The sequence below is a fragment of the Corvus kubaryi genome, unplaced genomic scaffold (genome assembly GCF_017639235.1).
Source record: "Corvus kubaryi isolate FWS band 111438036 unplaced genomic scaffold, C.kubaryi_AGA036_p1.0 37334, whole genome shotgun sequence".
Lineage (NCBI taxonomy): Eukaryota > Metazoa > Chordata > Aves > Passeriformes > Corvidae > Corvus > Corvus kubaryi.
The window spans coordinates 8,357,226-8,499,882 of NW_024581108.1; the positions used below are offsets into that span (position 1 = coordinate 8,357,226).

General features: G+C 39.6%; 2 protein-coding genes across 15 annotated transcripts in view; one reads left to right on the top strand and one right to left on the bottom strand.

Moving 5' to 3' along the window:
• DPYD (dihydropyrimidine dehydrogenase) overlaps positions 1–4,008 on the top strand; it is a 353,009-nt gene extending 349,001 nt beyond the window's left edge. For all 5 annotated transcript variants that reach the window (XM_042030116.1, XM_042030118.1, XM_042030120.1 and 2 more), the window contains one exon: positions 2,559–4,008. In XM_042030116.1, the coding sequence (XP_041886050.1) occupies positions 2,559–2,729 (171 nt within the window). In that variant the 3' untranslated portion in view covers positions 2,730–4,008. The remainder of the gene's footprint in view (positions 1–2,558) is intronic.
• Positions 4,009–69,549: 65,541 nt separating this feature from the next.
• On the bottom strand, positions 69,550–116,325 carry PTBP2 (polypyrimidine tract binding protein 2). Of its 10 annotated transcripts, none has more exons than XM_042030124.1 (15): positions 116,190–116,325; positions 114,581–114,611; positions 102,098–102,173; positions 90,923–91,095; positions 90,365–90,508; positions 87,779–87,793; positions 86,638–86,802; positions 86,451–86,561; positions 79,600–79,795; positions 75,163–75,302; positions 73,718–73,751; positions 73,181–73,273; positions 72,579–72,795; positions 72,401–72,478; positions 69,550–72,264 (listed from the first exon to the last, which is right to left on the bottom strand). In XM_042030124.1, the coding sequence occupies exons 1-15, from the start codon at positions 116,195–116,197 to the stop codon at positions 72,132–72,134; spliced, it is 1,614 nt and encodes a 537-aa protein (XP_041886058.1). In that variant the 5' UTR covers positions 116,198–116,325; the 3' UTR covers positions 69,550–72,131. The 10 variants fall into 10 exon arrangements, with proteins under 10 accessions (XP_041886058.1, XP_041886056.1, XP_041886055.1 ...); XM_042030122.1 differs by having other exon boundaries at positions 69,550–72,261; positions 75,163–75,317; XM_042030121.1 differs by having other exon boundaries at positions 75,163–75,317.
• Positions 116,326–142,657: the final 26,332 nt, after the last annotated feature.

Below are 142,657 nucleotides of genomic sequence, written 5' to 3' on the forward strand. Positions count from 1 at the left end.
GAATTCAAAGCCCATCATGCTCCCAGGCTCTGGCTCACAAGCTGTGCAGGACCACGGCTGGTCCAGAGGGGCTGCACAGACCACATCACTGTCACAGGGCCCTGACTGCAAGTGGGGTTCTTTTTAAGAGGAAGAAAATGAAGGAGCCCCAATGGCAGTAAATATAGTTCTTGATGCTTTTCAAGTACATGAGGGAGAAAGGGAAGAACACGTCCCTTCCCACCAAGGGGATGCAGGGATACAAGGGCTGGTCTTATTGCCAAATGCTTTTTAAGAAACCCAGTTCTTGTTCCCTCAGAGTAACCAAACTAATTCAGGTTTCAGGCAGATGGGGCTTTGTTTTGATCTTGATTGAGTTACAAATCCTTTCTCCAGGATAACTGCCAGGGTTTAGAGCAGCAGGTTGAAGTTTGCAGAAATCATTGTGACCAGAAAATGGCTCAATTTTGAGCTGAGGCTCCTGTTTGCAGCAAAGTATTTTTCTGATTGCTCAATATGGTAGCAAGTTGTATGAAATATATCAGCATGTCTAGGTGCCATTTCATGCCATGTCCACTGGAGATGATGGACTGGTCTGCAGTAAAAAAAGCAGTACAGGAGGGCTCATCTTTTTTTAGAAAACCAAAATATGGTCTAGTATAACTTTCATGGAATCCAGTATGCAGCAAGCAATAATTTCTACACGAATTTTTCCATACATCTTAGTCTGAGAAGAGCTTGTCAAAAACAAATACTTTAATTGAGCACCAGGTCTCCTCTGGACACCATCAGTTTTTGTTCCTCTTTAATTCAGTCTAATCAATAATAGGTCTGATGACTTGAACTACATAAAGTCACAGAAAGAAGTCTTCCATTGAAAATCAACTGTAATTGAAACAAGTATGTCAGAGCAAAGGTTTTTTCCACTGATACAAGAAAATTAATGCTATATTTATACCAAAATAGATTACTACAGTAGCCTTTTAACTTTCTAAATTTCTTCTTGACATTGCAATCTTCACCTCTTCCCCTTCCATCAGATTTCTCAGGAATATTATATTTTTCATATAACCCTTAGAGAGCAAAAGATTGGGTTTAGATTTAATAAATTTTATTTTCTGTAACTGGAAAAAAATCAGCATCAAAAGAACCAAAGTTTAAACCCCCAGAAGGTTTTCTAAGCACAAAAGAAAGATGCTTTTTCCTTATTTAATTAAGGAAAACGCAAAGAAATTAATTGAACAGAATTGCAAAGGAATTCTTAATTGCAAATAAATCAACAACAACCCCCCTCACCTTCAAAACAGCATCTGCTTTATGCTTCCCTTTGTTTCAGAAATATCCACGCTGCTCTACACAGCTGTCACCTTGTATGAGTCCAACAGAAAAGCTTTCCTTAATTTAAAGTCAGCACTGTAGTCCTGACTTCCTCTCCCTCTTTGAACTCCCTTTCAAGATGTGCATTGTTGTTAGGGAGAAAGGAAGGAGTCCTCCTTAGATACTCATGAGCCAGAGCTCTCTTTGTGCTCGAGCTAAAGTAAAACTCAGAGATCCAGGGCAGTTACTTCAGACTTCCTGCCCTTGGTGGTTGCTACAACAACTTCTGTGCCTTCCTAGTACTGAAACCCCAAATGCCTCAAATCTGCCTTTGGAGCCAACCTGCAGCAGCACCAATACTTCCCATCACCTCCCTGCCCCTCCCCCCATATGCTGAGAGTGGTCAGGGAGATTTGCTAAGGCACTGCTTGTTTGCCAGAGTTCAACTTTCAGGCCTGATTTTCCCTCCTAAACTCTTCAAAGTAGATACTCAGTGGTTTTGGCGTTTTTTAAAATTTTTTACTTTTCTAGTCTTGCTTCTTAGATATTGACACTTTTGCAGTTGTGTGATGCTTTTGGTTTTGCTTTTAATTGCCTTTTCCATTATAACCAGGAGCTTATATCATTGAGACTGCAATTGTTATTTCACATTCAAATACACTTATCACCCTAATTGGTAATGAGGATTCACTGCATGGAACGTGAGAACTAAAGCAAGCTCTGCCTGCCCCAAACTCTGATATTCCTTTCAAAGATTTGCGAAGGAAAGTAATCACATGAGGCACAATGAGCTCTGTTTTTCTCTACTGTTTATTAAATTAGATTGTTTATGCTGTGCTGAAAGTAGAAGTCAAAAGAATGCCTTGTGACGGGCATTGTGCTGAAGCTGATCAGGTGTGATCTGGTGTCTCCTCTAAACCAATAAGCCCAGCACATTGATATCTTAGGAAATATTTCCTTCACGTGAAGGAGAAATACCCTCTGGGAGTTTAAGTATCATGGAGCAAACTCCTCCTTTCGTAACCAGCCCTTGTGACCCATGAGCGTTTGCCGAGGTGTAATTTGGCCCACCTCTCTAATTTCACAGTGTCTGGAGAGGGGGCTCTTTTGTTCCCGGCCAGTGGAACAGTTGCTATAGCTGCAGTGCAGAATCACACCAAGATGTCTCCAAGTGCTGTAGCGCAGGAAATGCAGGCACTAGAATGGGAGCAATTCTGACCTTTTCTGTGCGTGACATCGATAATGTTTATTCCCGCTCGCAGGCTATCCAGTTTGATCCCGAAACCCACCTGCCCACGGTTACTGACAGCTGTACAGGCTGCACCCTGTGTCTCAGCGTGTGCCCTGTTATCGACTGCATCCGCATGGTTTCCAGGACAACCCCCTACGAGCCCAAGCGCGGGCTGCCCTTAGCCGTGAACCCCGCACACTGAGGTGCCCGGCCCGACAGCTGATGCCAACTTTACACTTGTTTGATGCAATTGATTTGCTTTCTAATTAGTCCTTGCAAATCTACTCCTATAAAAAAATGTAATACTGGTAGCTTTTACAATGAGCACTGCTTTCCAATTACTAGTTTTGCAACAATTAAGTTTTGAAATTACAGAAAGGTGGTCGTGGCTGTCAGTGGTCCACTATTTGAAGTGTAACTTTCTTGTTACAGTTCATGCTGTGATTTCAAAACTTCTCTAAAGACTCTTTAATCTCTGTGTATTTTCTGGCTGGAAATATAATTAAGAAAGCATTTTTAATGAACTACAAATCAATGTACAAGCTAACTGTTTTCAGGGAGAGCATTTTGTAATTAAACATTACATTTAGTTTTAAAAGAGTTTCTTAGAAGATGTAATTAACTACATAGCATTCAAACAAAGTGATGTGGCTTCTATTTTTCTATAGACAGAAATGAAAAGGAGTTTAAAATAGGATTTAAGAACTGGATTAATCACTTTCAACTACTACAACATATGGTAGTGTATTTTTATAATCCTTTCTAATTCTTTTTCACACTAGTCACTTTATAGAATAAATTTGCTTTGCACTGACACATGCTGGACTCTTCAGATTTGTGTGTTGCATGGGTGGTTTGATCATTACTTTCCCCCCTCAGTGAACACTTACAACATCTCTCTGCAAACAGTAACAGTTCAAATGGCTTATTAGGAAGTACAGAATCCTGTGTTTCAGGATTCTGAGAAGCGACAACATTTTTTGCTCCAAGATCATCCTCTAAATAACTTTTTAATCGTGCCAATTAATGTTCCAGAATGTACACGTTTCAGGTCAGAGATCTGATTGCGTGCAAATGGACTACACACCCTGCAGGCTGCATTTGCCAAACACAGACACACAGGGCAAACTGGCAAGGTGATTTCCCCCAGTGCTGGTTCTTCATACTTAGCAGCTATGTATAGTTCTAGTAGTTTCACAGCCAAAAATAAATACAGATTCATCTGTCTTACTAAACAATATCTCAGATTTAATCCATTTTTCACTCACAGTAGGAACTTTCTAATATGAACATATTGCTGTCTGCTTCACTCCACTTAAGAATATAAAGCCTTTAGTTTCATAACAATAATAAATGATCTATCAGTTCAATTCCTTATAGCATATATTGTGAGCAGCAAAAGCTTTGATTAAAAATATACCCTGGCTTTTGTTTCTTGATTTATGAATTGTACACTGAATTATAAATAAATGTTGAAACCATCTTGGGTTTGTTTGTGATTTTTCTTTTTGCATTTACTAAACAGAATTTTTTTTGTAGACCCTTGTCAGTTGGTGTTTCATGATCTTTAAGATTCACTCCAGGAACCATTAATGAATTAATTCACACGTACATTATTCCATTGATTGCCTACAGTGCAGAATGTATCGTGCTCTTTGCCCCTCTCTGGCACCTCTTTGTCTGCCTGTGACCACTTCCTTCCCCACATACACGGGTGCACACATTTGTAAATTCGAACATTTTCAAATGTCATTCCATTTAGTGCCCTTGCTCCACCAACACTGTTTTGCTGGTGCTTTGGGCTTGCTTGGCAGGCTCAAGCCCAGTGTCTCCACTAATAGCTTTCTCTTCATATTTTAATTTTCCTGTTTATCATTGTGGATTTTTCAGACTCAGATGAAACAGGAACAGATAGTCATACTGCTTAGAAAATATTTGCTTGCAACTTCTTTAAAGCTCCTAGTCTTGCAGTAGTTTCTTATCTAACATGAGCTCCTGTGGACTCACAGGAAGAACAAGCTGTTTCGTGAATGTCTGTGACAAAGTTTGGAGAGTCTCTGCGTGTACTGCTTGTCCCTCTGCCGAGGAGCTGCCTAACAAGCAGCATGCCCTTGAGTGGGGCAGAAAAAGACATCAAAATCAGATTGTCTGAAAGTAACATTCTATGTTCCCAGACAGCAGATGCAAGGAAAAGTAGCTGTCTTCTCCCGGGCTGTTACCGTGTACTTCTTACTCTGCATCCTGCCTACCACGAGCCCTGCGGGTGAGAGGTGCTGTGTCACCTGCGGCTGAGCGGGGCAGCCTCTCCTGGTCTTCCCTTCCTGCATGCCCAGACCTGATTATCTTACTGTCCTGAAGGCATCACATGTGGTAGCGTGGCTTCTTCTAAATAAAGGACAATGCCAAGAGACCTAATTTAAGTATCTAAGCACAAGAACCTGGTAAACGTAGCAGCAAAATTAGAGCTTTTCCAAGGATATTGAGTAGTTACAGGATATTCAGTATTCTGCAGTGGCTAGAAAGTAATCTTTGGAGAAGTAAAGGCATTCTTTGTGAATCAAGACTATAATCAAGACTACAATTTGTTTACTAAAGAAGGAATAATGGGTTATGTTATAGAGGCTTCTTACTACCCACCCTCTCCCCCACTCTTGTTCTGTCAAGTCTGTTAACAGTTTCAGGAAATGCTTTCCCAAATGCATTTGTTTCTAACTTTGACAGTCGGCAATAAATCTGTGTGTTGCAGGAACTCTGAGAAATAGCTGCATTTAGGTCTCCTGCAGGAATGTCTTAAGTCATCAGGGTATGGTGAGGTGTAAACAGGCAGGGGAGAGAGACACAAAGGACATATTCCTGGGGTTTATATGTTTTTCACATTGGTCTTGGGGAATCCATCCCATTTAGTGCATTTAAGAGACAAGGAAACTAGAAAAATCTGGTCAAGTCTGCAAATTCTGTAGCCAGAATATTAAAAAAGAGATGAATTTTCAAAGTGTAAGAGGTTCCAAATTAAGCTCATATATTTCAGGGATTTAGTTGCACATTTAAGGAATTATGTATTTTTAAAGACATGATGGTTGACATCCTCCAACCCTAGCCCTTGCAGTTTTTAGACATGTTGTGCTATTGATTATTATTATAAAATACTGTAAACTATATTTGACAAATTAAATTACGGTAGAAGTGCCATAGCTCATCCTCCAGTAGCACATTCTTATTCATATCATATTCCTGAACAGAAAAGGCTCCCCATGTTTAGTGGATGCTCTGCAGGCCAAGAATTACTTGAAAAAGCTGCCAAATATGCTTGTGTGAATCCCAATGCACCCATACATGTTCATTGGAAAAAAGAGATGTTTTGCCTTGCTAACAGACTATACAGGCAGTTTGGGTTTTGGCCTCCAGGATGAACTGACATAATATTTCCAAGGCACTAGATTGGCAACATTAATAGACACATTTGAAAAATCACACAGGATTTTTAAAGTACATAATTTCCTGATTTAAAATGGAATATTAATTTGATCTCATAGCAAAATTAAAACTACTCTTTGCATGAATCTGTTGGGCAGCCTGTGTCTCCAGTGTTGAAGTGCTCCTTACTCAGATACTTTACCAATTGCTAGAGGAAGCCTTTTTAGCAGCCATCCATTTGCTCAATTCATAAAATTTGGCAGGAGCAAAATGTAAGCTACCCATCTAGAACTGCTGCTCCTCGTTGTTGTGTCCTGGGGGACCCAGAGCTCTGGTGATGCCATGAAGATTTTTGCCTTTTCTTTTATACCCCTGTTATGCTTTTTTACAAATTCTGTATTCCTAGTGCTTTTTGCCTACATTCTTGGACTTGCTTGTCAAGCTAAGAGGCTAAACATTTTAGAAGCTTTGTAGCTAGGGATCAGTGTGCCCCAGACCCCAAGGTCCTCTCCAGAACACATTCTGTAAACCAAGATAGAACCATCCAGGGGAAGGCTCCTTGGGGAGGGGGGGCTCACTTGAGCCTCTCATTGGGGAATCTTTGATAGATATGCTAATTAGTAAAACCTATAATGTTATACCCAATGTTGGAGGGAGACAGAGATAGACTCGGCGGGGTGCATCTCGATGCATATGACCTGAACACCTAAGGATCCTTAAAATAAATACCAAGGTAAAATCCCTTTTCCCCTTCTAACTGTGTATGACTCTTGATTTTAAGACCAGGAAAAGGCATTACTGGGAGAGGTGACTTGGCAGCCACAGAGTGGCTTAGTGTCATTTCTGCAGCCTCCCCACCTTCCAGTGCCTACTACTGTCACCTCTGGCTCCTCCAGCTTTGTTGCCTTTAAGCCTTTTATGTCAAGGTGGTAAAAGTGACTGCTAGATTCAAGGCAAATTATCCAAACCCCAGATGAGTGCCATCAACCTCATGCCTTATAGAACCACTTTGTTTAACACAATCCAAGACTACAGCCTTAGAAATAAAATGTTAAGGACAGATATTTCCTATCAGTAAGATCATGCTAATGCATTCTGTATGTATGTTTCATTATTTATCTACTGTAACATAGGGTTGGACATGTTGTTAAAATGCTATATTTTTCCACATTTCCTAGTAGAAAATATTTTTTAGATAAAATATTCATTTTATTGGCAGAGGGTTCACTTCACCAGGCAGCTCCACTTCTTTGATGAACTGTGGAAGATAGGTTTTCATTGGTAACATCTGGCAACCTGGCAGATACTCTTGGCAGCTGGATTGGTAACTTCAGAGTTGCTTCTGGGTCTTTCACATAATTAGTCTGCTTATGGGCCATCTGGGTTGCTTTGTTTTTGCTGTTGCCATTTCCTTTCTTTTCTGAGAAACTAATCTTTCCAGTTGTTACTCCGGGAGATCAATTTTTAATAACTCTTCCTCAGGTTAGTCTGCTGGGTCTTGTGCAAACGTCCATGCTGGCCTTGCCCAGGAGTAGAGTTCCTGCTTTTATCCCTTCTTTCTTGAAGGTCTGAATCTGCCTATCATGATTTTTGTGATGTGGGAACAGATCTCATTGCTATCAAGCAGTCAAGCTGGAAGTCAGCTTGGCAAGTGAACACTTAACACCTCTGCACAAAGAAAGCCCTAAACAATCCAAATCTTAACAGTAAACACACACGTGCACTCTCCCCTTTTCTAGCTTAAGCACACTAAAGTTACCACAAGGAAATACAATTGTTCCTTTTCTGTAAAAGGACTGCAAGTGATTAAGCTTTACCATGACACACCTACCTGGATGCTGGGGCAGGGTATGGGAATTAGCTTGGACTCAGCCCTGAGCAGAACAAAGTCCTTTCTGCTGTGGCTCAGCAGATGAACACTGTAGCCCTTCAGTTTAACTGTCCCTTGGCAAATGCTAACAAACCTCTGAGCTACTGAGGTTTCTTGTGGTGCTGTAGAAATACCAACCCTCCCACGTACCCTTAGCACTGCAGTGCAATAGGTGCAGGAGGACTCCTCGTGCTCTGCAGGGAGCTGCCTTTGCACCTCATGGCAGGGACACTACAGCATCACCTTCTGGAGGTGGAGGTTACACAGAGCTCGTCTGTCTGCATTGCATGGGCCTTTCCACATACATATATTGGCAACCAGGATCCTTAAGGGCAGCGAATAGTTTAAAGCTGTTTCTCATCTGGTTTTGAGGTACTGTGTAAGGTTCAGGAGAATCTTAATAAATTATTTTCATACAAGTTGACTGAAACAGTGGCAACCATTGATCTGCCTTGTCTTTTTGTAAGACCAAATATTTTACTTCAGCATAGTGATGCAGTTAATGTTGCTGCTCAGTATTTCTGCCTCCAGTGGTGAGCTCTCTTTTATTGCATTTCAGCAAGAGGCAAGCAGTATCAAATGCCTCCAGTGCCAGCTCACAGTCACAATTGCTGATTAGAATCACATGTCACTGACTGGAGCTAATTATCATCCTAAAGGACATTATTCTCACCTGTTTAGCCTAGAGACTGCTTATCATCACAGCTTTTACTTCTGCCTGTTGCAGACAGGTTTAGGCCTCAGCACTGAAAGTGTTATATTCAATTGTTGAGAAATTACGTTTCTCAGGAACATAACTGCCACTATCATGCAAATCAGGTGGCCTGCAGATAAAAGTCACCCATGTTGCTTGTACAAGTGTACAAGGCCAAATTTTGTAAGTCTGAGTTCAACAAGGGGAGCCAGTGAATTCTGTTTCTCCTGTGAGTGTGCTATATTGACTTTTATTTGTCACAGGCAGAGTGAGGCGGTATTTGATAAATCTCACTGTAACAAAAGGGAGCCAAAGGAGTGGAAGTGGTCCTGTGCTTGGTGAAGGGCTCCAGCCTGATGAAAGCATTGGGGCTGGGCAGCACCATGACCTTCCCCAGCAGCTCCTTTCCTAGGGAGGCCTGGTTGAGCAGGGGCTGCTCCAGGCTCCTCTGAAGGGCAGAGTGGGCACTCCTCTTTCCTTTGCTTTGCATAGGCTTCAGTAATTATAGTCTGTCCTCTGGCTGTTGACCATGGGTCACACTGTCCATGACTTTCATGTTAAACAAAAGCAAGGACTGCAGGATTCCTCACTGAAACCTTATGGAATTACTATTTTTAATCAAAATCACATTAAATGCAGGCGAAAAGAATACAAAGTCTATTTTCCATAAGGTGAAATAGCTATCAGCACTGGGCTAGTGCTGCAGTGGTTGCCCCTGCAGGCACCTGCTTCCTGACTGTAGGAGCTGCCCATTGTAACACATTTGCTGGTTTACTATCACACACAGAGCACTCTTTAAAACGTCCCACACTGCACTCTGTGGATCCTTTCGCATAACTGTGCATAGGTAAACCCCTTTCATAAGTTTTATGAGGTGCCAACATATATGCTATTTTATGCTACTAGCCTATTTATTGGATTAGCTTGAGGATTTGATGCAAAAGCTGATGGTATTGAAAATACACATCACTTCTATTGTGGCTAAGAAAATCAGCTTTAGAATTAGAGAGACCTTGTATCTGGCATTATGTATGGCCCTTTAGCTTTTTAGCATGGCTGTTCCTTGTTGCTACAGCAACCGAATTAACCATTTCATTAATATAATGGAATAAAACACATTTATTCATTTTTGCACTCACAGGTAATCCACATTCAGCTTTCAGCATACTTGTCAAGCTGTGCCCCTTTCACCTCAGCCCCAGATATTTTCTCAGGATTGCCAAAGGGTTTCTATTTGTATTTTTCCTTGTTGGAGAGGGAGCGAGCTGTTGGTTTTGAAGAACGTTATGTTTTTTATAATTAAATGTACCTTCATTTCATTGGTTAGCTTCTGCTTAGCATCCCTTAAGTGGAAAAGCAGACTTCACAAGCAGCATTTGCTGCAGAGGTGTTCTTCGCATCAGAAAAGAATAAATCACTTGAAATAATGAAACCTCGTGCCTATGATCAGCTTGTAGGCTAAATTTGGCATGAGGTGTTCTACAGTAAATACTAGCAGTACTCAGCTCTGTGTGCTGCCCAAACAGCCGTGTTGCTGAACTGTGCTGTTAAAAGCAGATGGAGTGCTACGCTCTTTGTTTACCTTGGGTTTAATGCTTCCCAAGCCATGCCCACACACGTAACAGTTATTGAAATAATAGTTTAATTAAAATAATATGTCTGCCCATCAGGAGAGGGAAGCAGGATTGTTCCCTGTGTGTGGCACAGCAGGGGCAGTGACAGCCCTGCCCACATTGCTCTTCTCAAGCACTGCCATTCCCAGTGCTGTCCTTACACTTATTCCACAACTCTGCAGAGGCCTGGGATGAAGTGGGGTTTGGCTGAGACCCCACAACACCCAGTGCTCCCCTTGGCAGCCAGGGGTTTGGCCAGCAGTAACCAAAACAGGCCCCACAGGCAGCTGGAAAAGCTCTTCATAACACACTGGTGCCAGGTAGCCATGGGGGCTGTCGCGATAGGTAGGTGTAGCCAGAACTGGAGACCCTCTCAGCTCCAGCTTGCTGTCTGCCAGTGACAGAAAGGGGCCCTGGTGCACGCCAGAGACACTCTTTGCAGCAGTGCTGGGACACTGAGTACAACAGAGGCTCTTGGCCATTTTTAATCTGTCCTTCCAGCAGCTACCAGTGCAAAATGACACACCAAATTCAGCCCATTAAATCTATCATTATTAGCAATTCCACGTCTGAACTCATTACAAATGAAGTAACATGCCTTATACAAAGAGAGGTTTGGTTTTAGTTTTTTTTAATGTAACTCAGAACTTAAGAAGCTGAAGTTTTACTGGAAACAGAGCAGATGTGTAAATGATTTTGAGAAATGAGTTAATTAACTTTGAAGGTATAAACTCCTTCATTAAAAAGACAAGGCATAGAAGTAACAGCACAATAGCATATTGCCTGCTATAATATTGTTCATTCACTGCTGTTTGAGTGAATGTATAAATCATATAGTCTACAAGGGCTAGTAGAGTCTGTATCATTCATGTGTGCTGCCTTCCCTACCTGAATTAAATTTTAAGTGCTTCTTCCTAGGCAATTCATTGTCTAAGAAATGCCCAAAGACCCAGAAGGAGAAAGTTATGTAGCTGGCAAGGTGAAAGACCTACCCTGGACACAAAAGCCTAGGCACAGAGGCTCTGTGCGCATTGCAGGTTGTGCTGGTGCCATATTCTCCTCACGCCTTTGCTTCTCTTTGTGTATGGAAAGCATCCTCCGAGCTGTCTAGAAGTAATACAGGACTAAGTTCATTTTGCCATTACATATCGTGATGCTGTAGGCTAAAGGTTTGGCCTACTAAATGTTATGGTGATGTTTAGCCTTAGCATCATTTGGTTTTGGCCAACTTGTCATCTGGTGTAAGTTTAGCCAGAACATATCAATTAATGGTTAGCAGAGAGCTTGTGGATTCAAAAACCTTGCATCCAACACTTTTTCCCCCACACAGAGGTTAATACTGGTACAAGAATTAATATACATTACTTTTTTTTTCCCCCCCAAAAAATTTCTATCCTTTACTAGAACTTGGCTTGCATTAAAAATGGCAGTTGGGTACTTTATACATTCAACAGATAGGATGGAGTGATTTGGGGGGTATCCCTAGCTGCAAATCACTGAAATTCCTCTTGTCCAACCATGAGGAAAAATGTATTTCAAAAAACCTGTGTGTTTCAAACCAACCAGGAGCCTGGCCTGGCTTTCCTCTCCCTATTCCCATGCTGGTGCGAATAGCTGTGTCCCTGCCCCTCTGTGCAAGCCTTTGTGGCTGAGGAAGGGCCAGCGGGCTCCAGAGCGGGCTCAGCCCCGCCGGCCGCCGCTGGGCACCGCAGGAGTCCCTGTCCCCTGCTCACCTCCCTGCGCGGGCTATAAAACAAAGCTTAAAATCTCCCTTCCCTCTCTGCTGAGGGCTGTTCTGAGGTTGTTTTGCGCTTGAACAGAGAGCGGTGTCTGTGCCGAACCGGGTGTTATTTCACCCCTAGGGCAGCGGGGACTCCGGAGCCGACACGGAGCGAGCGCCGGAGGGCTGTCTGGTGGCCGGCGAACAGCACGCGTGAGAGAAAGCAGGGCCAATTTGTTGCTTCCAGCCGCACCTGCGGCTGCCAGGGGCGGCTGCGGCAGGGATCCGGGCTCTCAGGGTCCCTGAGAAGGGACGGGACGGGCGGCGCTGCCGCCGACTCCCCGAGGGTTCGCATCGTCTCAGAAATAAAAGCCGCAACACGCCGCAGCCCATCGTGTCCCGACAGCCCGCTCGCACCCCCAGCAGGAGCTCTTCCCATCCTTACCCCTTCTCCTGACAGCCTGCGGAGGGGGGTGGTGCGCTGCAGCCCAAATGTTCCACGCGTCACTTGTGGTGGCACCTCGCTCCCGAGTGCCACGTCCCAGGGCAGCCCGCGGCTGCCCCTCGGCGATGACCCCCGGGCCGCGGCAGCGAAGCCGCCGCCCAGCCACGGGACTCGGGGGGAGAGAGGAGATCTGGTTTGCTTGGATGCCTGGCTTCATCCCAGGTCCCCGTAATACGGATCGGAGGTCTTAAAAGTGAATCATTTAGCGTTGGTCATCTCCCCAGAGTACCCGTGATTACTGGCATTTCTTTTTGTCCCACTTGAATAACAGCACACACTCGGCTGCTGTGATACCAATCACAGCGCATTCCAGCTTTCCAGCAGTAAACATGGAATGGGAGGCAGAGCTATTGCCAGAGATACTCTGGGTACCAGAATAAAATCAGCATCATAAGAAGAGAAGAGATAGTATTACTGCTACCCAAGAGTGGCTGAATTAACCAGATAAAGGTAAAAATAGATTGGAAATATCTATATTATAGCCAAAAGGGTACAGCTTCATATTATTTAGTCTAAAATGGTATTTTGCTGCAAGAAATCTTAGGCATACAAACAGTCCTGTATATGTACTTGTCTGCAATACATTGTGAATGCGTGTATATATATATATATATCTGCTTTATATATTGCACATTTCATATACGAGTCTAGACAGATGCTAATTATTGCTTACAGCTAAGTTTCCTTTTCTAAGCATGTCATGTGAGACACTGATAAAAGGCTGGTTACCTCCAAATCTATCTCCAAAGGGATGTGTCTGCAGCACATATATCTTAAAGCCTGGCTGGGGAGAGAAATGGTGTTAGAGGTACTGATGGATGCACCCCTAAGATCCATAGCAGGATGTGTCTGTAACTGCTGGGTTTTGGCAGCTGTGCTGTGGGGGACAAGGAACAGCAGGCAGGAGGTTCCAGCAGCCCCTATCCAGTGCATGAGAGCATTTACCTGGTGTTCAACCACAAACCTTGTACATCTGCTCTGCTTTCAAGGAGTCTGTTCACAGGCACACAGGAAATCTGTGCTCTTCTCTGCATTCAGAGAGCTGCTTTGGGATAAAATTCATCTGTGCTGTGTCCTTACACACCAACATGCACCTTCACTGCCATCAGCTCCAACCCAGCCATGTATCTGGGCCAGGTCAAGGGAGAGGAAGGTGACCTTAAAGCCAAACCACACAAGGGCCCTAATTGCACCAGAGTGGAGGTACTGTGGTTATTTTCCTATTGCAAGGACACAGCCTCAAAACCTGTCCCCCGGGACAATGGGAATTCCTTGGGATTTCTCTGTTACAGAGGTGTGACACCTTGCCCCTTAGCTGATAAGCCACAGCCTGTGTTGCCTGAGAGATCCTTCATTATTTTTCAGGATTTCCATTGTTTTCATTTCAGTGAAAAATATATTGGCTTACAAGTGAATTCCTCACTATAGATTCAGAAGCACATTCCTGTAGTGCAGATGTGTTTGAGGGGGTGAATACAGGCACTCATCTGCCCTTCATTGCTCTGAAGACAGTAGCTCCCTGTCTCCTCACTCTTGCGCATCATGGCTCAATGTCACGTCTGGAAGCTGGATGGGGAGACAAACAGAATATTGGCTCTGTTTGGAAATGGCTCCTCATCTCTCTGCCTGTCTGCTCTGAGCTCTGAGTGGAGCATGCCAGAGCCCAAATGGGCCCTGTGGTCCAGCACGGTGTGTATGCAAATCCTTCTCCTGGCTGGTGTGCAATAATTACCTGTGATTATTGCACAGTTCAGCTCATGAGTCAGCCTGGCATGCTCACTGCCTCTGAAACATCACTTCACCCTGCACACCTTTCCTGACCTTGCACATCCTATTTCTTTACAGACGCAAGTGCCTTCTGTCAGCTTTATGCATTCATCACACTGCTTGCTCATTAGTGCACACCCCATATCAAAATTAAGGTCACCTAAAGCATTTTCAAAGCCCTGAGCTGTCTCAGGGCAGGATATCTCAAGGACTCCCTCTGTTCTGCTAACCCTGGACAAGCAGCCAACACCACTGGCCCGAGCCCTGCTTCTTTTAAGCCGAGCCCCCAGCCCTGTCTCACAGATGGCTCTGAGCTGCTCAGCCAGCCATGCCATGGTGACAACAGCAAGCAAAAGTCTCACCACTTAAAGTTCTTATGACACATCCCAGATCTCTCTGACCCAGCTTTCACACAGGGAAGCCCATGACATCAGCCAGTTGATCCTTTAAACCTGGCAGAAAACAGGAAAACTCCAACAGCCCATCCGTGAGGCTGGGTTTCTCCCTCCTCTCCTTCTCCTGGCCTGTTCTTGCACTTGAAGAGCAGCCTGGAGACATTTAACGTTGCTGGTGTGGTGTGAGCAACACACCAGGTGTTATTACACTGCACCTTTGGTTTGCATAATTAGTTACACATCGTGCTTACCAACAGGCCAAGCTGAGAGGCAAGAGCCCTGTCTGGATGAAGGTGAGCTGGCACTGGAGATGAGCAGAGGAGTTGGTCACTGCTGCAGGATGCACCAAGGACACAGCCAAGGGCTGCAGACAGCTACAGGGAGATCTGCTTGGTGTCAGCACTCTGAGCAGCCTCCGTAGCATCTTCCATGGTTGCTGCAAGGAGTAAGGATGAACAGCACCCAGTGAGCCCAGCCTCTGGTTCCTGTTTGGTTTCTGTTGTGGAATTCAGCCTGCTTTAAGGCACAAGTCACTCCTTTACGCTTGAGTTGTTAAATATGTGTGTTGCAAGGGGGCTGCCCCACTGCTGGGAGGGCTGTCTGTGACTTGCTTAGAGCCACAAATTAGGCACTGCCACTCAGGGTAGCCTCTTGACACCCTGCAGGCAGAGCACATCCCAGCCATGTGTGGCAGGGCAGGAGCCCCGTGCCTGCTACCTCCCCCACAGCAGCAGGGTGGAGACAGCACAGGGAGAGGATGCTCTGGGAGGAAGGGACCAAGGCACATGCCAACCTTTTAAGAATTTTCCTGACAGCTAGCTGAAAAGATGCAGAACTTATTTCCCAGACATGAGTGCTGTGATTCTGGTAAGAGCTTGCAAGTTTTAGTGTTTACAGATGGCTTAATTTGACAGTCATAATCATTATAGGAGCTACTAATCCAATGGGACTTAAAGACTGCCAGAAGAAAAGCGTGACAATTGGAACGACACCCCATTCCATGAGTGCTCATAACTTAGTGCCATTACAAACACCATGAGGTGCCCTAATGCATAAGCATCAGGTGTTTGGTTAATTGCACTTCAGTTCAAGCAAGCACTAACACGAAGGAGTAAATGGACAGTGAAAATCACACCTTCCCCTAAACCTCCCCACACAGCTCCTTGGCCACACAGCTGTTGTGATATCAGGCTCAATGGCTTTCAATCCATATGAAAAAAGCAATACATGAAATCTAAGGAGTAGCCACAGAGCACACAGCCAAAGAGCCTGCCATGTGAAGACATATTCAGAGTGTGCATTGAAAGCTTTTCATTATTCCACATGTTCAAAACCACATATCCTCTGTGCCACCAAGGGCATAATCACAGACTAAGCCTATGACTAAGTCAAGGAAAGATGCCCAAACCAACCTGCACTGCCTGGCATTCACTAGTGATGTGCATGTGTCCAGCTGCAGAGAATCAGCTGATGTGCAGAACCTGCTGACCTCTAAAAGCTCCTGGGGGTGTGCAAAGCCCAAGAGGCATGAGCACAAACACACATGCACACACAAACCACCCCGTTCCTTTTTGTTTACTGTTCTCCATCTAGTACACCGGCTGCCTGTTTTCTTTTTCCAGAGGCCCTGCACTGCTGGAGATATTCTTTGGACTCATTTTGAAAGCAGCTTCAGAAATCCTGTAATGTCCGCATTATAGGGATGTTGTATTTTCCTTTGACATAGCCCCATCATTATCTATTATTCCTGCTCTTAAAATCCCACCTGCAAGGTCTGCTGCAGAACCTCCTGCTGTCATGGGAAAGGCTGATTGCTAAGTCACTTAGTAATCTGGTTGAAGGCTGGACAAAATACTGCTGCTGGGATGATGCTGACATGCTGGACCGGGACATTTTCAGGGGACTGTACCTGCTGGGGCAAAACCCCCTTTTGCTGAAGAAGCTTTCTCAGGTTCAAGATGGGGTTTTTTTGGCAGAAAGAAAAATATACTCTGCATTTCTCCCATAAGTGTCCTGAAAATATCCATTAAGGATGGAGACAAATAAAATTCAAGTTGAGGGCATTGGATCTCTGCAATGAAAAGCTGGTTCCTCTCTAGGGTTGGAGCGTTGTCTTTTAGTTTCTCCTACTACCTTTCCTCCTCTGTACCAGGAAGAATCATAGCCCACCTTAGGCTCAGTAGTCACGTAAGAAGGGGAAGGTTTTACTATTGTCTCTGCAGCAATTAATAGTTAATTAGTGATAAGAGGAAAAGCTGCAATAGTCTATAATGTGTGTGAAATCCAGCATTTGGGTGGGTCTCCCCAGAGAGCCATGATCAGCGAACACTTATACTTTGAAGAGAGATTAGGTCAGGACTCCTCAGTCCAGCAAAGTAGAAAGCAGAAGAAAAGGCTTAATTTCTCTTGCTTTTGCTAGAAGATGTTTCCATCAGCAAGAGGGGAAAACAATTCTCAACCACAGACTTCAACATAATAGTGGCAGTAACAAAACAAGCTCCATTATTAAACTAACTCTTGGTAAGAGCCAGATGATTTCTACAGACAATTTTGCATGCAACTGCTAGATGTAATTTGAAGAGTGAGTGCCAAATTGCCATACTAATTATTTCTGGGCTGATGTTCCCTCTGTGACATAGTGGCATTTGGAGAATGGGGACTAACCAACAAGTGAAGTGCTGAAGTGGGAGATCACTAATAGTGTTTCTGAGAAAGAGAAATATAGCAAATACCAATCTCCCTCTTCATATGCTCACTCTCAATTTGCACTGAGACCATTTAATAAGCTGAACTGTTCCATCTAGTTCATCTCTATTTCTGGCACCCTTCAAAGCAAACGATGCCCACCCTGCCCTGGGCCGAGGGCAGGTACAGCTCGGGGGGGCCCTGGCCCTGGGCGATGCTGGGGCTCAGGGGGTGACCCTGGCCAGGCCTCGAGTGCCCTGCAGGACACAGCTTGCTTAAATCTCTGATGTGCTGGGGGGAGGGCTGGCAATAAGCTCACTTAATCTGGTCTGCAAGCAGTTTTGTGTCTGCCTCCATGCCTGCTCTCTCACTAGCAGTTTGTTCTGAGTCAGGTTTTCAAATTGGATACTTTTGCACACTGCATAATGTGAGATGGAAAAGAAAAGCCTGCCTGACGTACTATGAATTTTTTTGCTTTCCATTCATTTCTCTGTCGTAGTTTCCTTTTTTGTTGTTGATGCAGTACTTTATCAAGTTTAAGCAGCATAATTTTAGTCTGGCACTACAGACGTGTTTAGTGAAAAGCAATAGGAAAAAAAAGAGTAGGTTGGTTTCAAAGACTTCTAGGTCATATTTTCTTCTGTTAAAAGATAATTTAAATGTGTTTAAAAGACTAATTACTGAAAGTAGAACAACCATTTCATATTTGATTGGAAAAAAATTAGCAAACTTATTTAGATTTTGAATATCAAAAGTTGATGAATGACACTGAGATTTGGCCAAAGAAATAAAGGGTCCAAGTGGTAGGAATGTAAATAGTGTCTGCTAAAATGATGATCATTTGCCATTTGCAGTCGCCTTGCGTATTCCTGTAGCAGAGACCTTGGACTAAGGGAGACATTTGAGCTATTCCCAGTGGGACAGACTGGATGGATAACACTGAGCTGGCATGAAACCACCACCACATCAGTTCTGCATTGCAACAGCACTACATAGACAGATTTTAATTTAATTTACACTGCCCTAAGACCACAGAGACCTAATGAATGGTTTGAGCGTGTGGGATGTCAGAACTGGTGACTTAGAATACATCAGCAAATACAAGCCTGTCTGAGGCCCGGTCTGCACACTGCATGTCCAGCTCTTACCCAGCTCTCCCCAGTGGCACTGTGCCTTCAGTGGGGACACCCCAGGTCTACCCTGAACACATTTGGGCCTGCTCTCCTAAATCCCTGCTTGGGTTTATGCCTTTTGGTGCTGTTTTCTATGGGAGGCCCCCCTAGAGAAGCTGTATGCAACACACTGAGATGATGATGTGGAAATGCAGGACTATTCCTCTGAAGCCAGTGACTTTGCTACCAGGCTGCTCTTTTCTATTCCCTGTATATTTTTACTTAAACTAATAACTAATTTAATCCATCCCAGACAAAATCTGTTTGTTCAAGGACAGCACAAACACATGCTGTCAGGTGTCTTGCTCCAGCTACATTTATTTAAGGCTGCATTAATTCCCTTCCCTGCCCCCTGTTAACATCCATTCCTGTGTCTCCAGCCAATACCCCCTGGGGGGCTGCAGGCCACAGCAGGTGCCCACTACCTCGAGTGCTGGTCAGTGCCTGCCCCCCCTTGGGTCACAGGAGGGGCTCCATACGCCCTGCCCTGCCTCCTGCTGTTCCCAGGCAAAACCCAAAGCTCCCATCTCTGTCCACTCAGGTGCCCCACTGCCCAGCACTGGGCACATTGCTGACAAACCTCCTGTTGCTGGGCAGGACACATGGCACCTCGCAAATATTTCCAGCTGTAACTGCACTCATTTTTCACCAGAAATGATCCTTTGAAGCTCATTACGTCAATTTGCATGACATTCCTACAGTGAGGTGCATTACTCACAGCCACCCCCTTCCCTGTGGCAGCTGTCTTTCCACCCAAGAAGGAGAAGCCACCACCTCCTGGCATGGCCCTGGCACGCTGGGACAGCCGGCACCACTTAGATCCTCTCTGGTGCTACAATTGCTTCAGGATTGCCTCAGACCAAGATGAACTCATCAATGGTTTAGTCTGTCCAAGGCTAATCTCATTATAGGTAATCTTATTTACCACGTGTACTGGCCATAAAACAATGTTAGCTGTTAACTCTTGCTCACCCCACAAGCCAGCCTGACAGAGACACAACCCGATCAGTGCCTGTAGTCACCTAGCACATCATCTCAATTCCTAACTGTCACATCCTGACATCACATCTCACTGACAGGTTGTCAACATCTTCACTTCCAGTGTGGATGCCCTTTGTGATTAAGGTTAACCCTGCTACATGAAGCATAGCCTCATGTGAAAGAAGGATGCAAAACTCTGCCCCACTGATGCCTTAAAAATACACCTAAAACACGCCTCCCAAATGCCTTCCCCATTCTGCTTCCACAGACTGATGCAGCAGGGATGTGAGAGGGGACTGTCCCACGCTGCTGCCACCGGCCCCTTCAGTGAGATTTCCAACTCCCTGCTGGGGTATCCATGGACCACATGCACACACACATCCGGTTACAGGTGCTGCAAATCCTGCTGGAGGAGGGTCCACTACAGCTCCAAGTGGGTAGATGCCATGAGTGCTGTGACTCTCCAGCCTCTCCCAAGCAGAGCAGCTGTAGGGGAAGCTCCACCTTTCCACCCACCACAGGAGCAGGACTGCTGCTCTACCTTGTCCTTTCTTTCCCGTGATTTCAAAGCTGGTGGTCAGTTTGGGTCAATCTCAGCTCAACCACCCTATCACACTGCCAGCCTGTCACATGTAGGACATGTTTACTGATGGAAGTTTGTGTTTGTTATATATCTATTTTTAAAAACTAATGTTTTCTTTGTTAATGTTTAAATTATTTCCCATTCCTAAAATGACAGGAGTCAATATTGAATTGAGAAGTAATTTTTAAATAAGCATTCAGAAATTAAATTTTCATTTCCTTTTCTGAAACATAAATAACCCAAACAAAATATTAAGTTAGGTTTTTCATAGTTTTATCCAACATAAATATGTCAAAAGCCTGTCATTTCTGTTAAGCAATTTAGTTTCACCAAAACATCTTTTTTCTTGCCAAAACTTCCTCCTCACCCATGTCCCAACCAGCCCCACTCACAGTCTTCCTGACAGAGGGAATAGAGAATGTGAGCTGCCCCAAGGTTTAGGCTGCAGAGGAACAGGACATTACGTGTTGATGCTGAGGGACCTTCTAACACACCTGCCCCTGGCTTCCTCTTAAAAAGACATCCTCTTTCCTCTTAAAAGACACACAATTAAGGGGAAACATGATTAATCAGGAAGAAGAAAAACCCGTCAGCTCAGGGGATGTCATCGCCAGCACTGTGTGAGTGACATCAGCTCCAGCCGCCGCTACACCAATACCAACACCCTCAGTGCTCAATTGCCGTGGATTTGTCCAGGGCCTCAGCCAAAACCAGCAAGTGTTTCATAAATATTCCACAAGACAACCTGCTGCCTTCTGCACTGTTTCCACAGACAGCACAGTAAGTTAATTTTCACCCATAATATTTGAAAATACCTTAATTATGAACTTAGCAAGTCTGCTTGCTAATGCAGTTTTCCCTAAATTATTTCATGGTTGAGTGAGAATTCAGTCATTAAAAAGTAGTAATGAACACATAGAGTGAAACAAACCTGAGGCCTTTGGAAGTCTGCCTTGCGGAACCAGGGGAGGAGGGAAAGCTCCTGTCTCTTTGGGACAAGGTCTGAGCTGAAGATACAGATGTGGTATTTCTAACATTGCCTATGAAGAAGTGCTTCAACCCTCTCTCTCTCTAACCCCAGCCTGCTCTACTGCTGGTCCCTGAGCACTGCACAGCTCTTACACGCTCTCTGCAGTGGGGACCAGGTTTAATGCCATGTAGGATATTACGCACTGCAGCACCAGGAGTTGGAAGGACACACGTAACCCAGAGCACCAAGAAGTGCAATTGAGCAATCTGTGCCATGAGGCTAATTGCCCAGAGCTGGGCCAGTGGTCACTCACACAGTGCCACACACTAGTGCTACCTCACTAGATGTCTCCTCAGGACAACCCTCTACCCTCCTTTTCCCACATTTGGATGTTTTGTCCAGGCTTAGTCCCAAAGGTAGCAGTCCCAAGTACAACCCATCAGCTCTCCTTTGTTTCTCTAGCTGTTTGATTAGTGAGAGACTCACATGTACCACTTGGGTCTCATGCTACCTTCCTCAAGCCCTCCCCCCCGATCCAAGTTACAGGTGACTTTAGAGGGCACAAAAGGAAATGTCACACAGTAGACTGTGGTCTCTGATTTTGGTGGGCACGTTACAGGGAGGAAGGTGCTACTCACACACACTGAAGGGTCCATCTTTCAGGCCTGTTCTTTGTCATACTGTTTGATGCAGACTTGAACATCTCTCCAAACAGCCATAAGCAAGACATGTCCAGGGTGTAAGCACAGCCAGGGATCACATCCACAGACCAAATCCCAGTCGTCCATTGCCTGAAGCCACTCGTTCTTTAATGCACTAACAGGGACCAATCGTATCCTAGAGTTTCTCCAGCTTTGCCAAATGCAAATACTGTGGTGCCTTCAGTCCCTGAACAACACAGGAAATTAAAATCAGAAAGCAGTTGAAGTATTAACTTCTATACTGAGCTACTTTTAATTTTTTCCAAAATTCTGCATATAACACAAACAATTGGCAAGGGTGACTGGGGCAGTGATTACCAGGGAAATATTTGTAGGAACTAGTGAGGAAAGTTTAGCTGTAAACCCATCCTACAGAACTTGTGGATTGAAATCTAGAAATAGTTTGACAAATGTTGTTGTTTTCAAAGAGTGGAGACATCATTCTTTATATTCTGTTTTATCCATTTGTATGCATCAAACAGTAACATACCTTAGTTTATATATTTTTAAGATGTCGTTCTAAAGGATGATCAGAATCAAGGATATATCTACCTTGGGAATCAACTGTAAGGTGTTGAATAAATTGACAAAGACTGGTTTGTGTATAAAGGGTGAAAGGATGAGTAAGTCACGATTGTTTGCTACTGTTCTAATCATCCATGCAATGGAGACAGGAGACAAGGAGACAAAGGTTCAAAAGTCCCTCAAAGCATCTGTAAATCCAGCTATAATTTGAAGTTCTAGAGACATTTTGCAGGAGAAAAATATAACAAGCCCTGTGAATATATCAAAAAGGTTTTTTTTCTATTACAAATGCATTGCATCAAATTTGTCTCTATTTCTTCCCTTCATCTCCAGCAAGGAACTGATATTTGCATAGAATCAGAATTGGTCATTCCTGTCAAATATCAGCTAGATATAAAACACCAGTATTTTCCTTTTCCCATCTTAGCTTTAACTATAATTTTACAAGTCTTGGTCTCCACTGACTGATATGAAAAAAAATCTGTATATATAAAGGAATTATACTGGGAACTACCGTGGCCTTTCTCTGCAAGTGTTACCCTCCCCTCCCCCCAGCCTCAGACCCATTCAGTCCCTGTTTGTAGCTATTCCAAGGTAAGCAGAAAACAAACAATAACAGAAGTGGCTCTGGCAAGTTGCAAATGAGTTTAATGCTTAGCATTCACTACATTGATGTCTTCCCCAGGTGGAATGGGAAATGAAGAGAGAGTGATAGATTTGCTTGGTGGGTAGGGCAAGGGAAAGGACAGGGCTTGCTACAGATAAAATTTTCCTTTTAGAAATTCAGAAATATTTCTGTACACTGACCACCCTGCCACACAATATGAGATGAAGGTGTAGAGATGACTAGGTGAATCTCATGAGGACAACTTGTCAATCTTAAAAGGACTAAACATGGACAGGGAGTAATTACCTTGTGTACATTACTACCCTGGCATCCCTCATTCATAAATGCTTGGGCATGTACTGCTCTTCTGCCAAGATGCCCCGTCAGCATTGCAGATCTGAAGAAAAATGTGTGAGAAACAGCAGGATTAAACCTGGGACTGACTGTAAAGTCAGGGGTACAAATGAGTGAAATAGAAGAGACCATGATGAGATTCAAAATGTAGGCCAAGCCTATTCAGCTCTTGCAATCAAGTGTTTACCGTCTGCCGTGGCATCATTCTGCTCCCATCCTCTTCCCCTTCATTCTGAACAATGCAACATTTCAATCTTCTTTAAATTCAAGGACACCAAGTCCCTGAGTGCCCCTCTCACTAGCACTGAATAGGAAAACAAACCTGCCCGGCCTTAACAGCATCTTGGCTTACGTCAGTGATGCAGAACATATTGCTTCAAATGCATACTCTTCTAGGGGTGCCATCCATCCATGCTGACAAGAAATAGAGCGTTCCCTGCCTTTATCATGTCTGAGAGAGGGGAATGTGTGAAGCAAAGCTGAATGTGTGAAATGCAAATGCAAGCCGCTACATTCCAGTCATACGTTTCCTACAATGTCTAGGAGCATTGCAGGGCTGTGGCTTGGGGATGCTGATCCCCCCAACAGATGGCACATCGGCCCTACCTCCATAGCAAAGATGCATTCCTGAGAAAGCCAAGAGGCAGGAGCAACATGAAGCATGTGAGGGGGGCAGAGCCATCCCTCCCATCCACAGTCTGAGTATCCGGGCTGGGGATCACAATGGAAGCTAAGGCAGCTCTATCCCAGGTGTTCTATCAAAGCAGATACAGGCTGTAAGATTAAAAAAAAAAAATCATAAGAGAGATACTTGGAGGGTTTTAATTGGAAAAAACTTTCTTTAATATATTGTTTGGTATGTATAGTAGAATGTGGAGATTTGCATCCACGCTTGCTTTACACACAAACACTTCTGCGCATATGTACAACATAAATTTCATATACAAGAAGAATTTGTTACATCTAGGCAAAGCAGATACACACAAGTATAGCTGGTGGCACAACAGTTCTATTGAGATACCTTGTTTTGTGCCAATTTGGCTATTTCTCAACAATAAATAAACCCTAAGAGAGCCCTGTTCTTGCTTAATGACATGCATTGGGCATGGCATTATTGCATCTGTTTAAAACAACAAAAAAAACCAAAAAACCAAACAATCACAACTGAACTGAACAACTGATAAAAACTTGGAGTTTATAAAAGACCTAATTTGAACCAGCTCTATTTTCTAGATATTTCCAGTTGATTACATTATTATAATGCATTCTCTCTTTCCCAAAATAATCTGAAAACACTGTTAAGTCCTGTGTATGACTTCAGTACCACGGGCCTTTACAAACACATCATGAATCACCTGAGAAGACACTGCAGACCAGCCTGGACTCCTTGCTGGGGCCTGCTTGTGTATCCAGACAAACAGTGAGGCAACGCCAGCATCAAGAGGCAGCCATGTGGACATGATCTGTTCTTCTGGAAGTCACTAAGGCCTCTTTGGAAAATAGGTCTTCATGCATGAACAAGCCATTCCAGGAGTGGCAGGAGCTATGCACTGAGTTCATATGTTATCTCGGGCACTGCTTGTGCTCCAGCTAGAGCCTGTCCCAGAGCTGCAGCAGCTGCATGGCTTGTTCCCCTTCCACGTGCCCTGCTGCTGCAGGGACACTGTAAAACCTGCTGTCCCTGAGTGATGACATCGAAGATTGCCACAGAGCCTGTGGTAATTTGATATCTTTGAGGAATTTTTACTGTCAGACTTATTTGAAATTGGTTGGTATAGTTGAAAAATCCAAAAGGAGGAAAAGCTGTGAGTTAACACATCTGTAGCATGAGTATAAAGATTGAGTTTCCTTGGGAAACCCAGTAGTAGTACCACTATGATCTGTGAAGAAATTGTATGAGGATAACTTAATTATGTTAAGGTATTTGGGGATTCAACGTTTTGCTAGTGGCAACTTGAGAAATGTCAGTCATTTTTATCCAGTGGATAATATTATATTTAGTTGGTGAATGAAAAAAAAATGAATTACACTGTCAGTACTTTGAAAAATTTTTCTGTGATATGTTTAAAGTACTTAGTACATGGAGAGCCAAGAAACCTGATGCAACCTTGCAATCTATAAACAACCAGTAAGAAACAGCAGATGAAATGGCCAGTCCCAGCAGAAGCTCCAGAGCTTTCTGACAGAGCTGACTTCATTCATTTTCCCACAGACAGTTGGTGAGGTCTTTCTTACTACTTCTTACTCTGAGCTGCAAGTATGACAGTGCCTAGCAATGTGCTTGTGAGATATTTTCTGGATAGCTGCAGTTTGACCAGTCCCAAATTTCCTTTCACAGTATCATAGGCATACCAAACAAGCATAACACTATTTTTATTACTAAAACCTGCTTTCCTAATAGATAACCAAAAGAAACCCCCTACAATTTTGCCAATCTAAAATGTGATCACATTTTTGATTTCCCAATGTTGTTAATAGTTACTCTGCCTTGGGCAGTTTGTAGCCTTTTGGATGCTGAGCTATAAAAGGAAGGCCAAGAGGCAGGACACAGCCTTAGAAGTACATTGCAAGTGGAAAACTGGGCATCAAATTAAACCTTTAAGGAAAGCTCTTTCATCTACAACATAAAATGAACAGGACAGGACACTTATCTTCCCATTTTTTACTGATTTGTATCTGGTCTGAACTGAAGTTAACCTAGGAAAGAGTTGCACTGTCTCACCTGGATTAGAGCTGTCTATCCCAAACACTTTTGTTTATAAACTACATTTGTTGTGTTTTCACAATGAAGTTTATTCCTGAAGTCCAATCAATTTGAGATCAAGGGGAAAAAAAAAAATCAGCAGCATCATTAAAATTTGAATTTCCACAAGGATTATAGACTTCTATTACACCTAAAGATATTCTCCACAAATTCTGGATAAGAGCTGGAAAAGACCCACAGAGAATATTTGTGCTTCAAATATTGCAGTGACCCCCATCTGCTCTGGACTTACCAGTAGCTGTCACCTGACTCCTTTTGTAGTTATTTAACTTCAAAACTCAGAGCCTCCAAACCTCCTTAAGCTACTAAGTAACTTAAGGAAGATAGCTCCCAAAATTTCATTATAAATTTTTCGGCATGAAAATGCTGTCTTTGGGTAAAAACCTTCCACATCCTACCAGGTTGAGAAGTAAAACATGAAAAATTCCCAGAAGCCACTAGCCAGTTTTTCTGCCTGTCCTATTTTGGAAAAAACTAAAAACCATTTTGAGACAATTGTATACAGAAAACAATTTGCATGTGCCAGCCTGCTTACAGGTCTCTTCTGCTGCTCCTAAAGGCCACCAATGTCTCGGCTTGATCCAATTACTGCACTGCACAGCTTATCATACTGACCCTTTTCTTTTCCTTCTTTTCTTCAGAGCTGAGCCTCATTAAGGAGAAATATGACTTGTCCAGTCAGTGTTAAATCCAAGCTCTTGGGTTAGTTCTGTATTTGGAGGCAACCTTCCGCTGAGTGAACTTTCATTCAACACAAAAGCAGCCTCCTGGTGCTCACCCTCGTTAATGGATTTGTACCATTTACTGTAGTTGTGTTTGCCACATTGTTTTCCCCATTTTGTCACTAATAAAGATTATTATATATGTGCTTCCACATACACATATTTCCATGAAATGTCTTTCAGCACTCTGGTAAAACACCAGGAAGATATTTTCCAATGGATTGAAAAGATCTTTGGGTTTTTTTTCCACTTTGCTCCTCCAAAATGTCAGAAATATCAATGAAGTGATGCTTGAAAATGTAGCAGTGTCTTATCTTTAAGCTGGAATCACTCTGAACAGACAGAGGTCCTATTCCTTTAAATTCTCCCTGCCCTTCAATTTTAACTCTGTTGTACAGCCTCTCAGACATACAATAAGAAATAACCTATAGTTTTATTTCCCTACAAAAGCATTCAAGAAAAATGAATACCCTAGCTTCTCTGGGTCAGAACGTTTCCACTGGAACACTTCAGCATAAAGACAGGGCAATGGCTCACATACGAATTTAGCTCCTTGTTTAAGATGTAAAAGCAAGGCTTGCAGAAGCAACGCACTTGGTGAACGCCAAACCTCCAGTGAAGCCCAGCACTGCCTGCCCTGACCACGGCTCTTTGGTGCCCTTCTCCACATGGAAGGCCTTTCCCTGCTGCTGCCCAGAGCTGGATGCTCCCCGCTGGCTCTTAGTGCCAGCAACCCACTGCTGTGGCAGACCCTGCCTGTGCTCAGTGGGGCTTTTTTCACTGTCAGTGCCTTTTACAGCCATCTCATGCACCCAGCTGTCTCCTGGCTTTTTCCTGACTGTGGCCAGCCCTTGCCCACACGGCTCTGGGCTGCCCTGCCCTCTGCAGCAGGATGCTCTGCCTGGGATGGGGTAACACAACTCCAACAATGCCCTACTTCACAAAGCTATCAGTGGGGAACTGAGAGGGGGTGTCATACTGCTTTTGGTGTTAAATCATGGTAAAACCAGTCTGACTCATCAACCCCAAAGTTAAATATCCTGATAATGAGGTGAAAATGTGGCAGATATGAAAAAGAATCCTTATCTAAAATGCTAAGCTGGCACAGCTGGCCTGGAGACATATCACTTTATACAGTGAATCATTTTATACTACGGAAGTCCAGTCCCACTTTCATCGCCAGGCTCTTCTAACACACCCTTCTTGGACTGTGTGTGGAGATTCCTCCCTTGGGTGGGGATGCCCTTCAAGGTTAGTCCTCCAGGATGAGCAGAAGAGATTTGCTTACAGTCGTCAGTATGGGTGAGTGGCATCACTCTACTTAATAATTGGGGGGGTTTGCTAGCTTTAATATAATTGCTTTAACATAGCACACTGTACTATACTATACTATACTATACTATACTATACTATATTATACTATACTATACTAGTAGTTTTATCTTCTATACTGTGTAGTAAATAATTCTGATTAAGATCTTTTTGTCTAGCCATTTATCATCATAAGTCATTCTTTTTTATATAAATATATCTGGTTTACCATCCTTAAACCTGTGGGACAAAGTTGTGCAAGGCTTCAATCACACCTCTAATTCCTTAGACTTAAACTGTTGGCAGTGTCTGGGGCTAAGATTGGATCCAGCCATTCCCAGGCTCCTCTCTGAGAAGGAGTTTAGAAAGCAAGGGGGTCCTTTCTGCACCTCGTGGCTCAACAGGAGGGCTTCTCTAACACACTTTGGCTGAAACTCCCACTCCACCCGTGACACCCTCTGCCAGAGCAGCCAGCTCAGAGCCTGGAGCTTGGCACTCACAAAAGATGCTGTGCTGCTCCCTGACTCCTCACCGCACCTTATCCAGGGATCACATTCTCTGGTAAGACACTGCCTGAGAGATGCCTTGTATTGCCAACATCAGGTACACCAGCACGCCCCTCAGGGAAGCAATGACACGGGTTATACCTTCAGCTCCGTCCATTGCCAGGATGGCTGGATGGAAGGACTTCCTGGGCAGTACACAGCCTTCCCTTGAGTCTCTGCTGAGCTGATTAAACCTATGGCATGGCCATCAGGCTGGCACTACCCCACATTCACTGCATTCTTGGAGCACAGCATCTTCCCGAAGCCAGCAGAGCCACGAAGGGTCTAAAATAATAAAATAAATACAAATACAAATTAAACTGTAAAAAATAAAAGCTCAGGATCCTGGGTTGGGCTGCTCCTCAGCACTGGGGACAGCACTGCAAGAAGGATCTATGGAGCTCTTCAGGAGTCAGCATGTGGCTCGATAGGCTGATTAGCCTTGCAAGAGATCCAGTGATGCCAGATCCAGGGTAATTTTCAATACAAATGGAAACACAATGCAGGAAGCCACAACCCATCTGTATGGAAAGTTAGGTCTGCAAAGTTTATTAGTCTGGGCTCCTGGCCACAAGAAAATACCTAATTTGCTTCTGGACTGCAGCTAGCCCTGAAAACCACACAGGAGGTTTTTGCTGGGCTACGTGTCAGCAGTGAGTCGGTGTCACCTTGATTACCCTCTGTTATATGTATCTTTGAGCAGGACATGCTGTTTTGCACCAGTAGCGTTCATTATGCATAATTAGTACAAATAAATAGAGGATGAAGTGGGCAAGCATGTCTTACATTCGTTCTTACATAGATGAGCTGTAACTTAATCATGCAAAAAGACCTGCATCCAGTCTGACAAACAGCTGGACGCCATGTCTCCCCAGGCTGGACAGCCCATCTCAGGCTGGAGTGGAGGGGCATGGGGAGTTAAAAAAGGGTGCTCAGTGGGACCAGGGGAAGAGGAGGCCAAGCTGCTGTGCACCACGTGTGGGCTGGAGCAACCCATGCCAGGCAGAGGGGTCGTGCCACAGGGAGCCCACCGGTGCCCACGCCAGCGACAGTCACACCAGTGCACAGGGCCCTCTTTTACATGGCCTTGAAATTAGCTGCAGAAAGGCAAACGGGATTATTCAACACCCTGCCACAATTCTGGGAAAGAGTGCACAGTTCAGGCTTGCTCCTCCTTTCCATTAGTATGCTGGGAAGGTGCAGAAAGGATTCAGAGCAGTCTGGCCTTGAAGGGATGAGACCCAGATTTTGCTGTCATGGAACATTAGAGCATTGGGTTCCTGTTGCAGATGAAAGTACAAGTTAGATACCACATTGCTCAGTCCTGACAGGACTGTGGCACTTTTAAACATGACCAGAAGCAAGATTTCAGATACCATGGAAGCTTCAATGTCAGAAATACGGGTGCCTACTAATTTAGGCCCATCAAGGGCTGAGTATCTGCTCAGTGTGCATTTGGAGGAGCACAGTTTGACAGGCGGAGGTGCTCAAAGTGGGACTGAGGTGTACAGGAAATCTGGTGGTACATGCAAACTTCATCCTCGTGCAAGTCACTTACTTAAAGTTATTTTTTAAGCTCGAACTCTCCAGTATCTCCCTGTAGTAGAATTTGAATGTCATAATAGTAATAAAAGACACGCAAACCAAACCAACCAAAAAAACTGCAACCAAAAAACACCGAACCCATGAACTGCAAAAGTGTGCATTCAACTTTTCCTGTGTGAAATCTGGGCACTTTGTGAGTTTATATGTTCCAGCCAGCTGTGCAACACAAGTGCCAGCAGACATGTAACCCCCAGCTCCACAGTCTGGGTATTTTCAATCCAGCAGCAGCAATCTGGAAACAGGGCAGTGGCAGCAGAGTCTATGCACTCACGGACAGGTTGTGCTTATCATACAACTCTTTCAAATATCCCTTCCAGTTCCTGCTTTCTTCTTACCAGTGTGCCTGGTGCAGTCTGCCCCAGGACCGTGGTGCTGTGTGTGGGTGGTGACCCAGCACTGATCTTACGAGGGCCGGCATGCCCCAGGAAGTTTGGATGGCAGCAGGATGGGCCATAGCTTCTGCTGCCCTTCTCCACAGCCCTTCCCACGCAGCCTTGCCTGAATTTCCCAAGCTGCTGGTCTCCATTCACAGCCCCATCCAAGACTCCAGGCTGCTGGGGGTAGAACAGTCACTGCTTTCCTACAGAAATTGGTGCAAGGAGACTTTTTTTCCACCAAAGAAATGTTGCCCTTCTTTTAGACTCTGCTTCTAAGGGAAAGCATGCTTAAAGCTGTGAAGAGTGTTAAGCAGTATCCCAGGTTACCTTTTAACAGGAGACCATTACCGTCCTCTTTCACCCTTCTGTTACTCTTACAGTCCTTGGAACACCTGAAATTACCACTGTCTGTTGTGGAGCAAGTCAGAAAAGCTGTGTCTCACATGGTGATGGACTGGATTACTCCACTGACTTTTATCTTCAGCAAAAGGCTCCATGTATATCAGGACACAGTTTAAAAGGAATTATCATCTTTTTAATAGATCACATACTGAGTCACAAGCTACATATTCAACAGAAAATCAAGCTAATTGCTCACTTCTTCTAAGATATCCCTGAAGGATAATCGACGTCTGCAGAGCTGTTTCTTAGTTGGAAACTAAATAATTAAGCTGAAGAAATGCATTTCTCTTTCAAGCTTCTCTCTGTATTTTCTTTTATTCTTCTTTGTACCAAATACATCAGAATGAACATAAGCTATTGACTTTAATTAAAAATTAAAATTAGCTCTAGTTTTGTTTTGTTAAATCCACAGCTGAAAAACAAAAGAGACTGTCAAGACAGAACAAGAAAACAGTTCAACCTTTCTGCCAGTTCCCATCCCTACCCACTTACCCAGCAAATCGTACACACGCCGCACATCATCTTCTTCCTGCATGTAACTTCAGCAGGATTTACTGCACTTGGGCTTCAGCTTATAACCACAGCTGTGAGGAATATAAATAAAGAAATGGACAGTACCACAACATGATAGATTTGCGAATCCCCCAAATTTGATAGGAATCTTCTTTATTAATTTAACCTATTACTGGCTAATTGCTTATGTACTGTAAATCTGCAAAGGTCAATCACCAAACAATAAGAAGGTATGAAACACTAACAAGTCCTAATACAGTAAGAATGTAAATCAATAGTCTAAATGAAGCCTTGTATTGCCAATGATGCATGAAAATGTATTATTGTCAGAGACTACAAGCATGGGTTTCACTGAAAGCAATAAAATAAAAAGCCATGTCTTTTGAGAGAAAGACAGTATAAACAGCATCTATAAATACTGAATGTACAGTGAACTTTTTCAAAAGGGCAGCTTCAAGAATAGGCCATTTCACTGAAAGATACTTTCTTTGACAAAAGGTAAAAGGAAAAAGGTGCTGATACAATAAAGAAATACTTGTCAAAGGCTAACTCTGAACTATATGGATGTAACACAAGTTCTATATATTAAATACTGCATTTTAAACATATGTAAATATGTAAATAACTATTTCTATACATTAAAATTTCATGGAGCTGTTTATAAACCTACAGCCTCACTCCAGACAGAATCCTACAGTTAACTCCATTCAAACAACTGTGCCAAGAGGACAGAGTTACTGCAGATGTGCACAGCTGTAGGAGGAAGCAGACCCCTCACCTGGAGGCTTGCTGCACTGTATTGCTGTATGCCCATTTAGAAAACTCTTGCCTTCCTGAGTTTCTAACTGGTTCAGATGAATGTTAAGGAAAAACACTACTTTTAAACCAGCTCTTACTTCCAAAAGGCTGCTGAATGGTTTTGTGTTTGTAGGAGCAATTTAGCTTTATTAAGCAGCCTGCTACAGACTGGGTGAGCTCAGAGAAGCTTTGTGCAGTGCGTTGCAGCAGCAGAAGTCAATCAGTCTAGAATCTGATTACTGAGAGCTGTGCTGACATGCTGCAAGGAAGGGTGTTACACTCTCATCCCCCAAGCCAGACATCCCATTTCACCTCTGATATTATTGAAGGAATTTCTCATGGCAGCAGAGGTTTGGCAAATATACTTCTCAAAATATTTTTGTATTTCTTCATTTTCATTAAAATTCTATGCCAAACTGCCAGTTGTGAGGGTCATTTCACTTCCATGGCATTGTTAGAATATATTTCACAAGCAATGTAGACAGCACTTACTGTGAAATCTGTATTTCTTATTTTCCTGCTGGTAGGAAAATAGAACACTTAAAATCAGTTGGGAACCTGAAGAGTTAGACCTGCTACAGGCAGGTCTAAATTGCTCTTATAAAAAGGTCCATTAGCAGGTTTGATCTGAGCAAGGAGGGTGTGCTAGTTTACCATATTAGTGTGATTTCTTCCCAACCAAAGTCTGCTCATGAATTGTAGCAGTATTGAATTAAAGGAATCTGGTTTTAAGGCCAGGCATGGATACTGGAAACAGTCATATAATAATCTACTCTTATGGTTTAGGCAGAAGAAAAGGAAGCATTATTCTTTCTGAACATTTCCTTCTTCTTTATATCTTCAGATACTCTGCTTTTGCTAAGGTCATTGCATGAATTTAAGATACACAATTCTGGAAACTAAATTAGCCCTCATTTACTGGGAAGTTGAATGCAGCCAGACTAATGGTGGTGCAAATATAATTGGTTCCCAACATGTGTCAGTGTGTATACTCCTCAAGCCACGGAAAAGATGCATTATGGGACTAATTTTTAAATGTTAATGGATATTGGATGTTTGCCAGACACCCAGCTGTGCACAAAACATTGAGATGGTAAATAGCTCTTGATCTGTTTAGAAACAAATTATAATGGCTGTTTGGATTCCACATGACTGAAGGCATGGTAACCAGCACAGGCTCACAGGCTGACCCTATTAACTGCACTAAGGGGAATGCACTGATTTTTAAAATCAAAATAAGAGACATAAAATAAGGCTATTAAGATGCCATTTAAATTATTTTGGATTAATATTAAACAAACAACATCTCCACAACTACCCATAGCACCTGTTACCATTGCTTACATGAGCTGACTTACTTAAGGGACTTTTTTTTTGCTAGGTTTCTTTGGGAGGATGTAAAAAAGAAATGCTTTGATCACACAATTAATTTGGTTCTAAAGCTGAGGTCTGAGTGAAAAGCTTACCTGCACTTGTAGAATAAAATATCTCCTGCCACATATCAACAATGGATCTCAGTTAGATGCACCAAGGAATAAGATCTCTCTTCATTTGATATGTAATTTTACATATCATAGTTTTAATTTAAAGTCTATGAATATCAGTATTTGCAGGAAATTCCCTACTTGAAATGTCTTACTAATTGTATTCATTTGGTCAGCAAAGCCCAGCAGGGAATTTTAATCAGCTGGATTAGGTGCTTTTGATTACTATACTGTAGCATTAGGAGAAAGCACCATTTTGTGAGTGAAAAATGTACTGATTGTCAGCAACACAGGAGAGCTCTTTCCCATAAACCTGTGTGTTCAGCAGTTTGAGACTCCTCTTCACAAATAAATAAGACTGTCACATCTATATCCAGGAGAGCTTCCTCTTTAGGATTTTGCTGCTGAGTTTGAAAAGTTCTGAAAAAAACCTTCATGCCTAGCCCATACCAAAATTTCTCCATTAAGCCCCATAAAACAGTAGGCAGTTCCAAGCAGAAGAGTACAGTGTCATTGGATCAACAGGGAATGACTCAGGATTGCCTAAGAGCTGACTGTGCAATGTCATTAAATCACAGACTGTCAATAATGCAAAATTTGTATTCCCCAAGTAACTTTGAAACTGCAGCTTTGTATCTTGAATTTTTTCTTCTTAGCATCTATTCTATAGCTTGGTTTTTAACTGGGTGCTTTCTGCTCATTTTGGTACCTTCCACAGCTCACTCTCTATGGTCTGAAATACATTCATGTGTTAGGAAAGGAAGCCTGAGAGTCCCTCCTCAGAGTTCTTCAAAATTATTTTTCTCTTTCTCAGAAGAATGTTGCTTTCTCCAGATGTAGAACATCTATGAAAATAAAAGCATCCTGACCATTAGGAAATGTGCTCTTCTTAGAGGCATCATCAAAACATGTCAAAGGAGGATATTTTTTCCTGACAGCTCAAAAGTCTTGATCCATTCTTACAGAGTGAGTATAGATCTGGGAGGAATGTTTTCCCCACTGCCAATTTCAAGTGCCAAGAAAACGAGATGATAAAACAAAAACAAAGCACACCCCCTTTCCTCAACCCTGCAAGCTGACAGGCCACAAGAGGAGGTCTGGCCCCACGGAGACATGGCCCAGGCATTCTGCCTCCCCACTGCAGGCAAGAGAGCATTGCTGCCATCCTCAGCCTGCACAGCCCTGAGCACATTATTTCAATGGCATCAGGGTACCCACAGGGAGGAGTTTTGCTCTCCCAAATAGTCCAGGCACTCACAGGATGGGAATCACACAAACAGCTTTACCTTCTCCCTGCCAGCAGAATATGGGAAAGTCTCAGCACTGTCTGCAGCTGCAGGAATATGGGTGAAGAGTCTGGGTTTGGACATACGAGCTTTGGTAGTGAATTGGTCTTGGAAGAGGGAAGCTGAGGCGGTAACCAGATCTCCTCTGAGCTTCAGGAGGGAGGATTTTATGCCTCTGATGCTGCGCTGAGAAGATCTGCTGTGCTGCCAGCTCATGCTTCCTCCACCGATGTCAACAGGCAAATCACAATGAGGTGCTGTCCCACAAGAGCAAAAAGGGTGTAAACAACCTTGTTTCTCATTCCTCATCCTGGCTGGGGGTTTAGGAGTGTGGCCACAGCCACGGGGATTTCACACCTTTATAATGTGGTAATATCATCCATACCAGCTGCAAGCAGGCAAACAACTGGAAGTTCTCTTTCCTAGTAAATCACTGGTTCAACAACAGAATTCAGACAGCACAGCTACTTCAAAAACCAACCTATAACTTCAATTATGTTAGCATAAATCTGAAATAATTCTGCTAAGGCTGGAGAATCTATTCTTAATTTTCAAAAGCAAATGAGAACAGTCTGACCAGCAGCATTCAGGGTTTGAATGACCTACATACATAGTGTGTTTTTGCAGATACAGAGTAATTTCATTAGAGTACCCTGCAAAATCTTTTACTTGCACAACTTGTTTCCATTTCTTTTTAGTGTAATGAGATTTCATGATGAAAGACAAATACAATCTAGTATAGCAAAAGTGCATGTTACACTGATCCTAATAAGCCCAATGAAAATCAATAATGCTGCTAGTTTCCCTGAAATCAGCCTACATAAGCTCCAAGCACAATGTTCTGCCTAAAGCAGAGTATTAGCAGCTTATATAAGACAGATATTCCCTAGTAGAAAATCTGAAAACAACCACAGTTCAGAAAGAGAAAATAAAGTAAATAGCTGTTACAAATACCACAAAAAATTGGGGATCATTGCCTCCTGTCCTTAAGGTGTGGGTGAAAGATCAGTTCCCTTCCCTTTTCATCCAGTCGCTGGCTGTACCAAAGCACTGTGCTGGATGCAGCCTGCACAAGGGGGAGTCCCCAGGCCCTGGCTTCTCTGTCCCCTGCAAGGGAAAAACAACATTGTCCACCCATTTGCTGAAAAAGGACTAGAAATTTTGCTCTGAGAGCAGAAGCCCCATTTTTGCTGGCATAGAACTGAGGGTTATAATAACGCTGGGGGAAAAAAGTCAAGCCCACTGTATCAAGGAGTGGTATTAAAAATTCAGGCAATCTGATGCAATGAACTTTGCCAAGACCCATGTATCATCTATCATATTTCTTCCTTTTGCTTGCAACTTGCCCTGCCTTCAGTAATGGGAAATGCTGAGTTAAGAGGGGAAGAGAGGCTAGGTCTGAAAGCAAAGGCAAGAACAAGCAAACGTCAGAAGACAGAGACAATTCATCTATATGTTATGCAGTATATCTGAGAGCAAAAGCCATCATTATGTAGATTTTTACTCTGCATGTATTTCAAATAAAATCCTTCTTTGAAGTTTGCCTCTTCTTAAATAAGCTAATAAATGTAGGAAGCTTAAAATATAATTTCCATTGCATTAGCAAGCTATTTTTTATTTGCATAAGAAAACGTTTCTCTGTAATGATCTACCTTATGAATGACCTGGGGAAATAATTTCAGGTTGCTTTAAAATGCAACCATTTGTTTCTTATTGGTGAGTTCAATTTCACTAAAAGTTATGGAGTGAATAGCAATTTGCAATATTGGATAGCCAAAGGTGCATAATTATTTCCAGTTTACTATTAAAATAATATTTAAATATTTCAGCATGCAGTTGCTTTTTTCTTTTAATGATGTACTATTAACAGGTTGGCAGATTTGCAAGAGTGAGGCATTTTATGAATTTTTTGAATTAGGAAATTCTTACAGAAGCAAATGTAAGCACAAGCTTTTATTTTGTGTAATGTTTGCATTGGAAAGTCTTCCCTCAGGACAAGAATAGATTGAATTTTTGCAAGTGTTCAACTTCATGTAAGTAGCATATTTGTATTTATTTACCAAATGTAAGTAGGGTAATCCTGAATAAAATGATTGTATATAGGGAGCACACATAGGTAGCATATAGGAATATGTGCCATGGATACATCAGAGATGCACTTCTGCCTTCCACGGGGGATGGAGCACGGCTCATTCTGCCTAGTTCAGAGGTTGTAACAGCTTCTGCCTGTACATCACAGGTGTACAGTTCTGTTGCTATGGAGACAGGCTCAAATGAGCAGGAAATTTCATTTTGATAAAGTTCTATTCTTGGGCAGAGGAAGAAGGCTCTATATTCAGCATCACATACGGCATTGTTTAATGTTTGAGACACATGTTCTGTAAACAACAACAGACTTGAAGAGCGAGTCACATTTTCTCCTCCTGATGCCAGCACCTGAAAATGTCTCCTTGGAAGTGGGTGGTTCAGCTGGGAACATCCCTGCACCACGGATCTGCTCGGCACAGAGAGCACCAGCAGAGGGGCAGGGTGTGGGTGGCAGCTCCCGAGCTCACCCTGACCCCGCCTGGCACGGCCTGGGCACCCCCTGCCTCGGGAACCAGTGGCCAAAACCAGCAGGGCTTGATCCAACGGGAAAGTGGGAAATGGCAGGTGAAATTGTTCGTTAATTTTAACTTACATAAAAACATTCATATTTGTTCAACAAAGAAATCACACTTTTTAAAATGGAAGATCTTTCCAACGCAATCAATCAAAACAGTGTTTTGAAAACAGTGAAATTAAATATTTTCATTTTTTCCACTTCTCCACATACCAGGATTTATCAACCCTAATAATTCACTAGGGCTGACAGAAATTTGCTAAGCGATTCCATAGACCAGAACCTGCATTTTTCAGGGGAAAGAGGATTTGACTGAGAGCTGCCTCCCAACTCTCCTCAGTAAGGTGAAAACAAAGACAATTATCACGGAGTGGAGAGCATCTGAAGTAGTTACCTCTTCTTTTTCTTTAACCCCCAGCCCCCAGTAGCACCTCGTGCCCTGCAGGGACATTGCAGGGCGGGGATCCCAGCCAGGGAACAGTGGCTTTCCTCAGCGCCTGCCCAAGCCTCGCAAGCCTCCTCAAACTGATGCGTGTTCCACCCACAGAAGAAACAAAATCTAATTATGGGCAAAGCCAGTGGGGGGATTAAAGCAGGAGTCAGGGACTAGCAGAGGTCTGGAGGTGGCACAGGGTTGCTGAAGGGCAATGGAGCCCCTTGCCTGGGTTGTGGGGGAACCAAAGTTCACAGCTCATTTGGCAAACAAGGATCAGGAGGTATTTTTGGTGGTGGTGTCTTGTTGTTTTCGTTTAGTGACTTGTGGTGGGTTTTTTTTCCTTTTCAGTTTAAACCACAGTATCTGAAAGCTCCTAGCTGTTTACATCTAGCAGCCTTATTCAAACAGCTAATGTACGAAAACCTTTTTGGGATTGTGGGGAAATTTTTCTGCTCTAATTTGTAACAAAAATAATTTAAATATTACTGAATTTGCTACTACTCTTAGACTTTGTGCAATGCTTGGAAAGTACAGAGTATTAAAAGCCTTTTACCTCAGGAACACCTTAACATAACCAATGTTTCACTCAAAAAGCCACGGTGAAATCAATTCTGCTTCTGGCATATATTAAGCACTACTCATAGCTGGGAAGGCCTGTTGGCAAAACTGAGCCCTTAGCTAGCATATGTCTTTTCCTAAACTGTATCTTAACTTCCATAAATAACCAATGAAGTGGAATCTCCTTTTGCACCTCAGTATTGTGTTCTTTTATTATAAAAAAAAAAAAATCTATTTTGTACCATAATAATATCACTTGCCACAATAAAATACAAGGATTAGCTTCTCCCCTGTCCCCTCCTGCACCAAGCACCTAGACTGCAGTAAGAAAAGATAAAGAAAAGCCAAAGAAAATGAAAAATATCAATAGTCACACTGGTAAATTGAAATACTTACTATCTTGGGGGGAAAAACTTGTTATTAAAAAAAAATACCTGAGATAGTGTCAGGCAGTGTGACAATGAAGATGTCATTACTAAACAGGACTCTTTGGTCCCTTAGCTGTCAATAATTAATACATTATTTACACTTGCACATTCTCATTTCCCAGCTTTCAAGATTTCATTTACACTCTGATCCTTTGCTTAGCAGAAAATTTAACATCATTGCGACCTTCTTCTTCCTGACACTGTACACCTATCAAACAGAGAAAGAGAATAGCATCTAATATGGTATTTATTAAAGTAGAAAGCATCAGTTACTGGAAGAAGTGACAGATGCCAGTGTTTGCCACAATAAAATGGAAGAGAACCAAATTGCTCCCCAAAAAATCAAGAAACCATCTTAATAATACTGTTTGGCAGGGGCTCAGCATTTTCATATTTAAGGGAAACGTAGCTGAAGTGTTTCTAATTAAAACCCAAAGGAATTAGCAAAGTTATGAAAGCCACATCACAAACTGTAGACAACCTTATGTTAGAGATACACCATTTTGACTATCTGAAATTAAAATATTCTGTTTGGTTGAAATAGCATTTTCCTCATCATGCTGAGGAGACACAGCCATTCCTAGGAGAAGCAATGTCAGATGGTCATATGAGATGTAAATCACTGTTACATGACAGTGTACATAAATGTACATATTTATTTAGTATAAGGATATGCAAACTATCAGCATAAAATTTAACATATGTTAAAACTGTGCTGTAAGCAAGGATTGCCAGAACATAGATGACTGGGATAATCCTTCTGAAGTCAGTGCCAAGTTTCATGTTGAAGTTAATTTTTCTGTTTTGAAAAACAAGTATTCTGGACCTATCCTGGCACAGTGGGGCCAGACACTGGATGATCTTGAATTGAGAAAACCACATAAATTTGTAATTTGGGCTCTCAGGAAATTTTTCTGTCTAGTGGATTTTGGAGCATGTCCTCAGTGCAATCAGAAACTATTAGGAGTAATGGCAGCAATAATCCTACTCCAGTGGAGGAAGGGCTGGGAAGATGAGATAACCCAGAGATGCTTTTCCACATACCAAAGAAGTTACTTTGTCATTTTTTTGGCTGGATTGAGTTTATGGTCATCATTTAGAAGACTTTCTAAGTCTATAGAAATGTGAAGCCCTGATGTTACTTTCTGGTAACTTTGCAGAAGGTGGCTGAATTGCCTTAGCCAAGCGGGCACTTCCTCCAGCTGGAGTTTGTCCATGCTGCCAAAACAACAGGGCTGCGTTGGGCAGAAGAGATGATTTCTATGACAGGTTCAGAATTAACTGTACCATTGGCTCTCTTGCTCACTCCAAGCTCCTCTGCTGAGGGGTTGCCACAAGTTCTTGCACTCCTCTGTGGTGGGGATGGCATCCTTGTTAGTCACACAGAGGCCTGGCTGGATTTGGCACTTTCTGAAATTTCATCTCAGGAGCTGTAACGACAGAGAAAACACAGACACACTGGACAGCTTCTGCAAAATGCTGTACCATCTGCTTGGCCAAAAGGAGCACACCAGCCAGGAGGAAGCACTGCAGTGATGCAAATATGTTGTTCTATCTAAGGCTGGGCTTTGTCACTGTGTTCAGGCACTGTAGACACGGAAATCCACCTGAGGTGAACTTAACTTCAGTTCACCTAGGCACAAACACAACAGCCAGTCCCACAGAGCCATAAAATGACAGCAGTGATAACCATCTCCCACTTTCTTCTTGTATAGCTAGCATCCAGCTGGCACTGTCAAAACCATGTAAAACAGGGAGGTCTGCATTAATTATTATAACCGCTCCGAAGTTAATATCTCATTAATTGATTTGCCATTGCATGACATATTGACTCCAGTTTGTATAGTCCTGTCTCTTCCTCATCATGAGCTGGTGATCTCCAGCTGGCACTGGAGTGGGCACATGTTATTGCACCCATGCTGCCTGCTGCATCCTACATCCCTTTCTTTTCCCAGCCAGCTGTAAAAAAAAAGTAGTTAATATACAACAAAAGGAAGTTCATGCATTATTTTGCATTCTGAGAAATTAGTATCATTCTCTGCAAATAAAAATCTCCAGGATGAATTCTTGCATGCCAGTTCTTAGCCAGGAGCACAATATATTGGTTGAATTGTGTTTTCTTGTTAGCGATAGGAATTTTATAGCAGAGGCCCTGGCAGTCTTTATAATGGAGGAGCAAACACTACTGCATCCACTCTGACATAAAAAGTAATCATTTCTGGAAGACTTTATCACAGTGAAAATTCCAGGCTGTGGACTGGATTCAAATTGGTGAGCACCCAAACTGTGCCCAAATGCCACCCAGTTGCAAGATCTGTTCTGAATTCCTGAGCTATTAGGGGAATATAGTGTTTATGAGACATGCCAGATTGATGGCATCTGCATGTAAATTCTTTTTTGCTTGCCACACAACAAATACACATGGAAATCAGAATGAAAATTTCCCTCTGCTGTCCCTTTCTGTAAATACCTCCTGGACAAGTGATGGGCCAGCTTTATTGACTGAGTTAAGAGAATAGATTGCTCTCCCAGTACAATTGTTCTTCAGTTCTATTTGCTCTCATTTTTATGATTAACAGAAATATTAGTTATTACAAATGAAGAGTTTTGCAATATGAGTAAATCTGAAGAAATTTCATTCACTCATCAACTACTAGGGGAAAGTCTAGCTCTCCCTTCATCACCCTGCCCCCCTTTGACTGTGAGAGAACAGTCTTGTAAGTCTAGCAAGAGATTCTCCAAACCACAGGCATTTTCTCTTTTTCTTTTTTCTTTTGTTTTAATGCTTTGTCTTGAAGATAAGAGGAAACAGAAGCAGCTTTGGTTTATATGGTCAGGCTTGCTGGTTTTGATAGTTTTGGAACAGAGCTGCTGATACATTTAGAAAATACAGTTTGACAGTGTCAGCCCACGCTGTGTGCCGGTCTGTCATGTGGGGGTGGGGATGGCTACGGATCACAACACAAAATGGGGACCGTGTGTAAAACCACAGTAACTCATCTCCAGAAGAGAAGTTTATGTAAATTACCACTAAAGCCTTTACTCTTGTTTGCTGATAAATTTATAGACATTAGCATCAAGGTAGCAGTCAGGATTCATCAGCTTTACTTTCTTATAACCTGTTAGTCTCTGATAACTTCTCTCTTCAAGTGACATACTGTAACATTGTGCAGTATTAAATGATATGCACAAATAAGTACCTAATGGTGGATTTAAAGATGTTGCAGCAGTCCAAGTTCTTTCATTTTCCTGATTATAATGGCATTTGCATAATGTATGAATTCAAACATTATTGCTGTTAAATAATGCATAAATATTCTCCCATGCTGAAATACATCTATTTCCTCTCCATGAATTATTTTGAATGCATCATTCAGTTGTTTTTCTATTTAAAAATGTAGTTAGAACTCTGCATACATCAGTATTATGACTGGAAGAAGTATCATCACAAGGAGTTGGCTAACACTCCAAACTGTAAATGAAGTATACATTATTAAATGGGCCATTCCTTCCTTCTTCAGAAAGCATTATGACCAGAATACAATATTTAGCATTTCTGAAATGTCAGAAAGAAATGCAGGTACATCTTTGATTATCTGCCAGGTCTTAGGAAAGAAAAAAGAAGAACAACATATTGCTACCTGACCTGAAGGGAATATGAACATGGTCATATATAAAGAGATAAATCTGTAAGACGGGATTGTGTGAGTTCTTGAATAGGTCTTTGTGAAACTAAGCACCTTCAACACCCATTGACTTCCAATCCCATATCCCCCAGGTGATGGACCCTTTTATTTATATTTGATTCTGTGAAATGTGCCATCCAGCAAACTCTTAGATAAATTCTGTCAACACTGTCGCAGAAGTCAGTTACATCAATGACAGATGACAGGATAAATAAAAGGACTTCAGGACTCAAGTGGCTAAAGTTGAGCACAAAAAAATTTAAGTCTGCACAACATTTAACCGTAAAAATGTCAAAATGAAAATAACATAAAATGTATGTCCCTCCTGGGTCTATAGCCCAGCTGAAATGGTCAAAGAAGGTAAGGAATGTAATAAACACCCAAGGACACAAAACTATCTTGTCTGTATGCCTACATAGAAATGTGCAAATGTACAGATTTGCTTGCTTCTCCCTAGTGTCTTCCCCCCCGCTTTATGCCACTGCAAAATCTTATTTTGAAATATCTGCTTTTTGCAATTGCAGTGTTTAAGTAAGATTTAGGTATCAACTTCTAATTGTGTTGCCTCTCTCTTTTACCTCGTCTAAAACTGGTGACTCTTTTTTTAATTACTTTTTACTTGCCATGTAGACATGACTTAGTGTTTCAATTTGGACTCTAACTTGCTGGATTCTATTGTCTCTGTCAATTTTCTGTTTGGTGAAGGTAGGAAATAATCAAGTCTCCAATAAACATAATCTTTTTTTTAACATGTGTCATCTTTTACAATTTGTCATTATAATGCTAAAACATGTCTGCTTCATCAGTGCCATCACCATTACCCATATAAACCCACACACCTATATATACATACGTGCAAAGAAACTATTTATTCTGTCAAATAGATTTTCTGTCATTGCTCCTCCCTTTTCCCCTTTACTGCTGTCGATGGTAGAGTGGAAATGCACTTTTAAAACCTAATAAATTGATCCAGTGGTAAAATGAACGTATTTTGCTTACACTTATTTAAAGTGAGTTTGCATAAAATGGAGAACAGTCTGAAATAGATTTGATCAACTTGAAACTATTGCAAATAAAGCAGAGAAAATGTAGTTTCTTAAATTCAATACACTTGTTAACCCAAACAAAATGACTGTGAAAATTCGTGTCAATTTCTAATGCACAGATATCTCAAAAAAAAAAAAAGGAAAAAAGAGAAGTTACTGCACAAATGCTTTACTATGAATAAAGTCTTTGATTTACAAGACTGCCTATTACTACACAGATTGGACCATGGTGAAGCATGGTTAAAAATACTGCTGTTTTACTCAGTGAAGGTATTTTTGTAGCCCAGCTGTGAATAAGAAAAGACCCCACCTCATAATACCCACCCAGATACTGCCTAGTGAGAATTAACTCTTCCTTTCCCTTTACTATGGGTGTTTTCTTTCTGCAAAGAGATGGTTTTTCAAACCCCTGTACACCTGCCTCCTCAGCAGCACACCAGAGTCCTGTGGGAGGCCCGTGCCCAGCACCTTCCAGGGAGCTGAACATCTGGTTAACTCTGCTCAGACCAGCAAGTGCCACACGCAGGGCTAAGCTCTCAAACCCACTTAATAAACCTGGGTTACTTTCTCTTGGCAGGGGAAACATCTGCAAGACACAGCTGAGCTGGAAAACTCTTCTTTCACCTGTTTAACCAAATTGTCTTGATTCCCAACATACAGCTAGCAAAAGCCTGGAGACAAATGGGCTCCTAGAGCAAAGCTGTCCTATGTGATATGGGACATGCTGGACTTCAGCTATTTTCATAAGTCATAAAGAAAGGATGAGGCAGGTGGAAAGTTACACACTCAAACTAAAACCACCTTTGTTTAATTCACAAATGAATTGATGAAGTATGAAACTCGCCTCCTTATCTCATTGTGGGTTTGCTGTCAGGAACAGAGGGGCATAGTTCAGAGCAGTGACAAAAAAGAGCAGCAGTGTACGTTAGAAACGCTACTTCCCACGGGTCCTGTGCTTTTGATTTCTGCCTTTAATACTGATAAGAAGTGACAGTAGTTGGATAAAACAATCAAAATTGGAGTTGAAGAGCTTATAAACCTCCTGACACTTCAATAAACCAAAAGCCAATACAAACCTTAAAAAAAATCATCTATCCATTTTGACTCTGCAAGGCCAAATAAAGCAGAACTGAAACACACTCGGAGGGCTAGAAGTTTATCTCTTGATTTATTTTACTCTCATTTCATAAATTTTAAATAAAAAAAATAAATGCTAAATTCTACATGGAGAAGTAAAATCTTTTATAATCTTTTAGATAGTTAAAGCCAGTTCTCAGAAGAGCTTTATGCTTGCTGCTAAATGTCTACAAATCAATATTTAATATTTTGGAAGACAAAGTCTTAATTATCCATCTCCCCTTTAAGCATCAAACCAACTTTCATTGCAAATACAACCATTGTGCTTATTAGCACACCTTTTCCTGTGGGTCAGAGAGAAAGGCTTTCAAACATTTCTTATTTGCCTGACTTTAATTTCACCTGATTTTATTCATCTCTAAGTTGATCTCAGATAGTTTCTAAGACTCCTGGCATAGTCAATAGCACCTCCAAGCACTTGATTCAGTGTACCAGGCTTCCTCCTCAGGGAACTTCCACTTTGGGCAAGGGTGTTGTTTCAGGTAACACCTGAATCGAGATTTGCTGTCAGACCCCAGGCCCCCCAAACTGGCACTTAACCACACACTCATTCTTACCTGTGTTTACATGACACCTCCCACAAGCACCTTCCTGCAGAACACCCTTCTAAATGACCAAGACTTTTCCATAAGAACTTGTGGCCTTATGTGGCTAATACGTATTTTAAAGAAGTTATTAAGAAAAGATAAAATCCCAACTCAGGGCACCAGTTCAACCTTGCAACAAAAGGTGCAGAGGATGGGCTTCATGGTGACATAGCCATGGCCAGGTGGCCAGCCCATGGGAAACACCCTGGTGCAACTCCCAGCCAGAGCAGAGCTCTCCCAGGTCTTACCTTTTGGCAACCTCAGATCCCATTGCCTGTTTCGCTGTGCCATGTGGAAAGCATTCCCCAGCTATAAGCAGCTGCCAGCAAGAACTGCTGCTGCTCTGCCACAAGTGGGAGGCCGTGAGATGGGATGGTGTCCACAGCACCTCTGAGAACAGAGACAGGCAGCTACTCCAGACCAGCTGGTGTGTGGCATCCTGGCTCCCTTTGAAATGATAACCCCTTGGCAAGGTCTTTCCGTGATCAAAAAACATCTGAGACATCTCACAGGGAAGAAGAGGGGAAAAAGGGAGCCTTCAGGGCATCATGCCTTCAAAGAACCCAGCTGAGCAACCTGGCAGTCTGCCTAGTGCAGCGAGGGTTTCCCTGGCAGTTCTGTGATGTGCACACCTTTAAGTCTCCAGCCAGCTATTTTTATGGTGGCTTCAGAGAAGTGGAGAGTTTATTGAAGATGCAAAGCTTTAGCAATTGTCATTTCTTTGAAGAGTTTTGGTGGAATGGTAACATCTTTTTACCCTTTCCTATTTCATACTTGTGTTCAGGAATTGAGAGAATTCCATTGCATAATTCAATGACAATCACAGGTGACAGCCATCAGTGCAGCTCTGCTGAATCCAAGAGCCCCATGCTGACTTACTCAAATTTCTGGCCACAAGCTACTTCAAGGGATTTAATTTACTGCACAGAAAATTTCTTCAAAAGACTTTTTTTCCTCCAGATGGAAACTGTCCTCAATACCACGAGTGCACAGCAGCTGTATCAAACATTTGGTCCACTAATTAGGAGAACTAGAATAATCAGCTTTAAAGCTCTAATACCCATCTCTAAATACCTCTAAATGAATTCAAGCTGACTTCTACACAAGCAGTAGAGAGTACTACTTCTTACAGAAACATGTCATATTGGTATAACCTGAGGCATTTTTACTTTTTCTGGTTTAATTTTTGGGGAGACAATCATTAGCAATCTGATCCTGTCCACTTAGGGTTAAAAAAGACACTTTTTTCTGGCCTGAGTAGAAGCAAGATCAAACCCTAAATACATGCCTTCCCTAGAGGACCAGGATATGCTGATGTGAGAGATTGCTTCAGCAAGCAGAAAAATGAGCTGGAACTTCTACTTTTGCTTTGTCCTTTGCATTTTTCATACTCTGTATTGACAGCTTCTAGATGTGCAGCATTCTGTGGCTGGTGATCCTTCCTACGCCTATGTACTTGGCTGTCTACAACCCTATTAACCTCAGATTTATTAGCTAGTTTGTCAGCCACTTACACTGTCAACTTCCCAAAAGGCAAATGCATCCCTATGTGAAGATGCACCAAAAAGACAGCAATGGAAAAAAGTGCAATCCAGCTCACCCTTTAAAACTCTAAAACCTTTTAAACAACAAGTGAATAATCTAAATGTATTTTAAATTTGTGTAGCAAACTTCAGCATTCTCCTTACCTTCAGAAAATAATATTTTCTTACTATTTTGTATTGCTTGGGGAGGGACAAATATGTTGACTTACCGAAAAAGATCACAGTGGATATTTGGTAGGAAAGTAAGATATTAACAATGAAAAAGCTATAATAATGAAAAGATTTTTTTGTGTGATTAAGGCTCTTGGTGAAAAAATACCTCGAAGGGGGTGATTTTGTTTGTGCTTCAGACTCCATACAACAATGGGCTAAAATTTCAGTGCTGGGTGCAGTATCTGGTGTATGGACACAGACTTGCTTTATCACCTACTCAGGGAAATGGCTGTGACACCAAAGCAACATGTAAGTTCTTGAACTTCATAAAAACATGGCTCTGTATACTAACTGGAGATTGGAAATCAGACCAGCAAGGGTACAGTAGGAGAGACTATGAAATACTTAGGTAGGTAGAAACATGAAGGTAGATTTTTTTGCTCACACACAAGACAAGAAAGGAAACTTTACTAAAAGGTAATGAAAGTTATAAGTTTTATAAGTTTTCTCTGTGTAAATCACTGAACACCTATGTTTTTAGGCATATTTCTGCAGTTAGGATATATCTGATAAATAACGAGCTCACCAGGCAACACAATAAACCAGCAGTTGCCTCAATGTTGCTGAGGCTGTTTTAAAAAAAACCTCCTCCTGTGTTTTCCCTGGTGTGTCTCTTGGAAATTTAAGAGCAGGGAAGTGTTTTTATACTTTACCTTGCGGCAAAAAGTATGAGAATGCATGTAAACCTGGCTAAAAGGGAGGCAAGTGTGGGAAAGGATGTAACAGGAATTTCAGGAACCAATGCTGAGTATCTAGCCATCCTATGTTTTATCTCCCCATCAAGAACTCAGTGGAATCTATTGCACTAAATGTAAGATGTACTTGGGACAAACAAATAATTTGCAATAAGCTTGAATGAAAAACAGCCTGACAAAATGGATTTTTTAAAGTAGCATGATATAAAAAGAACAACCAAAATAAAATCCATGATGGACTACTGAAACAGTCTATTTCACTTATTGAACAAATCTGTTATTTATTGAGAAAATAAAAGGAACAGAAAAGGGAAAGTAGAAATACTGGAAGTTTTATTGTTGTTTACAATGATTGCAGATTAATTCTAATGGATCTTCTCTCAACCATCTCTTTTTATCTCAACACAGTTCTTCAAAAATGGGGGAAAAAAGGTGCAAACATGCTTGTATGAACTAGCTGGGGTGTGTTTTTTTTTTTCCTTAAATTTCCTTGTGAAGATGTTGAATGCACCAAGTCTCATAAAATGCAGAATAGTACAAGCCTCAGATTGTCCTGGTAGTCCAGGGTACCTACGGTTATTACAATGATGCTTATCAATGAATTCAGAGTTTGCAAACCTAGTCCTCACAAGGACTTAGTGCAGACCATCCTGCCCCTTTAGAGACTTCTTAACTACAGGACTAATTTGTAGTATGTTAATTACCAGGAACACTCATTAACACTGTGCTGAGTGCTGCCGACAGCCCTGTGGGTTGGTCAAGGTCTGGTGAAGAATAAAGGTATCAGTTCCTCGCCACACTTGCTCAAGACAGGCCATATTTTACAATTAACCTCCTTGCCCCAGCACAGAGGAGGAGGAGGCTGCTGCCATGCAGGAATGGGAAGCCAGCACTGCTGGCTCTGCTCTGCATGCCCCAGAGCTGCAGGGCCTCCCCTTCGGCTGTGCCAGCAAAGCCCTCACAGACAAATTCAGCCAGCGCTGCTGGAAATGTGGTGCACAGAGCAGCACAGCCCCAAAAGGCGCCAGGTTCCACACCTCCAACTTTGCTTCACTGGACACTGAAAAGCTGCTAGTTTGGGTCAGGACTACCAGTGGATGAAAATGGCTTTATAAGCTGTTTTGTTGAGAAAGTTATGGAGAACAGACTAATGGGGTAAGTTTTTCTGACTTTGGGGAATAAGGGTGAAAATATTTTCAGAGAGCATTTCCACAAACTCAAATGTTACCTCTGGATAATAGGCTGGAGCTTTGTTTGTACAAATGTATCTATATGTGAGGTTTCATGAAGCTTGGAAGACAGAAATCTGTGCTGGAAAACACTGTTTCTGTAAAATAGCTTCTTAAGACAAGATGGCAGAAGTGTTCCACATGGGGATGCATATGAGCAGATATTTACAAGGGTTAATTCTTTGAAGTGCCATAGCCTTCTCCATTTGTGCATAATATTTTTAATAAAAGGTATTAAAAGCTTTTAAATAACAAAGTCTGGCCCAGTACTTTCCCTGAAAGGTAGTCACATGTGCGGGTAGAATGCAAGTCTGGGAGTTCTGTTACATCATATCACATCCACGCATTCCTTTTTCTTTCTTCTACCTATTCTACACAGGAACCTTTCTGAATATAATAGGAGTAAAGGTAATTATTTTGATTTGTGGTGTCCCATTTATGAGCCTTTTTGTAAGATTTTATCAGGCTGACTCCTTCTTTATGGGGTTGTGATATAAAAGCATTCTTCATTTCAAAAATAAATCACACATTATTAATTCTGCATGTTAATTTGATGGTCAGTGTTGATTACTATGCAAGTACACTTTATTAAAAAATAAACAAATGTACTAATCCCAATTTTTAAAATTTATTTCTAAATACTTACTGTATTTGACATTTGCAGCTACATACTTACAACCACTTTCTCTTCACTATTGTGTTTATTGATTGAAATGCCATTCATTTTTGTGCAGATAAAAGAAATGTGTCTTAGCCTGTTTATGTTTATGAAGATGTTGCAAGCAGGAATATCACTTCATTTTAAAAAGCTCAGATAACACTTTCCTTGCATTTGCTTCGTATATACACTGTTTGAAATTCTGAAGAGAATTATTATAGCATGCACTCATTCACCTCTGTTTAGCTTCTATGAGCACAATGGCTTCTGCATTCCTCTTTGCCAGTAGTTACTCAGTGATTTACATGTTCTACATACATGTGCATAAACTGTAGTATTAGCTTTAACACACCTAAATAACAGATTATTGAAGAAAAGTCAAACAAGGAATTTGGGAAAGTTAGAGAGTTGTAGAATGCAGCTCTTTTTTCCAACCAACCCATCAGGACTTCTAACTTGAAACCAATCACAATCTCTTTAATTGCTATGGCTAAATAGGATTCATTCCCCTCTAGTGATTGAGAAGGAGGATATAAGACTTTACTGCTACTAGATAACAAAGCAGATTGAAGTTCAGATTGCATGGCTCATACCCAGTGATAATATGCAGTCAAGAGATCACTAAAAAAAAAGATGTATTTTAAATGTTATAGCAGAACTTTCCTCAAGAAGAAAACATCATAGTTAAGAAATAATAATGAATTCTTCTGGAACATCACCAGAGATACAGATATGGTAAGAAAAAGCAAAGGAACAGAGTCACAAATGTCCCCAAAGCTCAAGATAAAACCTACAACTTGATACTGCAAAAAAACAGAAAAATATGAAATGCAGGAAATTATTAGTTCAAACCAATAAGCTTCTGTACTTTTCTACCATGGTAAGATTTCTGTGTACATCAAAATGATCAAAGGAAGACAATTGCAGGAGTGGAGGCTGAGCGCCTCATAACCAAGAAGTTCTGAGGCAGCAGCAGCATCAGGGCTCCAAAGCACTCCCACAGCATGACCCTGCTGGGCACCCACCAACAAACTGAGCCCCAGAGAGGTACTGAAATCACTTTGCCATTACCACAAAATCCTAACTTGCAAAGGAGCACTGATGTATAATGAGATAAATAACACTGAACAAGAGCTGTTCAAATGCTAATATTGCTTTAACTTCCGAGGGACAAAGCAATACCCATAACTGAGTTAGAAAAGGATCATGCTGTTTATTTGTCTATATCCACAACATTAGCTGTTGTGTACCACTATAAAAGTTTCTTCTTAACCTGCTTTCTGATGCTCAAGTTTAACCACAGAGAAGGAGACAAATGATTGTCAACTCCCGATCCTTTGGAAAGTTATTTAAGTTAGCATAAATCCCTTGTGATCCAGCCACGATTTATTAGAAGTTTGGAAATGAGTGTTGCACATCTCCTTCCTCCATTTGCTATCTTCTGCCAGCTGTATAAGGACTCAATAAAAGAGTCATCCATCCTCTTTTGTCAACCAATAGTTCTCTAGTCTCGAGCTATAAATGAACAGCACAATAAATTAAATGTTTGACAGGGAAGATGTATGGCTTCACAATACTCTGATCTATGCTTTTAAGGAGAAAGCACTGAAACCCAGAGTTCCAGTTATGCTATTGATTACTGGAAAAAATGTGTTTAAATAAAGAATAAAGAACATTTCTTTTTCACCCAACCTTGGAAATTATTCTAATTCACAATCAGGAGAAACAATAAGAAAATAAGAGGCAATAACTTAAAATCATGGCAGCAAATCCAACTTGGTGCTTCACACACAAAGACATTTTTTCATAATTAAAAGGAAGGATACTGGTAGCTGAAATGGAAAGGATGCTTTTGAAAAACAGAGCAAAGAATAGAGCTTCCCTTGCCTTGCTGGCAAAACTCACTAAATTAAGTCAGAAAGAGTGGAGAAAAACAGTTACATCCAGAGATGGCTTAACCCCCTACCTCTGCCAGAAACCTCTCTTGACACAGGTAGTGTTGAGCTGCTTATCTCTGATAACTAATTTTGAGACTATGGTAGATGACTGGTTCAGATGAGGTGTCTAATATTTAGGCAGCTAAATTTAGGGGAGATGAATCACACAAAAGAGCTTGCTTAGCTGCTGTTAACAATCAATAGCAAGACAAGTTTTATTTGACTGGTGCACCATGAATGGCAAACTGGCCGTTTTAACAGCTCAGCCATGCTACTGTCATGCTGTAACATGCTGTACCAAAACCTGCAAGCACTGAGCTGTTTCCAACACTGCAGGATGCCTCTAATCCGGGTTAAGCAGAGCTTTCTGTATTTATCATCTGAGATAAATTGCAGCCCAGGAAGCCACGGATGTGGGCAGATTGACTGGGTTGTTAGAATGGGTTTCAGACAAGTAAGAGAAGAAAATTTTATGGTTTAGTCATTAAAACCACTAAAGGTGTAGAGTCCAAGCTGCATTTGGAGGAACTTTTATCCATGGTGGATATATGGACCTGTTCCTGTGAAGCTGCTGTACCTTACTTCTGTGGATAAGGAACAGCAATAAACACAGTGGCTGAGAGAGAGGTGTCAATAGCTGGCACTCAGGAATGAGCTATAGTTCCAGGAATCAGGAAAACCTGTGCACAGTAGTACTCTGTCAGCCTTTAGGGGGACTTCAGCACTACTGGGAAAAAATCCTGCTCTGCGTTTCAAGGTCTCGAGGAAGACAGGCCCAGACTGAGTGTAATGTCCTTTTCAGTGAGCATCAGCAAGTCCAAATTAGACCAAGATCACACATGCACAAAAGATAACTACCCCCAACAGGGCAGCACAGGGGATGTCTTTTGTAGATAAAAAAGTCTGTTATTTCCGTGTCCATCTTTTCTTGACATATGAACTTTCAGCTTCCAGTGCTGTGTGAAATAACTGCAATTTTCCTTCAAGCACCTATTAACAGTGATGAGCTGACAAGATGGGAAGCACATGATCAGCCCACTCAACTTTCTTCATACCTGCCAAAAACAATGATGCTACAGAATGAAACCTGCCCTCATCTTTAGATATTTTCTGAGAAGCTGGTGTGAAAACTTTTGGAACATCTGTAAAGTAATAGGAGAATCAGTAGTAAACAATTTGTGAGGTGTCAGCCTGACATTTGTTTCAGATAGTACATAAATAATGGAGCTAACAGGAAAGTAGATGTTTTCTGCAATTTAAAGTTTATGCAAAGCGTAATTTTTAAGAAACTTTCCTCTACCAACAATTCACTAATCTGTCCGTAGGAGGCAATTTTCAAGTACTTCCCACACACAGACACAAAGATTACAGGGCTATCTCTCTCTACTGCAAACCTTAGGCTCCTTTCTATTGAGCACGTTTTTCTTGTAAAAGGAACTACAAAAGACTGAGTAATCCTCTGTTTTAAAAACAGCTTTTTAATCAATTTAGTTTTCTGACTGGAAGGAGTAACAGAAAAAGAAAACATCTCAGCTCAAGTTAACTTCTCCACCAACCACAATTTTTTCAAAAGTTCTCTCTGAAAACAAGAGTCATACTCCCACCTGACACTCCAGGAAAATCCTGAACTCCTGCAAGAAAGTGTGCCCAGGTGCATAGGGTCAGGATAACCTCAGCCACATGTTCTGTACAATACTTACAACTGAACCATCATTGTGAGCTCCTGCCAGACTCAGCTCCAGACATAGAATTTGACACCCACTGGACACTGCTGCAAGTGAGGAAGGAGTTAAAAACATCACAGGGAATTAACCACCTAGTTTCCTGCCTTCCAATGCAATCCCCAGTCCAGAGCCATGCATATACCCTGCTGGCACTACAGGTTTGTCCCAGTTTTTAAGAAGGCCCAAATACTGTGTTTCTACGTGCTCTCCTATCAAATGCAACTGAACCCTTTTTACAGTCAGAAAGTCATCGCTCAAGCCTCTACACAGACTTCAGTAGAGATGTGCCACCCCACAGCCTTCACAGTGCTCCCCAAACTGGAGAGGCACCAGCCTGAGGTACTGGAGAGCGCTGCTGTGCTCTCTTGGGCCTGCTTGCTCCTGCTCTCCTGCAAGAGCTGAGACAAGGTTGCACTGCTCCTCTTTTCTGGTCTCAGCAGCACACATCCTATTCAGCAGGAATTTAGGGGCAGACCTTAGACTCGGTTGCATGAGCACAGAAAGGTGTGCCATGTGAACACTGAAGGTCTTACTTCTTCCTCACACCAAACATGAATTAAAATATCTCAGTTTAAGGCCAGTGCAAACCATGCCATCAATAGGTCATGCCACATTTGCACAGGTGGCATCAGATGGTGGATACAATTCAGCTGAAGTGGACAAGAGCTCTGAGCACAGAGGTTGCCCTGGGCTAAGGTGCACGTTTCTCTTGTAAGGGAAGCAGCCTGGGGAATGCTCACCTGGGTGCCTTAGCACCACATTTCAGACTGTAGGGGGGAAGCCCTAAAGCTCAGTTCCTCCAGTTTCACCACTGCATCCTTCCTGCTCCTACCCTGTATTACTTAAAGAATTATTGTTCTAGAGTCATTTCAGTCAGAAAACACTGATGCACCACCAAGAAAATACATTAATCCTCCAGAGCAGGAGTCCTCCCAATGCCCCAAAAGGGGCTTTTTGTAATCAGTTAGCAACAGGGGACACTCACCTCTGCCTGTTTCTACACTGCCCCACAATTCATGCAGTATAGCCCTTGTTCTGAACTTTTCAGAGATACAATAGTTTGGCCAAAGGTCCTACCCTCACATACAGACCAGGTGCTTCAAGACACAAGAGCCTGAAGTTTAGAATGAGATTCATCCAAAGTCTTCAGACAAATGGCAATTAAAATGCATAAAAAGTGTTCCAGGAAACCCAATGCCAGTTGCTCCTAGGTTTGTTAGGGAAATACTGTGGTTTTTTAAATAGTATCTGGTTTCCTCTTTAGGTAAATCCTCTCCTGTTATCCTCCTAGGATGTGTGTTCATAATCCATGTGCTGCTCTTCAGGAGAATGCAGGACTGGGTGCAAGGTGGCCAGGGATTCATCTGAACAGCATCATGGGCCTCGGGAGCTTGTTTGGTGGCAAGATGACAAACAGTTGGCAGGATGTGTGTAAGGAGAATGACAACAGTGAGATTCCTGGGAGAAATACAGAAGACTGGGTGTTTGCTGCAATCCAGGAGTCACTGCAAGCTGCTGTTGGTATCTGCCTGGACCAGTGGGGTTAAGGGCCACACAGATGTGCCACATGTGCTGTGTAAAGGTATCAGTGTTTCAAGAAGAACTCAGCACTTCTTAAAAGACAAAGTAACCACCATTAACCACCATCTCATATCCTACAATAGTAACCAAGATATTTTTCCCTGATGCAGAGCCTGGAAGCCACAGTAAAAAGAAAAATCACGATTTAGAAATGGAATCCTAAAAGACTGCTCTCTTGAAGAGAGCTCAGTAAACCTCTCTAAATTAGCTTCTGAATAGCTTTAAATTAACTTCTATTCAGTACTAGATTAAGGCACACTAGGTTCAAAGATGCCTTATGAGAGAAAGCCACCAAATGATCCTGCAATCATCCAAATAATCCACCTGGGATAGCCAGAATGACTGAAAGCATAGCTCAGGCCCTTTCTCCCTCTCAGGAGCACTGCCCAGGTCTGATGTCTTGTCTGAAGAAGGGAAACCTTCATTACCAAGAGGGTAGACAAGTTCTGGTGGACACGTGGGTGAGGCCGATGACACTGCACCCCCTGTGACACTCCCCAGCCTCTCAGTGGTATTTCAAGCTGCTCTGACTCTGGTAGGCACCATGAAATGTGCTGCAGCTTCAGGCTCTGGGGAAGCACAGGCAGCTCAACCAGTGTCAAGCACAGGCTACATTTCTGACATCTGCTTATTTATTGCTTGAGACATAGTGGCACCATATGCCTTTGCACTGGAAGCAAATTGTAAAAAAAATATTTGCCTATAATATGGTAATTCCTTAATAGCTTGTTCAAGATTTCCAGAGCATCAGTGCTATGTTTAAGCAGAACTAGTATCACCTACATCTGAACTCCCAAATAATTAGATTACATTCACTCCAGAATATTCATTTTATATTCAGCTTTACAAGATTTTTGCTATATCTTGCAGCTCTTACATTCGGAGGTGATTCCTGCATTTTGCAGTAAAACGGAGAGCTTTGCATACCTTACCATACCTCTTCCCATTACTTGACCCTGTTTTCTCTGTCTTACCCTCCCACAAAATAAACAACCTTCCTGCAATGACTTCTTCCCTCACTGGTGCCAGTTTTGCTGATTTCTGTGCCCCAGGCTGGTATTTCTGACATATTTTCCTAAGCAATCCCAGCCTGACGTGGCATGACTGACAGGGTTACCTGGCTGCTGTTGGCCTTGCCAGGCTGTTCCCCAGCAGAGACAGTTTTCAAAGATGAGGCCTGATCCCACTTCCTTGTGTCCTGTGAGTAATTTCATTACTCAGAAGCAATGATAAATATATTGAAAAGACATTGTAACTGTCAGCTCTTTGAAACAAGATTCAATTTTAAATTGAAGTGGTAATTTCAAGTATCATATCACGTGACTAAGATTTGACTGAAGGAAATGCCACACTGTACATTCTGCTTCTTCTGCATAAGAAATGGACACCTCTACTTAAATCATGAAGGACTAACAATTGTGATTAGCGACTGATATTAGGAAATCTTCAGCTTTAAAAAGTGTTAAGGCAATAGCTTACCCCCACAGAAAACTGCCTTGACATAACAAGCATCCTGACTTGTTAATATTTACAGGAAAGTAATACTGACAGGAAAGTTTGAAATGCTAAATACTATAGATGGCCAGAATGTGCAGAAATGCAAACATTTTCATGAATATGTGCTGCAACTACAGAAAATTTTTTTTGTCAAGTGACTTTTGCTAAAACTATTTTCTCTTTTGAGTATGAATCATAGAATATGCTGAGTTAGAAGGGACCCACAGGACCATCGAGTCCAACTCCTGGCCCAGCACAGCACTGTCCCCAAAAATCACACCATGTATCTGAGAGCAGTGTCCAAGTGCTCCTTGCCCTCCGCCAGGCTGGTGCTGTGACCACTTCCCTGGGGAGCCTGTTCCAGTGCCCAACCACCCTCTGTGTGAAGAGCTGATATCCAGCTTCTTCCTTTTACACTGACACCAGCTGTAAACATCTTAAAGCAAAAGAATCACCAAAGAAAAGCATCATGCACTTGGAACCTGTGTTTCTTTCGTGTTAGCACAATGATCACCTAAGTCGCTGTGAATTTTCTGCTGTTTCTCACTCTGGGTTTTTGTTTAATTTTGAACAATTCTTTCTTTGCACCTGAGATCCATACCACTGCAGTTGATTATCCTTTTCAGATGGTTTCCTTCACTAACATCCTGAGACTTAATTCTTGTTACAGTCCTCCCTACCCTGAGGAGCAAATTTCCTATTGACCAATACTCAGCTCAATTCTGATTATAATTGTAAAGGCACTGCACTGAGATTAAACTTCCTACTTCCACATCTCATGCACAGCAGTCTGAGAGGGTTATTAAAATAGACTCCCTTCTGATCATCTCTGTAGACGTTTTAATCTTACATTTAGTGTTTTTATATCCAAACCTTGTTCCTTACACACAGGGGGAAGGGAATTAATTGAATTGAGTGGGAGGTTGATTTGGTGGAGTCCATTGGAACTGAGTAAAAGTATCTCTCATCTATTGAAAAGCATTTACCCTGAATTCTAACAAAATAAGCCCATTTTTAAACTGCTCACTTCAAGGGGAAGAGTGGGAATTGTTTGTGCTCTGTCTTTCCCCACTAGTGTTTCTATTATCATTTTTCTTAAAAGCAACACAGGCACCTGGGAAGGGCTGATACTGCTGCAATGTATGGAGTGCAGTGTGGTTGGGTTTTTTTCCTTGTAATGTTTTTTCTGGTACCGAAATGTGAAAGGCTTTTTTTTTCCATGTGGACTCATGGGATGAGAATGGACTGAAGGAGGCAGTGAAGGAGGCAGTTAACAATACTTCATTTTCTCTCTCTGCCCACTGCATGAAAGCAAACAGCCTGGGGCTTGGGTTCATGTCATAGGTTAGCAAGCATAGTCCCGGAAGGGACGTCCTTGCTAAGGGGTGCTTACAGTTTCCTCTGGGAACTGATAGAACCTATCAGCTGGCCAGTTTGAATATGGACAATTCTCTAAGCCACTTAAAGTTGTGATCACCTCTGTGATCCACGTTTAAGAATAGGCAAACTCCCCTCCAAGCTCTCTCTCGTTTCCGGCGCTGGCACAGGTGGCTGAGGGCCCCGTGTGGGGGCCAGCGGGCCCGGCCAAGCCCTGCCTGGGCCAGGCCGGGCCGGGCCACGGCCATCCTGAAGCCATGGACCTGTTCCAGCTGTGGAACCCCCCCCACTGCCTTGCCGTGGGCAGCCGGAGCGGCTCGGCTCTCCCCCCTCTCCACTGCGATAAGAAAAATACAACATTCCAGCTGCAAAGCTGCAAGGCCGAGGTGAGATTAACCCTTTTTATTGCTGTGAAGAGCTGAAAACCTGAGGGAAGAGAGAGAGGAGATGCTTAAAGCTGAAAGTCTGTTGTGAAGCTATGATATATCAGAGTATCCTGTTGTAATTTCATGAAGATATGGGGGGTGGAGTGTTCAACTCGTGAGCAAAAGCACCTGCGCTGAGATAGGCAGATGCTGACGCAGCTGTAATTTCATGAGAAGTTTGGACAGGGAGAGATGAACCAGATGAGGACTTTTGCTCCAAACGGGAAAGGAGAAAACCTCAGTCCGTAGAGATGAACCAGATGAGGACTTTTGCTCCAAATGGGAAAGGAGAAAACCTCAGTTCCTAGAGATGCTCCCAGAGATAGTCCTAACGATGAAGATGATGAAGACCCTTTGCTCCCAGGGAAGGAGAAGGGCCTCTGTTTTTGTTTCTGAACGGCTCAACCTTAAAATTGTACCCCAGAAAACTTCAAGAGTGGACCCTCGAAAGCAGTTGCGGGAAAAGCTGCAAGTCGGGGGAAAGGACTCACATGCAGGCAGAGAGACTCCTCTTCCTAAATGGACTGAACAATATTTGGAAGTGGGTGGCTGTCTCGTTGTGATACTGTTTTCATAGCATGAGCAAGAAGAGACTTCTCTTTCTAAATGGACTGAACAAGGTTATTATGGAAGTGGTAAACAGACTGAACATCTTAAGGGTTGTCTTTTCACATTGTCAGTGGGAGAAGGGAGGAAGGTGGGGGGAGGAGGAGAGTTCTGAAGGTGGTATTTTTTTTTTTTTCTTCTTTTAGGTCTGTTAATAAACTTCTTTATATTCTTTCAAGTTTGGTGCCTGTTTTGCATTTCTCCTAATTCTTATCTCACAGCAGATAAACAGTAATGAGTATTTTGGACCAAACCACTACAGTTCACTTGCTGATTTTCTCACGTCTTCTCTTTTGTATGTAAAGGACAGAATAAGTAACAACAGTAGGAAAAAGCATTTGCCTAAAGCCTCTACTCAAGATGTTAGTGCACAATGCAAACTGGAGCTTCCCCCGTTAGGACTGTGAAAGCCACAAACCCCAGCACCTCCCCAAACACAAGGTGCTTTAAAGAACAGACTACAGGGTTTGCTTTGGAAGAGATGAGGATTGTGAATTCTGAGCACATGGTGTGTGCTGCTAGGTTTACTCTCATGACCTGTCAGCATCTGTGGAAAGATGTGTTCATCAGGAATAAATCAGGATTTGCATGAGAATGCACAGGTATCCCATATCCTGCCCTCACACTGCGTATCTTCAGAAAGAAGGCAGAACATTTGCCATGAAGGTCAGAGAGAAGAAGGACAAACACTAATGTTAAACACAGGGGTATTCATGTGTCTGACCCCCAAGTCTGCAGCCCAGGCTCGCAAACAGATCTGTTAAATCCCAATATCCTTCTACCTCTTTCAATAACATAAATGTGACAAACTCGCACAGTACCTTAACATAACATGGACAGCGAGCTCAAAATCTCCTTTCCTGGGTCATGTTAGGACTAATTAAATACAAACCTGTAAAAAACGTCTGGGTGCTTGCAATCTAACTAGAAATTCTGGGAGACAAGACCTTATTTTCTGCTCTGCTTCAGTGGCTGGATCAGTGTGAACAGAATCAAATGCTGAAGCATAAGAGGCCCCTTGAATCAAAGTTCTCTCTAGCAAGTAACAAGGAGTCACAAGTTCATGCTTAACTTCAGGAACATCAGGAGTTCTGTAGCCTCTTGTTCTTCCAAATGTTAAAGCTCCCCTTACTTTTATTCAACCTCCTCACTATTTTCAATTAATTGCTTTTATTTACCAGATTTTACATTTGTTAATCTGATCAATATCAAATTAACCTCACCTTCAAGGTCACTAGAGAACATGCTGAAAGAAACTGTTTTAAGAAAACCCTGAGAGCAGCACGTACATTTTCCCTGCTCATCGCTAGCAATCACCCTTTCTCCTGTCAATTGATCCTCTCTCATTACTAGCCCTTCCTTTAGTATCTCAGTAGATTTTGTGATCTAAAAAACCCAAACTAGCAATTCTGCCATATCCCATAGGTATCTTACCTGAGAAACAGGCCCAGACAGATGGGAAGGGATTGGGTCAAAACCTTAAAAAATACCCCTCATTTGGCTTTGCACATCGTCAATAAAATTGAAAGCTCTGGAATGTGTTTAGAAGTCCTGCTACCACCATTATAACTATCCAGCAAGATTTAAAGTCTGATTTCTACCTACATCCATAGAAAACACATCCTCAAACATTCCCACCCCTCAATTCAGAATTAAGACTGTCACCATTACCTGGACATCTTGCTGGTAAATCTTGTTACGTTCTGAACAGACGAGAGGTCTTGCTCAAGTGCCCCGTCGCACAGTCTCTGATGCACTCGTAGGTGAGGTCTCCTGGGCCACTACTCCATACACGTGAAGGATAAGGATGGTACTTCACAAGGCAGCACTCTCTGTGCTCAGGTTTAGAGTCACTAAGTCCTCCCAAGGTCAGTTTTGGCTGGAGAAGACAAGCAGCTCCTGAAACTGCTCCCAAACCCAAGAGTTCCCAGCGTGCTCACACCTGTAGAGGGCCAACAGCAGCATTTGTGTGCTGGGTTTGCCACAGCACCATTACACCTCCAACAACAAGCAAAGGCAGCCCAAAGCAAGAATGTGGGGATCATTCATTGGGGAAGGGTGGTGCACAGAGGACAAGGAGGCAGAAACATCAGGGGAATAAGGTACAAGGATGCAATGCTGGATGGAGAACAGATCAGGAGAGCAGCTTTCAAATCCAATCAATGTAAACAATGCAAATGCTCCAAACCTGGGGCAGGTGGTGTGATGACAGGCAGGTGTTAAAGCAGAGAAAAGAAAAACATTGATTTCATTTAAGGTTTGGTGTATCTAGGCTGAGATAAATGGAAAATGGAAAAGGAGACAAGATAGATAGAACAAGGAGGAAAAGAGATGCAAAGTTTCAGAAAAGAGTAAACCAAGTCTAGCAGAACTTTTTAAATTCAATGTTCAATCTGCTTTGACTCTAAAGAACAGAGCTATTTAAAACACTTCAGAAATTTAGTACAAGAACTAGTCTACAGCTACCTTTGCAGCAATGTAAGAATTACCTCTGCAGTGTAAGAATGACACTGCTTATCACCTTTACATTGTCATTACATATAAACAGAAATATTTCAGTCTATTTCTCAAGAACCTACCTTATTACAACTTCTTAAAATATTCCCATAGTAATGAATCAATTTGGTAAAACAGCTTTATTTTTGGCTTTCTCTGACATCCAGATCTGTGTTAATATACATGGCAATTATGTTCTAAGTAGAAATGCCACAATATTTTACTGTATTCATTACTACATAAATATGTAGATTTATGTGCATGGCTCATAAGGAGTAAATATTACCATTATCTGTCACCATAAAGCAGTAAAACCTTGGCTCATGAAGCACCATTTTTTTGCCTTTCTCCTCTGTATACTACAGTGATGGGGCAAAAATCAGAAGTGTTTCTTTGAGAATGCTTATGGCCTTTACAACATGTCTGACACCTCAAAGAGAGCCTTCGCTTTAAGAAACGTATGGCATAAATGTCAGCCCAACTCCATCAAGTAAAAGCAAACATCATTCTCAGCATGATTAACAAGGAAATAACACATTGTTTCAAAAGAGCATGTCTGGAAACAGAACAGGAAAATCCCACCCAGATAATAACCAGAGACTTTAAAAGAGCCATGCCCAGAGAATCCTGCTTGGATCTAAAGCAGCAATGACAGAAACACAACAAAAGTGGCATGATAGGCACAAGGTAGGGGAAAAAAGCACAACCCCCCAAAAACCCCCAATAAACAGCATCCCAGAGATCATTAATCCATAATTAAAAGTACTTTTTCCTGCTTCACTGATGGAAAAACATTAAGAATTTAAATAACATTACTTCAGCAAAACATGTCACATAGCCCGTAAAGCTGATATAATCCACTTATTTTGCAGCGTGTGGCAGACCATTTCCTAAGATGCTGTTGTAAAGTGATGGGTTTATTATGTCAATTTAGGTTACGGCTCTGTGTAATAGACAGTATTTTAGTAATTATTAATGTATAGAAGCTAAAGAGATTCATATGGGCACTCGGGTCAATAAACATCACAGTGTGTATTAGCTCAAGTCCTAGAGTGACTCAGTATTTCCACCCGTATCTAAAATTGGTGACAGTTCCAGCCTTTAGGGCTGGAACAACTATATCAGCATAAAGGGTTTTAATTGTGAGATTTTGTTACATTTTAGCTGATATTTGACTTCTGTTGAAGTAGGCAGCGTTTTTTTCCCCCCTCCTCCCAGGAGTTTGCTCCATCTCCTTTAGTATTTCTCTAACCATTCAGTGACCAGGTTCAGTCCACTAAATTGCAAAAACTAATATGAAAAAGGGGAGAGGGAGAAGACAGTGGAGAAGTTTGACTTTTTTGGTAGAGATGCTGTCAGTTTACCAGGTTGAATCATGCAGATGAAGGGCAAGAAGACAGGCATCAGAGCTGGCAGAAGGTCCCAACCAAAAATGGCAGGAGCAGAACTAATCCCCTGAATAGCAGCAAGCCTTCAGAACAGCCCAATTTGAAAGTGAAAGCACCTCCTGAACGATTCCTGGCTACTTCTCGCAGTGCAAGAGGAGCATTTGGAGCACCTCCCATCCTTGACAGCCATGTTAACAAAGGGATAGGAGAGAGGAATAGGTTACATTATTAGTACCAATATATTTAAATATATGTGTCTATTGTGCGTAGCTAAATCTTTAATTGCATTTTGTACAAGGAATTAGGCAGTTGTACATGTTAGACTTTAAAAATCCAGTTGCAATTTTACAAGTATTAACTATCTTAAAATCAAATTTGGAACAAAGCTAACATCCAAAATATTTAAAACTTGCAACTGTTCCATCTTTCTTACTGCTTGAAATGACTGCAAAAGAAGGCGCTTAAATGCTAACAAGTGTAAGATATTTTGACACTTCCAACACTTCTAAAATTGCCAAACACAGAAGAATTAAGTCTGTAACAAACCTGGTAACTCATACAAACCAACCAGTTCAAAACATCAGTTCTTTATCAGTGGAAGGAGTTGTTAGCATCTCTGAATAACAGAATGGTGGCAAATAGGCATTCTGTTACCTGAGAGAGAAAGGCAACTTGATGTACACATACTTACTCAACAGGAGATTTTGTACCATAGATTAAGGCAGCCCAAAGATCAGGGTTCTATTTATGACAATTATTAATCCGTAAAAGTGAAGTCTCAGCTAGATTCAGTGTCTTACATTATTTCCAGTTTTAAGTGAATCACACCTGGCCTCATAGTGACACACAGCTCATTTCCATAGTGCTGCTTGACAGACTTAAAAAAACCTTAAAACACTGCAACCTAAATTTGCAAATTCATTTTTGAAATTGGAAAGGGAAGGAAAAGCATTCTCATAAAAATGAGTGCAAGGACATAGGCTGAAACTGACTGAGAGAGGGTACAGCTTTGGGCCATGTGCCCTGCAGTAGCCACCTTTCACACAGTATGTGCAGAGGAAGCTCTCGGCTACTTGTCTCATCTCTAGGGAGCTGAAGTTCTTGTGTAGCAATTCAGTATTTACAGCATTTTCCCTCAGTTTCATTTTCTTTGCATACTCAGTCATTACATCTGGATGAACTTTCTCTTCTCCCTAGGAACATGGTTTTGGCAGGGCAGATGTCTGCACAAGAAAGGATCTTGGCATTCAGTAGCAGTTGCCTAGATACCACCTTTTAAGTGCCAGAAGCCTGGACTCGTTTTTTCCAGCACAGAAAACTAATGCCTATTGTTCCAAGTGGTAATCCTCCTGCAAGTTCACCAACTTCTGCATTGACTATTATTCAGTTCTACTAAAATAAATGTAAATAACATTTACTACAGACATAACAAAAAAAAAAAAGTAGAGGACTGAAAAATATAACTTTTTTTAATATTACAAAAGAATTATTCAGAGCATAACATTAAGTTCCAAAAACATTTCAAAAAAATGAGGCATTTTAACAGCTTCTCTCTGAGTGTAACAAGGATGTTGGTGACTCAGGATTCAAGCAGGTTGCTAAATACTAAGGGAAGCTGAAATGAATATAACTTTCAATATCCCATGATTTCTTATGAGGGAACTGTCTCAAAACAGACTGAAGGGCTCCCAGATTTTTCTGGGGCTACTCATTGTCCTAATCCAAGAGCCTTAAGTGCACGCACACCAAGTGTTCTGAAATCACGGATGCAACTTGCTGTGGTTACTGAAGGGTCTCAGAAGTGCTGGAGAGTCCTATAAGCACTGAATCTGCAAGGCCTGAATTCCTAGGAACCTAACAGCTGCAGCAGATAACCAGGTTTTGTTTCAAGTGTGATGGCTCACTGAGGGAAGTACAGGGTTTATACTACTGTGCAGGTACACCAAGCACAATATATTTACTTTCCAGTTAATCTGTCTGGAAGTTTACCAAGCAGTTCTAAGACCAGAAGGCAGCTGGGTAACTACTCCCAACACAGAAGGATCTCTGTACTTTTCTTTAGCTATGCAGGAATATGTCACCTATGTTGTTTGAAATCACATTGGAAAAAAAGCTATGTTTTACAGAATTCCCATCTTTAGAAATCGAGGAAGCTGCTGTGGACTGAAAAAGGGCGTGTATGAAAGGGTGTATTATTTCAAATCAGCAAAAATCCAAGTTTACAACTGGCTCAAAACTTGCAAAAGCTGAAATTAGAAATGAAATGAAATGTGGAACCCCTTTCCTTAGGGCAACATATTCAGACCTGTGTAAAACTTACAGGTCATAGCCGATACAAACCAACAGTCTACATTCCTGTGAAAAAAGTTCTGATACTTTACACGTTTGCTTTGAAAAGCAAACTACTTTTTAAAGATTTCCAGGTATCCTTAAGAAAATTGCAAATAAATATTAATATTGATCTGTTAGCAAGATCACTTGCATTCTACAGACTTCAGTTTTACTGAGCAACTCCAGTCACTTGTGAATGATAATGGGTGGTGACATGGCAATTCTTGAATTGCTGCAACTGAGAGCACATCCCTTGGGGGACTCCTACTCAAAAAAGCTATGCCACCTCCAGGAAAAAAAATCTTCAGAGTTCACCCGGAGCAATGCAGAAGGGCTTGCTGTTACCATTCTCTAATTAAAAGAACAATTTATTAATTTGTAACAGAATGGCACCACAAACACCTCTGTTTATAAGAACTATTTTGAGTGAAGAGCCACCAATAGAAAAGGGTCATCTACTATTAATCATGTATTTTAGTGTAACTACACATGAAAGAAGATGAGGTATAGCTCCAAGAGGAACTTGAAAATGACCACACTCTAAAAGCCAAAGTGGACTTAAATTGCAGCAAAAGATTTGGGTCAAGATTTTTTTTTCCCCTAAAGTCTACCAGTAAGCATGGCAAAGCAGTGATACAGACTAAGGAAGTTGTGTGACTTCTACCATCAGAGTATGAACAAGTTAGACACACTTCTGATCAAAATGATTAAGGTCGACCAAAATTTGCTTAAGAACTCTAGTTTATTTAATGGAGACCTCTAGTTTATTTTCTATAATCAACAGGAAAATGCCCCTATCTCTAAAAAGAGAGGAAAAAAGGAAAAGCCCCCTCATTTTGAAAGATAAACGTTGTTCACAAAAAGTTTACTCAAATTATCTAAGTCAATACCTGAAGGTTGATGTTTAGACAACAAAGCACAGCATGATGAAAGGAGTATTTTGTTGACACAGCACCAGGACTCTTTACTGAGGATTGCCAGCGTTTTAAAGTGGAAAGGCCGGTGTCCCACCACACACCACATTACCAGATGCAGCTGCCAAGAAACCTTTCTTGCTTCATGAAAAAAAGACTAGTCCAGCATGATTTCAGCTGCACAGCTGAAATCTTCAAAGGATGTTGATGCTGTCAGAGAGAAGCCCAGGGCATTAAGGAACGAGGGGGAACAGGGCTAGCCCAAAGGATACTGGTGTACCCTGCCATAGAATAAGACAGTCAGGAATTTTACAGTTTATATTTTTCATCAAAAAATGCCAGTCCCCACATGTGTCACTTGATGACTCCTCTAACAAATCTCTTCCTGGATCCCACTAGCTCACTTTATCTAGCTCTTTGGCAAGCCATCAGTGTCAATCATCCTAAACTACCCTGACATATAGCCTATCCTAGGGCTAGAGGCTTCAGGCTTTCAGTCTTGCTAGTTTCCAGGGATGATAAGTACTCATCCTAGGAAAACCAACTTCCACAGCAGTCTGCATGCAATTGCTAAGCTCTGACACCCCCATGCCCATTGAGCTGAAGTGAAAATATATCACATTTACCTCACAGGCTGGACTAATTTTGTCCAGACTTGTTTGTGAAATACCCCTACAAAATTATTCAGCCAACATGTCTCACCTTGTCAACAATTTTTCTAGTCTATTTATGCATGAAAACAACTGGAAGCAAACTACTGAAACACCCTCAAGGCTCCTCTGTCCAGTACTCTGCTCCTCCTGCAAAATACCCCTTCCCCTTCACTTCCAGTGGCCTGTACCCAGTATGTCCAGGCCATGTTTGCTACCTCACACCTTGCTGCCTTTTCACAGGGAGAGAACCATGTCCATGCCCGTTTGAGAACTCCCAGCAAAAGACAAGGCATCAGATCTTCTCCTTCCCTTGCCCATAGAATTGAAAGTAAGGACTTTGACTAGCAATCCTCAATCATGAGGACAGGAACAGAAATAAATACCTTACTACTGGAGACCTTCAACCCCTCTGTCTGACAGGAAGCCAACCAAAGGGTGCAGGAATGACAAGGAAGAAACAGGGGTCATCTTGGGAACAGCACATTCACATGGAGATGGTGCAATTGCACACGCCTCATTTCCTTATGAAACTGGGCTAAAACTCATAAAACATGCAGAACTCTTCAATAATAGGAGTGTTATTTTTGGCTACATTTTTTGAGACATTTAATTCAATCTGCATTTAATTCACATTTTTTCCAAGGAAGAAAAGTTCTTCATTTTTCCTTGCTGGCTGCCTGCCTACAGAACTAATCAAGAAAGAATAGATTTTACCATCACACGCTATAAACTTTGAAAGTGAAAAAACAAAGCAACGTAACCTCTTCCAAATTTAGTTTGTTGATCAGAGGAAAATTCACTGAACTCAGAAAACAACAAGAGATATAGCAAGCTGTAAAAATTTTTTAAGGTGAAGCAGGAACTCACCTATCTCATTTTGTTAACCATCCTGAAGACCAAACACATGGACTGGAAAGAATTTCAAAGCTCAAGATACTCAGATTATGCAATACTAAATAAATTCTTACATTAAAGGAAAAAACAAGGTAAAGACATTCTTTAAAGCTTCATTACTGTGGCCTGTAATTCCTCAGCAGGGCACGAACTTAGTGCATTGGCTTGCTAGAGCCAGTGACAAACAGAATAATTCTTAATGGTTTATCATTCTCTATAGTTTAGATTACTGCAGTCTACTAACTTTCCCAAGGCCCATTAAGTAGAAAATACCATGCCAAATCCCATAGTTTCAGAAAAATCATTCTTTCTCCTTATGTTCTGTGTGAATGGAACCAGACTAGCAGGCTGCAGCTGCTCAGCTCCCCAAGAAACCAGGAAGGTAAGAAATATTGCAGATGTTGCCATATACACATACACATATATATCCCTTTCTACACACATCACATCAGGACTACAAGACATGGGGCATCCTGCCTAATTATTTAAAAGAAAATTTTTTCACCTCAGCAGAACTCTGAACTTCAGGTTGTCCAGCATCTGGAACAGAACAAGGGCTTCAGCCTCATCCCTACCTAATACAATCAAATCTTTTGAGCAGCCTTGCTCACTGTAACACATTTGATATTGGAAAAACCATTTCTTGAGATGGACTAGTTGAGTTATATTCCTGCTGGCAGAGAAAAACATAATTCTTCTTTCTAATGTTTTGACAGAAGTACATGTTATCCAAGCATAGAATTAGACAAATTATCTGGAGTAAACTAGAGTTTGAAATCACAGTGCCTTAAATCCTGCAGATAGCAGGATCTGATTCATCTTGTCACGCTGTAAGATACTATAAAACATAAGGAAACTTATAATGAATCAAAGAAACTGTTCCTGTAAGGTGGCTTATAAAACTGATTATTAACGTAAAACATTAAAACCAGCAAGTTACAAATAGTTGTATGAACTGTTATTCCTGCAGGGCAAAGGTACCCTTCATAACGTTAAAACACAAAATGCAGAAATACTTCTACGTGTATTCACTTAATTTTGAGGTTTTCCCCCAAATTCTAGCTAAAATGCTAAAAGCTTTTGGTTTATTTCATTTACATACTGTATTTGCCAGTGGACATTATCTGATCAAGGAATCATTTTTGGACTTTTCCAACCAATTTCATTGCTCCACCAGAGAAAAATACAACAATTCACAAAGGAAGAAAAATTAGCAACTGCCTTCTGACAAAATATCAGAATTATTTTAAAAATCTGAAATTGAGTTTGGAGAATCACCATGCCTATGGTAAAGCTTTACTAACAATCTGAAAACTCACATTCCATGGAGTGTAAGAAGTTATTCATGAATCTCATTTTTAGTAAAATTTTAATAAAAGTGATGTTTTTCACATTCTGAAGAGCTAAAAATACAGAAACTTATTTACATTTTATAACAACAAAAATGTACAAATTACTATACAAAATGCAGTACCATCTCATGAAAAACAAGTTTTTGAAAGTTCTAGGAGTTAGGATATTACTAAATCTGTATTTTCTGAAGAGATACCACTTTAAAGACTAAGTATCAATAACTGAACAGTGATTTTTTTCAGGTAAATAAAAAATGCTTTCATGACAATTATGACTGTCATTACTTTTAATTTTGGCTGATACAAATATATCCTCATAAAAAAGGCTGCTGAATTTATAACAAGTCAAAGCCAATATATACTCTTTCCCTTGAGGTTCTGGTGACAGAAATTTTCAAAATGAGATAAGTATAGAAACTTCTTTTTAAGGAAATAAGCCTGGCAAGAAATATATAAGTTACCCTTTTATAAACCCCTATATTTATACACAATCAGACAGTGCAGATGTTTACAGTTATTTCAAAATTACACATATGGCAATCACTGTATGCTATCTGATACACGTTTTAGAGTGGAAATGATTCAGCACAAGCCGAACCCACGGAATGGCAAATTTCAATTCACATTTCTAGTTGAAACACACAAGCACATCTGATACACAAAAGGAAATCTGACACACTTTTTATTTTAGAAAAATATGGGATATCATATTGTACAGATGAAAAACATAACAGATCAGCTCAGTCAGACCCTTAACTACTGCTTAAATCACTGGAAATAGTCACATCTATGCGTTTGGGTGCTTGAGTTGTAAAAAGATGCTGATTCACAAGCTTTGAGTATGGATGAATAGGATTCTACCAGCACTTCAGATTGGGTCCTCACTGCAATGCCTGGAGTATAACTTAAGTCATCTATTGGGTGTAATTCTGATAAAATTCATTTTATTTAACATATTAAGACTAATGCAAGTCCCCTATCTTATAACATGACCTTCAAAAGCTGATAGCAATTTACTGATTTGAAGGCCACCCAAAGGAAGACATCAGTTCACAAAGTATTCTGACATCAATGTATCTGCAAGTGGTTGTACTGCTAAAGTGACTGAAAATGCTTTGATTTGAATGCCGACAGCTTTTACCGAATGCTCCAGCATCATTCAGTTATTCTTAAATGGCAACTGTGTAAAATCCTATTTCTAACTGAAGGGGAAAAAACCCCACAACAATCAGTTCAAAGTAATATAAGGAAACACTACTGAAGTGCCCAAACTGTTTTAATATTCATTTGAACCCAAGACTCTGGAAAGGTGAAGTATCCTGTTCTCAAACATGTATGGTCCACGATCTCATGTTAAATCCTTTGTTACTTTCACCCATGAGTGCACTGTATGATTAGTAGGAAATCTTTAGCAGACACAAAAAAATGGAAGATGAAACTTGCAGCAAGAGAGCATGGCAAACCTGAGAGATCTATTAGTGCATAAATCTGCTTAAAAACTAAAAAGATAGAAAGAGAGAGCTAACAAACTACAATAAAAGTTATGTCTTTAAAGCAGTAAGTTGTAACAGGGTGGGAAACGTTTGATTTGCACATATGCCTGCAAAGGGGTCACTATCTGAAAATAGAGTTGGTATTTTTCACAGCATCAGATTTATGGTAAAGAGCCATAAATAGCAGTTTTTAATACTACGCTTTTCCCACCCTGGCAGAGAATAAACATGAATTTAGAAGCACAGTAGAAGTGAAAAACAAAGAAGAGGAGAGATAGAAAGCAGCAGAGAAAGACAGAAAAGGTGAATACAGAGCTACAGAAGTGTTTATTGAGCATGCTACAGAGGTAAGCAGAGTACACACAAAATGAAATTAAACAACCATCAAACCTCCCAACTTTGTTAGAAAATTAATTTTTAATTGTGCCACTTTCAAACTATACTGAATTTTACAATTCTAAAGATGTAAAAACTCAACTAATAGAAAATATACATGACCTTTTTTTTCTACATAGATAACAGAATCTATGAATCTTGAAACTAAGTACATCAATTTCAAAAAGTATTGGTCATTTAAACAGAATCAAGGTAACAGTTCAGACTCTCAGTGAACTGCTTTCAAATTAACAGGATCTGCAGATTCTGAGCCATGTTTATAGTAAAGTCAGATCAATTTCTAAATACAAAATATTTTGAAGAGATTTATTAAAACTGAATATTACAATGCAAGGTAAATTAAGACTAAAGGCACATAAACTTTGGTCCCACCTGGTTGTCAGTTTTAGGAAACCGCCACAAAATTTCCTGCAAGCATTTGCAGCAAACTTTCTTCATCATTGAAAAATACATGCACCATTTCCTGAACTAGCTTGACCAGTCTGTACATGCTCAGAAATCCACAACCATATTCCATATCTTAATTACAAACTAAAGATGGCAATATATATTGAAATGCACGTAAGTCATGTCAACTCCAAAAACATCTACGAAAAATATTCAGCCACAAACAAGACATTACTTAGTGCTGACATTTATATGATACATCCCACAAGAGTGTGTACAAAAAGGTTAAGATTCCACAATGCTTTTCACGTAGGGCTCAAAGTCACAGAAGTCACTTTTTGTCCTTTAAGAAATTAATATTCTGTACCTTGTTAATTTTAACTAATGCCTACATTCATAACTGAATCTAGACCAGAACAATGAAATACAAAAGGCCTTTTTTAAAAAAGAACACAAAGCAAAAAGTAGCAAAACTCAAATAATGTCATTTTACTCTTTCAGCATAATGCATCTTATCCAATTAAAAAGAAAAGTAAGTGACAAGCCAGCATATAAAGAAATCTATCAAGCAGGAGAAAACAAAAACTTAACCTTTTTACACACCCCTGCCTAAACATATTTAAATTATCATGTAACAATGTGCCCCAGACAACCAAATTTGCTTTTTACTAGTTATGCAATTCCAGCAGTACTAATTTTCCTTTTTAAGGCACGTACGTCAACTAAGTTGAAAAAATGTGGTATTAACTTGAAATCTTTTAAACAAAACAATGGTTTATCTAAACAACAGTTAAACAGTTGAAAAGCAGTTAATATCACTGCCTTTTTTTTTTTTTAAACAATCAAGGAATGATAACAGCATGAAAAAAAAATAAAAAAACAGAAGACAAACTCTGGTCCCCACTTTCCTGAACAGTCAAAAGGTGACAACACCAAACAATGCAATACACCTTCATTCTCTATCTGCCTTTTTAAATAGTTGACTTAGAGAAAGAAACTCTCAGATGGTGACTTTCTCCCAGATTGTAATTGTGAAGATCAATCAAAGCCTGAATAGCTTCTTCTACTGTTGACATCTGAAGAAGTGCCATCTTGTGATCTCTTCTGAAACAAAATAATGGAATTAGGAACTTGAACACTGCAGGGGTTGCTCCTAATGTTTGCTATCTGATATGTACTTTTTCTTAAGATGTGCTGCAAAAACTCTTTTTTTAGAGCTATGTGCAGAAAAGCTACTTACTGAAAAAATTTAAATGCCTTCACAGTGCCTCCAGTGTTAGCAAACAATGTGCGTAGATCCTCTTCTGCTACTGATGGTCTACAGACAGACAAAATAAGCATAAGCAGGAAATCATTAGGCAATTCAGTGTGTTGTGATTCACATGAATATTAGCGGCTTACTGACAGGGAACACTTACGGAATATTGGACAGATGAAGTGTTGCAGAAGGAGGGAATATATTTTGAAAGTTTTTTGAACCAGGTTTCTTGAAGCGGTGCAAAGGTGAATTACCAAAATCTTTAGTCAGCCCTTGGTCATCGAGTCCCTCGCGAGGTAGTTGTACTGTCTGATGTTTAGAAAGGGTAACCCGAATAATCTTTCCATACATTTTTTGTCCATTAAGATGGCTCATGGCTGAAAAAGACAAGTTTACTCAGTTGAGTGCTACTTTTCAACAGCTTGTGGTACATTACACAAGCAAAGAAGAAAAACACCCAAGCAAATCAAAGGGTCAGTGTGCTAAAAAACTGGAATCAAGAAGTAGGTCTGCAGCCTCTTTGTGAATAATTAATTTTATTTAGGGATCACCACATTTGATTCGCTTTTGAATTTATTTAGGGTATTCATTTAGGTGCAGACCTTCTGGAACACAAGTGCATGCAAAAAGATTTTGGATCTGTGGGTAACCAGAGTAAGAGGCAAACTGACAAATATAAACACACTTAGTTCACCTGATCTTACACAGCCTAATTTCCAAGTACTTAAACTAATGGGAATATAAACAGAAAACTAATCTTACCCAGCTGTGACTGGTTTCCATCAGCCATCTGTATAAGAGCACTATCTTTCTTATTGTACAAAATCTTCACACGCTGCACATCACCATAAACACCTTTTCAAAGTCAAAAGTAACCCAAAAGAAAAAGTTCATTTTAAAGCCAGCCACCTTAAGTAATGTACTTTGACATATCAATGGAACATTCAGACAGCAACAAGATCACTCACTCAAACTCAACACACTCACAAATGAATAAAGGAGATAAAGATTTTGAATAGTGAATTTTGAAAAGAATAATTTCTGATAAACCCTCAAAGCTATGTGAATGATATAAAATTAAAGACCATGCAAAATATATTAGCATGCATTAAAAGAAAATCTGTGTCTATGGAGAGATTTAAACAGCAAAAGAAAAATAGCAAAAGATTTACTATTCAACTTTAAGCCAAAGTGCTAGCTACAAATAAGAATTAAGGTGAAACAAAAAAACCAACCAAACAAAAACCATAAAAACAAAATCAAATCAATAATAAAAGTATAGTGCTAACAATAACATACCGAAGAGGGTAAACAGACTTTGGGGCGTAACCATCTTTAGAAGGAGAGAAGAGCAAGCAGCGTAAGACAAGAAGAGAGAAGAGTCGAGGAAGAGCGGAGATGAACAGATCATCCATAACGAAGGGTGGTTCCCGCAGAATGGTGAGGTGGTCATGGATCATGGTTCAAGGCGGTTAATTGGGGCAAGTTGGTCCGAGGAACATTTTGTTCAAGCACAGAAGCATGAACATAGGGAATGAAGACAGGGAATGGAGACAAAGACGAGGAGAAGGGTAAGACAGGGAAGGGCACGGGAATTTGGGTAAAGACAAGGAAAGGGAAGTTGAACACATAGGGAAAAGGATGAAATGGGGGAGGGAATACAGCAATGCAGAAGAAAAAAAAATAAGGAAGTGGGGAACAAAAAAAAATAAAATATAGGTCAGTACATAGGAAATGCAGGAATTTGGTCAGAAAATGGTTGGTTTATGTACTGTACAAGAAAAACTGAGTAAAATGTAGTCACCCAAGACAAATATGGGTAAAGTACATTCATATTAAGAGTAAACTACAGCATTTCATCTCAACATGAACATAAATTAAAAAAAGCATGCAATAGAAATTTTAAAATTTAAACTTTAACTGCGTAAGCATGGCTGGCTATGAAATGCAGGCAAAATATCTTTCAAAATGGCACTCTGATCTGAAACATTTTAACATGCAAGACTGTGGATGACAAAATAGTACCAGATGATAAAAAAAGCTTAATGATTTACAGTGACAGAGGCCAGTTAAAAATGGAACAGCTAGACTGATACAAACTTCCCACATTTCATACCAGCTTTCACAGCCATCAAAATAAATGTAAAGGACAGTAAAAATGCAAAACTAAATTAATCCCTTTAGACTTCAGAGTTAGCAAGAAAGATACAGTTAAGGTGAAAATGCTTTGCCACCACTTTTTTTTTTAAGACAAATGAGTAACTGCAAAGAAAAAAAAATTACTAAGAGAGACTGGAAGACTGCCTCGTCAAGATCTTTGGGAGAACCTTCAAAGAAAAATGTGTTAGAGTAGTTCACATAAATTAAGACTCAAAAATGTGAGATACAAGCATGAAATGAAACAGCAAACAATTAGAAACAAAACAGAAATTCTAGTTTACATGATTACAATTACAAAAGAAAGAATAGTTGGTATTCAAACATGCAGTAGTTACCAAATTTTTCTTAGAAAAAAATAGGTAGCTGACTGTCAAAGGATATTTTAAGTTGTTAGCTACCTAGGAAAATAAATGTATTTAACAATAATGGCTTTAAAATAAGCTTTGGGGATTATTAAAAAAAACAGCAAAAATCCTTTGAGTTTAAAATCCAAATGTAAGACGCCAAATGCAAAGAAATTATAAACTACTGAAAAATGAAGTGTGACTCAAGAGGAAAAAAAAAAGTAAAATTGTTTCACTGACCTCTTCATTTAAATTGCTAACCAGAAGGACTGTATTGCCACCAGCTGAAACTCCAGGCATTCCCACACGGCCAGCAGCAGCAGCTGCAGCTGCAGCTGCAGCATTTGGAATAGCCAAAGGACTCAGAGCTCCTGGAACAGCTGCAACAGGAAGCCCTAATTTTAAAATAAAGCATATTTTACGAAACACACACAAGTCGTTTTAAAAAAAAAAGTTCCTACATCAGTACTAGTGCTGCATACACCACTCTACACAGCAGACCATCCCACTGTTAAAGTCATCCAAAGGGTTGTGAAATGGGTTGCTAAATTAACATAAGAGAAATGTAGAAAATTTTTTTTCAGATCAAGTCTGCAAAGTTATGAGGTATAAAAAGTACTTTCTATTCAAACAACCATTATTGTGCACCAAAACTTTTTCCACTGCACTCCAAAATGCTTGAAGTGTCTAGTTTATCAAAATGGTACAAAGTAAATGTCGATTAAATCAGTAAGAATAAACACTAATTGTGCTCTCTGCATCATTACATCCTTATTTTCCATCATCATTTGAGAGACATTCCTCACTTCAACTTAATGCTTGGCTAAATACTCAACAGTGAAGCTGGCCACATGAAGAGGTTTACTATCTCTCACAGCCTCAGCATGAGGTGGGGAGGCAACCCTCTAAATTCAAAATTCAACATGCTCTGTGGCTTTTGTAATCCTATTGTCTGAAGAAGCATGTTAGCCTCAGCTAAAGCTTCAGCTGTGCTTTTATGTTTTCTTCTTCCAAGGAAACTCAAATCCTACAGAGAAGTGTTGGTTTTGTCTGGTCAGGTCACTGGGGTATGAGATGAACGTGCTACTCCCAGGATTCACGAAAGGTTCTTGTGATACATATGCACTACACATAGTTTATATAGGAACAGCTTTATCATATTTGATCAACATTGTATTTGCACATCATGCAGGGCTCAGTAAAAGAGCACTGATGTATCCAAATACTTTCCCAGGGCAGTAAGGCATGACAGATGTCAACACAATGGAAATACAACTTATTTTATACTAGGTCAATAGCAATCACTTAAGTTTTAGAAAATGTCAAGCTACCAGGTCTTACTAGAGCATATCAAGTCTTCTAGTATGTCTAGACACCTCTCCCTAACCTTAGGAACTTTAAGCCAGTCCAGCATTTTTAGGAACAAAGGAATCTAAAGAAGACTAGTGAAGTTCTTATGGTTCTTTCCATAGCTGGGCACAGCACAGCCAAGTAACTCATACTTTAAAAGGCAAAATTCTTCATAGCATCAGACCCTCCCAAGGACATTCTTGGTCCCACTGAAGAAGTTAAAAAACAATGATTAATTAAACACCATTCCTATAAAAGTATTTTCAATTATTATCCTTCAAAATTATTAGTAAGAATCTTAAAAAGGGGCATTAGTGGAAAGTGCGAACAAAGAACGCCAGCAATGACAGCAAGGGATAAAGCTCTGGGAGCCCTAAGCACAACAATGTATTTCCAGCTCTAATATTAAACAAATATCTAAATTGCAATAGTGAGTAACGTATTATTTCATATCAGTATTTGCAATTATAAACAGTTCTTCTATGAAATACTTTGTGTTTGTTGTGGTTCAGTATAATACAGCTGCTGTCTATCCAAAGTTTTTCTGTAACATCTGTAACTTTGGGGGGGGGGGGAGGAGGGAGAATGTATCTACTGTTTCATATGTGAGGTAAAAAACAGAAGATAAATAAATTTGCTTCTGATAATTCATTTGAAACCATTTCATCCACTAGTAATTTTCTCCTTCTTTCAAAAAATATTAAGACTCATTGAATATTATCCAATTTGCACTCTCAAAGATTTCTGAAACCTTATTTTATCACAGGTGAGGATGTAGTAGATGAATGAGTGATGATGCATGCAGGCTAGATCATCTATTTGATTGGTATGTTTTTAACTGATTACATAGCACACACAAATTTCATTTTTTGAAAAGGTCAGACAAATTACAAAGCCACAGCAAACAGAATTCTTGGTCTGCAGGCTCCACTGTACTTTGTCATGCTGATTTAAGCAATTAAAAGGTTTTTAATAAATAAAAATAAGAAGAGTTTCTATTATGGATAAGTTACCATGTAACACACTGTTTAGGACTTACCTGAAACTATTTAGAAACCATCCCCATTTGATAGATGATGAAGAGTTAAGAATATAACAAGCTCACCCAACTGGCCACGAGCAGATTTAGAAAATGTACCCAGCTCCCTTAAGTCTCTTTTGAAACAATGAACATTTTTAAAGAACAAAAAGCCAAGATGATATAAAATCTCCACTGCGCATCAAAATAAACATGACTGACTTCACTGATGCTCTGAAAATGTTTCATAGCTGCAATGAAAGTCCCTCAGGTTGTGTACCTTTTATTTTTCTACCACTTGGAAAAACAGTGCATGTAAGGAGGTCTACCCAAGTAGTACAAATTATAATACTTAATTAGTTATTGAAACTGTCATCTTCATAATTTTTTTAGAAATTGCTTTTAATATACACAAAAGAATGAGTGATTAAAATCAAAATGTTAGAAAACTTTGTAGTTTTGCAGACAAAAATCAAAAGTATGTAAGTGACTTTCAGGTGTAAAGTACTAGATCATAAATTCCACTAAAGTCACTTGGATAACTGCAGAAAGTACAGTAACCCCAATTAAATATATCCATAGAAATGCAAAGCCCCAAGCATCTGCAGAGTGTGATTTCACCATGCCAAGCAAATTAAACCTGTTAATTTGATGCATACTGTAAGTATTATATACAAGGAAATACTTTAGTAAGCCTGAGACTAGAAACCAACTACTCAGGATTCAGGAAAATGTCAGAATTAGAGTTACATAAGTAGTGCTGCATTTGTCACTGTTTTGTAACTCATGAATCTTTACTCTCTCCTCTCCTAAATCCCTACCTTAATCCCTAATATTACGGGTCTCATTAATAAGCAGCTTTACTTTGCTTTTGTCTACTTAAAACTCATACTGCAGCCCCATGTCTACATTCTAGTCATTGTGGGCTGACAAAAGAATTACTAATTGCCTCAAGGGTGCTCCTACAGCACTCATCTCTATGGTGTCAAACTTCTCCACAAACACTCATCTACCTTCCCAACTGAAGCATGACATGAGAGATTTCAATTTTTAAATTATGGGAAGTTAAAAGAGAAAAAAAGAAAATGAACTTTAGGTACAAGTTTTTTTCTGAGACTTCAAATTCTTACAGTATTTTTTACTTCCCAAAACTTTTGCTGTAGCTGCGATACATCATTTTGCAAGTCATGCTGGAAATGTAAAGTCAAGCGCTCTGGAATTTGGGGGAATTGGGTTTGTGTGTACTTCACAACTAGATATAAAATGTATCCTTCAAGTAACCTGATTTCAGAAAAGGGGCAAATACAATGCAACATTCAGTAGCCCTAGCTACAATATTCACCTCTTCCTGGGCTCACATCATTCACTAAGTGCCTTCTATCTTTCATAACAGAGAGCAGAGGCCCCTCTTTCCTACATTAACTCAAACTTACTTCAATTTGGCCCAGACTGTACAAAAAATCATGAAATCTATGTTGTTGTTATGTTTTCTTCAGAACAATAATGAGAAAGGATAAAAGAAAAAAAATAAGAGAAAGATTAAGTGGGAAGAACAATGATCACAACATAACATCAGCTTTCATAAAAGTAATGATTCTACATCTGAGTGCTATTACATTTTAAAGAGTGAAAGGTGTTCTCACTGAAAACCAATTTGACAGGAGTAGGAGTACACATTGATTATTTTGGTAATAGTCAGAAGATAGATATATCTGTACCTTTATCAGAGCATTTCACCAACTTCTGACAAACTCAAAGGCTGACAGGATATTAGAACTCATATACCGTAGCACTGGAAGTGCAACTACTGATTTTTTTTCTTTTATTCACAGAAAGATACAGGCTAGCACCACATGGTTTGGGTTTTTTAAGCAAAGAGCATAATCTTTTCCTCTTTGAAGGAAACCAGCAAAACATTATTTTCATTATCGGATAGTGCAAATAAACATTAGCATGAAGAAATCGTGCAAATCTTCTTAAGTCTCTCTTACAAACTTGGTGGGAAGGTGGGCAAGGTGGCCACAGACAGGAACATATGAAAGAGGGAAGGATGGATTTCGGGATACAAGTTGAACTAACTTGATGTTTTCTAACACTCTGTGCATTTGTCATTTTGTCACGCAAGTTTGCATTCATTTTTCACAGTACTTCTAAAGACAATGTAATTACGTTACTACAATTCAGATCACAATATAGACTGAACCTTGAATGGGCCTTTGGACACTACTGCAATTTAAGTTGTTAGAAGGATTAATGAATATTTTAATGAAGAGGCTTTGCAATACAGAAGAAGAATGTCAGCGTCATACCGAGAAGAGAGGTCTCCTTTGCAAATGCTGCAGCAATAGCTGGGTCCAGCGTTGGCTGTCCATCTCCAGATGGAAGGTCAGGACGAGTGTAGTCCCTGCTTTTATCGTTGTTGTACTTGACATTCAAATTCACCAATTTGGAAAAATCAATTCGGAGGGTACAGCAAGCATTATAAATATTTTGACCATCTAAGGCCTGGAAAAGAGAGCACAATTTATTTAAAAGACACAATACAGGTTGGTTGCACAAGGTTGGGGTTTTTGGTTGTGTTTTTTTAAACAAGGTCAGCGTATAGATATTTATCTGTCTTACTGTCTAGCTTAAAACCAATTAAAATGCTTTAACCTCTCAACATGATTCCAGGAAGCTCGATATTCCCTTCTTACCTAGAAACTGTTTTTATGCACCAAAGTAGCAAGGGACATTTTAATGCAGTCAAACTTAAATTTAGTCTGTTGAATATAGCTAATTAACCTGCATTCCATAGCACAGCTTAAATTCAGACATAACACCAAACAGATTTCTCAAAGAAAAATAATAATAAAAATCAAGAATCTCACAAGTACTCTTTTACATGGAAAATCAACTGAGGAAAAAATAAAATCTAGACGTAACTACCATGTTAGAAAGCCATCTGTTAAGGCATAATATATACATTATTCCTGCATGTTGTCCTTCTCCCCTTAAAGGTAATTAGTGCCAAAATTGAAAGAAAACCAACTTTAACTGCTAACCTGATGTTACTGTTTTTTAGAAATCTCATTTTCACAATAATTGGTACTTCTGAAAGAATGCTTATTAGCATGACACCTAGTACTCTGTGAAAACACTCTTTAAAAAGGCCAATATATATACCTGGATTTCAGTCCATTTACATTTTGGGCATATCTTCCTTTCACTCAAAGTACTACCAGTTAAATATGAGAGACTTAAAAACACGGAAACTTTTTAAACAAAGTCAGTTTAATTCTTAAGGAATGTTAGGAAGTGAAGATGCAGCTAATCTTAAAAATTAGCATTCAATCAAGTCATTATGTTAAATATAAAACTACTTTTTATATATGTATTTTTATATATATATATATATATATGTGCTGAAAAAAACCCCAAATAAACCAAATTTTCAAATACAAACATCAGATCTTTTATTTCAATGTTTGGACTGAAACATTGGACTGAAATGTACCACTTCTGGACCTGAGCTAGCTCTTGCAGTTAGCTGGGTTACATCTACAGTGTACTTTACAACACATTCAAGTTCTGGTAGGGCTTCTTATTTTGAGCTAAGCACTGCACAAACCTTGTGTGCCTGCTGGCTGTGGAAGCAACATAGCTATTTTCATACAGTGATGAATCTGAAAACTGAACATCTTGCCGACACCCCTCTGCTAGGCCTGGGCCAGCAAGGCCATCCCTACAATATATATTACCACAGCTGACATCTCCAGGGCTCATGAAATCACTTAAAAGAACTACTCCCATTAGCAGCCAATGTAAAAGAATATCTAAGTCAACATAATTATTTTGCCATAGCTTGAAAGTTCTAAAAACATATAGAACAAAAAACCAATAGAAACTGGAAAATCTAGACTCTGTATCAACAAATCCTTAGCAATTAAAGAGAAACTCCTATGCTTGAAACTCCAATTAAAAAGTACTTTATATAATATTACAAAAGCAGAACTTACTGTCCTTATTCATAGAACACAAGCTGAGGATTAATTCTGTATTGTTGGGGTGGTGGTGGGTACCACCATTACAGCATACACAATTTGCTAGCTCTTTTATACATGGTGACAAAGCAGAATGCAAGACTCCTAATGTTGGTATTTGGGAAAAGAGTATCACTTGAACACTTACACCTAAAAAAGTTTATACTGAGAATCAGCCATCACTTTTAGAAGACTTCCTACCTTCTAAAATACACTAAGATATGAATTAGAGGAAGGTCCAATTTACATGGCCAGAGTTTACTTATTGTCAAATACAATGCCACTGCCCATCAAGGGAATACCCATTCCCCTAATGAAAAAAACAGGTATGAGTTAGACTGAAAGGTTGTATTCTTTAGCTTTGTCCCAATCACGGGACCCATCAGGATTCATACTATACCTCTATGTGGAGTCTGTAGAAATACTGACTTGTGGCTGGCAGAAGGCTGCTAAGTTGATGGAAATACTTCAGATTTAAAAAGTAGCAAACCAAGATATATCTGTGTTTGCAGTTTCGAGTAGTCAGTGTTTAAAGGGAGCTATGTAAGTAACTAAAACTTCTACTGAAACAGCAAAAACTCCTCTTTATGACTCAAAGTGACCAAAAGTACATATAAAAGGTCCTGCACAAGAGAAATCCATTGTAGCTGGGACACCAACAGGCTGAAAGAACATCCTGAACCAGAAAGGAAGGAGACGCACTCTTAAAAAGCACTGTAGTCAAACTCTAAGAAAGGCTTCAAGCACCAAAACAAAAAAAAACCCTCACCCCAACCACCTCTACCATCAGCATTATACACCTCTAACAACGCAAGAAAAATGCTGGTTGGTGAGAATCTTTTTCAAGATTAATTGTTCACATGTAAAGTCACAAATGTGAATGCGTGTCCTGAGCTCTTACTTGTATGGCAAAAGAATGTGCAACAAACCGTCAAACACTGTTCCTCTCACAGACATACTGAAAAAAAAAAAAAGAGACCAGCCGTACTGCTAGTGAATGTACATTCTAACATCATCTCCAAGAACTCTAGTTACTGCTAAGAAACTTCTATTTCAAGTATTTATACATACATTCACATGTGATACCATACCACACACACATGGGCCAAACCAAGATCAAGTATCATGAGACCCCTCTACAAATGTGAGTACCATTCTTTATCTTGGCTGTGCCAGTAAACCCAAAAAACTAAAAACAAGATCTTAGAAGGGTGTAAGAGCTAAATTCATAAAAAACCCCCAAACCAAGCAATACTTACAAAACATACTCCAGCTAAAATAAGTACCTCAAAGTAACTGAAGGTCGTAAGATAAGTATCTCTTGGGAGAGATGTGTCCCAAGTGCATCCTATAGATAGGCATCTGAATGAAAGTAATTTCTTTTGAGACAGGTGTCTAAGACACAAGAAATTTCTGTGGCTAAAAAGTGTGTGTAAATACATTCTGTTCTCAAAAATTAACATATTTTATGTGCAAAGGACCTGTTGCTGCACTTCCTGGGCTTTCTGACTCAACGCAATCCAGCACTCTCCTGTTTACCTGAACATTACTTATTATTTCTGAACATAAACTGTGCTCTTCAAAATTAAAGATGTCCAAAAAAGCCTAATACAATAATAGCAGATAATAGCCCTTCAGCTCAGTATCCTATCTGGAGATGTCCTTTCTTTCACTCTGCAATGACTACCTGAAGTTCCTATTACAGATTTTAGGGCAATACGGACTAGCAGAGATCTTTTGCAGACTGCCCCCAGCACAGACCCACCCTGAAGTTGTAAGCCAAAACAACTGGAAAGACGACATCTTGAGTGCAGAGTCAAACCTCACTGGAATCTTTGAATAGCCTGTGGGCCAAGGAAGGATCAACTGGCCAACTGTAACAGAACCTCTGTGATATTTTTAACCTGTGCTGGGTCAAGATGACTGGCATGCACTACGTACGAGCCTCAGTTAATTTTCTATAGATGAGTCATTAATAACTGTTAACATCCATTATTTGGCAAGGGTCCTTCCAGTACATTTGCACAAAAGCAACACTCTGAATTAGCCAGCTTCTCAGACAGAAACACCAGCACTCTCATGTCTCCATGGTAATACCAAACTACTGGTGTACTGCTGCTTATGCTAAGACTACTCATCATTTACAGTAAAAATGGGCTATTTTTAGTGCTTAGCTCCATACCCATACAGACATCTCCAAACAAAACCTTCAGCAGCAGCAGAAGCACAGCAGTCCGATATGCTCTACTCTTGTCCATTCTCAGTTACTTTCTCCACCCCGACTAGACTGCTGCATTATACGGAACCTCAAGTTCCCAGTCTTTACCCAAGGAACCTGTAAGGATACAACCTGAGGGTGGTGATAAAACAAGTATCAGTGTAGCCACACTCTACTTTTACAGGAAATGAGTTGCTTACAAAACAAGTGAAGCAGGAATGAGGCTTTTTACCAGCTGCTCATTCAAATAGCAGAGGAGATCCCACAGGGCTACAGGCTTCATATTGTATATTTTTGTCAGTGTCACTGTTTTCTCAGAACCTTCAAATGCATAGCATCTCTCCTTGGTACTTACATCACTTGAGTTTTTCAAATTGCTCTTTAACTTCCTTAATAAGTCTTCAATTTCTATTAAGGCCACATTCTGATTTCCTGTGAAGAGGGCCACCGGAAAATTAAATTTCCCCATTATCTTCTACAGTAACACGGATGGAAAACAAATCGAAAACTGTACTTTTTTACCATGTGTTTGATTGTGAACTCCATGCAACTTAATTGTAGCCACCACATCATCTTGCTTCTACTTCCAGATGTATTTAAACTGAAGGGGTTTTTTCCCCTATCACCTTACTGCTTCCTTTCTTTAGTTATTTTTGTTCTGGTGGCACTTGGCTTAACTGTAAGAACTGTATTTTACTCTATTTAGTTTGTGAGGGTAGTGGGGAAATCAAACCTTCCTTCCAATTTAGCATCCTTCAATACTACTCTTAACATTCTGTATATTTATGCACAGACTGCTTAAAATATGAAACTATAAACCTAAGACCATTTCAATTTGACATTAAGGCCCCAACATCACTGACAATGACTGTACATACAGGAGTCACATACTCAATGAAGTTTAGTCACTCTCACATGAGCTGCTACTAGTGAACATGTACCCTAATCAAAACATGCAAAACTGGAGAAACATACATGCTGGGCTTTTTTAAAGATAAATACAGTATCGCACAAGCTAGTATCAGTTTGTCTGAAGTCAACAACAGAAAAAGATTTTTAGGTTCCTTTCATACCTTTACATACCTCATCCTTTCGTTTGTAACTTCTTTATAATATATTCCTAAACTGGTAATTTTCACATCACTACAGCCCATTTCGCAGACATCATCTTTCCACTGAATTTTCTGATAATATGTATGACTCAAAAAACGAGGTCAAAAGATTTCATATGTCATGATGTCATATTTTGCATCAGAAACGCACTCTAAAAGCAGCAGTAACATCTACTACTGAAAAATAGCTTTCCAAACACAAGTCAAGCCTGAATTACAACCTTCTGTAACAAATACATTTAGCATCCCACTATTTATCAGATATTTCTAATATAAATCTAAATGTCCACAATTGATTTCTGCAGCACTTGTAGGTTAAGATCTAGTTTCTGCATGACTATTTTAAACCCGCAAGGTTTATCCCATCCATATAAATTCTTATGTAGTACAATGATATATCTGCATGTCTCTGAACTCTTTGATATTATTTCAACTCTGAAAAGCACATCCCTAATTTAAACTGTACTCCAGATCTACAAGTATTTCCAGACTGCTTTTCAGGAGTAGATTATCTTAAAGTTGACCACCATAAATCAAGCTGCATATCATCTTGTCTCTTCTCTCTTCTTTGTTTTCCTCTATAGCATGAAAGCTTACACTCTGCTTTTTGAAAACATGTCTTATTTTCTGTGATTCCCTGTCTTGATCATCTCACAGTTTTTTACTCAATGCCCAGTATTTCATTTGGCGATAAGGACAAAAACGACCATCCTCCAGCACTTAACGAAGTCTTTACTTCAATATAGTCCTCATTCTTTTCAACAGAAAATTAAGCCCATTTTTGTCTTTCCTCTACTAAGAGGAAAATTTGCCAACTTAGCCTGAGGTGTGAGCTTTTCACGTTGGTGAAATTCTCAGCTCGTCTGTCTTCTACAGGCAATAAGCACTTTCTGTGCTGCCAAGCAACACTTAACCAGCACATCAATTTTAATCAGCCTTCCTCAAACCCAGACTGCATGTGAAGGTTTGAAAATATAAATTAATTCCATTTATCTCTTGAAAATTATAGTAATAATAATAATAATAATAAAAATCTCACCTTCCCCTTTGGTTCAACTTTCCTACTGCCACAAATGTGCACATATCTCATTCAATTAATTCAAACCATCTGGTCTAGATGACATGCTGTTGATCTTTGCCACAATTTATCCAAAGGCTCTCTCCTGCTATAATGAATAAAACCAGTTACCTGTTCTTGCCTCTCCTACCCAGGATAGGAGAGTTTCCTATAAAACAAAAGCAAGATCCTGCTCACCATCACTGCTACAAGGCTTCTTCACACTCTGGCCACATGAGTAAACTGCACTCTGTCTTCTGCGCATTTATGGTTACAAATAAGTTTACTCTTAACTAAATACTTTCACAAATCTGTAACTAATCCACAAATCACATCTTTGTACAGATGCTTAAAAGTACCTGCTGACAACAATCCAATAGGGTTACTAAATTTGCTGCTTCTGGTGAATTAATTATGCATCACCATGACATCCTACATTCTTACTTCTGGTTGACATTTTTACTACTGCAGTCTTGCATATTATTTCATCTCTGTGCAGTCTTATTATAATATTTGTTCATACAAATGTCTAAAATAGTTCAGACACAGTATCCATAAACATACCATCATTAAACACCGATTTCAGATGGTATAACAACATATTGTATAATAACTTCCACTTCTTTTTTTTTTAATGTCAAAAAATTGTGGAGGAGTATGACACACTTATGGCAGTACTCTGTTAGATCAACATTTGTAGAATGTTGGGAGTACAGGAAGATCTCCAGCCTTAAAAGAGAACTATACTTACTTGTTTTGCTTGCTGTGCATTTACTGGATCACCAAACTGCAGTAAAGCTTGAAACTGGTTATTCTTTGTGAATGTGATTATCTTCAATACAGCACCAAACTTAGAGAATATCTGCCAAAAACATTATAAAGTTTTACATGTCTGTTTCTCCCAATCATAGCTCAAATTAAAATGAAATTTGACTTACCTGATGAAGAACATCCAGGGTTACTGGATAGTACATGTTGTCAATAATTATTCTAAGTACTGGACTCTGAGCTGGAGTCACTGCACTCTCACTAACAGTGGTCCCACTAATGGGAGCGTTTGATGCCTGCACAGCCGTCACTGCCTGAAGAACAGCTTGGGCCCGCTTAAAAAAAAAAATGACAGAAGAGAGATTTTCTTAATATTTCAAGATAATCGCTTGAAATTAATTAAAAATATTAATATAGTTAACTCCAGAAACACAAAATAGTCCACTTATTTAAAACTCAGAGCTACAGACATAACACAACATTAAGTGCAATGCAGTCTGACTCTGTGAGAAGAGACAACAAAAATGAAAACATCAATTAATCCTTATGTCACATTAATGAAGGGCTTCAAACGGCACCAATATCAATCTTTCTAGTAGCAAGCTTATTGTTCTACTAGTAAGGATAAATAAAGTGAGGATTTTGTAGGTTTCAAGATTCTTTCCTTTACAGGAAATAAAACTAAACAAACCCACAAACCAACCAATGAAAAACCCCAACCCTATAGAAACCAGAAGTGCTTATCTTACTGTTCAAAAGACGGTATCTCAGCTCACATTTCACTGCCATTTTAATTATGTAGAAGGCTCTGATAGGAAGGGAAAATTCTAAACTAACACACCCAAACTTCTCAGTTTTAACACAATGAAATAATACACAAGACTAACAAATCTCAAAGAGTAGTATCCAGAGAGGTAAATGAACTGGTGTCTGTTATCCACCCTCTTTTGTAAAAAGAAAAACAAAATCCTCTCCATATATGGGGATTTTTTGTTTTAAACACAAGCAGGATTTTAGAAATTCAAAGGTAACCACATGATGATACCACAAGAACACACATCTATGTAACTACTTCCACTGCCAAAACTGACAGTATCAGAAAGATTAGATGTCTTTTTCTGAGAAAGAAAAAGTGCAGAAAAAAGGGGTTCCATTTACTACTTCCATTACAGTAGCCTTATGAAGCAAAACAATACAAAACAAGAGAGACAAGTGAGCATGCCAGGTAAAAATAATAACCATCATATTAATGCATAATGCATATTTTAAAGGTATTAGAGCTACTAAACAATTTCATGTCTCACAACTTACATGATACTCCTCATACTGAAACGAATCAATGAATAAGGAAAGTGGGGGGGAAAAAAAAAAAGACCTGGTGAACACCAGTTGGGAAAACAAAATTTACCTCTACATTTAACATTAATTACTGTAACTGTATAAAAATGTCTTTTGATTACACTTCTTTTCCCTAATGTATGAAACACACAACTTTCAAGATGGCCAGATATTTGGCTGAGTTGCATAATTATTTCCTACTCATTCTATAAGCACCTATCAATTTACAGTCAGTCCTTAAAGTGACTGGAAAAGTTTAAACTGTATAACCCAACAAAATACAACTTGTGAAGTCAATTTTAACATATGACCCTTGTCAGCACTATCTACCTATGCTTATACATCATACTTCATTCCATTAAAATTAATGTGAATACATGAAGGAATAGAGAACTAAGCAATGCTAAGTATTAAAATTCTTATGAGTATTTTGTCAAACAAGTTCAAAATAACATCCAGCATCATATATAAGTAGCCAATTTGAAGACATTTAAGTAGTATGTAGCACCGTTTCCTTATTTTGCAAAATTGAAACTAACATCATAAGATCAAGTACACCACCTGAAGTACATTTATTTCTAAAAGTTGCAGTGTCTGTGCAGAAGGACTAAACCCATGCATTTATGACAGGCTGATGATTAAAAAAAACCACAGTTAGAGGTCCTTCTATTCTCAATTCTCCTGAGTCTTGATAATGCACTAAAAGTAAGAGATATTTGTTTTATATCTGAGTTTAAATGCTCCTCTCAGTGTTTTGATGTCTCACAGGAAAAGGATTCTCACAGAATGATAAAACTGAAATGAAAACTTAAAAATGGTCCCTTTCCAGTGTGTTTATTCAGAACAGCTCGTTCTGAGTATACAAGTAAAAATAATCTCTGAAGCTACTATTACTGAGCAGTTCAGAAAGACACAGCTTAATGGAACCTTCCCAGCCAAGGCCTGGCTGTTTGAAGTACCCCTTGCTTAAATATTTTTTTCCTATCTTCTTTTTAACTAAGACACTTGCACATTTCTCCAATTCTTTTATTCTATCTTTCCAGTTACACATACTAACGTTCTAACATCTTCACATCTTCCTGACTTAACACCCAGAAAAAAACAATTTCAAATTAATTTGGGTTGATCAGAAAAACTTTTAATCTGATTTGAAAGCTAAGTTTTGAGTATCCGAAAAAATGCCAGACTACAAGCAATACCTGCGCTATCTTTATTTTTTCTTACAGGAAGAAGAATGTCTGACCATCTTTGTTTTATAGAATGCTTCAAGAGATAGTAGTTACAGAATGCTTACTGCCAAGTACCTATTTGTTTTATTTAGTTCTAAATAAAACTTGAATTAAGTTCTGAAAGACTTGGAATACAGGTTAAGATGGGGTATTAATATGCATGGTGCCATAAAAGCTGCTGAAAAGTCAGCACATCCTATACACTGAAAAGGTGAACATGTGAAGTACCAAATCAGTATCAGCAGAGAAACCACAAGACAACATAAGACAACACTTCTTAAGGGAGTATGTCCCTCCACTGTAAGATGAATAAATTCATCCCCTACTCTATTTTTCAAAAGTAAATGAAGGTATTTATTTTTCTTTGTAACTGACACTTGGGAGGGTGGGGAATCTCAATTTAAAAAAAAAAAAAAAAAAAAATCTAAAGATTCTAAGGAACAAGAGTACTTAGAACAACAGGAAAATCAACACTATACTTGGCCTGAACCAAGTCTTTCAATAGATTAGCCTGAAATTGCTTTCAAAGGCAACAGCTATAACTTCACTATTTACATGTCCTAATAGAGGACACAATTAATAAAAACTAATTTGGCACTTACACTGTTTTTTGTATCATCAAAAATGCAACAGAAGAAATTAATCTTAAAATAACCAGACTTGTGCTAGGTTTGAGTCTCTTATCTCTCTATAGTTTGTATGACTTGGTCACCACGTTACTTTTGCTAATTCTTCTGTTCTACTAAGAACAGATGTATGTATCTCTATTTATTGTGAAATGGGTCCTGGAGAGGCAAGAGCAAAATGTTTTTTTGTTATTAAGTACATTTGTCTCTAGAGTGATCATTATGGTATTATTCTCCAGAAAAAGCAGATCACAGGCTGAGGTTACCGGTGCTACTAGAGTGATCATTCAAAGCACTGAAACATAAGGCATTGGCGTCAGCCATTACCACTAGGGAAATTCAAATTGGCATTGGAATCTCAGGTGTCAGAACAAGAAAGTTAGTTTTATCATCCTACAGTCTATAAACTAAGACAGGAACTTTAAGTTATTTAGAACTTTTAAATAACTATTAAAAACACACTTCAGAATCTTTGCCTTTTGACATTAAGGAAACATTAAGAAAATTTATCTTAATGGAAATATCATGCAGAAAGCAAATCCCTTTCAGTGTCACAAACTGGAATGATCATAGGTAAGACTACAATAGTGTTAGAATGTGGACAAAACCGAATGATTCAAACATATGGCACATGAGCCAAGAACACATGCCATGCCTCATCTTCTACCGTCTGCATTTGTAATACTACTGAAAAGTAAATATACCTGGTTAAGTGTGTTATCAGTCTTTAGTTCTTTATGATTGGAATACTGGATATAAATGGGTTGGTTACGAAGATGAGGCGTCACAGCAGAGTAGTAATTAACCATAGTGATAGCTGCTTCTTCTGTAGCAAGTTCCAAAAATGCCTGTAATTAAAACAGGTAATTTTGAGTATTTACAAAGCAGATAATCTTCATATTAGCAGCACATAAAAAACCAAAAGGTTTTATAACACACTTTAACAAATACCAGTCTTCAGAAAATGTCATTCTACACATACCAACTTTATTTTCTAAGGTACTTCATCTCCAGAAATTCATCTGTGAAGATGCAGGAATAAATATTTCTCTTCCAGCTAACTTTTTGCTTTACGTAGTTGCCAGCCATCCTGCTTCCCCCCCCAAATATACTAAAAGATGGTGTAAATGCATTAAAAAAAATAAAGGAACAAAAGCTCTTGTTTAATACTTACTGCTTTATGACTTACTTCAATAGAACTTTAACAAAGTATTTTGAAATCAGACAGTAAGCATATTAAAAAATGGAAAGCAATAAATTACCTGGTTTTTCCCTTTCAGCATCAGGATGTTGGTTACTTTACCAAAAGGTAAACCTAAAGCAATAACTTCTGTTTCTGTCACTTCCCCCGGCAATTTCCTGATATGAAGGACACGAGAAGGAGCCCCATCCATTTTATCATCACCTTTGAATTTCTTGTTGTCATTACCATTGGCTGAAAGACATATTCAGACTCTATTTGAAAAGCTTACTGATATTAATAATGCTTTATTAAAAAATGCTTTTATTTATAAGCAAGAAATTAAGTTTAAGTGAGCCATCTCCTCATTTGGTTTAAGCTAAATTCAAGAGTTCAGAACAAATTCTGCAGAGACAAATGTTAGTTTCACGAAAGGTGGACTGTTCAAGACTAACTTAGTCCTCTGACTAAGACCACAGCAAATCCTTTACTTCTCACTTTCAGCGAAGCATCTCATACAATAACATGTAATAAAGTATTAATTATGTCTAACAAGGGCTCACATAAGAACTCCAACATACATTAAAGAAAAAACAGCTAGTGATTACCTAGAATTTTTTGAAAGCAATAAAATGGTGGTAAACTGTTAACAGATCCCTACGTTTTTTTAAGAACTGCTTGCACCAAGGAACTGGACACAAAAAGTAGAAAAGTAACAAAGCAAGACAGGAAGAGTCATTAATGCTGGGAAAGATGAGAGTGGAGAAACGGGATGACCCAGAGGCCTGACATCACAAAAGGCTGATGAAGCCAATTTAAGGACAAAGTAGAAAAATGTCAATTTCGAACTACGAGCTCACTCACAGAAAAGGAAAAACCAACCAATAAACACAGTGCAACCAACACAGACAGGGGGTGGGGGAAGAGCCAGATAAATTTCCCTAAGAGAATCAGGGAAGCATTAGCATCAATGTACAAAGCCCCAGAAAGACACTGTCTAGAACATTCGCCAGAATTCTTGTACAGAATTCCAGCAAAATTCCAACTTGAGTTCCTTTTGCTTAATATGCAGCTAGCCAGTTGGATGGAAGAAGTCTTGCTGTTGGAGGAAGGCCAGAAAAAAATTACTTTGGTTAAAAATATGTCAGTGGAGTAAATATCAGAGTCAAGAGCTAAGAAAACAGTGTCATAAAATATTGATATTAATGAATTAATCAGTGCTGGAAATCAGCATGCATTTAGGTATTAATAAAACAAGTGATAAGATTTCCTTTTTTCTACCAAAAATGCAAGATATTTAGATCTAAATATAAAATTTGAAGTACTCTATTAGTTAAAAACAGTGCTTAGAGGCATGTCATGCAGTAATTCCATACCCACACCCTGTACCACCACCATCATCCGTCTTCCAAAAAAAATTTCCACAACTAAGCTTTTAGAAGTTCTTGCACTGAAGAACACGAAGTATTTTCTACCTTACTAGAGCACACAAAATAACAAAACCTAACAATATTCAAAACTGGTCAAAATTCAGCTAGCAGTATCTCCAACTGACAATGCTAGAATCTATGCAATAGAAAGTATTTTATTTAGGTCTGCTGCACAGAAAGACAAATTTTGGTGGAACACGAGTAAAATTTGAAAAATACACACTAAACTAGGATCTGAAGTCTCACAGGACTCTAACCTGTACCGTTTTGGCAAACATGGTGAGATTGAGCTTCCAGGTAGCCAGATTTCACCTGTTCAAAACTATACATTATAACACTTTATCTCAACGAGACAGAAAGTCAAAGGTTGTGAAAAAGTATTTTTACTTTTCACCTGAAGCTCACCACACAATAGTCTTCCCTTGTTCTCAATTTAAATTTCCACAAAAATAAATAAATAAATAAAACCAAACAGAAGAAGCACAGTGAAGTGTGATAGGCTGGACAATGCATTCCAAACAAAACACTAAAAACAAACTTGCAAAGGATAAAAGAATTATGGTGATACTGAAACTGCATGTCCAATGCCCCTCATACTTCAGCTTTCTGAATAATTTCAATTCATCACAAGTTTCAAAAAATATGAAATATTAGCAAAGAGAAACAAGAATTCAAAAAAATTTTTAAACTGAAGGATTTTCTGAAATTAAGAAACCTCTTGTCTTTTTTCCATCACCAGAAAAATATTCACCATGACTGCTCAGATCAGTACTGACAGAGCTGTTTTGTTTTTTGTATGGTTTTCAACTGATAATTTTGACATATTAACTTTTCCACAGCATAATGTCCAAGGGTTTACTTTTTGTTAAACTAAAGCTCTTATTTAAATTAGGCTTTAGGTAATCCCAGCACTTCTAGTAAAAGTATCACTGGCCAGTATATAATCACTCACATCTATGAATATGAAATGTTCCTTTAATAATTATTTAACACAATAATTTAGTAATTACTGTATTACCCAACTGATTTTTTATCTAACAGCATTGCTACTTAATACTAGCAATTTACAAAGTTTTTCAACTTTTCCTGCAGTAAGTTTAAAGAACAAGCTTAAAAGAAACATTTTGTTACTAAATATATATTTTTCTAAATAGCAATTAAGAGCTTTAACTCATGTATACAAGCCTCTCACAATTTTTTCACACTGTCTTAAACCTCAACCACACTATTCTTTAAACATTTTTACTTACTGTAAAAAAAAATTATGTAGATAAGTGCCTGTGCAAAAATATTTATGTAAAAAAGCAGAGAAACATATTAAAGTAACATATGCAAAAAATACAGAATTAGGCATGAAAGAATGTATGGCAATCAGAAAACGGGGCAGGAGGGACAGGATGGGGAGACTGGCAACAAGCATTCTCAATGCTATGGAATTGCCCAAAAAAAGTTTTTAGCAGTAGGGCAAGTAACCATGACAAAAGCTGTTTATTACTTATTGGCAAAAGCATCTCTTGTACAATGAAAGCTGAACTGGTACCATTCATTAAAAAAGGAAGCCCACCTTCTTAAAGTAAAATTTAAGCCAAAACATTTTTAAATGGATTTTGGAAGACAGAAGAAATTAACACATCAGCTGTTGAAAGCAAAGAGAACATGTACTTTTTCTACTTTTGATTATCCATTCAGCATCGCCTAACACTAATTTCCTGTTTCAGTAATAGCAGTAATGAAGTGTGTATCATACACTAAATATGCATGCACATACACAAGTGAACTTTTCAAGACATTTGTGGAACAAATTAAATTTAGCTTTTAGGAGAGTTATTGAGAGATTCTGGCACTGCATGAAACCTCTCTAACTGTAGTCTCTTATTTGTCATTTTAAATGGTACTTCTCAGCTGAAGACACATCACTAAATTGCACTTGGGAATAGAAAACCAAATTTACAACATGGGAACACCACTTGTTTAAAGTCATTGAAAGGTGAATTTAACTACTGTTAAAACAACAATTTCATTCTCTAACAAATTTTATTAGCAGAATCAGTGTCCATAAAGGTTAAAAGCTAAGTCAAGGGGAGCAAGGTACTAGAAGCGTAACATGGTCTTTTGGTAGAAATAGAGTCTATGCCTAAGCAGCAACAAGCTGAAAGATCCTTCCCTATATGGCACTTCAAACAAAACTGCTGAAAACTGGGGGAAGGGGGTGGGGGGCAGGCCAAGAGATGTTAGAGGAGGAGACATCACAAGCTGACTAATAACTACTGCTGAGAAACTTCTGTTTAACTGGAGGCTTATTGGCAAGTAGCTATTTCATGAGGTAGTTTGACTTTAACTAGACTTGAAGATTCTGATGCAATTCAAATGTCTTGCTGTTAATGCTTTAACAAATACAAATATGCACTGAAAGCAGCAGGCTACAATATTTTTACCTTGGGGGAAAAGTTTTAAAAAGCACTGGGAGAATGACTAAAACAGAGTGTATTAGTTCATTTACAAATCAAGTTACAGCCACAAATATGTAGTTTAAAAAAAATAGAAAATCAAAAAAATTAGAAACCTAGCCCTGAATCACAGAAACACTTAGGTTGGAGAAGACCTTTAATATCATCAAGTCCAACCATTAACCCTGCGCTGTCAAGTTCAGTAACAGGAATGGTTATATTCAATTCAGACTACCACAAAATCCCATGTTCTGTAACAACCATAGCACTGATCTACGTCCTCTGCATCTTTCCACCAAGGACATGAAAAATTCAGTTTCCATGTGACATCAGGCAACTATTTCAAAACAAGATCTCATCTTTACTAATGCTATTCAAAGCATTATTCTCACATCTAAATAGGATACTACAATTTAAATATAATTGATACATAAGCCACATTCCTGTTGCAGAGAGTTCCTTCAATTCAGCATAAATCAACTTGTTGAAATTGAATGCTTACAGGCTGACAAAGCCTTTAAATGGCCATAATCTGAGCAACTTGGGTCCTGGCATTATGAGTTAGAAACTCCTATTTTATTAAACAGAGAAATAGGAACCTATATAAAAAAGCAACAAAATGAACTGCGATATACACAAGGCATATTGTAAGTCCAAGTCATTCAATCATTCAAGCTATGAATATTCAATGCAACCAAGCAGTTTTTGCAGAAAAACTGTTCTTCAAGTTCAGCATAACTCCTGGCAAACAATGAATAGCTTACTTCTGATAATAACTGGTTTTGAAAACGTATTTTAATAAAAATTCCATCCTAGAGGAGCTTTTCTCTGCACTTTTTTTTTTGGAGAAATACATAAATATGACCCAAGAGTTCTGAGACTTTTATTTTAGATGCATGATTTTCCTGTACAATACTTTTTTCATAACTACACAATCTGCTAATATAGAAATGTAACTATGTGGCTATAGGCAAAAAATTTTGGATACAATAAAAAGTTGCTTTCACCCATTAGTTCCTGAAAAGAAGGGAAAAAAATGTAAAAATGACCACAAGACACTGGTTATAAATCCCTGCATATCTGCAGTAGTGAAACAATATATAAAGAAACATCCTTTCTGCAGAAATCACTCTGTTTCACAACTGTCAGTACATAACATAACTAAAAAAAAAAGGAAAAGAAGCTCAACAGCAGTAGTATTCATTGCCGTTGCTATGTAGAAAGCACTTCTTGTTTTACCTTGGCTTAATATATATAATTCAATGTTACCAGCTAGTAGAACATAGGACACATATCCAGACAGGAAATAAGTGACTAAGAGAAAGGCAGTGCAATTGAAGGTATCTAGTTTACAGTTGTAGATTATGACCAGACAAAAACATTAAAATGTTGCCCTGGCTACTGAACACAATCACCTGCCTCAAACAACCAGCTACACAAACTGCAAACAATCATAAATTGGGTGGGGGAGATATAATAGAGACCACTGTGGTTTCATTTCTGGAAGGTTCTTTTCTTAAAGAAAGTTTTCCTATATTTACCTAACCCTGATGTAACTGATAAAATGTAGGAAGAGAGCTGTTGTCTGCTTCAGTGACCTTTCCCAAGTTCCCTAAAGAAAATAAACAGGACCTTTGTTTTAGTCTGTAAAACTTCAAAAGTTCAACCTAAAGTCTGGAATCCAAAATGTTTGAAAGAACAAGAAAACGAGATACTATACTCAAAAATGTGATAAAAACACACAGAATACGAAGTTGTCTGAAGCCTGCATTTGTTAGCCTTAAAGTTAGAGGCTACATGGTCAGTGTTAGTTACACTTTTGTTGGGGTTTTTTTGTCATTTAACACAGATATGGGCCATATGCATATGAAAATCTTGACCAACCAATATTAAAACTATCTTACAATACAAACGCTGTTGCTTAACAGGAATTTGACCTTAAAGAAGTAAACACAGTGAAACAAAGAAAACTAACACAGCTTTTAACTGGCACATCTGCACATAGGCTGCACCTGTTTCAAAATGCACTGAGCACTGAGCTTTCCAAGCAACTATGATAACACATTCACAGTATGGTATAGTGGCTGTTCGATGTTGCAATCTAAAACTAATGCACTTCAATTTAGTCCTTAAAAATATGTAAAAATACAGCTAGAGTGAAATCCAGCTAAAGTAGAACAATGAGTTACCACAGAATAGTAATGCAAATTACCTAAATTAATATTAAGAGCCACATTTTGTTTCTCCCATCCTAATATTTTTTATTTTTCTAAGTTTCTAAGTCTGCATATTTGTAGAAATATGTACAGTATACTGTATTATTAAATTACTATACTTTCCAATCACGTGTAATGTACTTCTTAAAATCTTCCCAATTATTATTAATTGTAATCAATTTGCAAACTTCAGAAGTAAATTATTTATATTTAGGCATCATTAATTTTAACTAACAACCAATTTTACTTAACGCGCTATCAAAAATGGCACATCTATGGCACATCTACGTTTATTGCCCAAGTTAAACACAGCACTTGAAATATAATTAGCTTGTATGCCTCAGTGCTAAGTATTCTGTTAATACAGTGAATTACCTACCAAAGCCACTCCTAACATTCCCTGCCAGTTAAGTAAAAACACGATCAACAGTAACATTCAAAGCTCCAGGAGTTTGGTGAGCTCAGCTGCAAAACAATTTTGGAATGTTTCTACTGATCTACTTTAAACACACAAATGAAAACAATGAAATTGATGGCAGCTGTAACAAGAAAATCTGCCCATTCTTCTGCTTCGATCCCTTGTCTTTGACAAGCCAATTTTCATAAAACTTGCATCAACATCTTTCACTTTTTATCTACATCCCTTTAAAAATGTTACTTTTTTCTGTGCGTGGATTTCAGCAGTGGAGTTCACGGCATGCGCATCTTCATACAGATAACTCCTCCTACAACTTCCATTAAGCAGTCCTCCATCTGAACAGCAAAAGCCTCAGAAGAAGTTCAGCATAAAAGTAACCCCCTACAGAGGAAATACTTTTTCCAGTTTTTAAAGATAAAGATTTTTCTTGCATTTAAAATCTGCAGCTATGTATTTACTGAACATACATCACTGAAAGGTAAAAAAAATATTTATGTACAATCATTTGCAATGTGCCTTACTAATGTCTTCAAAAACATCCAGAGTCAGGAATATTTATTTAAAGATCCTGGTTTCAGCTCTGGTTTCTCAGAATCCTGTTACCAAATCATATTTTACCTTACCTAAAGAGCCTTTCTAGTCATTCTGCACCAACACAAAAAAAAAAATTAATTCACAGATCTTTATGAGAAGACTATGCTCTCCAAAGAAATCAGAATCAAGCAACATTAGGCAGAAAATAAGAACAGACTTTGACAATATTTTCAGAAAAGCTAAAGGAAAACTAGTAGTAGTTCAAGCAGTAGTAAAAGGCCTGTGGTTCTGACAATACAACTTTAAGATATTCATGTCAGCTGGTGTTAAAAACATCAGAAACTTATACATCTAACTTAAAAAAAGAACTTCTTAGAAAAGCTTAGATATTTACTGATCTTGTACTTTACAAGCTGTCCTCCCTTGCTACAAATTCTAATCTAGTAGATGGGATCCTTCCCTTAATGTTTACACAATAATGTTCTGCCATACTGTCCAACCAAGTTCAGGAAAAAAAAATAAATCTTATATATTTAAATATAAATGCTTAACTGAAATGAAATTTCACAACAATGACAGCAATCAAATTTGTCCAAAACAGGGCTCAGAATTAAGAGGTAAAAGTCATCTTCATCCAAGTCTAAATTCCTGTTAAGACTGCTCTTTTACAAAAGACACTGAAAGTACCTAAAACAATAACTTCATTTGTAGTGAATGTCAACTTCCTCTCATCTACAAAGTCTGGAGGATGGATACAGATGACAAAACTGTTTAGAAAATGTTCAAGGATCAGGCCTTATATTCTGAGCCATGTCCAACATGCTAGCCTTTTTCAGAGAATTACCAGTGGTTCAAATTAATCTGTAAGAATGCTAATCAAACATTTGTTCACCAATTACACAAGTTTCTTTCACAAAAAAGTAGGAAAGGATTTATCTGTAAGACTCCCTATAGGGCAGGGAAACCATTTCTCTTTCATGCCTTTCACTGGGAGAGATTAGAGCAAGAGTATTCATAAAAGCATTAAAGTACTACAGTATTCTCACTGAATGGCAGCTGAATACAAAAAAAAACAAACCACTAATGGAACTGCTCCCATGATAAAAAGGTAGGGTGTTCATTTAAAAAAAATCATCTTCAGCCTCACCCTTAATAATGACACAGCCCTCAGTTCCACCAAACCCACTCCCTTCCAAGAAAAGGTAGTTTTTTGGACAACTTAAGCATTTTGGTTTAGGTTAATATTTCGATAGAAGAGAAAGAAATGAGGCTGCAATTGACACAGTTTGGCTCCAAGTTTAGGCCTGTTAAGGCACTGCTATTGACAACCAGTTTTTTGACTGTGTACACTTTCAGAGGATTTACAAAGACAAACCATCTCTTTCTTCTGTTCTCGTAGCTATCTACTTAGAAAAGTATCACGGGATCAGATAGTGGAAATATCACAGTCAGAACCAGAATAGGTTTCTATATTCTCCAGAAAACAATGGCCAAGTCTCATAATATCATGACACTTCCCAATTCTTAAGAATTAAAGGGCAAGACCAAGTATTAGTTTTACATAGGCAGGTATCTACAACTTGTCTCATTTACAAGGGACTTAACAAATGATCACAGGTTCCCTGAAGCCCTAGAAAATTTGAGAAAGATTCATCGCTACTATACCTTGGCTACAGAAAAAAATTGTTTAATTTAAAAATGTTTTAAATTCTTCTGAAGAGGAAAAGTAATAGCAGAACTGAAACAAAAAGGAGGACATCAATTCAGACAGAAAGAATACTTGAACTCATTTGGCTTCAGGAGATGGTTAGAGAAAAATTAACACACAGGTTTCCATTTCAATCTAACTACTTCTGAGTTGACAGTCTGAACTGGTAAACTCTGCAAGTCTGGAAAAAGTACTTCCTGGTCCCCAGTAAACAAGACAGCTATGGGAGGATATATTCAGAAGCAATAATGAACAGTGGATTTATCCAACTCTACAGGGGTTTTTTGTGCTGCTTAAATAAGGCAGGCAGAACGAAATTTGAATACAATACCAAGAAACTGTTTGAAAAATAAAATACCCAAACAAACTTAAACTATAGCACTGCATTCAGATTGTGGGTTTTTGTTTGTTTGGGATTATTTTTCCACCAACCTTCTTTACATATTATACAATTTATATGAAACTTTTTATAACAGGCATCTGATATTACAGGGGACAAACCAATACTCTGACTACTGCTGCTAATGACATCGTTTCTTGAATAGTCATTTATGGTTCTGGATGCCAAAAAAACCCAAATAAAAACCCCCCACCCACACCAAAAAAGAAACTTCCAAGAGTAAAACCCAAACCCTTAACGGCTTAAAGAGGGTAGAAATAAAAACAAGATGTGAAGCATCTTCTCTATTTGTAAAATACATCAAACTCCCATCCCATACATCAACCTAATGGGATCAAAACACACTTTGCCATTTTCAGAACTTTTCAGGAAGAATTTCTATGTAAAGTCTGCTTAGACAAGCTTCTGTATTTCTTTTTCTGAAAACTCAAAATTATAATTCTTACTTCATTTTTTTTTTAATCTCTTTTTTTCCTTTGCTAAATTAACTTGCATTTAATTTCCTGGAACTAAACCTTTATCTAAAAACATATGGAGAATTTGGTAACATTTAGGACTTTGTCTTGTCTTAATGCCCACTGCCCACAGCCAAACCCTCATGCACACAACCCGAGCTCCTTTTCATACCAGTTTCTCATTTAATTAAAGCAAACTGATGAAACACTGATTAATATCCAGGATTGAAGAGGACATCAAGAAATTGAAAACAAGAGGGACCTCTTTCAGAACCAGAAGGAAATAAGAAAAACAGGGAGGATAGACGAATGTTCTGGGGTTCCAAAATGGCTGTGAATGCACTACACTGCATTTCTGACTTACTCCAAAGTACGACCACCTCTTCCCCTTTGGTTACAGAACTGCCAGTGGAAGTGGTTTTCTTCTGCTGCCACACTCTTCCACTCAACACTGCACTGTCTAAAACTGTGCAATCACATGACTGATCAGTAAGCTGCTGCAAGGAAAAACTACTTTTTCTTGTTAGAGTAGTTTAGTGCTGCATTAACTTATTCTGCAAGTGTATGAGCACTCCAACAGAAGAGAGTGTAGCAGGAACATGTGGATTTGGGGGTTTTTCTGCTTGTGCCAAAGATGTAGCATGAGAAAGCACAGAGCTACCCATTCTGGCAAGAGCTGTCACCACAGCACCCTAATTCTAACATGAAATTGCACCCTAAATCCCAATCTCTTACTAATAAATTAAAATGGAAAGAGTCTGCTACTAAAAACAGAGATTATACTGCTCAGCCCATAAATACAGAAAATCAGGCACAGTAAAACAGTGAACCAGGCAACTGACTGGAAAGTCCAGAAACCCTCTAATGCCATGAACCAACTCCTCCACATCTCTAAGGCAAAAGCAAAAAAAAGAAAAAAAACCCCACAAAAAATAAATGGTATGGTAGAAAAAGAAAACAGAAAAAAGAGAAAAAGGAAGACTTCTGAAATGAGCCTTCCAAGGGAGCTCAATGCACATTCAACATACAGAAGCATCAACTGCAATAGATGGTGTTTTAGTGTGTGCCAATTCATGAAAAACTTTTCTTTCTATCTAGCATCACTAGAAAACTGATTCCAGCACAGCCACGCTCACTTTGCACTGATATTCTGAGATTCTACCACTGCAACCTCAAACTGAAGGAAGAAAAGTGAAGCTTCCTGCTTTAGCAGTGAACCAGAACTCTGCCTTCCTGAATCCACACTACATTATGAAACTGGCACAGTGTTCTTTCCTATAATGCCCAGGCTTGCAGATGTCCATGTGTAAAAACGTTGATGTCACACAGGAGTTAAGCTGTTTACCTTCGCTTGGCAGTTGAGATCCCTTACTTTAAAGGCAGCTGTACAAGACAACTGTACGTTTTCATCCCATCACCCACCAACAATTTAGTGCGCAGACATCTGAAAGTTGCCTATTTTTTAATGGGATTATTCTTCTCAGACACTCAAGGTTTGTAGGAAATACAAAGTCACTATATTCTAATACAAGCCAGCAGTTTATCCCCCTATAGCACAACGGATTCTTGTTTCGGTGTTCTCCCCTTGTAAACAGGAAATGAGTCCAAGTATAAATTATAGATTTCTCCTTTGAAAGGGCATCACTTACCAGTAACTACCATGCTGCTCATGTTAGAGTTCGGGCTACTGAGTACACTGCCTGAAAGAAGTTCGTCAGATCCTCTCTAAAAAGAAAGAGACAGTAAGAGATTTTTTTTCCTCTATTTTGTGATTTTTAAAGATGATACTTCCTCTTTTCAGATAAGTGCAACAACTTGAAATCTAAGTAAAGCGGTATATTTACATGGCAATCTGAAATGAGAGCAGCTTAAGCACAGTTGTTTAACCCACCACTGAAATGAAGCCATCTCTGGGTACAGTGAGAACTGCTGAACAATAATTTTGTCCAGCATTTCAAATTAAAATATAATTAAATATATTTATTCTACTTCAGTAACATTTAAATTAAGTTTTAATATTTTAATAGACATATATAAAACTATTATATCTAGCTGAAACTACAAGGGAAATCTATGCAAGTAGAAATATGGAGTTTAGCTCAATCTTAACACCCCTATTTAAAAAAAAAAAAGATTTAATGTTCACAGGAAAATCAGTTTTAGTTTTGGGAACATCCATTTCTTCTGCAAAACACAATTTAGGGCAGGGAATTACATCTTCATTGTAATTCTTAAACCATGACAAATATCAATTAATGAATGACTTAAAAGTGGGCTGCAAAAATCAGAGGAGGGTTTATATTGAAAACATACAAGATGAGCCTTTCCACAAATTGTTTGTGGGACGGGCATTTGACGCAGCTGAAGAAACGCTTCTTTTATCTTGTTCTTTCTTTTTTTCTTTTATGCCCCAACACCCCTCACCCTCAAGATTTCATCTCTCAAAAAGCCTACAAAATCTTTATGTGATTTTTCAATAAACAAAATATTTTAAACATCCTTTGAATATTATATTTAATTTCTTATAGGTTCTTTCCCACTTCAGAAGTATTTCCGCAGCACCCTTAAGACTAATCCAGGTCACTGATCACTGCTAAAATGGTAATGATGAAAAAAAACAGTTACTACTCATCCTTATAAAAATAAATGGGTTTAATTCTGTTGTGGACACTACAAGAGAATCAAGAATAGTTAATGAATATGTTTTACAGGGCACCTCAATAGTTCATAACAAATTAATCTGAGACTATTACCCTTATAGACAGCACAGTTGCAAGACTTACAAAAATCAAACCTCTACCTTTTTATCATACTGCACTATATCTGTGTCCACACAGGGAATAGTACATTAAAGTTTGTATATGTGTATGCACACATAGAGCCATTAAAGTTTACTTGGTTTTCAACATCAGCTCTGAAGAATTTCTTTACAGTTTATTGAATGCTCTAAACTTGTAAGGGTACATAGCAAGAAACAAAGCTGTGCCTATCAAATCAGCAACAGAGCTCCTTTAAAATTGCCCCATGCCTAATACCAAGATTAGGTAGGACCATGAGAAGGACCATGTCTTGTCCTTTTCAGTGTAAGGATGCATTTCTAATCAGATTTAACTAAGAAAAAATTTAGCTAGATAGAACTGAAAAACAACATAGACAAGTTATAGAAACTCTCTGTTATTCTAACTACATTGCTTTCTACTATAATACGCAAGTACTCAGTGTAAGTTGAAATAGAAACATTCTTTCTCTTTCATGTTTATTTTTTCTAACAATAATACACAAGGGAAGAACACTGCAAAGTTGCAGATTACTAGCAGCATTATGTTACTCAGTGGCAAGCGCAGTTTCTCCTGCTTGCAGCTACCCATCTAGCTTTGCCTGGGAGCCCGTCTGCAGCCTGGCCAGCTCAGCTGAATAGGCAGAAGTAGCAGCAGACACTGAATCTGTTCATAGTCTGGCTGATTAGGATCATTCAGCAGCCTTTTTTTCCCCCTTAGTATGACAAGCATCAATTTGCAATGGTACAGTAGTTACTACATAAACAGCTGAAGAAACCCCAGTACCAAATGAATGCTCTTCCCAAAACCTGTAGAAACTTCACAATTCTGAAATATCTCAAATTTGAGTTGCCTTCAGCTTCAGAAAGTTACTTACAAAAGCAACTGCTGAATGAAAGACTGCAAGAATGATTACATAAACTTCTGGTTCCTAGTAAATCAGGCTTTCAAAAAAGCTGTTAATTTCTTAATCCACAGCAGAAAAATCCAAAAGAAGCACAAATTACTCAAAAGAGTGGATATTCAGTTCCTGTATTTGTGTTTCATGAACAGTTCTCTCTTCATTTTCAAACATACCATTTTACATTTCATTAACACCTTCATAGTCAGTAACAAGATTTTGTCACTGCACTTGAAAGTTTTAACACTGTTGCTTCAGAAGGAAAACTAAACGTGAATTTCTTACACTGGCCTGCAGCATAAATTCTACACTTGTCTTACCTGCATAAATTAGTGTTCAAAAGTCTGATTCACAGATGTACACGTTCATACATGGAATATTCTTCCAATTACCCCATGAAATCAGAAATGTATAGCAAACTTCTCCTAACTCACTCCCATACACATTTCCCAAGCTTTTGGTCAAAGATAAAGATACCTCTTATCGTGTGAGTAATGATCCTATTGGATACACATGGTTATTTTTCCTAATTGGTTCTTAAGCAGCCTGGACCCTTCTGTACTTCATTTCAGTATGTAACTTTAAAACCAGCTATGCAGCAAAAAACATGATGGACTTGGACACAGAGTGGTTAAATTACAAAATCAAAACCAGTACCTGCCTGGTTATTGTGATTTACTTCAAAAGGGCTATCTGAAGATCTTGATTGTCTAGTAAAGCAATTTCATATAAGCACCTCAAGTAAGCCAATGTGTGCTGTTAAGACTGGCACCACCGTGTGACACAATCCCTCCTGAATTACATAGACATAAATACTTATTTTACTTACATTTATTCAGCAGAGATAAGGCTTTATTCGATTTGTGGTTTAGGGTGCTTGGTTTTGGTCTTATGTGCATCTTCTTTTAGAGAGTGCTAAGCCAAAAAGGACTGACATCTTTCTCCAAGAGCAAAGCTTTCCATCACTCTGCTATGTCATACATGAATTTCAAAATCATAACCAATTTTCCAAGCATCTTGAATATTTAATTAGTCTCAAGCACAGAAGTTCTGCTAGTTGAATGGTACAAAACAAACCTTTGAACTAAATTAGGTAATTGTACTGATTGTTTCAGAGCTAAGGAAACCAAACTCAGATCTTTGAGTTTCACAGAGAATCAGACTCAAGAAAGGAAGATCCCAGAGCAATGTTCACTTAACTCTTTTTCCCTGTCTGTGCAAATTGCTGTGTTCTAAAGAATCAAAGCAAGTTTGAGATGGCATAACAATATTGAAGATCACAAATATAGAGATGGCAAAAACATTCACATCTAAGTTAAAATAAATAACAAATAAAAAAACCACCACAATGATTATATTTCACCATAAACTGCAAAGGGAAGTTACTGCAATAGCAACACAGTAGAGACTAATTGAATACCCATTTTAGCATGAGGCTAGGAGATTATTAAGAACAAAGTAAGTACAAACTGCTATTATACTATAAATAGGTCATCTTCTAACATGCAGAAGTTTTCAATGCCATATTTCTATTCCTACCAGTGTCTTAATTACACTTAATCTACATTCATCTTCCACAAAACCTGACAACTACTCAGATCAGATATCTAGACCATTTCTTTATGAAATCAGCATCTGGCAAAATACAAGTACACAAAATAAACAAGGGAATTGCCAAGCTAACATCTTGCAGTGAGTGAACCCAGAATTTGTCACAGAGTCAATACCGCCCTTTCACTGAAGCCCATGTTATCACCCCCCATGACCCCAAGAGAGCATTTCCATGCATGGTGGGAAAACATCATGTTTAATGCATGGCTTCAATCAGTGGATTTAGGTAAAACTGACACGTAGGACCACTTTCAAAAAAGACAAAAAATATGACAACTCAGACTTTTAGTGCATATCTAAGTGAAAATTCAAAATTATACATACAAAAATTGTTTTATATACTGTAAATTAAAGACAGCACTTTGATATTTTAGCTAATTCCCCTAAGTGAATAGTTATTTCATATACTGTCACTCCTGCAATTTACAAAGTCAATTATACAAAGAGAAAGAAGCCCCTAGCTCAGCAAAATAATGTCCTAAATCCTTGCTTTAAGTTACAGCTAACTCAAAATCCCTCACCACACAAGTTGCATTTACATAGCAGAATTTCAGATTTCTTTTCCCCACATAAAAGACTACTATAAAGCTTCATGCTATCACAGGTTGTATTATGCAGCTATGTAATTTCAGGAAGTCATTACAGTCATACTATCCTTCCAGGCTAATCAAAAATATACTATTTAGAAGCCTTTGCCAACTATTTTCCTCACGTTCCAGATCGGGCTTTAAATACTTCACACATTCCCCAGATTTTATTACATCTAAAGTACTACCAGAGAGTAACAACTTTGGCTTGAGAGTTACCACAAGGTTTACTCTTTTATGCATCAAAATACTTTCTGACAACTATTTAAATCAGAGACACATCAGCTTTTTTCCTGATAATTCAGGGCTGTGGAGACTCTGATCAGAAGTTATGGCTATACCTAACCTAACAGTGTATTACAGAGAGCTTATTGGAAGCATGTGTAGAAGCAGTACTATATTCCTAGAAATAGCAAACAAGTGACAGAATTGCACTTTGTATAATCTAAAATAATTTCTTAAATTCCCACTAGAAAATATAAAGAAGACATTCAAAGATATTGAAAAATACACTTTCTTACAAATACTGTCATTGGTGGTATTTATATTTGCTGGTATTACAAATCTCTCTCAAAGATGCTTCTGCCCTCCCCATTTCCTTCTCTCCTCCTTTCCCCCCAAATGAAAGATAAGTAAGAGAACTTTAGCTGCACCGCACATTTACCACAGTCATTCTCAGCCTACAGGCATGAATTTCCCAAGGGGTATGACAAGCCAGGAGACAGATCTCATGATTTAAGGAAATCCAACAGCATTGTAAAACACTTTATTTCTAACAACATCTGGGAACAATTTAAAAGAAAGAGCCAGAAACCTGATGGTTTGGGAGAGGAATAAGCACATGACAATTTCAACCCAGACATTAAAACATTCCCCTCTAACAGTTACACATTGTAAACACACTGCTTCGATATCTGAAGTAACTTTGGGGACTGGATGTTTGAAACAACAGAACAAGACACTTTAAACTCCCAAACACAGCCTTTATAAACTTTGTTCAGTTTACATGTGATGGATCAGAATTCAAAGGATGCTTTATTTTTAACATGATAAATTTTTATATGAAACACTACATAAATATACCCTCACATAATCTTTTGTGACAAAAAAACACTTGATCTGCCTTATGCTCTGATTACACGCACAACTGTCAAAACACATAAGCCAAACTACCCTAAGGAATTTGTTACACCTCTCATATGTATAGGATCACAGAAGACCTATAAGGTTTCTGTGGAAAAAGAAACCTAATTTCAGGACAGGACAAGCTAAGTCTACATATACAACAGAAACTCCATGCAGGTTCTTAAGTATTTTACAAAGTGTACAGTTTAACTACACACATGTTATCACTTCATTAGAACCTCACATGCAAGGAGTACACCTATTTGAATTTTTTTTAAGAATACACTATTTAACTATATTGGCATGAAATCTTATCAGTTAGGGTGGTGAACTCCATGGGTGCTTAATAACTTACTTGTAACATCACTTGCTTTTCATTCAGTATTAACTGTATACAATATGACCTTTACATACTTACTCTCTCTATACATTCTTTTTTACCCTACTTCAATTATTTTCATATTCTCCTCAGCCAAGGATATATTGTTTGTATAGCCTAACAACTAACTTGCCATTTTAACACTCTCCATTTTTCACTAAGAAAGGAGCTAGGAGAAAATTAATAAAACATTAATAAAAACACACAAATTTTGTAGAAATTGAGAGAGAGCAATCAAGGGAATTTGAGAAGTCTTCCAGATTAACAAAACCCAATGTCCCTGAAAAATCTCCAGGTTCCCAAAACACAGTGTTGAAAAGAAACAAATTTCTCAAAGCACCAGAAGATCAAGACGGACTATTAAACCAAAAAGCCAAAGAGTAAAGAATCAAATTTCAATTTACACCATGTCACACAGCCTCATTTGGAAACTTCCAAATTTCAATTGTAATGAAAGACTGCAGGCAAGAATCTCTTCTAATATAAGTCAATGCTTCAAACACCCAAGAGAAGTAAACTAACAAGACAACTTATTCCAACATTTCAGACTTTCGATTCCACTTTTACCAGGAAAGAAAGTACTACTCTCAAACAGCTGTACATTACTGGTAGTAAATTAGAGTAGGTGAGAACAACTCACTAGAGCTACCACCTGGATGTGTCCACTGCCTTCCCAAGAACCATGGCACCTTCAGTAGCAATTTCTACACCTCAAAATGTGATCTACATGGAAGGTATTTTCTACTCCGTTATCTCCTATTTTTCACTAATAAATTAAAAGTGGTAATGCTATTTTGTCTATAACTCAATACTCGTGTTACACATTCACAGAAAAACTGATTTTATGAAAAGCCAAACATGGCTACATGTACTTGCAGCTATAAAAAATACCCAAACCCCTAAATCCAACATCACAGTCCCATTAACAGCTTGTGAAACCACAACCTCATTTGAATCAACTACCACCAAAAGCAAGAATCCTACCTTCTCCCTGACCTCAGCAACTTGTTCATATTCTGTCCTTCGTAACTGTATAAAGTTACAAGTACTTACGCAATCACAATGCTTTGGTACAAACCTGAGTAAAAAGATGCAGCTTGCTGTTGTGTCAGCTCAGCTTTATCCTGGTTAAGTTCCCAAGAGAGGTTTGTGAATTGGCTACCTAAACATCTGTTGCACATGTATTACAGTGACAGAAAAAAGGAATGCAACTTGATTCGCTTGTGAAAACATGGCCCAAAGCTCTAGGAAATGGGAAAGGTATTTTCATGCTGGTATTAGTGCATGTTTTCAGAGGTGGTGCAGGTGATTGCATTTCTCTTTGTACAACTCCTCAATTAAGATGGAAACTTAAGTGTTCTGCTACAAATGAAAACTAGGTGATTTTCAGTTAGTGAAAGATATCAAAACATATCAAGTAAGTATACTAGAGCTTCCTTACACTGTCGCATACTTACTACAGAGAACAAACTAATTTTCAATGCACTTCCTTTCTTTCCATTTTCAGCTTTCCTTACTTTTTCCACATATATTAAAGTGGCAGAAAGAGCATTACAAAAAACCCCAAAGGCACAAAGAAAAAAAGAACTGGAATCAGCTGTTCTGAGAATAAATATGAAAGCCATTTCAAACAGAGTCAATTTATAGAAGTTACTGTTATCAGATATCTCTACTGTTAACAGACAGCTTTCATTGTAAGAAGCTATTTTCTGTCACTATGGACATGTTCCCCATACCACTTCTGAAAAGACAAATTCAGATGCCAGTTCTAAACTTTTGAACATGGTCAGACTTCAGTCTTACTTGACTGCTATAATGTTACACACATTTTTTTTTTCCTGTTTACTGCTGCTATCACTACTAAGTATTATTGAATACAAAGGTTGTCTAAAAACATTATCATAGCAAACACAAGATTAAAACACATCCAATTCACAAACAACCCATTTTTCTCATATCACTGCATCTTTGTCTCATCTACTAGCAATCTACTAATGATTACCCTATGCAAGGGTAGCTCAAAACTCCAATTCTAACATTTTAAGTGAAATAGACCATAACATGGGCATTTGCCTGTATGAATAAATCAATTTTTTATCCTACCACTCCCTTCTTTTTAAGTAGCCAAAATTACAAGTGAAGGCAAAAAATTTCAGAGAGAAAAAAACCGATAGCAACAGGCTTCTGAAATAAGTTTAGACTAAATTTTACAAGTCGAAAAATTTATCATCTGACAACTTGCTAGAATCTAACTTTTCAATCCCATTTTCATTATACAGTTGAAACAAAAAGTCGCAGCATATCTACAGTATCTCCTTGTTTCCACCATGAAGAAATTCTCAGTTATTACTAGCAAAAAGGGTTCAGAGTTCTGTAATTTTGGAAGAGAAGGCTACTCCTCAGAATCTGAGTTAAAAAACCAAAGTGCTTCAAGAGTATTTACACAATGCTACTTTGTGCTCTCTCCCCCTTCTCCATCAGTTCCTCTCTATCAGATTTTAGCTACTGCCCTTCCCCCATACTACTATATTCCTGCATGTTAAGTTTCAGCAATCAGGAAAAAGGAGGACTTAGTGATACTTTACTGTTTGCAAAACTTAGAAAGTACTAGGACAGTGTTTCTTAGCATCTTCTACCCATCCCAAACAAAACCAACTAAATACACACCACCAATTCTCTCAAGTGCACTGCAAAGGCTGAAGCCCTGACTTTGGGGTGAAGAAGGCCATCTCCACATCTTTAAACATTACAAAACTGTGTTTATAGGAATGAGTTTTTCCCTCCTGGCTATAACTAGGGCTGTCCACACTTGGCAGCTGAAACTTGGTTTTTGGCCAGTGTCCAAAACACTGTCAGGAAGGTCAAAAATGTCCCAAATGCTGTGTACCAAATAATGCATCCAAGAAGAAATGGCTGGTTCTTTTCTCCTGTTAGATAGAACACCTCAGCCATTGTGAAACATGCAATGCAGATACACAAAATGAGTCACTCAATTGTTCAGGCCCCATTTACTGCACAGCTACCCATCCCTTCCAGGAGAAAGATCATCCATTAGACTGAAGTGGCAGACACTGAAATACAATAGGAGACATCAGCCTCAATATGCACCCAAAGTTCACCTAAGTTATTCCCTACACCTATGTGACATATATTCCTTGTATCATGTTTTATACCCCTCCAAAGATTCTTTTAATTACTCCAGAGGAAAGATACATTATATACTTCATGCATTCAACGGCTGCAAAAGGCTCTATCACACCAAGTGCCAAATCAGTTACCAAGATTAAAGCATTGTAATTGTAAAGAGAGCACAAGAGAGCAATTCACAGTACAGTTATTAGATGCTGATGCTCAAAAATATATAACCAGAGAGTAACTAAGGACCTGATGTAATAAGAACAGAGCAGCTGTAATGTACTTTTTTAAAAAGAAAAAGCAAACATTTTATATGATATGACAATTTTTTGAAGCCACACATAAAGGAATCTATAAAATGTATAAATTTCTTCAAGGAACTAAAATGTTTTAAAAACCGATGAACTGTGTAAATACTATCAGCTCTCTTCTCAGCTCCTCAGCTCTCTTCTATTCAAGTATACTTTACACAAACTGCTTATATATAACACAAGTTCACAAATTAGCATCAGACAGAGAGCTAAGGCTCACTCTTTTTTGCATTTTGCAAAATGTAATGTAAGGGGTGAACTGTGTGCAGTGACATTTCCCTGCCTCCATGAATTCTAGGTAAGCAAAACAAGACATTACAGACCAAATCAAGTATGATTTATTTCATATGTACTTACAAGATGACTGGGTTGTGACATGTTCTAATGCTTTCAGAAATTAAAGCACACTGCTGCTCTGACAGATTTGAGCTAGGAAGCGTGTTCCCACTGCATATTTTGAGTCACACAAATCCCCACATTTACTCTATGTAAACCAAGTTTTCAAGTTGTATTTGTCATTTTTTCCACCTCCATTTTAAGTTTTATGTTTTGTATCGGTTTCTGGTGTTAATTTCTGGTGACTCAACATGTAAATAGAATTAAGACTGAACATCAGATGAACAAAAATGTTTTAAATCAAATCAAGTGTACAGTACAAATAAATGGTAACAGTTTCAAATGTATCCCTCATTTGTAGATAACTCAGATTATAAAACTGTTAATAAAACATTATAAGGAAGCAGTCCTTATACTTTTTACTTGCCTTGACCACATGCAGTCCCCAAAGCTAAAAAGCCCTCCTTTAATTGAAAGACAATACCCAGACTGCAGTAGTTAACTTCTCTTACTCTTTTATGAATGGGTTTAAAAACATAACTACCACATTCACTTTTCTGTTTAAGAGAACAACCTACCAGACAACAGTTAATATAACTTTCAAATTTGTATTGACATGACTAATGATGATAAAATAAAGCTGATTTTCCAAACAGAAGAGTCATATGTCACAATCCATTTCTCCAAGTATAATTGAGTATATCACAAACATGTTTTGCAGGTGATTAGCATATACACTGTAAATGAAAAATCTCAGAAAGCAATGAGTAAAAAAATTATTCTGCATAAGGTGATTTCTCACATGTAAATCCCTGCCCACATCCAATGACTATCCAGTCACAATAAAAGCAGTGTTGGAAGAGTAATGCTAATGCAAGTCCTTGGATTCAAAACTGACTCCCTACACATTCCCACGGCACCCCATGAAAAAGATGACAGGCAAGGGAAGGCCAGATGATTCATCCCAGTTGTTCACATACACTTGATAGGCAAAGCATTCCTCAACTTTAACACATCAGTCCATCAAAAGCAATGAATAGTCACCAGAGAACATAAGGACAAACATGTCCTTTTGTTTCACATATCCTTCCACAAAACATAAATGAAGCTGGCACACTGTATACCTCAATTAGACAGAAATCCCATTTTCCATTCTTACTAGTATCTTGAGATAATTACAGAAGCTCCAGAATATAATCCAGTTATTCCTCCCATATTTAACAGCTTTCTTCAGGATACCATCATCCTTATTTATCTGAGCTACTTCCACACACAGATTGTTTTCTTTTAAAAACCAGCCAGCAAGTCCATTTTACATGGCAAAGAGCACAACTTTTTGATACTTCTGAGCCTTTCCTTGTATTTAGTTTAACCACTGCCTCCAATACTTATCTTGCCTTCTTTTTTATATTCATAATATAACTTCTACAATCAACAGAAAGAAGGAGTTATGTCATCTGAAGCATCTCTCTTTCATTGTCTGGCTAGTATCTTAAAATTTGGTTCCAAAACTGCACAATCCACTTAGGACATATTTCATAACACTGAAATTCTCCTAGACTGAAGTTGCTCACAGTAAAGGCTGAAAGGGATACTGAATCCATTTACTTCTCCTGAAGTGAGAAATGTCAGAATTTAAGATCCAAGTAATACATGGTCTACCTGAAACTACTTCTTTGCTAGACATGACTACGGGCAATTTATGATTTTATTTTTTTTGCCCCAAAGCTGTGTATGTGGAGTAGTCTGCTGCTGAAAGACATGGAACATCCTCAGGTATTCCTCCAAACTACTAAATACATTGCTAAGTTTTAATGAGTAAACACTTTGTCCTCCCAGGCAACAGAAAAATAATCATGTCAGTTCATATTTCTATTGTGATTAGCTCCCACAGAAGTACTTTAATAACTACACTTTACTCACAATTTAGAGAATGATTTTAAGCTTGTCTCCAATACTGCAAGAACATCTGGAGCCAGATGGGTCCAAAATCTATGTAACTGACTTCTTATAGCTCTTCCTAGAAGCAAGCTTACCCAGAAACATTATATAGGTACATCTGACAGAACAGCTGCCGTATCTACAGGCTGGCTGTATTACGTAAGAACTAGTCCAAATCCAGCAGGACCAATACTGAATCTGAGCAACTGGGCCTTACTAGACAAAGCTGGGCTTAGCAAGCAGTTAACACAGATCAGCTTCAGGTGAAAAGGCAGGTACGTAGCACAAGCTACAACGTCCCTGAACAAATGTGAAGAGTTAACTGTATGCACTACAAAACCTGTGTTTCTACCACTGAAATAGAATTGCTCTCATGCATTCTTTGAGGTTCTCTTGTCCCATATATCTTTGCATAAACATTATTTCTCACTCTGCTACTATGTAGTACTGATCTAATTCCTGTGACAGATTTGAATAAAAAAAGCAAAATGAATAGTAAATTAACAGCTATTTGGAAGCCCTTTGCTTGTTATAAAAATATGATAAATTCTTAACTGAACTTCAGAAATAAAAAGTACAGCAAAGCAAACACCTTCTTTTGTGTCTACCTAACAAATTCTAGCTCCCATTTTTTGTGTCCAATTACAGATAGTCACTTCTTTTTTAACTTCAGTGAGAACTGTTTTGAAAAATGGAGGGGGAGGGACAGAAAAAAGCATGACTTCTACAGTTCCCATGCAACAATGTGAGGGTGTTGTTTCGGAAAAAATACGCAAAATCAAGTTTTAAAACAAGAGGCTGACACCACTACATTAATCGAGAAGCACTGTTTACAGTTCAGTGCCTAGAAAAGTCTTTTGTGTAGAGCCTCCAATTTACCCCTAGAGATTTTTGTTTATAAAGCATATACGGCTGACAAGATATCAGCTCACAATGACCAGCTAAAATATTCCAACATGCAATTACTGATGCTCAAAGTAGTTAATTTTGTATCAGCACTCTGCCCCCTTATTTAAGTGTAAATCCTACCTTCACACCAACTGCAACATCAGTGACAATGCTGTAAAAAAAGAAAAAAACAAGAACAGAAGTCAATCAATTTATCCTCACAAACCCAACTTTTCAGTGTATTCAAATGACAAAACAGTGAGGAAACAAACAGGCAACAACCACCCTGAGCAAGAAACTATGTTCAAATAACGTGCAGGACTGAAATACAAAAGAAACTTTAAAAAGCCACTGGGCTCCCATAGCTTATAGGCCTTTCCAAAGAGTACAAAGTTTCAAGTAAATGTTACTCCAGTGCAGCGCTGCAAGGAAATTATTTAGGAAACTCGGGTTTCTGGACTACGTGAGATTATAGGGTGAGAACAGAGTAATTTAAAAGTAAGTACAGAACTTCTCACACACCTCTATTAACTAAACAGCTAGTTCAGCAACATAGCCTGACCTACTCTTTGAACAGCACAGAGCAATGGAACCGGTTTTGTTTTTTTGTTAATTAGCTTGGAAAAAAAAAAAACCCAACGCATTGGCAGCTACACCTATACGAAATTTAAAGAGGTACACCTATGCAAAATGCTGCAACAGGTATGTCTAGGTAAATCTTTTTCTTAGAGGTTGTGACATCATCACTCACAGTGTATACCACAATCCTAAAAGAAACCTTAGTCCACACAAACACACACACACAAAAACCCCCTACAATATGAGAGAGCATTCCACAATGTAGTACTCATTACTGACAAGAGTTCTCAGACAGGATTTGTAATTCCTACCATTATAATCACAACCATAAAAAGCCTTTGGAACTCTCACAGTTGAAAGGTTATATGCTTAAAGCATACCAAAGAGATGGTTTTTCTGTTTGAAGCGAAGTAAACAACCTAATAAGAGATTTGGAAGCTGAAGGTTGCTGTATTTACACTGATGAAGGCTACAGCCAGCAGCCCCATTTTCCAGGTCCAACAAAAAGCAGGCCTGCGTGCAGTGCCTGCCCATCCCAGCCCTCGCTGTCCCACACGGCCGACTCCTTCCAACCTTCCCTTCTTTGGTTTTTACAGCCAGTCCACTGCATATACAAAGGCATCTTTCCACCTGGGGAGGGGGGAAAGCCGAAGGGCTTATTAGGCAGTTCTGAAAACAAAAGATCTCGACATCTGGCTCCTGCTGGCATCGCTCCTCCCCTCCAGCCAGCTCCAAAACAAACCCGAGCCCTGCAGCGCGCCCCTCCTCACCCCCGGCCGGGGGAGAGATGCCAAAGGCGAGGGGGAAGGAGGGAGGGAGAGGCTCTGGGGGGGACGGATGAGGGTAGATGGCGTTGCTTCTCTACATCGAGACGCGGCGTCTCGGGCACTAGACCTAAGTAGGGGGCGGCCCAAAGCCCTCGGCGATTTGAACGGGAGACCCTACAGAAGGGCCCACGTTACGGAGAGACTGAGCCCCCTCCTGCCCCGCTCCCAGCTTGTGCGGGGCCTCACGCTTCAGCTGTCCCGCGGCGGGAAGCTCACCGCTCCCCACACCCTCGGAGCAGCCCGCCGACAGCGAGCGAGCGCCCGGCACCGGGACAGGTCCCACCACCGACGGGCAGCAGAAGCGCGGCGGTGCGCTCGCTCCCAGCGCCCCGGTGCCCACTCACCCGTCCATCGCCGAGCAGGACAGAGCGCGGGCAGCGGGACAGGAGCCGCGCACGGGGAAGCTGAGAGAAAATGGCGGCCTGGCCTGCACGGAAACCGCCGAGCGTTGCCGAGTGCCGGGCTCCGCTCCGCGTCCCCCTCCGCTACCGCGCAGGCGCCGGCGCCGGCCAAACGCGCATGCGCCTTGCGCGCCGGTGAAGCTTTTGCCCTCAGCTGCCCGGCCTGGGCCCGCTCGTGAGGCGGCGCGAGCCTGCGCCGCGGGGGGCGGGGGACAGGGGCGGCGGCGGCGGCGGCAGCGGGGCCCGTTCCCGGTCCGCTCCCGGTCCGCTCCCGGCCCGCCTCTCCTGCCCCAGCGCCGCTGCGGAAGTGCGCGGGGTGCGGGCAGCGGCAGCGCCCACGCAGCTGGCGGCGGCGGAGGGCACAGCGGCAGCGGGGGCTTTCCTTGCCGCCCCGCCCGGGCCGCCGTTGAGGCGCCGGACCCCACTTGTTGAAGGGGCAGAGTTTCCGCGCTTGGAGCCAGCTCTTCCCAGCGCCGGGAACCCGGCCTTTCTCCTCAGGGAAAACGTTCAGAGAGGCCCGGGCACCGCTGCGCACCCCGCCCCGCCGGGGTCCGGCCCCGACAGGGAGCCCTGTCCCCATCGGTCGCTGCCCTCGGCTACGCAGTCGCTTCCCAGAAAACAACCTGTATTACACAGTTCATTATGTAACTGATCACTAACACTTTATAAAAAATAATGAGGAACGTACAAAGGAACTGCTGCAGTGAATTGGGTTTTTTCTTCACAGAAATCAGTGTGTCCGTGGTTCTCTGTAAACTTACCACATCAGGGTACAAAATACGTGGCTATTAAGAAACACACATTTTCTCTTTTTTTGCCAGATCTCAGTATTTCATCACATATCTTAAAATGTTCGATACAGATTTTCTAGAAGACTCAGCTGTGCATGAGAAAATCCTGAATTGCATTCAAACAAAAAGTCACTATGAAAGAAAATTTGAAAACGTGATCCAAATGTTCCTGTAAGATCCAAAACCCAGAAGAATGTTTTAAAGTATTCAAAGTATCTTCTGTGATTTCAATATTTTGATCTAGCAATACTGGTTTCAAACATATGTTCAGAGAAGATAGCCCATTACTTGATTGCACCTTAAGTTTTCAGGTTAGTGTAAATTCCTCGGAGTCTGATATCAAAACTACTGCAATGCAGCCTGATAAAGAATTTAGGAGCTGAAAAACTATGCATACATCCATAACTAGAAAATTTTCAGCATGCTTTAATATTCCAGTATCCTTCTCCTCTAACTGACCCCACAAATAGCTCAGTAACTGGATTAACAATTAGGAGTGTGTACAAATTCTCATTCTACTCTGCAACTTTTTGTTCTGTTCTGGAAAGGCCACTCTGATTCTCTGGAGCAGTTTACTGATAATGCTTCTCCTAAATGCCATCCATTATCACTTGGATATCTGCAGCTACTTCCTTTTTCAGAAATTGTCTTCAGCACCCATCACTGACCACTAGACTAAATTACTTATTACTCACTTTCTTAGAAAATCCCTCTTAAATATTTGATTTGCTTAGATTGTATATAAAGCTCATCATGCCAAATGCTTTAAGGTTTTGCCTTCCACATTGTTTTGTTTGGGTTCTTTTTGAAGTCTGTGGTTGTGGCGTTCTTTACTGATTACATGTGATGAAGTACCATGGTCAAAAGTAACATTGAAGACATCAGAGACGTAGGTGTGCATATAAAAATCTCCATAAATCCAGGGCATTTTTATATATTTGCTCTCTCTCTATATATATAATTCCTGTAGATTCTGGCATACTTAGCAGGCTTTGCACCATTGGAGGTTGAGTTTATAGCTGGTTTCTCTCATTTTCCATTGCTTTCAATCCTGTTTGTTGCCACATTGTACTGGGGATTTTTTTGTCTTTTTTCCCCCTTATAAATCTAAATACATCTTATGCAGTTTTGTATTGGTAGAAGTACTAATCCTTCTACTTCTTAGCAATTAGTAGAAAATCTGATTTCCATCTGATTTCTCTCACTGCCTGACTTGCTTACCTTCTTTGCCTTTATAGTAATGCCATATTCAAACCTGTTTTTCTCTTTTCTTTTGTCTCCTTCATTCGTGACACTTACCAAAATCTATCTGATTAAGTAAGCTAATACTCATTCAGTTTATTGTCTGACTTAAAGGCTCTTGATATAAAGGAGGGTGAGGAGCACCTGTTGAGTATTTATAGCAGAAAAGACACTGGAACTGAGTTTGCAAATTTGATTGAAATAATGGATGTGACTTTATAGAGCAAAACTCTGGTCCCCCCCAAACCATCAATAAAAGTGATAATCAATGAGGATTTTACCTAGAGCATTTAATTATAGAAGGGATAAAAAAGATCCAAGCGCTCAGTGTGTTTCTAATAAAATGCCATGGCACCTTCTTGATCAGTTGTTCACGCAGTGTAGTATTCTACTTTCCTCTTCATGTAACTTTGCCTTTTTACACTCCTAGATAATTTTTAGTACACTTTTTGGATGCCTTGTGAAATGTCTGCCATATTTGGAATGTCATGACAGCATCGTTTGTTTATCTGGTCATCTGTTTTCTGTGTTGCTAGATTACCTCTTTGCTTTGTCTTTCTCATGTTTCAGAAGGTCAGAAAAAAAAATTGTTGCCAAAAAACACCCTCTTGTCCTTAGGACCTGTCAACTTTCTGCTGAAGTCCTGCATCAGATGTTTCAGAAGGCAGCTGAAATGTCCAGTAATAGACAACCATTAAGTAAAACACCTCGAGCAAAGCCCTCCGCATTAAGTTGTTACATTACAAAACACAAGGGCTTATATCCTCTATCCATTTTATTCTAACCAAAATTTAAGTGTAGATACTACTATCAGCTGTTCAAAAGTTCCGTACCTTTAAAATTACAGTAATCCTACTGCTGCAGCAATGTTTTGTTTTCCAAAATAATTTCCTTTGACCATGGATACACTTAGATGTTTCACTTCGATTGGTTGTTTCCGTTTCATTTCAAGAACAGCTAATGAATACCATCTGTGTAGTTCAGTAGTAGTATGAGTAGTTAATAATGTTTTGTTTGTGAAAGACTGTAGGAACCAGAAAGCACACAAAGACATTTTCTGCTGTGCATTGTCCCAGACTGAGTCTCTGGAGTTGCTGGGGAAAAAACAGCATCTGCACTCTCAGAGGAGAAGCTTGTCCAAGAATTTGCCTGAACACTTTTTGACATCCACAGCATTCTAGGGCAACAAGTCTTCCAATTTAGGAAATCATTGTCTGAAAAATATTTTCTTTTGTTTGTGTCGGGCTCACTGCCTGATAATTTCCTTTGATGTCCACTAGTTCTTTTTTTTAAAAAAGCAGAGGGATAATTTTTCCTGTGTACCTACACATGCCGTTCTTGAATGCGTATACCTCCATCATACAGTCTTCAGTTCTCTTTCAGGAGTTCTAGTAAATGTAATGTTTCCTCTATTAGAAGTCATTCCCTGTTTTCAATGATTTGTTTTGCTTTTTTTTACACCTTTCATAATCCTATTCTAGAAGACCACAGTGGTCCTCATTATTCAAGTTACACACTCAATGGCTTTATATAGGTGCATAATTAATGCTTTCTGGTTTTATATTATTTTTCTTTCTTATAATACCAATTTCATTTGCATGTTTGAATCCTACTGAGCCATGAGCTGGTGTTTTCACAGAACCCCCCACAACTCAAGCACTCTGTGCTGCGTGAAAGCCATTTATTTAGATTCCAGGATTTTGCATGTATATTTTGGCTTGTTTTCTCTCTCACATATTACTTCCATTTTTCAGCACAGAATTTAACTTGCCATTTTATCATTCAGTCACACAGTATCATGAGAGCTTTCCACAATTCTTCACGGTCAGCTTTTGTTTTTATTACCATGAATAATTCAGCATCATCAGCAAACTTGGTCGCCTCGATAATCACTCTTTTTTCCAGATCATTTAAGAATATGCTGAACAACACAGGTCCCACTGGACCATCACAACATTGGTAGTGTACCAATGACCTCCCCTGTACTGTGAAAAAAAGAGCTTTTTTCTTGTCCTTCATTTAATATATTTTATTAATCCAGTATTAATAACTAATAATTAACAATTTATTAATATATCAAAGAATGTACCTGTTAATTCTGTGTCAGCTTAGTTTCTCTCAAGAGCTTTGGGCAGAGAATTTCAACAAATTATTGTTTTTTTAAATTTTTATCATGTTGTTTCAATCAGACTATGCTAAAACTCAGTGACTCCTTCAAAGAATATGATGCTTCTTGCTATTAGATGCACTTACACAGTAACAACTCTTCATCTGTCCTTATCTCCAAATAGCCCCTTCCCTTTAGTTTCCCCGAATTGTTAACGGCAGTGTCATTAAATGGTGTTGCTTAGAACAACAGATCCTCGGGATATTATGGGAAAGGTTGATCGTTTGGTTTACCAGTCTTTGTTATATTAAACCACATTATTCTATCTTAAGCCAGTCCTTATCATCTTCATAAATTCCCCAGATGCCTTTGAGCAAAGTCCTAACATTTATTAGTAGCTATTCATCTTTTTGTGCTCCTGTAAACAATGTCCTTAATCAACATTTCTTCCCAGCAGTCTATGTTGATTTACTTTGTTTTCTTAAACTAAGTTTTGAGGCTATTGTGTAGCTCTTCCAAGCACAGTGCCCTAAATAAATGTCTCTTTTTCAAGTTCAGGTCAGAACTCGTCTTGCTGGCCTGAATCCCACAGGCTGCTCTCCAGCATTTTATTTCTAGCATCCTTGCTAGAAAGACAGCTCATCTTGGGCAGGCTGGGAGTGTAACTGCTCTCTACCATCTCAAACACTGAAACATGTGACATAGCTCATCCTGTACTTCACTGAACATTCATATGAGTCCAAAGGTCTGTTCTTGACAACTAGATTATTATCTGTCTGCCCACTTTCTCTTGCTTCTACTATATCCACCTGGAAATTTATTTTCCACAGCAGATTCACTTTTTTCTGTCACTGTGATTAAAAACATGTACATTTGCTTTCTCCAGTGATTGCAAATGTCTTTCATTCCTTGGTTTTTGTCTTGGAGTAGTGGTGGAGTAAAGATCATGTTGTGGGTCATGTACAGCCATGGCCGCAGCTGTTTTCTGTCAGGGGGAAGAAGTGAAATGAATCTTTTTCTTTCTGTCTGGTTTTTTTTTCCGAATGCAAAGGTGTCTGCTGATGTTATAAAACAAAGGTTAGAACTTCTCTGCTTCTTGATCTAAAAAAATGTAAAGATCTTTCTGTTGTTCCAAACAGGTGTCTAAGTGCTGGCCTGGCTCCCTACGTGACACAGGTGAAATACTCCAACACCAAAATTATGATTGTTCTCCAAGTACATTAGTAAAGTAATTTAGTCAATGTGCAATGAGAACCTAGTTTTCCTCTGACTGCAGTGTGGCTGACCAGTTCTCATGAGGACTGCTCCCTTAATGGTGGTGCTTTTACCAGCTTGGATCTTCACATTGCAGACAGCAGAGCTGGCAGTCACAAAATCCAGGAAAAAAGTCTCTAAGCACTGTACTTTCAAAATCAATATTTAATGCTTATTTTCATGGGTGGGCTACACGCAAGACCCACAATCAAAAAAGGCTGGCTTTAGTTCTTAGCAAGCCCTTCATTACTACAACAGCTTTTGCCAATCAGTATTCCATGCAACAAAGGTTCTCCATTTGAGGATCAGACAAGGACTAAATTTAGGGACTTGAAGAAGATTTTTATTTTTGAGCTGAAGTGAAGCTGCCTAAACTTTGGCTAGTGATACACATATAAGGGTATGAGTAACTTAACTGAGCTGGAGCATTTAGTCCAGTGATGCCCTGGCAATCTGTTGCTTTGTGCAAATTGGAGCCCAGTCTGTCCCCACAAGTATGTGGTGTCTGAGCAGTGGCAAACTTTAACCCCTCATCCCATAAGCCTGCTTTGGTGGGGGGGACTTCTTTCTGTTCCTGCACAAAATCAGGTAGATCCACTGCTGCACGTGATCTAAACTCTTCTGGTTTGACTTCACTGAAGCGATCTGACAGATTCAGAGTCATTTTTGTCAGAGGAGAGCCCCTGAGACCCCAGCTCTCCTGCCTCCAGCTGATCATTTGCAGTCCAGGAGCCTTTCCTACTCTATGCTCTGCAGGCAGGAGCAAGTGCAGGCCAGAGGTTTCAGCCACAGCCTGAGTAAATATCCCCAAACTAGGCTTAGATGCAAACTTAAGGGTGTATTAAGGTGAATTTTGACTTGCCCTCTATCAAACTCACAGAACAACATCAGACAGAAGACTTTATGTAACATACACAAGGAGCCCAGTCTTGTACAAGCTCTGAGGTTGCCTAGTTTACAAGTATGATAATTTTGATTACTAAAATGGTGACCAAAAAGAAATGGAGAGCACATTTTTTAAAAAAAATAACACCAGCAAGGAAAAGATTCCAAATCTCCAATAATATAGTAGTAAATTAAAGCAATACATTCTCAAACAAAGAAAGAAGATTCATAGCAATTTCAAAAAATATTCTTTGCACAGCTGGACTGAAATAGGACTTATGCTATTGATTTCAGGAATACCAGAATTTGAACTCTGAACTCAAATAATTTAAAAGGAGTAAAAAGTGTCCCACAGTAATTTTTAAAAGGCCATATAAGTGACAGATTAGCTCACCTTTCACTTTACTATTTGATGTTAGAAAATGGAATTATTTTTGTACAATTTTTCCAAAACCATGCTCTCATAACATCCTATCCTACAGAAGTTCTTCCACATGCTTTTGCACTTTATGTAGGAACAGCATTATGTTCCTGGGCTTTTTTGATAGGGAATATTTTAGGGACTCCTACAAGACTGTATAAATTATCAAAAAGAATATCACAGAGGAGAAGTATTTTCAAGTGAATGCTGTCCATGGTGGCAAAAGATATTTACAATGGGAACCTTTTAAGTGATACAGAAAAATGTCTTCAAAGAGGACACCCCAGAAATGTGACCGTTTTTTAAGAAATGAAAATGTTCAAAGCAGACACCTCTTTCTGTGAGGAAATCCTCAAAGGGGCATTCCACCAGAGTGAGAATCTTTGAAAATGAAATCTCTTAAATGATCTGAAAACTTTGAAAGCAATAAACCATTCCTAAAACTGAAAGCAGTATTTCCTTGAGAGAATATAGGGTGTTCCTAAAGAGAGAAATAACTGCACCATTGTTAACCATAGAGGTGATCAATGCTTCTTCTCTTACAAGAGAAATAAGTATTATTTTAAATCCTTTTAATCTTAACAAAATTATTAAAATACATTATTACATATTTTAATCAATAAATAGTATTGGTGGCAACATACTCTTTCATCACTGGGCAGGCAGTTGCTGACTTAAAAAAAAAATTCTTAATTTTTAAAGATGTAAATAAGAAAGTCCATGGAGCGGAGCTTGGTGGAAATAGTTCTGCGAATGATATTCCCATGGAATTCCCTTTTTTTTCTTAAAAGACAGGAAATGGCAGCTGTGCAGTATATTTTTTCAGTTAAGAATAGTATGATTTTTGGAATCTGGACTATTTCTATAGGATGGAAATCCATATTCAGGTGTTTTCCAACTAGCACATTCCATGGAGTGCTTGCTGGTCAAAAGCTTTACAGGGAAGTGATATAGAAGCAAAGTTGTTACAAGCAAAGTAAATAGCCTCTATATAGCTTAGAAAGCAAACAATGAACAGACAATTTGTTAATTTTGCCACACTGAAACTACATGGCCTTGAAGATGACTGCTGTTGAAGCATTTCCTTGAGCAATGCAGGGAGATGGATCTGTAGTATCATTTAAAGAGGCTGACTGCTGGGGCACTTCACAAGCTGTTGGACTGGGAGTGAATTGCAGCTGACCTAAAGCCAAGGGCAAGCAGAATTATTTGCAGGGTAAGGCACTGGAGTTTAAAGCATCCTGGGGAGACACAGTCTTTTTTGAATCAAGAAATTCAGAAATTAGCAGATAAAATACGTATTTGCTTGCCTGAGTGGCCACTTTCTCTCTTACCCATGAGACTCATGGAAGCAACATTTTAGTAATCTTCTGCTCCTGATTGTATGAACCTACAATGGTACCACCACCTTCACACTGTTCTTATGCTCAAAAATACTCAACAACGTAGTGTCTCCTCCGCTCTCTCTTACTATCTTTTCATGCTGTCCTCATACACTTCTCACTTCAGGATTTGGGTATCATAAGTACCCCTAGGAAAATGTAGCTAAGGGGATGCATTATGACACTCTGGTTTTTAATTGCTTTACTGTACATACTTTTCCCACTGGTCTGTTTGTCTAGCAGCAAATTTAACTGAGATCACTTAAGCATCTTTCCATATTAAATGTTATAGATAACATTACTCTTCCAGATCTACTCAGCTACAATAGTTTTTAGCATATCAATTTCACAGACCTGTGATTTCTGTAGTGTGCAGTACTGGGAGGTTCAATATGCATACACAGGAGGCAAATTTGACCCAACTGACATAGCCTATACAACAAAGTTCTTTAATGATAGCTTATAACTGGGGTGTGGGTTTGCATTTTAGAAAAAATAAAAAGACAACCACAAAAAGTAGAAGTTGCTTGCATGCTAAAAGGTAGATGCGAATAGTGGTTTTGCTAATAGCAGAAAAGAAATCCAGGTTGCAAGGACCAATTACCATGTTCAGTTGCTATTACAGTCTTTTCACTCACTGAATACAGGCAGTCAATGCAGCTGGCAATGCTCGGAGAATTTAAGTAAAAGCTACAGATACCTTGTGAGACCATTTGAAGACAATCTGCCCAAATAAGCTGCACATAGAAACCTTTCTGTTGCACTGCCTCTCAAAACACCAAAACTCCTGAAGCAGGCTGCAGGTGTCCCCTGCCAGCCACAAAGCCAGAGCAGATGCAGGGCCCGGCCTTTGTGGCACTGAAGCAGAGCAGCCCATGCTGGGGACACCGCAGTGCTCTCCCTTCTGCCCCCCCTGCAGCCAACACACAGCCCCCAGAGCTGCCTTAGGCTGGCACCTAAACTGCAGGCACTGTTGAGCTTTTCTGTGTCTAAAACTTTCCCAGCAGGATAGCCAGAGTCTCACATCAATCCTTAAGAAAACACCAAAGCCCTTTTCCATGCTCTTGCTGAAGCTGGGACTGGTATATGTACTCCCACCCTCCAAATGAGATTTTTGGAGAGGTGCATACCCCTGCAGCTCTGGTGTGGCACATGAGCACCTGAATAATCAGAAACCGAGACGTCACTGTCACAAGTAGAATTAGTGACTTCTGTCATGCCTTAGGCTGCAAGGCTAAAAAACACCAGAAAGCAACCCATAAACTAATGTTTTGCAGGTTTTTTTTCTATTCCTCCTGCTCCACAGGAATTTCATGGTATGTTAGCTGTAATTTAGAGTTGACCTGCTACAGCTAACAAAAATCTCACTTATGATGGAGTAGGGGCAACAGATCAAGGCACCTCAGTAATTTTCCTTGTCAAACCTAACTCTTGTCTTTTTAATATGGAAATAATAGAAAAATCCAAATGTTTCTGAGGTTCCAAATATTCCTCTCTAGACGAAATGATATTTTCCATTTAAAAATTGTAATTTTCTCTATCGACCATAAAAAGCAGATACAATTTTCTTTCATATGTACTGTAAACAGTTACAGAAATGTTGAGTGGTAAAAGGCACATCAACTCACTGCAAATCTGAAAATGGGTGCTGAGAAGAGCAACAGATTAGAGATGGAAGTCAGAAATAATTCTGTTCTTAAATTCATTATGTATCCAGAATGGATATTATTAAAAAAAAAAAAAATCACTTTGCCATCCCCAAAACTAATTTACTTTATAATTTCAAGAGTAATCTTCTGTGTAGTCTACTGTCCTTTAGGAGTGCTGATGTAGCTGGAGAACAAGAGCAGCTTGTCACACTGCATTACTAACCGTCTGCTTGCAAATTACAGAGAATTTCTGGCCACATGTGACATAATATCTCATTAACCTTTTGCAATATCTGAACCCAACAAAGATATCTGCATTTTCAGAATAAGCAGCAGCTATCATCTCAACTTCCACCATGAACAGCAGCAACTTTTAACAAATACCATCAGCAGCATGAGATGCAGTCCAGTGATATGCTGATTCCTCATGGCTTGGACTATAGCAACCATCTTTGTGTCAAATTTACATCTATATTTCTTTATTCATTTCTTAGTTCAGCTATCAGTCCAATATTGTGCTTGCTGTCTAATGTGGTGACTTAGCAGATGTAAAATATGATTTTAAAAGGGCAAAATTGATGATTTACAGCCACTGTAGGCACAGAGCATGTAAAGTAGAACTCATCATCCTGTAGTAAGTAATCAAAATACTGCTGCAGTCCTGATGCAGGTTTTCTAGGGGATTGGAGTCAGGGTAGTCATATCCCTCCTGTTTTCTGCACTAGGGCAGGCAGAGTTAAGCCTTGGCCTCGGGGCACAGGAACTCACTGACAGGAATGAGAAGGGATCAAGGCCACTGACACATACAAGTGCTAGTCAGGATGAGCTGGGTATTTGGAGGTGCAAAAGATCTCTCAGCTCCAACCCAACCTGAGGCAATGCACCTCACTCCTATTAAAGAAAGGCATGCGGTGCTGAACAAAATATGGCTCTGCACAAACACGGTTCTAAAAGCTGTAGAGACTCTGCTTAACTATCTCTACACTCCTTTTTTCAGCTCTGTCTTATTATTTTAGTTCAGGCAGAAATTGCCCTGCACTGATTTTTACTCTTAGTTGCAGTTATAATGTTGCTGAGATAATCTCAGACTTTAAGCTTAGGGACCACCAGACCTAAACCCTAAAAACTCTGGATTTTGATTGTCTAACAGTGCTAAAGGCAAGTTCTTAATGGTGGGGAAACAGCAGTCACTCTTGCTCAGTAAAAAGGAAAACTTTAGTGCACAACAATTCTTATTCAGACACCACATATTTTTATTGCCAGCAAACAGTGAAGCACCAGGTTGTCATTATAGTATCCAAGGTATGTCTAGTCCTCAGCTTGCTTCTTACTTGCAGCATGCTTCCCCAGTCTGTCACCTTGGAACTAGATGTGACACCCTATGTAGTGCCCCATTGAAACCATACTCAGCTGGACAATGCATTAATTGCAAAAGCCAACAAAAACTTCAGGACTGATTTTCACCGTCTTCTGTTTTCTTTTTGCTCTGTTTTTCTCTTTAAGGACACAAGCAAACCAAGCAGGCTTGACTGAAGCATTATTTTGGAGAGGTTTGCAACAAGATGTGAAGTTTTATTAACACGTAACCTTTCATCCCAAGATCGCAAATGCCATACCAGTGTAAATTAAGTCTCACTTGTCCTCTGTAAGACATATAATACTTTTTATTATTATTATTATGTATTCCTATTGTTGTACACACTGATTCTTTCAAGTCATGAGAACAGCAGTGCAGTAGCTGAGAAAGAAAAAGAGGTTTAGGGTTGAGTCCAAAACTGCCAATGTAACCACAATTGTACCTTCAAAACTGTAATACACACAGTGGAAGTCCTTGGTAACTGGACAGTCATGCCTTTGAATTTTTTATCTGCAACAATAAAATACTCCATTCAAAAAATGAATTAAAATGCAAATTTTATGGGACTTTAAAAATTGTATTTTGAATTTCCAAGTATTCAAGAAGATTCTCATCAGCTACAGGCTCCTTCCCTTGTGGTGATTTTATACTCTACATGCTTAGTTTTTAGTGAAAAATATAATGATCTCAATGGTCATGGTCAGAAAGATAATTTTTAAACCATTTCACTCTTGGAGGTACAGCCAGTCTGATGTATTAAGCTGTCTGAGGTGTCTGAGCTGCCTTACTAAACTGATCTGAACCATCAACTTATCAATGCAAGTATCGAGATTTTTAACTGATTTAGAGACTATCAGAGTACCTCTAAAATGTAGGACATGACGTGAAACACCCCAAATCTATTATCATCCTAAAATGATCCAAAAATCAATCTATCATGCATGGTGCCTATCAAGAGTCAATAATAAGCCATGAGCATTAATCTCCATTATAGGTATGTATAAAGTATGACACTTATATAGATTCAGTGCAGATTTGGACAGTGTCTTACCACGAAAGCAAATAATTTCTCAATGGCCAGTGATTTTTAGGCAGCCTCATTAAGTACAGGGAATTTTGGTGCCAAGTCTACCAAAGGGAAATAGGCATCTCCAAAAAAGTAGGGGCCCTTGATTACCCAGAACAACTTTGAAATGGCCTCCTAAATTAGCTAAGAACCAATAACATGTGAGGCAAAGAGAGAAGATGTGATTTTGAATGACCCACTGAGCAATCCACAAGAGAGGGAAGAGGGCAGAAAAGGAAGCTGGCTGGCAGGTGTCAGCTGGTGGCTCTCTGCAGCCCAGGGTCTGAGGGAAGGCACTGCCTTACAGCATGGATTCATTAGCCACCCCACAGCCTGTCAGTTGCATACGGAGAAGGAAAAGACAAGAAGGACAAGCTATTACATTTGATTTTCAGATGAGTGTACTTGTCTTTCTGTATTTGCCATCGTAACTTGGTCTGGTTTGGATTTTGTAAAGAAATGCTTCACTTTAACATGGTTTCCGTTAAGGGCAAGATTTCAAGGTTAGTGGATAAATTCACACCATTCCATCTCTGTAGTTGTAATGATCCATAAATCCAGCTTACTGGAACCCTTTTGGAGTGCTCACTCTCCATTTCTCTAGGTATTGAAAGCATTAAGCATCTGGTATTGTATTAGCTGCACAATTTAGGCAATGGGGACACAAGAAGTTCCCTTGGATGGCCTGCGTGAGCCACATAGACAGCAGAACATGCAGAAAGGAGAGAGAACAGTGCCAGAAAATAACTACATTCTGGTCTAGTCTCTACATTTGCAATTGTCAATTAATAAAAGCAGGCAGATGTTAATTAAGCTGAAAGTGATGTAGAACTTTCAGCAAAGCAGCACTTGACTCCATAGATCTGGCTGCAGAATTTAAGTTGTTTTTAATTCTGGATATAGAGGACCTTTGTTAAACGTCACAAGAGTAAATGTAGTCTGAAGACGGGGAGAGCTGCTCCTATGTCCAGATTTTTACCTAATGAAAAAGTAATTAAACTAAGATAAATTCTAACATGACTTGTAACTGAAAAACATTATACACTGTATTAATTCACCCTTGATTAAAATTTTAACAAAAACTAGAAAACTGCACTCATGAAACGACCAAGAAGAAAAGCAACTATAGAAACCCCTCTCTGAAACTGTTACATTTATGCAATGGAATTTCTGATCTCATGAGAGGAAAAGCTGAGGAACAGAAACTTTCCACAATATTTCTTTCACAACCTGGTAGAGCTGCCAGAAGAAATTCCTGGCGGATGTAATGCTGACCATAGCGATGCAGCGAGCTTTTAGTTACATACTTGTTCCCTGAGTCACCCTCTGTGGCAGTCTGGCTGCCTTGCCTCAGCCTACATCCATATAAAGAAAGAAGCAGTACTTAAGCACATCATCAATAGCAGCATGACATTAAGAGGGTCAGTCCCTTGCTTGTTGTGCATCACATTCCTCCCAGACCGGCACAGGTCTTTCTTTTCCTCTGAGCACCCTTCATTTATTGTGATAGAAATAGAAAAAAAATAGCTTGTATAAATACTGTATTTGAATTAATAAGCGTACATGGATGAGGACATAGGCAAAAAGCTAATTTTTTTTTTTTTTGCTTTTTTATTCCATAGTTTAAAAATCCATCAGTGCTGGTAACGTAATAGAATATTAGAAGCCAGAGTCTAAAATGTCATTTTTATGTCAGGAAGAGATACACAAAAAATCTTTTTTCAAAGCCAAACAGGGCAGTAAGTGACCTGCAAAACATTAAAATATTTACAAATATTCACAGGTCAAGACTGTGTATTACCCATCTTTGCATAGAGACAGAAGCTGAAACTGCAGTGCCAGTACTGTGTGCAGTCCAGGCTCACAGTCAAGGAGGAGTCCCTTCCAGAGTCCCTGGCACAGGAGAGAACCAGCCAGGGCTGGAGAGTGAAGTGACTCATCCAGCCAGTGGTAACACAGGCGAGACTGGAGCCCTGTGGTGACACTCAGCTCTGAGGAGAAGAGAGGGTGTCTGCCTAGGAGTAAACAAGCTACTTAATTAGTATTTTCCCCAAACAGAGGAGAACCTCCCTGCAGCTGCTGTGTGACCTAGCCTAGGTCTGGGAGACGCTGCCTTCCCTCCTGCTGCTGCTCCTGCTCTGTGACTGGGGGCTTGCACACTGAGCCATCTTTATTTTAGGTTTATTTCAATGTTCTGCCAAGAGACATTCCAATATCTCTCAACAGGCTGGAACAGGGCATATTACAAGCTTTGAAAATGCAGAAACTGTGATTTACTGGTAGCACATGCCACGCTATGGTATATTTCTTTAAGCATTGTTTATTCCAGCTTCCATAGTACCTGAAAATAAACAATTAATATTTTCCTGTTAACCAAATTAAAGGATGTCAAAATTTTAATGGCTGTTGAAATGAGCACTTCATTACCAAACCTACAGCCAGTTCACTGAGCACATAGATTTGTTTGAAGCTTGCCGGAGCTGTGCTGCGGTGCTTGCTTTGAGAGATGAAGCTTGCAGACAACTGCGCCTTCCTTTAAGTAGCAGTAACTTTCTCATCTGCCTCAAGCAATTCTTTGGGATGTCACACATCAAAACACAGCTTTTGTTCGTTCATCCTAATAGGTAGCAAAGAGTTCAGAGTTTTTAGGTTCAGAAGCTGATGTAGTCTTGTTTTGACCTTTCTCAACATGCTGAATGCCCTCCAGTGCTCTGCACTGGAGTGTGGCAAGCACAGCAGAATCCCCATCAATCTCATGAAGGGAGGCAGTACAGCTGAGCTACACCACAGTTTGAGAGCATTGGCCCTATATATTGAAATCTGATGTTGCAGCCCATTTGCCGCAACGGTGGGTGCCTCAATAGCTGCACTTAACCTTGCTGAATATTCAGCAGCGGCTCTATGTTTCTCAGCACTATCAATTCACTGACAGCATTTAGTATCTTTTAATTAAGAGTGAGTGGCAATAACCATATACTTCAACCAAATGTTATCAAGAAAAAAAATCTTTTATTTTCTTTTTTGTTTGGGGTGAGATTGCCATTATCGTCCCTAGGGCCCAAAGCATCGTTTTAGGATGTAGATCTTGCCAGGATGACTGACATACAATGTTATACTTCCAACCCTGCATAGCCAGCAGCTCCTCACCTCCCCGGGGTAAGAAACTTCAGCTAGTGCCAGGTGCTAAATCTGTGTAATGGATCACTGTACCGCTTTGTTTTTATTTGTAATGTTGCTGTTCTCCCAGCCCCTGACAGAGGTACATATGATTAACACCATTTGGTGGCTCAAGGAGTTGAGGGTAAGCTATGGCAACTGGCCCAGCAAAAGGGGTTGGAGAAATGGAGCTTTTCTCATACCACCTTAAGCTTCTTGAAGCCAAAATCAAAATCCAGACAAAACATGTTATACTTCCAACTCACTGGGAGATTTTTCAGTGACCTGCCACTTTGAGATATGACAAACCTCAGACAGAAGAACAAAATGTGAGAAGGCAAATAAAGAGTATATGAAGTGAAGCAAAATGTGGACAACAAAGAGAATGTGACCATAATTTACAAATTAATTAGGAGACCTCTAAAAAAAGTACTCATACATCATTTGCTTTAGACAACTTCTGGCATCCAAATTAGGTATGAAGAGGATTGTTTCACTCATCTGCTGTTGGCCTCTTACCCAAACACTAGAGCACACCCCATATATGCCCTCATCCACCAGGTAAAGAGGAATATTCCCCATTATGGGAAAGACAATTTTGTCATATGACAAGACATACAAAAAGTCCTAGTTACATGACCAGGCATGAGATCATCATGCAGTAATACATGGCTTTTTTGCCAGCAGCAAAGAGAGCAGCAACTCACAAGGAAGATTAGTTGCTCTGGAAAACCCTGAGGTAGGTTTCCCCTGAGCAGGGCAACCCCTGCTTTTTGAAAGTTAGGAGCATAAGTTTCCTATAAAACCAGTAGGTGGTAATGAAAGGACAATCTGACTTATCCATGTAATGTCAGACACTTCAGTATTAACTACAGAATGCAAAACTCTGTCTTTCTGCTTGCTGTGCAATCCCATCTCTCATTCTGATTTACAAACAAGGTAAATCAAAGTTAAGACATGCACGTTAAGGTTAAGATCCGCTTCATGTGGTGTGCCCTGGCCATTCAGACAGCAAACGTGGGGGGTCATTTCCACAGTTTTCCTTTCAAGGAATCTTGGCTACAAGCAAAGGAATGAGAGTGTGACTCTGCCAAGTTCCCACTGGACAGAAAGCTGATTTCAGATGGGCTTCAGCAGACCAGGCTGTGGTGCCACTGGGCTGCTCTCATTTGTGTCTTGTAGCAAAGAGCACAGGGCCTGAGAACCAGCCTGGAATTACACCAGCCGGGGCTGACTGAGCAGCTGGATGACTCTGGCAGCAGGACTCAGGTATCACAGCCACAGACAATCCTGCTAAACAGTCAACAAAACACAGTTTGCAGTGCAAAGTAGCTGATAGTTACCACCACAGAGCTGTATATTATTGCATGAAGAGAAGCTAGACTTTATGATAAAGTTAATGATGTACCATGTGTAAGTTAGTTCTATCAACACCTGAAGCATTTCCACAAAACTTAATTTAATATTCCAACTTGTTAAAAATCTTATTATATAAACAACTTACAGGCTTTATAAACACATTTTCATATTATTAGGAAAAGATCTTGATAAAAAATAATTTGAATGTAAAATGCACCTGTAGAGTAAGTTGCTTATAGTATAACTGGCTAAATGAAATTTGCTGTCAGCAAACCTCTTGACAAGTTTCCCTGTCTGAGTTACAAACAGACTGTTCTTTTATGTACTTGGACCTTTTTCTAATAGAAAGAGTGGGCCAGAGAATTCAAGCAATGGAGATCATAGTATAAGTATTGGCCATAATCCCCACTCTGAGGACAAAAACATTCTAGAGCAGACTCTGCAGCTGATTATAACAAGTGATGGAACTCGTATCTGTATAAATTTCTCTCTCAAGCTATAACAATTCTATCATAGTGAAAATGAGAAACTATATTGGCTTTTAGGACAAGGCTCTACTGTAGTTCTGGTGGAAATGAAGTTTTGATAAACACAGAACAATATTTGTTAGGTTTAGCTAGTAAATAATCTAGTTGCTTATTATTTTAATTGATTATAATACTGTGACATTGTATGCTGATATACCAGTAAAACTACTCATTAAAAGAATGACCTTAAAGTGAGCATGATTCAACTATATAACTGATTATTAAATGAGGCAATAGACTTACAGTGATTGGTGTATGATTTATTGTCAGAATAGAAACCAGTAAAGGTTTACACCACCTGTATTCTTCACTGATATTATTTGGAGCTGCTATTCAGAGCATGTATATTTTAGAAGCCTATAATATTTGAATCTTATATGACATTTTTATACTTGTGTTTTAAATTATATGCTCTAACAGGTTCAAGTAGGTAGAATTTTAAATCTTTATAAATAACAAAATTTGTTGTTTTCAGTAACACTTGAAACATTAATCTGCAGATCCCTGTTTTAATAAATTTGTAGTGTTTTCTATGTACAAAATAAATGCAAAAGGTCAGCTTATTATTCCCCAAAACTACTGTGAAGTCATCGGAGAATTAATTTTGTTATTCTGCTGAAGCTGCATGCAATCACCAAGGTTCATATGGGTGAAGTATTATTAAGTTCTGCTCAGTGACACATACTGCACTACACAAAATAAGAGCTAAGAAGTGCAGACCACTGAAATTACTCCTATATGCAATCAGATTGGTTTTTAAAACAGGCTTTTCAGATACTTTGGCAGCAGCCCTGTAGGTGCAGCTAATCCTCCATTGCTGCTCCCAGGTTTTCCTAGTCCCCTCTCCAGAAGTGCTCCTGGAGTGCAGTGGAGCAGCGCAGGCTCCCTCAGCCCACGGACAGCCCTGAACAGTGGGACCCACGTCGGGCTTTACACTGGGCTGTGAACACCCTCTGGGCCTGAGAGAGGGAAGGAGAACCTGCTCCATCTTCCATGGCAGCCAGACCGGGTGGGAAAGGATGGGAAGGGGTGGGGAGCCAGAGTTTCAGGCCCCAGGGAAGGCCAGGCTGTGAGATACATATTTAGCAACACACTGCTGATTATGAAAATACTGTCCCAGACAGCAAGACCCGGAGAGCTGCCCAGGGCAGTGCGATGTGCACCTTCCCCTTGGTAAACCCTGGGCAAAGCCTGCCTGGACTGGACCGGCTGCCCTGATTTTAAACAAACTTTGAAAAGTCAGTATTGTATTTCATACAGCTGTGCTATTTCATCCTCCTCTAGTGCATTGGCTCATGACCCTTTCATTTATCACAGCAATAGGTCTCACATTTACAAGTATGAAGGACTTAAAAAGAAACAGGGTTTTTTTGTTCTTTTCAATATCTGTTCCATTGATGCTGCCCTTGTGGGCTTTCTGCTGCTGTACCTCACTCCCAATGCAAATGTCATCATCAGGTAAAAATAAACTTTAAGACTACCTAGCAAAGTAGTTTTGTTTGCCTTTAGCAATTTAATATAGCTTCAACATAAAAGTTTGCCCACATGCGGATGAAAAAGCTTCAGTGCATCTGTGTGCACTCTGGAGCTGACTTTTCTCTCCTCTGGGCCCATGGGCTGAACTGATTTAAAGGTGCCAGCTCATCTTTTAAGTACATAGCCACAAAGTTCAGCCAAGGCTTTGTGGTTAAATCTTAGCTCAAAAGCCAGAAATCTGAAGTGGCAGCACTGAGCCTACAACCCAAGTGCCTTTAGCAGTTCCTTTGTATGAAGACTGTTGACACAGAGTCCAAGAAAAGATGACAGAAGAAATGTAGTTATAATGTAATTATGACCGTGCTCCCATGCTTTTTGTAAATGCCTGATATTGAAGTAAAATAACAAATATTCATTTATTAACAGGAGTTACTGATACAAGCCAAAGGCAGATGGAAATGTTGAGGGTTTTTCAAGCCACAGATGTTAGGTTATCTCAGGAAAACAACAGCAGGTTCTGAGGCACAATGCTGAACTTTTCCACTGTATCTGCTGTTCTATCAAATAGGCTGTCGTGACCCCAGTTCTTACTGTGATGTGCCAACAAAACTGGCTTTATAGCACTTCTAAGGACTCCATAACAGGATGTTATTCACTGCTAATGTATTTTGGTTCATATAAATGCAGAAAGAGTCTGTGGCAGGTCACAGTGTGTCACCCTGTTATTTTTAGTCCATGTACATAATTTTCGTTATTCATTGATACAGGGGCTCCACAACTGATTCAGGGCTGTGATAGAGGCTCAAATGAAGCTAGAAAAAAGATTTAGCATTTCAATCTGTACAAAGTATGAACCAAAAAACTCAGATTCAATTTAGGGGATGAGAGTTAGACTGGAAATGCTTCACCTGCTCCTAATAATGCCATGAGTGCTATGCAACCAAATTCGTTAGATAAGGATTTCCTGGTCTAATGGTGAGCATAAATAAAGAACGGTGCTCTGATGATGAAAATTACATGCTTTTGTTAAAATATTGGAGCTACAATGATCTAACAGAGCGTCGTGAGATGGTTTAAAGGTAGTGTTTTCATGTAACTTGGCAGGATCGCTCAAATCAGTGAGATGAGAAAGAGCTGGCAAATGATCAGAAAACCTTTTGCCTGTTAAAATTCAAAGCTTCCATTTCTGGGTTTTCTGAAAAACAAAGGGTGGGCAGATGGATTCTGTTTGCTCCTCCTTTAATTCTATCAGTTAAATAGCTAACCAGCAGACTTACAGTTACCGCATCTTGACATGACAGTTAATCTTTACGTCTTTCATGACACTCATATATTAAATATTGGGGATCAGGTTTTATTTACTGCTCTCACTTCCTGTAATCCAATAAAATTAGTCTTCCCAGCTGCCCTCAAAGCAAAGTAAATCTTCTTTTCTAAACCATTTGCAAACAAATCCTCAGTGTTCATTGTCAGATCTAAGCTAGGAGGTATTTTATATGACCACAAGCAGATAACTGTCAACAGAAAAATCAGATGCTACATCCCAAAATATTTCCAAGCATATTTCCACAGACTAGCATACATGAACATTATTTATTTTGAAAGAGAAATTGTAGCAGAAAAGTCCTACCATCCAGTCCATGTAGTGTATTCCATGTATATGGATGAAATTATGTGCTTAGGAAGCTATAATATGTAATTAATAATTACCATATTTGTCTCCTCCTCAAATCATGATCCTTCCCATGAAATCAGACTTACTTCCTGATCAAGGTACTGTTCTGCTTGAAAAAAAAAAGATGTGAAGTATCATAAACAGTAATGAATAACTGAAAGTCTTGCTTTGCATATCTGTAAAGCTCTGAGTTAAAAAGGATCTCAGATCATGCTTCATAAACTTTAATTGAGCTGCCTATATCATGCCTATGACATAGGAAAAGATTACTTCCTGTGTTTTATAGCTAAATGATAGCAAGACAAATACAGATGCAAATCTTGCCCTCAAGCAAATGGTCACAGAGTCTCCTCATTGCCTTACCAACACAGTACTACCATGCAAGCACCACTCTGAGTTTATCGTAGAGATAAGGAACAAGAGGAAGATGCTCTAGCTTTCAATACTAAAGAGCCAGGATCATCTCCAAGGCACTTGGAGGAAACAAAGAGGAGCCTGACAAAGCAGGAGGCAGAGTTCTGCAGCTGCCCTCCCCTGCACTATACTTGTTCCCACTGCTATTTTGTGGCATCTCCTGGAGACCTGCAGTCCTGATGCACAGCCTCTGTCACTCTGCGTGTGCAAGAGTGCAGGAGACACTCGTGAAATACAGCCACTGCAAGTGGAGAGCTCATAGGTAGCCAATTATCTGCTGGCAGAGGGGAACTTCTCAAATGCACAGGAAGTAGAAACCCGCTGTCTTAGCCAGACACAACTGGTCTTAGCTGGGCTCTCTCAGCGGTGACCCTCCTCTCTGCTGCCCACTGTTAGCAACCAAGCCCTACTTTCACCTTATGAATACTCTTGCCATTGCCAGGAGGACAGCACAATGCTGATATGAAACAGGATGCCCAAATCATCACTTATTTTTCAAATTCCAGTACCACATGAGCCAAGATGAGCAAAGTACAGACCAAGGAATGATCTTGCACCGCAGGATGGTATTAAGTGGTCATAAGAAACAAGTAACAGCCTCACAGAGACAACAGCATTGTTCTATTTAAGTCAAAGAATAAGCCTCGAACAGGTATAATCAGGAGTAACAAGACAAGTGTGACAAACAGCAGGGCACAAAACATTTTACTGGGGAAAAGAAGGGCATGGTTTGATTAGTGGTAATTTTCAAGACATATGACTGTTAGTGGGTTTAGCTGCCTCCCATAAAAAGGACTTTTAAGATATTTTTACTAAATTAACATTGGTTTTGTTTCCTAGTGAATACTCTCTTTTGTATTTCTGTTTCCAAACATGTAGGGCAACATCCTTGATTCTCCAGCAAATACTTGTTTCCTCTTGGTTAAGCTATGGAGAAACAAAAGGTTCCGATCTCACCAGGAGAAATCACCTGCCTTTGCTGTTCAGCTCACCACAAAGCCATCTTCTGTTCAGGCACTTCTTCCTTAACAGGAAGAAGTAACTAATGCAACTGCATTATTTTAAGCCTTTTTGCAGATGTAGATTTTCCCCAAGCTCTTTGGTGTTCAACCCTGCCAAGCCACCAACTGGCTTTCTAGGATTCTTTTTTGGCTGTTTATTCTGCCGTTTTTGGACACCAATACTTCTTTAGCAGGAGTGTTTCTGTGAATGGCCAGAGGAATTTTTGAACTCCAAATAAATAGCTTAGAATTTCAGTTTGTCCTGTATTCTCCAAAGTTCTCCAAGGTCACATACTGTCAGGCTGGAGCAGCATCTCTGACTGAATCTGTCTGAAAAAGCAGGAGGCAGAGCACCAGGTCAGGTGTTGTCTCCCAGTCACTCCTGTTCATTATGGCAGAAGGGTTCCTGACCTGGGGAAACAGGCATTTCTTGTTGCTGCTGAGCTCATTTTCTCTGCATGTGCATGATAAGCAGGAAAGCAGATGAACTCTTAAGAAACAAAGATACTTTTTTAATGCAAATCTTTCCAGTAACTCAGAATAAGGATAGGGAAATATGGAAAATATAGGCTATACAAGCAGAATTGTTCTTGCACAAAGAAACATTTAGTGAGACTTTCCATAAGGCAGCTGCATCCCTGTGAAGTCAGCAGAATTGTAAAATGACAACATTCAGTGTTTATTGTTTATAATTAGTGACTTATCTCTCCACTTCGACTTCAGTGGCCATATTACTATGTAGGAACCCAGCTCAATTATCCTCATTTACAGATATTTTGAAAACTATCTTCTCCTAGACATTATAATTCAAAATGGCTTTCTGTGTGTATATTTATATTTAAAGGTGGTAATATTAGGGATAGGATACATAAAATTTAACAATAACAGCCCTTTCCTAAAGGTGCAACTAAACTTCTGGAATGAACGTTTCTTGTTCTTTTTATTTTTAAAGAATAGATTACATAGCTTCTCAATGATGTGAAATGCAGAACTGAGCATGCAACCTTCTGATGGGGTCCAGCAGAAGGCTGGGTTAGTGTAGCAATTAAAGTCTACACATGAAGAAACATCTGGACCTCTTTGGCAGAGACAAAGAGCTCAGAAAGTGCTCATGGTTATGGGAAAAACAGGCATGTTAGAGTGTGACACCATGTCAAGCTGAGATGGCTCAGCCCCAGAGACAGGGGCACAATGTGCGACACCTCTGCACGAGGCAGCAGGTTCCATCCCAAGCTGGGAAGCGCAGTTGTGACAAAGGTCTGACACTGCTGCCAGGAGAATACTCAGCAAAACAGCTTTGTTTTATACAAAGCTCTGCTTTTGAGTCTTTTAGGTTTTTTTTTTTTTCACTTCAGAATGCTTTAAACTCTAAAATTTAAAAATTCCCTGTGAAATGAAACAGCTGGGAGAAATGATTTGCACATGAGCAAGATGTTTTATCTCAGTAAAAACAAGCTGTATTCTGGTTTTGACCTTTATAACCTCTTGCCATAGGAAACAATACCACACTGAGAAAAATAACTTCATAGCTAAAAATAAAATTAATTTCTCCTTTGAAATGTCAAAACAGGTTGAGGATGGGGGTTTTGGTTCTTTTTTTTACCCACCAAGAAGGTCAGGTTCTGACCACTAGTAAATCCTTTCTGGTGTGCTGACAAGTGGGGCTGGGACTGGAAGGCTTTGCTGGCTGGATGGCCCAGTCTGGGTGGTGGGACTTGCTCCCATGCACGGTGCAGACCTGCACAGCTGACACTGAACATCATGGAACAGTGCTGCTCCTTTTCGACTGGGCTTAGAAAACATCTGAGATGGTGTGTGATGAAAGGCCATGATCTTGTGACAGATAGATCATTATTGCAGAGACTAATTACCCTTTGCTGATTCCTGAACAATGAGATTAGCATCAATGAGGCTGGGGAAATCTATCTGAATGAAAAGGGACACAAAAGACAAACAATGGAAATTAAATCCCTTGGTTAAACAGAGCGATGAGCCACTCCTCCCAAGGCAGACTGAAGCCAGGGTGCTTCCCCCGCCTCCCTGCTGCAGGGAGAGGTGGGAAGGAAAGAGAGAGACAAACTACAGCCCCTATGGCACGGGCTACGGTACAGACAGGACCCTGAACAACCGCTCAGACTGGGCTGAGCTGCATGTGCTGTACCTGGATCACAGCATGACTTGGGAACAGCCCGGCAGCTCTGTCTGGGACACACCTTCCTTCCCTGGAGTGACACTGGAATAACCGATGGCACCTGGGGATCAGCACGTTGCTGACAGCGGTGCCGCTCGGGCTCCTGCAGCTGCAAGAATTTGAGCATATATGCTTAAAGATAATTATGTGCCTACAAATTCAGGTCTTAAGACAGAAAAGTGGGGTGACATTTTTAGAAGCGCTCAGCAGTGATAAACTTCGCTTGTATTGAGGTCAATGGGATTTCTTTCTACGTGTCTTAAGTGGGAACTGAATTAGGTCAGTGCCAAAGTGCTTTTGTAAATCAGACCTGTGTGGTAAGCAAAGAGGTACAGTGTTTTCCTTGCCTTTAATGGCAGCTTAGGGACATCTCCTCCAATGCAGTGCAATATGAAGTCCCTCTTCCTGACAAAGGCACTAGTATGTCTGAAACCCCAAGGTAATTGTGCATATGTGTGCAAAAACCCCCTTTTCTACGAAATGTCCTTAATAGGTTACAAAATTATGTATTTGAAATTTTAGGAAATTATGGAATGTATCTATTTAGGTCTCCTGTTTAGAAATTCCCTGCCTAATTAGGAAAAGAGCACACCTGCACTAAGACCAAGAATGAAAAGCCATCTTTCAAGAGATCAGTCCACTTGCAGTGGAGAACTATTAACCACTAAAGAGTCAGAAAGGCTTGGAATAGAAGAGTTTTCAAATCCTTACCTCGAGCAAGAGTGTCCCAGTAATGCTACACCAGAGTAAAGGATAGGAAATGAGAAAAATTGTCAGAAAAAAAAATTATTTATGAAAAGATTAGACACACAAGTGTGTGTTGAATATGCATGCACAATTGCATGCTTAATTTGCACACCCAATTATTGCCATTGTGCATAAAATTGAATAATTACCCATGAAAATAAATGATTATGGTTATTTACTTCCATAATTACTTGATTTGCACATACAATCATGGTAATTAGGCACACAAATTAGTCATCACACAATTGCATGACTAACCTTATTAAGAATCAGAATCAATGCATTTATTTTAAATTGCCTTTGTCCAATTTGTACTATTTTTTTTTTATAGCTGGGTTTGGAACTGATGTATGTACCAGGGCCAAGCTTCCCAGTGTGCCTCTGTCCTGATACCACCCTTCAGGCATCAGCAGAGCCCACAGAATGCCCCCATGGCACAATGCTCCCTTCGTGCACAAATCACAAAGGAAATGATATAAAAGGGGGAAAAAATCATGTATGTGTGTGTGACAAGAAATGGGGAATAACACACTTTTCAAGTTGTTACTTTCAATTCAGGAATGAAGTCACTAAAAAAAGTCTCAGACGTTCAGGAGGAAGAAATGGGTAGTGTTATAGAGGAAACAAAGCTTCAATGACTTTTTCTGGCATTAAAACTTTTAAAAATTTAAGTACTATAGTTAGTTAGCATAATGTTTCTGAAAATCCAGAAAAACTATTACGTTCATTTTATAGGCAAAGCCAGTTAAGAATACAGATGTTAAATGTCCAAGCCTGCATCAGTTCTTTGCTGCACTCACAGAAATAAAATCCAATTTCAGCTTCCAGATTTGTGATTTCACTTATTAGTCTGAATGTCTGCCCCTTGTAGATGTCCTGTCTCCAGGTGCAGTAGGTGAGGATACCTTTATTAACTTTCCTATAAATCACATTTTGCTAGGAAACATAATAAAAGCCTGGGGAATTCGTCAATAAAATAGTGCTGCTTCTCTATCACTTAATAAATGCCTGGGTCCTGTGGCTGGAACTTGGTATGCTCTCTAATTAAAAAGAACAAATATGAGAAAAATGCTGGCAACTTGAAATATTGAGCTGTTTCATGTTTGTTATTGGAGCCTTCTTGAGTACAATTTTCTAATAATTGGACCAGATGGACAAGGAAAAAAAATTAGCATGACAGTTTAAACGGAGTCTATTACTATAAAGAAAGGATCATGCTTGACAGATCTGTGAATCTCCCTTCATAAATCAGTAAAAGCCTTACTGTGTCTGTGCATATAATCTATATTTTTTTCCCTACCAGTTTTGAGTTAATGCCAAGGTAGTTAATGCTGGAAGAAATATAGGGGTTAAAACATTTTGTCCTTAATGTATCTTTCTTTTTTTTTGGTTGTTGTTAATTATGTGCTTTAATTTAGTTCTTGCTTAATGCACTTCAGAATGAATTGTATTTCTTGTAATTGCTTTATTATTACTTGACATTAGACCTTATGTTAAGCAATCAAAATGGTATGGCAGAAAGAGAAGGGAAAATGATCAAGATACAGTGAAGATGAGTTTACATTTTTAAAGCAATCACACGGTCCCCAACTGCCTGAAATGTTACAGGATTAGCATTACACTTTATCTATATTACCTCCTGGAAGAAGAAGGAAAGAAAGAAGGAAAGAAGGAAAGAAAGAAGGAAAGAAAGAAGGAAAGAAAGAAGGAA

Excerpts from the sequence above, each read along its gene's own strand:
- PTBP2 (XM_042030121.1), bottom strand. Across the intron at positions 73,752-75,162 it reads TTAGCAATTTAAATGAAGAG|ATGGTTACGCCCCAAAGTCT; the intron begins GTCAGTGAAACA and ends CTCCTTCTAAAG. Across the intron at positions 73,274-73,717 it reads AAGTCTGTTTACCCTCTTCG|GTGTTTATGGTGATGTGCAG; the intron begins GTATGTTATTGT and ends GACTTTGAAAAG.